The 137583-nt window shown below is 39.8% G+C and overlaps 2 long non-coding RNA genes and 1 pseudogene across 4 annotated transcripts; 1 reads left to right on the top strand and 2 right to left on the bottom strand.

The window, feature by feature from the left end:
- Nucleotides 1-19386: 19386 nt before the first annotated feature.
- On the bottom strand, nt 19387-40000 carry LOC110138804 (uncharacterized). Of its 3 annotated transcripts, none has more exons than XR_011487827.1 (4): nt 39681-40000; nt 23418-23528; nt 22829-22972; nt 19387-20483 (listed from the first exon to the last, which is right to left on the bottom strand). It is a non-coding gene; the product is annotated as an uncharacterized lncRNA (long non-coding RNA). The 3 variants fall into 3 exon arrangements; XR_011487828.1 differs by lacking the exon at nt 39681-40000 and adding an exon at nt 26851-28751; XR_011487826.1 differs by lacking the exon at nt 39681-40000 and adding an exon at nt 25305-26613.
- A 5101-nt stretch (nt 40001-45101) lies between these two features.
- On the top strand, nt 45102-76281 carry LOC139035063 (uncharacterized). Its single transcript, XR_011487576.1, has 4 exons — nt 45102-45166; nt 61421-61471; nt 74038-74192; nt 76098-76281. It is a non-coding gene; the product is annotated as an uncharacterized lncRNA (long non-coding RNA).
- A 55405-nt stretch (nt 76282-131686) lies between these two features.
- On the bottom strand, nt 131687-132265 carry LOC110138805 (serine/arginine-rich splicing factor 3 pseudogene; annotated as a pseudogene).
- Nucleotides 132266-137583: the final 5318 nt, after the last annotated feature.

Genomic DNA, 137583 nt, shown 5'->3' with positions numbered 1-137583 from the left:
TTGAAACAGTTGTACTATTTACTGGGAAAGTTGGGGGAAGGAGCCACTACGTATAAACACTCTTCATCTCCAAACTCATCTGTATTTTCTGATGCCTGATATCTAAAGAAGCAATGAACCTCTCCTGGGTGAAGCATACAACTTTACTGATGCATATCCACTTTTACTTATGCTCTTAGACCTATTTTAGAGAGCTGGCCAGCACAGCCTAAGGGTTAAATGTGTGTTCTGTTTAGCCCCTGCCTCCAGGGTGAGTAGTGGTTCGTGGTTTAGCCACTAAGTCCTGTTTGACTCTTTGTGACCCCATGGATGTAGTCTGCCAGGCTCCCTTGTCCATGGGATTCTCCAGGCAAGAATCCAGGGTGAGAATAAGGATTAAGTGAGTAAGTCTGTGGAAAGTACTTAGTAGATAGAGTACTTAGCATATGGTATACAATCAGTAATTGTTGTGTGCATGTGTGCTAAGTCACTTCAGTCGTGTCTGACTCTGAGTAACCCTATGGACTGTAGCCCACCAGGCTCCTCTGTCCATTGGATTCTCTAGGCAAAAATGCTGGAGTGGGTTGCCATGCCTTCCTCCAGGGGTTCTTCCTTACCCAGGGATGGAACCTGGGTCTCCTGCCTTGCAGGCAATTTCTTTACTATCTGAGCCACCGCGAAAGCCCCCAGGAATTGTTAGCTATTATTATTAAGTACCTTCCATCATCTTCTACAACTTGCTTCTTTAGTAATCTTTCATCTCTTTCTTCAATCTTATTCTCAAATCTCCATTCTAAAAAGTATCCTTCTAACCATGCATTCTGCTTAATCCATCATCTTCACTGGCTTCTTTCGTTTGGTTGTGAATCAAATTTCTGGAAAGAATAGTTCATATTTACTGGCTTTATAACCTCATTTCCTGTTTCTTCCCTGATTTACTGCAGACAATCTAGATTCCAGACCCAGTACTCCACTGACTATTCTGACAGAAATCACCAGTGACTTCTTCAGTCTTCATCCTACTTGATGTCTCTGAAATTTGACACTCCTTTTGGAAAAACTCCCCCTACCTCAGCTTTGATATTAATAACTTTACTTTCTCAATTCTCCTCCTATATCTCTAATATCCCCTTCACTCTCTTTCAGCAGCTCCATTTCCCCTGTTCACTCCCTGAATATTAATATTCCCGAGTATTCATTCCTTTACCTTATTTCTTCTCATAGACTATGTGAGCGAATCTGGGTCTTTGGCCCTGACCTCTTGACTGAACTATAAGACTCATAGAGCTAATCGTTTGTTAGATATCTCTGCCCTGACAATCCACATGCATCTCCAGACCAACAAGATGTCTTCTCTATCTCACTTAATGGCCCACCAACCAGTTAGCCAAGTGACATGTCTCAAGGCAACCCTCAAGGGGGTTATTACCTCCATATCCAACCTGTTATCTAGACCAGATTCTGTCTCCCTTATTCATAATGAGCTACGCTTACCTCTTCATTCTCACCATGTCTCTGCAAATCCAGACACTCATTATCTCTCCAATTTGGGACTGTTGAGGACCTTTCTTACCAATTGTCCAATCTCTAGTTTCTTACTATGGATAATCCAGTCTGCCACAGTTTCCGAGTATGATAATTATAAAACACAGATCTATTTTCCTCACTTTCTGAATATAATTTTGCAGTATCTTCCTGCTGCCTGCAAATAAAGCCTATTTTTTAAACCTTTGTCTAGTAAAATTCCACTGAATACTCTAAGATCTAGTTTCTTTGTACTACCTTTTGTTCACAGACTAACCAAGGCACTTCTTTGTCCCTTACAGTGTATAATCTGCAGTCTAGCTTATATCTCTCTTCGTGTGACATAATCACTGGGATAGACTAGTTGACCCCTAAGGTGATGTCACCAAGCTATAATGGTATCTCTCCTGTTGTATTACCTGTTTAAAACTGCTGGCTATCCAGAGACCCAAGTGGAAACCTAGAAATTGTCCTAGATTTCTAATTTATATATGTAGTCAATAAATACTACAATATTACCTGCCAGGCATCATAAATAATGCATCATCATAATAGAACCAAATATTATATCATACTTACTATGTGACAGACCTTGTTTGAAGTGAGATAGGTATATAGAGATAGATAGATATGATGTATAAATATATAACACAGAACTAATGGAGTATAAAAATATTAATATATATCTCAAATAGTTGTAGTGAGTATTAAGTGTTCTAAGTGTACTTTTATACATATCACTTAAAACAGTTTATCCTCACAATAACCATTTGAGATACATGCTTTTATTTTATTTTAGACAGTAGGGAAACTTTAATTTAGAGAGGATTAGCAATTTACTCAAGATTACACAGTTAATAAACCATGGAGCTGGGCTGTGAACCCAATCAGTGTAGCACCAAAGTCCTTGCTCTTAACAAGTGCTCTTTTCTGCCTTTGATTCAAGTAGCAGTGATAGTAGCATGCCCTAAAGTTTTCTATGTATGAACACTATTCTGAATATATTACATGTATTATTTCATTCAGTCCTTACAACACCTGCTGTGAGGTAGGTGCTGTTGGTGCCATTTTTCTCCTCGATTTCCTGTATAGATAAACTTAAAGAAAGCTGGATAAAAATTCAAACTGGAAACCCTGGAAATGAAATACTCAGTTCAAAAGAGTACCTTGTACTCTTTTAAAGGCTTGCTTCAGAATTCTTTGGAATTTTCTCTCTCTTTCTAAAGGTATCTAAAAGATACCTTTCCAATATGAGAGTGAGGGTTCCTTTTATTCATACAGTCATCTTCCCATTAAGCAAACATTTATTGAATACCTACTGTATGAAAGACACGGAATACTCTAGAGAATGTTTCTTCTCTTCAGAAAATAAAAAAATCCAGAAAGTGAAAGAGACATAAAAGGCAACAAGTACAATGAAGTATAACAGGTAGAATTATAGAGAAGTTAAAAAACAGATTCTAGGGACTATAACCATGCGAAATAGAAATGCAACAAGGGTGGAGGAGTAATGCTCTCATTATGATTATAGATCTTTCAAAGCTATCATTTGAAGCCATGTTTATTATTGGGCTGGGAATAATAACACTTCTGTGTTTGTATAGCACCAATTCTGTACAATTTTAAGATAATATCTGAGTAATCTTCACAACCTTGGAGGTCTGACCAATTATAATTATCACCATTTGCCATACGGGAAAGCAGAAGTACAAGGTAGGGAAGGCAGAAATTCAGGGTTGCTCAAAAAGTTACTGGTGGACCTAGAAATGGAATTCTAATTTTCTGTAGCTCACTGAAGTGTCCAAAATAAGAAGATCATGCTAATTCCACACTCTCTCCCCATTTCTCTCCTTGTCATGTAAAAGTAGAGCAAAATGTTATAGCTGAAAAGGCTAAAGTGGAGCTAAAGACAATTGGATACAGCGACGAGATCTGCAGGAAATACTCGATGAATTATGGTACAGATCTGTGATGATGAGTAGGAGTGATATTTTTGGGATAACTCAGGCTGTCTGCTAGAAGGAAACTTTGTTTCTGCTTTTAATTTAAATTGATGTATATAGGTATAACTTAGAGTAAATTATATAAATCTTAGGTGTACACACTGATAATGTCTACAAATGAATACTGTATTTATTCGCTAGACACACCATAACAAAATACCATAGACGGGGTGACTTAAGCAACAGAAGTTTATTTTTTCACAGCTTTGGAGGCTGTAAGTACAACACTGAAGTGCTGTCAGAGTTACGTTCCTCTGAGGCTTCTCTCCTGGCTTGAAGATGGCCACTCTCTTACTGTCTCGTCACGTGATCTTTGCTCTGTGTGTTTGTATCCGTGAGGTCCCCTCCTCTTTTTCTCCGTCATACTAGATTAGTGAGTGAGTGAAAGTCGCTCAGTCGTGTCCAACTCTTTGCGACTCCATGGACTGTCCATGGAATTCTCCAGGCCAGAATACTGGAGTGGAGATCCACTCTTCTCTGGGAGATCTTTCCAACCCAGGGATCGAACCCAGGTCTCCCGCATTGTGGGCAGATTCTTTACCAGCTGAGCCACAAGGGAAGCCCAAGAATACTGGAGTGGGTAGCCTATCCCTTCTCCAGGGGATCTTCCCGACCCAGGAATTGAACTGGGGTCTCCTGCATTACAGGCAGATTCTTGACCAATTGAGCTATCAGGGAAGCCCTAATACTAGATTAGGTCTGTTCCCAAATGGTCTCTTAATTTAATCATTTCTTTAAAGACCTTATCTCCAAATAAAGTTACATTCTTAGATACTTGGGTGAGGGTGGGACTTTAACATACGAATTTGGAGGAGGACACAATTCAACCACAGGGGGGGAAAAAAAAAAATATATATATATATATATATATATAAGATACAGCCTAGATCAAGATATAGAACATTCCCTTGATCTCAGAAGGCTCTTCTGTACTTTCATCTAGTCAATCATTCTCCAGTGCTAATAGCTTTTCATCTTTATCACCACTGATATATTTTTTCCTGTTTCAGAACACCATAATATTTACATGCTAGTTATCATTTTGGCTGCTGTTTTTTCCCTCAAAATGATATCTTTGAGATTAATCCATATTATTTCATGTAGCAGTATTTTATTTCATCTTATTGTGTAAATATATTATAATTTATATAATATTTGAGTTGCTTCCAATTTTTGGCTTGTGATAAAGCTGCTGCAAACATTCTTGTATAGGTCTTTTGGGGGACATAATCATTCTTTTCTGTAAAGTATATAGCAAAAGTGGAATTGCGAGGCTATAGATATACGGGTGTATTTAATGTTAATAAATACTATAGAATAACTTTCCAAAGAAGGTATGCCAACACATACTAACACTAGCAATTTAAGTTCCAGTTGTTGAACATCTTGATCAACACTTAGCCTTATCCATCTCTAAATTTTAGTCATTTTGATGGGATGTATATCATTGAAGTTTTAATTTGTATTTTCCTGATGATTAATGCTATTGAATTTTGGTCATTTGATATCCTCTTTTGTCCACTGTTGTTTAAGTCTTCTTTCCACTTTTTAATTGGCTGACTTTTTCTTTTTTTTTTTTTTTATTTTCATTCTGAGTTTATTTAACATTTCATCCAGTTGAAATGAAATAATACATGGGCTCCAACACTGACCAGACACTTGCTAATACTGAAATAAAAGCTGCCAGTCAGTTCATACTTATAATCATAATTCATTATGTTACCCAAAATATTAATAACTATTTACCTTTACAAGCTTATTGCACTTCATGTGAACTTTTCTCCAGAAAAGGTATTCCTAAGAGATCAGCAAACTGCCAATCTTGGTTCATTTTGTTCCTTTTGATAAACCATGATTCAACTCTACAGTTCATATTTCTCTATAAAGCATCAAAAATCAGAAGCTTCAACAGGTAACGTTTAAAAAGACACATCTCGAGGCTCATTATCCCTTTTGTCATGAGGCTCTGGTCATCTCATTCTGGTATGCATTAAACTTCTGGTTAGTCAATCTTCCAACCAGTCACTCACTTTTCAATGAAGGTTAAGACTAACATGGAGCTGCCAATTATCCAGGGCTAAGAATTCTGAGGTTAGCTGGGGGCAGGAGGCCGGGGGGCGGGGGGTGGGGGTTCAAGGTCTTGAAATTGAAAGTGAAGTCGCTCAGTCGTGTCTGACTCCTTGCGACCCCATGCACTGTAGCCCGCCAGGCTCCTCCGTCCAGGGGATCTTCCAGGCAAGAACACTGGAGTGGGTTGCCATTTCCTTCTCCATGACTTTTTCTTAATTTCCAGTTTTTTGTATATTCTGGATACAGACCCTTTTTCAGGATTTGTATTACAAATATTGTCTCTTGGTCTATGGCTTCTTTTTTCTTTTTAAATGGTGTCTTTTCATGAATAGACATTCTTAGTGTTAATTAAGTTCAATGTTTCAATCTTCCTTTTACAGGTTGTCTTAATGTTCCATTTTAAGAAACCTTGTCTAACTCCAAAGTCATGAAGATATTCTCCTGCGTTTTCTTCTATAAGTGTGATTGCTTTATTTTCATGTAAAAGATTATGATTCATCTCAAATTAGTTTTCCTGTATGTTTAGCCAATTGATCCAGCACCATTTGTTTCCCACTGAATTGCAGTAGAGGCTATGTAGCTAATTGTGCGTGTTCAGTCATGTCCAATCCTTTGTGACCACATGCACTTAGCCCACCAGGCTCCTCTGTCCAAGGGGTTTTCCAGGCTCCTCCTCCAGGGTATCTCCCCCACCCAGGGATCAAATACCTAGAAGAGAACTTGAGATAATATTAATTCATAAATCATTTTGGTATGGGAAAAGCTTCTTCTCAAGTTCTTTTCAAACTTCTCAAGCTACTCAAGAACATTTAATACTCAAATATTTATCTTTAACATATTAAATTTTTATCAATTTTAAAACAATCCAATAAAAAGGACAAAAAGAAAGACAAGAACAGATTGGAAAAAATATTTTTTATACATATGACAAAGCATCCTTAATATGCAAGCATTTACACAAGTAAACAAAAGGTAACCAATAGAATGAATGGGCAAGGGAGACCATAGGGGAAAAATCTTAACAGAAAACAGGCACATGAAAAGATACCCAGCCATATTCATATTTTTTAATTATACAAATTAAAACAAAAATAGTCATTGTTTTCTATTCAATTAAAAATTAAAAGCTTAGATAAGTTCAAGGCTGAAGGTAAATAGGTATTACTATGTACTGCTGATAGTGTAAATGATTAGAAAGCTTTTATAGGAAATTTTTCACCAGGCATTTCACAATTCCATTGCAGTATTGCTTTTAGTAGTGTTACGGGCTTGAGTTGTGTTTCCCCAAAATTCATATGTAGAAACTCTAACCCCTGGAGCCCCTGAATGCGACTGTATTTGGAGATATGACTTTTAAGGAGGTGACTAAGTTAAGATGAGGTTGTTAGGATGGCCCCTAGTCTAATTCAACTGGTGTGCTCATAAGAAGAGGAAATTAGGAAATTGCATACCAACAGATGCACAAAGGAAAGACCACAAGAAGACAGAGGGAGAAAACAGTCATGTACAACATGAGAAGAGAGGCCTCAGAAGAAACCAGCCCTTCTGACACCCTAATCTTGTAATTCTGGCCCCCAAACTGTGAGAAAATAAATTCCTGTTGTTTAAGCCCCCCAGTCTGCGGTATTGTGTTATGGCACCCTAGGAAACTAACAAAACAGTAAGAATGAACCCTTCTCGATGGCTGTAAAAGGAAGAAAATGTCACCAATAGTTATCTCCAAAGAAAAGGGATTATAGAGTAGGAAGGATAGAAGGTGGAGAAATTTTGTTTTACCTTATACCTCCCTATCCTGTTAATATTTAAAATATTGGACCTATATTATTATTGTTGTAATAAAATAGTTAATTTTAAAAAGCAATGGAAATTTTTTATTGTTTCTGTGCATCAGTATTTAAAGAATCAATAAAAATGCCAAGAAATCTCCTTTGTGAGTATAAAAAGTTTCTCTTGTCTTACTTATTTTTGATTTGCCATTTCTTCATGGTCTAGCTTTGAAAATAAATGTAATTCATTTTGACTCTTCTGTCTGCTTCAATTGCTAGTAGTTCAGCAGTATTGTTTTCTGTTGTTTTTCTTTTATAAATCTTTGGGTTTATTTCTTCTTTCAAAACTTGAGAAATCATAATTTCGTGCACTCAAGAATTGCATCAGAGTATTTAGAAAAATCCCTCAGCTTAAAGTTGAGTTCCTCATTTTTCCAGAAGACATCAACCAATCTACTGTAAAATGAAATGAGTAATAACCATGCTCTTGTAATAACCCTCTCTTTTAATTACAATCTAGGCCAAAAGGGTTAGGGATAAATATATGGTAGACAACACTGTTATTGGGCAATATTCCACTCTAAACACAAGTCTACAGCTCTACCTAAAATCTCCTTAGAAACATGATTCTCAAATAACTAAGGGAATACAAAAATGGTATAGCCACTAATTATTAGTTGATGTTAAATGTTAATATAACTTTATTGCCAACACTTGTTTTCTTTATTTTTGGAGAATATTATTGAAGTCTAAGTAACTATCTCACTCAGGTTAAAAATATGGTAGTATGAATTAGTAAATAAATGGAAAATGTGACATTTAATTAACCCACCTTAAAATTGTTCAGACGTTCTTTAAACAGAGCAATTAGAGTAGGAATGGATAAAATACTGTAGCCAAATGGCAGGAACTTCCTTGGGGCTTAACCTTCCAAGCTTTCTCACAACTGGCTGGCATCATCTATAGCCTTTACTGACATTACAATCCAATTGAATAGGCATTACTTTATGGGCCTCCCATGGGTCTGAAACTTCTGTTAGGTCCTGTGAGGGCAACAAAAGAAGTAAATGAAATCTGAAACAGCCAAGGCACCATGGAGAACATTAGGAATCACGTTCCAGCAGTAGTGTTTGCCTGACTTAAGCAGAGGGGAGGCCATCCTTACTTCAGTCCTTAGCCTCAGCAGTAGGAAGTGCAGAGTAAAAGAACAAGATAGGAAATACTATGTGACTTGAAGGAAATTGTACAAACTATTTCCTTAAAGGTCCATGTTTTTTTTTTTTTTTTTTTGAGTTAATATCTTTGACTATTGGTTATGAACAAGACAAGAGATAAGGTCCATGTTTAAAATGCCTTAATTACATATAGCTTACTCATTTGGTCATTCATTTTGCTCAACAAATACGTATTTGGTGCCTATGATATCCCAGGCATTATGCCAGACACTGGGAATATAATGGATCAGCACACGGCCCTCCTGACTTTCAGGAGCTCACAGATAAATGGTATTGACAAAAAGTAAATTAATGACTGTGCTGTGTGTTGTGCTTAGTCATTCAGTTGTGTCAGACTCTTTGTGACCCCATGAACTGTAGCTTGCCAGGTACCTCTGTCCATGGGGATTCTCCAGGCAGCAATAGTGAAGTGGGTTGCCATGCCTTCCTCCAGGAGATCTTTCCAACCCAGGGATTGAACTCAAGTCTCCCACATTGCAGGCAGATTCTTTACTGTCTTGAGCCGCCAGGGAAACCCAGAAACTAGATCTCCCAAATCTTAAAAAATAGATAGAGACATCCTAGATTCATGTGCAAACAGGAACTTGGATTCTTGGTCCATTGTCAAAAGATTTGGCTTCTTTGTATTTACGAAAAGGTTCAGTTCAGTACATTTCAGTCTCTCAGTCGTGTCCGACTCTTTGCGACCCCATGAATCGCAGCATGCCAGGCCTCCCTGTCCATCACATACTCCTGGAGTTTACTCAAACTCATGCCCATTGATTCGGTGATGCCATCCAGCCATCTCATCCTCTGTCGTCCCCTTCTCCTCTAGCCTTCAATCTTTCCCAGCATCAGGGTCTTTTCCAATGAGTTAACTCTTCGCATCAGGTGGCCAAAGTACTGGAGTTTCAACTTCAGCATCAGTCCTTCCAATGAACACCCAGGGCTGATCTCCTTTAGGATGGACTGGTTGGATCTCCTTGCGGTCCAAGGGACTCTCAAGAGTCTTCTCCAACACCACAGTTCAAAATCATCAATTTTTCGGTGCTCAGCTTTCATCACAGTCCAACTCTCACATCTATACATGACCACTGGAAAAACCATAGCCTTGACCAGATGGACCTTTTTTGGCAAAGTATTGTCTCTGCTCTTTAATATGCTATCTAGCTTGGTCATAACTTTCCTTCCAAGGAGTAAGCATCTTTTAATTTCATGGCTTCAGTCACCATATGCAGTGATTTTGGAGCCCCCAAAAATAAAGTCTGACACTGTTTCCACTGTCTTCCCATCTATTTCCCATGAGGTGATGGGACCAGATGCCATGATCTTAGTTTTCTGACTGTTGAGCTTTAAGCCAACTTTTTCACTCTCTTCTTTCACTTTCATCAAGAGGCTTTTTAGTTTCTCTTCACTTTCTACCATAAGGCTGGTGTCATCTGCATATCTGAGGTTATTGATATTTCTCCCAGCAATCTTAATTCCAGCTTGTGCTTCTTCCAGCCCAGCGTTTCTCATGATGTACTCTGCATGTAAGTTAAATAAGCAGGGTGACAATATACAGCCTTGACATACTCCTTTTCCCATTTGGAACCAGCCTGTTGTTCCATGTCCAGTTCTAACTGTTGCTTCCTGACCTGCATACAGGTTTCTCAAGAGGCAGGTCAGGTTGTCTGGTATTCCCATCTCCTTCAGAATTTTCCACAGTTTATTGTGATCCACACAGTCGAAGGCTTTGTCGTAGTCAATAAAGCAGAAATAGATGTTTTTCCGGAACTCTCTTGCTTTTTTGAAGATCCAGCGGATATGGGCAATTTGATCTCTGGTTCCTCTGCCTTTTCAAAAACCAGCTTGAACATCTGGAAGTTCATGGTTCACAAAAAGGTTAGGACAAGGTTAAGAGAAAGGAGTGCCTCCCAGCTGGATTTGAATCCCAATTCTGCAGCTTCCTAGGTATGTGAACTTGATTAAAATTTTAGAGTGTCTATGCTCCAGTTTCTTTATCTAGGGATATCAAACTGAGGATAATGATAGTGCCTACCTCACAGAGAGGTTATGAGGATTGAATTAGCCATACATGTGAAGTTTAATAGTACCTAACATAGTAAGCTTTATAGAGAACCCATGGACTGTATAGTCCATGGGATGGCAAAGAGTTGGACACAACTGAGCCCTTTCTCTTCACAGCCACTTCTAGCTGAGCTCAGGTGACCCACAGCAGGAAGTAGTCATGTCAGCTGACCCACAGAGCTGTAAATAAAAAATACTTATGTTCATAGAATTGTTTTTATAAGCCATTGAATTTTGGACTGTTTTGTTATGAGGAATTATTGAAGCAGTTGCTAATTAATACATTTGATTTTGGAGTGCTACTCCAGGCTCTGGGGGGGGGGAGGTATTGGATAATATACAATATGTTTGCCATACTTCCTTTGTAAACATACACATTACGTCTTATGGTTTTAAATAAGAAAACTGTAGTTTTTCATTTTATGTAATCATTATGGTTAAGAATCTGTCTGCAATGCAGGAGATCCAGGTTCAAACCCTGGGTTGGGAAGATTCGCTGGAGAACGAAATGGCAACCCACTCCAGTATTCTTGCCTGGAGAATCCTATGGACAGAGAAGCTTTGTGGGCTACATGGGGTTGCAAAGAGTTGAACATGACTTCACAACATTCCAATTAGATATTCCCATTTTACAGATGAGAAAACTGAGTCTCATGTGGGTTATATAATGTTAAAAGTTTTACCACTAGTAATTGGCAGAGGCAAGATTTAACTCCAAGATTCTGAAACAGGACTATATTCTTAAATATCATCAGGCTATTCTGCTTTTTATAGATGGTATTCATTTCTAGTAAATGTAACACATACACGAAAAATGATTTATTTGCAGCCATACTCAATATCTTTACTGTTAAAAAATTTCTAATAACTTCTAACCTCAATTCTTGTGAAAATATCATAAACATTTTACATTTATGAGATAGCCAATAGAAGCTCTTTTCCCCCTAAGACATTGAAATATTAGGAGGGATACTTTTTTGAAACAAACATTTTAATGATGGGAATAAATTAAATCACTGAAAGCTAACATGTCTTACCTGCTCCTTGTCTCATGTGGCTGTAGATTGACTACTAATATTCAGAGTTCAAAACAACCCACTCATCTTTGCCATGGAGGCAAATTTTTATTTCAGGCTTTATTAATTGATTTCATAAGTTAAGTTGAGGAAGAGTGTCATGATATTTCCCTGTGAGGAATTCTCATTGACTATTAAAGTTCCTCTGATTAATGTTAGTCATTAGTCAATCTTTTTTAGAAATTATCTGGTTTCTAAACATCAAAAATAATAAATTACATTAACGGTTATATTCCTGTTTAAGGCAAATGTGCTTAAAAGTCTTTGTTTCATTTCCTGGTCAGAATCAGATACTTGACTCTTCTTTAGGTGGAACTAAAGATCATAAATTAAGCATAAGAAAAAGTTAAACAAAATCATGAACTTTAGCTTCTACTAGCGGAGAAGGCAATGGCAACCCACTCCAGTACTCTTGCCTGGAAAATCCCACGGGCAAGGAGCCTGGTGGGCTGCAGTCCATGGGGTCCCGAAGAGTTGGACACGACTGAAGTGACTTAGCAGCAGCAGTAGCTTCTACTAGAGGTGATTCAGGCCCTTTCTAGGTTGAATAATTTGGCTCTTGTTACCTCCCAGAGACTCACTACATAAGAGAAGTATTCAATTTATGAAAGTACATTGACTTCAGAATGGTGGTATCTTGCCAACAAAGATTCTATCAAATTCTAAGACTAATTGAACAGTCGAGGACAACAGCAGACTGAACGATCATTAATTCTTACATTTCACATTTCTTTGAAACTTTGAAAAGCGTGGAATCAACATTTTGGAACATCTTAAAAGAGCATTTTAATAATAAAAATTGACTATTTTATTCATTTTTCTAATTTAAATAGTAATACCAATATTGGTAGTATAGGTGAGAGTCAAAAAATTTTTAAAGAAAAAAAAAAGTTGATCACCCACAATCTCAAACCTAAAATATAGCAAGTGACTATTTCAGTGTGTTGTAGAAAAGTATCAGTAAGAAAATAGCCTGATAGTTTGGAGTAATTTAAACTTTATTGTTCATTTATATAAGCTATGCTTAGACTTAGAAGATACAGAGGCTTAAATAATTATTTTTATTCTACTATAATAGAAATGATTGAATTCTTGGAATTTCTTGTTTTTCCTCAAAATTTTGTTTCTATATGTCTCTATATCTGATTTCAGTATGTACAGCTGTTAGGGAAGTAATTTTGAATTAAATGATTTCCCCATGCTGTCTTTTCTTTGTGTCCTGTAAGTAGAAGCAAAATTATCAGAGGCCAGGCAATGGCTCCTAATCTTTGGTTGAAAAGCTGGAAAATCTTAGTTTTACTAGTCACTAGCTTAAAACATTTCAAAAATAAAAGAAAGAAAGAAAACACATATACCAATTCACAAATTTCTCTCTTCAAAACATTTTGGGGTTGAGCTATGTATATATGTATATGTATGTTAAACAATCTCAACAATCTCTGTTTAGAGCTTTTCAAATTTAAGAGGAAAGTGTAAATTCAGGAAAATCTTCAGGGGAATAGTGAGTATCAGGAGTATGTATCTGCTTGTATTCTCCGTTGAAAATGGATCTTGGGAAGAAAGACACACAAGCTGATATGTTGGTGAGCAAAAAGGATAAGTACTTTCCTGACAAAGGCACTGGCTCTGTTCGCTGGGCTTCTTTGCAGGGAGGGGAGCAGTGGAAGAGGTTGATTCATTTGTTTGTTTACTTCATAAGCGACCCCAAACTATGTTTAAAACAGCACCGAAACTCAAGACAAGTCTACACAATTTAGTCGACTTGTAAATGACATTTGTTTGGGGAACTGAAAAACATATCTGCTTTTGATTTAAAACTTTTTGTCAAACAAAATGAAGATGTTTTTAAGTTTATTCTACCCTCCTCAAGAATAAGTCAGTCTTGGAACTGACATTGCTTTTTTTTTTTCTGACATTGCTTTTTCAATGCAAAGGTCCCTGTGAGCACTGGTACAGGTACTAATCAATCAGAAGAGAGGCCAGCCTTAAATGACCACCTTTCGGCTGAATTAATGATTGTTGCCTAGTCTCCAAGTTGTGTCTGACTCTTTTGCAACCCATGCATTGTAGCCCACCAGGTTCCTCTCTCCATGGGATTTTTCAGGCAAGAATACTGGAGTGGGTTGCCATTTGGCTATCTGGTAAAGAATCTGCCTGCAATGCAGGAAACCCTGGTTCAATTCCTGGGTCAGGAAGATCCCCTGGAGAAGGGATCGGCTACCCACTCCAGTATTCTTGAGCTTCCCTGGTAGCTCAGATGGTAAAGAATCCACCTGCAGTGCAGGAAACCTGGGTTCAATCCCTGGGTTGGGAAGATCTCCTGGAGGAGGGCACGGCAACCCACTCCAGTATTCTTGCCTGGAAAATCTCATGGACAGAGGAGCCTTGTGAGCTACAGTCCATGGGGTCACAAAGAGTTGGACATGACCGAGCTACTAAGCACAGCACAGCAGAGCTGGCTATCAGCCCCACCTGTTGAATTTCTTCAATCCATTTCCCTGGTTGCCAATATAGTCATGGCCCAGAAAATCTTCATATGAAGTTTAGAACTAAAAACAGATGTAATAATAGATGTCACAATAAAAACAGAAAATAAAAGGACTAGCTCCTCTGATTTAGTTTTGAGATCAAAAATAATATTATAGAATTATGACCTATTCATTAGGGAGAATCCTTTTATTAATCCTAAAAATATTCAGGGCACTTCAAACCTATAACCTGGGGCTTGCTAAGTCCCTAAAAATTATGAATATTAGATTTTATTCCAACATTTTTGTTATGTCCTCTTTCTCAAAATCTTTTTATAAATTAGAACTTGCGGGCTTTCCAACACAAATTTCAATGGTGTGTGAATATGTTTAGTCTTTTTAATATCAAAAATTGAGGGCAGAAGAAGGGGATGAGATGTTGGATGGCGTCATTGACTCAGTGGACATGTGTGTGGGTGTGTATGTGTGTGTGAGTCACTCAGTTGTGTCTGACTCCTTGTGACCCCATGGACTATAACTGGCCAGGCTCCTCTCTCCATGGAACTCTCCAGATAAGAACATGAGTTTGAGCAAACTCCAGGAAAGAGTGAAGCACAGGGAAGCTTGCTGCAGTTCATGGGGACACAGCTTAGCAACTGAAAAACAACAGTCTTTTGTACAGACAGAATGAACTGGGAATACAGTTCTGGGATGTCAGTTCTGAATGGTCAGAAAATCACACAAAAAACTTATGCTTTTCCTCTCCCCTTGCCCCCACATTTAATATTTTCCATCAAGTAAACGTGGCTGTGGAAGCCAGTCTTTGGGATGAAAATAAGGCAGTGTCCTTAGGGATAATATCAGCTTGGGTGGGGGGAGCTGGGTTATGGAGATTGGGGGAGGAATTGGTGCCAAGCAAACAGTTCTGGTGTTGGCAAGATGACAAGTACAGGTGTGCCCACCTCTTACTTTATGCTGCTGCTGCTGCTAAGTCGCTTCAGTCGTGTCCGACTCTGTGCGACCCCATAGACGGCAGCCCACCAGGCTCCCCTGTCCCTGGGATTCTCCAGGCAAGAACGCTAGAGTGAGTTGCTATTTCCTTCTCCAATGCAGGAAAGTGAAGAGTGAAAGTCAAGTCGCTCAGTCATGTCCGACTTGTAGCGACGCCATGGACTGCAGCCTACCAGGCTCCTCGGTCCACTGGATTTGCCAGGCAAGAGGACTGGAGTGGGGTGCCATTGCCTTCTTCCTCTTACCTTATACCGGCCCTTTAATTCTCTGCAGCCTGACCCCAGGTCCCCCCAAAGTTTTCTAATGAAAGAATCACTGCCAGTTGCGGTGACTGGCAATGGTTCTGCTGATTTATTTATCTTTCTTTTCCTTTTGGTTCTACTAAAAAAAAATATTGCAAGGAGTCCCATCACTGTGGGAATAGATTCAAGACCCTTTGAAAATCTACCTAAGAAAATCTCTGCACAAATTGTTAACAGTGGTCATGCCTGGGAAGATGTTCATTTTTACCACTTTTGTGGTACTATAATTTTTATGACTGCTTATTAGTTTGTGTTAAATAACACAATCAAATATTTTAAAATCTATATAAGCTCTATCGACTATACATGGGAAAAAATCAGTATTTCTGCCTTTTGACATTTCTTATAAAAGTTATCATTGACATCTTGTACTATTACTCTCCTTTTTACAACTTTTTGTAACAGAACACTTTTAAAGGCAGCACAGGGTGACAGGAACAGTTTACCATCTGAAGTCAACTGACACCAATTTGCATCCTAGCTCCCTCAATAATCTGCTGTGCAACCTTAGGTAAATCAGTCAACCTCTCTGAACCTTGGTTTCCTATAATAGAAGTTGACTAAATAATGCCTACAGGTTCTCCTTCATCATTCATGAATAGCTTAAATCATTGCGTCTACTGTGTAGCATATTTGCTAGTAGTCCCTTGGTGTGCATTCTCTTTGTCTTTTATTAAAACTCTCAGCTATAAAAGCTCTTCACCTGTCTTCCCTGTAGTCAATAGAATACGAGCAGAAGTAATGTTTGCAACTTCTGGGTTGCACATTTAGAAGCAAAAAACAAGTCTTTCCTTTGATCCTTTCCCCCTTTCTGCTTGCTGAAAGCTGACTAAGGAGATGTGTTGGTAATCCATCTTCCACCACAAGGAGAGAACAATAGGAAGATGGAGATAGAAGAAACTTAGACTTTTCACACTACGAAGCTGCTTTATTATCGTTTATTGTTAAACTATTCTATGAGAGAAAAATACATTTCCATCTCGTTTAATCTACTTTTGATAAGTTGGGCTTCTGTTTTAGTAATTAAAGTTGGAATTTGCCATTACAAGGGAAAACCAGCTTTATTCTGTTTTCCCCAACTATGTTTCTGTTGGCTTTTCTTTAATTCCCTAGTTGAAAGGTTTCTCCTCTTTTAAGTGGCACTGATAGTCTGTGGGTTTTAACAAACATGTTGTCCCATGGTAGGAAATTGCCATTATAAACTCTAGGCCTATCCTGATTATGACTGATAGTCAGCTTGCTCATACGGTTGCTTCGTGGCCGGGTAATTATTTGTGTACACGTTTTATCAAACATACAGGATTGATAGTTCTTTGAGTGAAGGACCTGTGTCTAGTTTATTTTTTATCCATTATAGCATCCTGCTCAGAGCCTGGCATGCTGCAAATGTGCAATGAATTCCTGGTGAGGAAGAGATGGTGCCTCTAAGTTAAGTAAGTTAAGTAAGAACCCTGACCTCTGGCTTTTCTAGGTCTTCTGAGTGGGTCGATGCCACCTATCAAGTCATCTAGGGTGGTGAATGCAGCATGTGGTTCAGAGATGGGCATACAACAAAGCGAGGTCAATCAGAAGCAATTATTCCAGGATTTTTGTTAAAGTGCATTGAAGAAAAGTGCTCATTCTGCTGTGGTTGTATCTTGGAGCTGTCAGCATTTTGCTCCCAGGAGTGGAAAGTGTTCCTGAGAACAGCCCACTCAGGGGAAGGAATGGCAGAGGCACAGGGCAAAGCCAAATCCCGATGATGTTGTCTCAGCCTCTGTATGAAGCCTTACCCATGGATTTTCCAGTTATGTGAGCCAATACATTACTCTTTTTTTGTTTACTACAGTTTCAGTTCACCCTGACTAATAAATAACACATGGGCTCTAGTACTAGATCATTAGTCTTGGGGAAAGATTTTACCTCTTTGGGCCCCTTCTGAATATTGAGAGAGTTGGATTTGATAATTTCTAAGGCCCTTTCAAGCTCTCATTTCCATGATTCTTTCTTCATGTGTATAGGCATCAGTTAGGGTAATGCTACTTGCTTCGGCAGATAGACACCAGTATCTCAATGACATAATACAAAAGATATTTATTTCTTACTCATATAAAATCCAAAACAGATATCTGAGTGGCAGGTGGCTCTCCTTCAAGGGAAGATTTGGGACTTCTTTATCTTGTGATTCTGCTATCTTCAAACTATGGCATCCCAGGTCAAAATTCTTGTTATCACTAAGCCAGGGGAACAGAGAAGAGAACAAAGATTGTATGCCATGGAGGGATGGAAAGTTATTTAGCCGGTCTAAAATTAGCACATATCACTGTTGTTCACATTTTATTAACTAAAACATGATCACATTTAATTGCAAACAAAACTGAAAAATGTTTCAGGGAGAAGAAAAAATGGATTTGATAAATATCAACTCAGCATCTGCCACAAAAAGCCCTTGACCCATGCTTAGTACCTGGGTTCTGTATCCTTGTCTCTCAGGTTGGTTAACTATACATGCTCCTTCTTAGATCCTAATAACTAGTTCTGTTGGCCTTGGAAAGAAGTATCATTAACAGAATTCACTGGGTCTAGACATTAGTAAGTTGAATAGGTTAAAGTGTATGTAGCTTGTGGAAAATACTAACAGGAGCACTTTAGGTTTGATTCCACTTCTAGACTTGGTTTCTGCACAGTGGTTAGAGAGAAGGAAGCTGGACTTTTTTGTTTGCATTTGAAGGGGGAGAAGGGAAATAATAGTACCAATCATACATTCATCCAATAAAACTTTACTTCCTGTCTCCACTCTGCCGGGCAGCAGCACATAGAAAGACTATGGATAGGGACTTTGTGGTGGTCCACTGGCTAAGACTCTGCACTCCTAATGCAGGGGCCCAGGTTTAATCCCTGGTCAGGGAACTAGACTCCACATGCTGCAATGAAGATTGAAGATGCTGTGTGCTGGAGCAACCAAATAAATTGCTTTTAAAAAATAAATAAATAGAAAATAAAAACTATGAATAGTGTTTGCATTTGGTACAACATGGAAGGAGTGAATGCTCAAGGGTCTCTTGTCTTCAAAATACCATAACACTTGCTCATGTGTGGCCTCCCTTGCTGGCTTCATGCTTTTAATCCAGGCTGTGGGGTGTCTATGGAAGGGACTTTCTGTCTCAGTACTGTGTACTTCCTTAAAAATGAGAAATTTGTCTAATTTGGTTCCTTTCAACTTGTTTAAGAATTATCTTTCATTATGGTGAAACAAGCTAGGCCCCACATTTAAAAGAAAAATTCTCTACCAGATGTGCAAAATTTAAGAAGTCATGTACAAAAGTCTCTGACCTTGACCCCTCATCCCTTCATTCCTCACTTTTCTGTCTCTATTGTATGCATTATCATATTTATACTTCTATTTGAGTCTCTGTGGCTTAAGGCAGCATTTGATTTTTTCCAGGTCATAACCTTAGCTCCCTTTCCTGCATAATGCTTTCTTTCAATATGAAACCCTCTCTAGGCAATGTGATTCTGAGTTCATACTGTCTACACATCATTCTTCTCTAGACACAAACTAAACTCTCATCTTAGAGGGCAGCTGCTGCTCCCATTGCTGTATCATTGGGTTAAGTTCCACATATTTTCTACTTCACTCTATCAGCTTTTATCACTTGTCCAGAATGATGGTATTTGTATTTTTGTCTGCCTGTCACATTCACTCTCCCCACTTCTGGTAACAGAATCCTACATAGGAGTAATCAAATGAACAAATAAGCTTTATGGTCATAATGGGCCACATCCCACAGTTTACTTATTTCACCTCTGTGAAGCCTCAGAGAAAAAGAGATAGAAACCATGTTATTTCCTTTCTGGGTATCCCAGTCAAAGAAGTTATATGTTTCCTTCATTGAAAGCAAAACACGTAAGTGGAAATATACAATATCAGATTTGTTTTATTGGAGAAATGTTCACAATGTTCTATGTGCATGCTATGACTTCAGAGTAAATGATCCTCAACCAGTTTTTCTTTTTCCTACAAAAAGACCACATAAAGTTCACAATATTTTTATTGAGGTAAACCATCTTTGTTCCCTGGGTACTGTTGACTGAACAAGGCAAACATGAGTGTGCTCGATGTGAAGGAAGCCAAGTGCTTTGAGAGGACTTGGCAATATCTCTGCCCAGCAATGGCACGTCTCCAGAGAAGAGGAGACAGTGGAACTCAGTCTATATCCTGAATGATGTTGAACAATCCATTCTTGAAAGAACAGGACTAGAGTCAACAGTGACTGCACACTTTCCCAGTTACACCTTCATGTTATTTTTATTGGAACAAACTCTTATTACCAAAGATAATCTACAATTAATTATTCATTACAATCTTAATGAACCTTACTAATACAGTTAAAGTTCCCTACTTCTGCCAAATAAATTATATAATATATATATGTATATATTAAATAGTTTATGGTGGTTTAGAAGCTAAGTCATGTCCAACTTTTGTGACCCCATGGACTGTAGCCTTCCAGGTGCCTTCCATGAATTCTTCAGGTGAGAATACTGGAGTGGGTTGCCATTTCCTTTGCCAGCAGATCTTCCCAACCCAGGAATCGAACCTGGGTCTCCAGCATTTCAGGAAGATTCCTTACCAACTGAGCTACAAGGGAAGCTCTATATAGTTCATATACATACATACATATATATATACATATATACATGTATATATACACATATACATATATTATATAGTTACATATGTAAAGAAAGAAGATATGATAGGTACTACCTAGATTAAGTTATACATCACTTGGGTTACCTAAGATAGTCCTGGTGTATACTATCTGGCATAATTGTTAACAATGCCCATTTCAATTTCAGAAGTGTTCCAGTATGGTTACTCTAACTATATTAGATCCAAAAGGCATCTTATCTGAGACAGAGGATAACTAGATGTTAAAATGAGGTAGGAATATCAGAAAAGGTGATGCAATTTTCTTGACTGGAAGTGTCTCAAATTTATTATGCAGCAGAAGATTCTGAAAAAAAAAAAAAAAAAAAGTGCATCATACCAAAGGTCTAGACAATGAATTTTGTTTCTGATGCTGCCAGAAATGTATTTCAAAATATGTCCTGGGTAAACTGATGGTCATAGGGATAAAAATCATGAGATCATGTTAAATATGTCTAGAAGTTCCTAATATATGCTTGAATTTTCTTAATATTTAGCCTAATGTCTTTAAAGACATCTTTAGCTATGTTTTTGGTTTTTGTTTACGTCTGTTTTCTCAAACCATAGGCAAATGTTAAGAGTCTACTGAGTGTCTCTAAAACAGTCTCTGAAAAAATAAAAATAAAATAAAATAGTCTCTAAGTCATTCCTGGTTACCTGTCATACTGTCAGCACCCCCCAAGAACAAGTCACAGAGGAAATCCAAGCAAAGCATACCAGGGGCTGAAAACTGAAAATGGAACGCTGTCAGTGTCCACAGACTTCTGAGCCAATGGGTTTTGCTAAAGCTGTCTTCCTAGGTTTCAGAATCATATCTAGCCCATACAGCCTGTTTTGTGTGTGTGTGTTTCATCTCTCTTGCTTAATTATAAGTTCCTGCCTCCTTAGTTTTTGTGTGTAGACTGAAAACCGTCCTCCAATAGTCATTATTTTTTTTCCTAGGATAATAGTACTTACCTCCTGTATTCCACATTTTTATTGGCAACATGGCTACTTGCTAGAGACTAAGCAAATCTGCCAGCCCCTGAAGCCCACTCATGGTTGTCCTACTTAGCAGAAGGTACTCATATAATTTCTACATTGTTTACTTTAAGGAAACTTTTTGCTCTGGACTTGTTTTCTTTTACCTTCTTGAAAACTGGAAACAAAATATGCCAGCCACCTAGCTTTGACAATGCAGGTAATGACAGTGCCACCCTAGTGCCTAGTGTGATCTTTGAATTAGCAGAATCAACATCACTTGGATGCTTTTTTAGAAATACATAATCTTGGGCCCCATCCTAGTCCCACTGAACCAGAATCTGCATCTTAGCAAGAACCTCAGGTAGTTTGAATGAACATTAAGATTTGAGAAGTACTGCCTCAGTAGTGGAGAAGGCAATGGCACCCCACTCCAGTACTCTTGCCTGAAAATCCCATGGATGGAGGAGCCTGGTAGGCTGAGGTCCATGGGGTCGCTAAGAATCGGACACGACTGAGCGATTTCACTTTCACTTTTCACTTTCATGCATTGGAGAAAGAAATGGCAACCCACTCCAGTGTTCTTGCCTGGAGAATCCCAGGGACGGGGAAGCCTGGTGGGCTGCCGTCTATGGGGTTGCACAAAGTCGGACACAACTGAAGTGACTTAGCAGCGGCAGCAGCCTCAGTAGTGGATAATGGATCAGCAGGATGGAAAAAAAAATCTAGATCTCAATTATTTTGTAAAGCAAATCTGTCTACTGGCCTGGTCTGCCTGACTGTAGACTACTATAAGAGAGCACAATATCTTCTTTAAGCCATTGACAACCCACTCCGGTATTCTTGCCTGGAAAATCCCATGGTCAGAGGAACCTGACCAACTACAGTCCATGGGGTTGCAAAGAGTCAGATATGACTGAGCATGCATACACAGAAGCCATTGAATTTTGGGGTGTCTTTTTGACCTCTAGTCTAACTTATATTCATTATTGCTTGTAACAGCAAACCTACTTTTTAAACCTCTACCAGAAATTTGTGGAGAAAGAGATGAGAAAGGATAGCTCCTTTCTGAATATTTGAGAGTACTCCCTCCACCCTTCAGGACAGTACCTAAATTTAACTCAATCTATGTTGATTTATCTGGGACTGGGAGAGTGGGGAGTGCTCTCACCCCATCCTCCTGAGTATCAGTGCACTTTCCAATGATCATTTTTGGTCTCCTTGAGAATGCTGAGTTAAGAAGCTCCATATAAATATTAAATGAACTGAATACACGATGTCTCCGGAGATGGTTTCATCATTTTCTTTTCCAGAAGACCCAAATTCTAACTAACAGCATTAATCAAATAGACCACATTTATTTTAAAGTCCATCAGGGCATGCATGTTTTCATTTTAATATATAGACTCTTACCCACTATTTAATTTAACATCAACCATTTCTTCTTTCTTCCTTCTATCTCTGGTTTGGTAAATGTATGTTCCTAACTTTCAATTCCTGTACATCAATCCAACAAATATTTATTCAATACCTTCAAAATGCTAGACATTATATTAAATGCTAGAAAAATAGTTGTGAATAAGATAAAACAGATCTGGCCATGTACAGCTCATAGTCTAATTGGGCAGAAGACCAATGAACAAGTAATTACACAGCTGAAGAATGTTAAGAAATGGAAAGTACTTAAAATACCTGCAATAATGTTCATTGACTGAATAAATGAAGAAATAAATTAACCATTAACACCTTCTCTCCAAAGCCTCCATGGAGATAAAAGGCACAGTTCCCTTATTTTCAGCTTCTCTCACTGCTTTGGGTTCCTATTGGTCTTTATGCCTGTGAAAGAGAAGTTGGATAATTAACTAGCTAAAAATAAGGGTTTATACTTAATGTCCATGGAAGATGACTGGAAAGGAACTTGGCAAAGTGAAAATAGTTGCATTTGGTGGTAAGATTATGGCTTATTTTGTTCTTTTCCTTGTTATTAAAATATTGATTGTACAGTACATTAAAACTGAAAGTAAAAAGGACATGTTTGTATGTATGTTAATCTTTTTTTTTATTTCATAAAGGAAGTGATGTTGCATTTCCTTCACAATCCCAATATCTTATTAGGGTCCATTGGGATTGACTAATGTCATTTTCCTTCCTTTTTTTGCCTTATGTGAACAAGCCACCGTGACACTAGTTTCCGGTATTTTGGTTTACAAAGGTTTAGATTTCCTTTTCTATATTACCAAACAACTCTGTTTTAAATATTACCTTTGCTTCATATTCATACCTGATAGTCTTCTCTGAGGGTACCAATCAAAGGTCAAGACCTTTTTCACAACATCACTGATCTTCCTTGAAAATCCATGGAGAGTGGATAGATCAGATAGTGGAGTGGTAACTGAAGAAATAAAGAGGAAGTTGCTTAGGACAGAAGATAAAAACATGAGACAAAGGAAACAAACTACTATCGGATAGGGTGCTTCTGAGGCTGGGATTCTGCCCAGGGAAGACCACGCCGTGGCTCCACTGCTGCATAAGGAGCTATACCAAAAGTGAGTGGCTAGCAACAACAGCCACATTTTTGCCTACAATTCTCCAAATTAGGCAGGATTTGGGCGGGGCCCTCCTCTCTGTCCCATGTAGTCTTGGCTGGGATGGCTCACCTGGGCTGGAGGATCTCAGATGGTTTCACTTACCTGTCTGGAGCTCTGTATATTCTTGCCTCCTTTGTCAAAAATAAGGTACCCATAGGTGCATGGGTTTATCTCTGGCCTCTCTACCTTATTCCATTCATATATATTTCTGTTTTTGTGAGCTTACTTGAATTAAATTCAGTAAATACCTATGAAGTGATCACTTTGCACCAGGTACTGATGTGGGTGCATGGAGTCCTTCAGTGAACAAAACATATTCCTGCCTGTAAGGAACTCACTTTCTAAAAATAGCGTCATGTGAATAGGGAAAAAAAAATCATTTTATTGTGAGGAAAAAAGATTTACAAAATGAGACTGTTCAGGACATTGAACAGGAGCTTATAATGATGATTTTATGGTAGCAACTTTTTTCTTTTTGAAGTTTTTGTCTAAAAGAGTTGAACTCTGGCATTCTCTCCTTGAGGGAGGAATCTGTGTGAGCATTACCTCTGGCAATATCTCTCTCAGCCTTGAACTCCTCTGGGCTTTCAAATTATAGGAATAATTTTACATAGATACACAATTCATAACCTAGAGATTTCTTCATTTCTCCTACTGCTGTCCTTTTAGGTAGTCTGAGAAAATAGACTCCAGTTGAACACATATAGACTGAAGTTCAATAAACATCCATTTGAGGCCATGGATCTGCCACTCAGGGGATATCTCCTATCACCTCACAATTTTATTTATCACCATTTTTCACTCATTATAAAATTAGAAGGGCAAATCCAATAAAATTTCCACATAACAGGACAAACAAAAATTGTTGCCATCCCAGAAGTACCTCCTTTTCAAAGTTCAAATTCTTTCTCATTGTTTGACAAATAGAAGTGCAAAGTAAGCTCAGAACTGTCCCTTTAGGAGTGTCAATGTACAATGCATATAATTTCACACACTGAAAAGATATAAATATGAAAACTTGAGAACAACCTTTATGAGAACAGCTCAATATCCTGGAATTCTTAAAAATCAGCAAAGAAGTCCAGACAGATACTATAAGATTACATCTAACAACGCAGAGGAGCACAAAACGAAAGCCAAATAAGAGCTATGAGGACTAAACTGACGGATGGGGCAGGAAACAGGATGTTTTGATGCAGATGATGTACTAGGTGTTGGAAAACATTGTCTCATTTAATCTTCCCTACAACACAGTTTTACAGATTAGAATGTTGATTGAAACACATAAGTAGTTAAGAAACTTGCATACTGACACATGATTAGAAAGAAATAAATCTAGTTTATCTAACTTTAAAGCTCAAACAATTAATATTAAAACTGATTAACAATTCAAGATGCAAAGAATCCAGTTGAATATTTTCCAGGTCCTTCTAGCTTTTGCATAAGGCTTTGATGAAACAACAAAGGAACTTACTTGGAATTAAAAATACCTGAGTTTGAACCTGGATTCTGCCATTTCCTACTGGCAGCACTGGGGACAAGTTAGTTTCATTTCTTAAAAATTGAAAGATAATACATACCACTTATGGACCCTGTAGGCTTAAATATGGAGAAGGCAATGGCAACCCACTCCAGTATTCTTGCCTGGAGAATCCCATGGAGAGCAGAGCCTGGCGAGCTACAGTCCATGGGGTTGCAAAGATGTCGGACACGCCTGAGCGACTAACACACACACACACAAACACACAGGCTTAAAAAAGGTATCCCAAAGAACGGGCAAAGAGAAGGCTCCAGTGAATGAATATAAGGTGAACATGGCATGATTGTTATTTCCACTCTATCTGAGGCTGGAAACAACAGAAACAATAGTTACCCGTCTAGTTCTTACATGCTCACAGGCTCAAGAAGGAGCTTGAAATAGTTTTCTAAATGAGGTTTGGGAATTCTTTGTGGATTTCAATTACCCATCCTCTTGCTGGACCTCATTAGCACACATAATTGAAAACTGACTCTGTATATAATGACAACTGGAACCTCTAGCTCATACGCAGTTACTTTGGTGTTACTCATCCCCCACTCTGTCAAAACCCACCAGCAGCCACCCCTCAAACATACTACCTCAGAAGCTGGGGAGAAAGAACCAAAATTCTTCCAGTACTACATTTCCTGTGATGTTAGCCTACATGGAGGCTTCTGTTTCATAGCATATTTTTGTAATATGTGGATAAATGGCAGTACAAAAAGTCTTAGAGACCCTCCTTAGTGCAAGCATTTTTTACAGAGGACAGCATTATCGGCAAGGAGGTGAAAACTGGTTCATAGTAAGTGAGAAAAACCAGATACTACAATGGTTTGTGGCCCTTCTCTGTACATAAATAGATATATTACATATCTACAGTATTAAATGTTCATGGGGAGGGGACAATTAGGGGAAAAAAAGATTGAGAAATGCAGCCTTAGAGAAAAACATAAAGTTCTCTAGCTCAGGTTTTTATTCTAGGAGGAAGACAGGAGACTGGACTGTTCTTGGTGCTCCATTCTATGATAGCAATGTCAGGGGTTCCAGTTGATCATGACAGTGGTTAAAGAGAAGGGTTCTGAAGCAGCCTGCTTGGTTTGAAGCAGAGTTCAACCATTCATAGCTGTGTGATCTTAGCTAATTAGCTAACCTCTCTTTTTTTTTTTTTTCACTTGAAGAATGAGTATTGTAATACATGATATTTAGGATTGTATGAGAGATACAAGACCCAGTCTATATTTATAAAGTCAGCAGAAGCCACTCCCACCTTTGTGCTCTTTAATCCATACCCTCTAGGTGGCAAAATCCAGGCAACATATAATAGTCTTTTTTAACTTTGAGGATTTTGAAAAATATAGAATATAAAGAAATAGAATATAGAAAAGAACAGATGTAATATGTATTTCCACAGCATGAATTAATTTACATTAGCATTTTGTCATATTTTCTCTAGTCTTTCTTAATGAATAAAAATTTTCAATTACACAAGTAATATACATATACATACTCCATTCTGTCCTCGGTATACCTCCAGACCTATCATTGTGAAGCAAAATTTTTACAAATGCCTACTGCCTGTAAGGTATAATTAAGTGGATTGCCATTACCTTCTCCAGGAGATCTTGACCCAGGGATTGAACTTGGGTCTCCTGCATTTCAGGCAGATTTTTTTACTGTCTGAGCCATCTGGAAAGGCACAGTTTCCTTAGAGACATTCTTATTTATGTATTTATTTAGTTTTGGCTGTGCTGAGTCTTCACCGCTATGCAGGCCTTTCTCTGGTTGTGGCGAGCAGGGGCTACTCTCTAGCTGTGGTCCTCAGGCCTCTCATTGCAGCGGATTCTCTTGTTGTGGAGCATAGGCTCTAGGTGCACGGGCTTCAGTAGTTGTGGCATGCAGGTTCAGTAGTTGTGGCACATGGGTTTAGTTGCTCTGAAGCATGTGGAATCTTCCCAGACCAGGGATCAAACCCGTGGTCGCTGCATTGGTGGGCAGATTCTTGTTCACTGTGCCACCAAGGAAGTCTGAGATATTCTTTCTGAATGGGTAGCTTGAGAGACTAGCCATCCTGCAAAGCATCATTTTCTCCCCAGACAAGGTAAATGTCTTCATTCAGGTTAAAAACCCAAGTGACATTTTCTCTATGAATGGTAACAATATTTCTTGGGCACCTACTGTGTGGGAGATGTTTTTAAACTGAGAATAGAACTGTAGCATCAGGGCCCAGAAGTCAACTTTTCGAATTGAAAAGTTGGTGGTTGGAATGAGTGGATTAAATTGGTCTCCATCCTTGAGGTGGCATTCCAGATGTTTCTCACAGATGGTAATGAATAATCTTCTTCCCCTGTTAATAACAGACCCAGTGGCAGAATTTGCAGATGACTCAGTCCTTTTGCCTTTAGCGTGTAAATCTCAGCAAAGGGAGATGTGAGCTGCTGGGTTAGGATCAGACCTGGGAACCAAACTGGTTTGCACTGTGGACCAGTGCCCCGGCAGTGGTGAATTCTGCCCTCACAAATGCCTAGGAGGCAAAGAAGTGAAGTCTTGGGTCTTGAATGAGGCAGCCCTAGGAAGCTGGCATCACCTGGTTTCCTTGCGCACTAGGCTGTGACCCAAGAGACTTGAATCTTAAGGAGATAGCAAAGCGGTGACTGTCCTCAGCTGTGGTTATCTACTTTAAAAATGAAAATAAATATTTTCATGTTTGGATATAGTCCACTAAATTGTAATTATTAATATTAGTAATGATAATAACAATATCACCTATCATATAGCAAGTGCTACTCAAAGGTCAGGCCCAGCATTGGGCCACTCTCACAAGGGCACTGGAGGAGGAGAACCTGGAGGAGATGTCTCCACGTTACAAGTCAGACCTCATTACATTCACTCACTCGCTCCCTCACCAACTGGAGAACATTTTCTGAGCATTTTCCATATGGTTTGCCCTGTGCTGGTGCCTCAAAGAATTTACCATTTACCACAACAAACAAGGGTAAACACAATAACTAAAAGTCCTATTTTAATTTGCTTCCTTGCAATTGGCAGAGAAAAAGGTGGTCCCTAAACCAGACAGGGAATGCTGTATAGTACTGGCTTTTCACTGGAAAAGATCCTGATGAAGAATAGAAAGATTGAGGGCAGAAGAAGGGGGCGACAGAGGATGTGATGGTTGGATGGCATCACCGACTCAGTGGGCATAAATTTGAGCAAGCTCTGGGAGACAGTGAAGGACAAGGACGCCTGGTGAGCTGCAGAGTCGGATATGACTTAGTGACTGAACACACACTGGCTTTTCAGCACATGTCAAAAGAAAAAGGTCTCATTAAATTTGTTTCCACTTCCAAATAAATCCTGAGGCGGGAGGGAATGGGATGGAGAATATATGAAACCTAACAGAGACGCTGCAGAGGAGAAGAAAACCCCGGTTTAGTGTTTCTTCCCTCTTCTCCAGAGTTCTTTCCCTGGTATCTGACCTAGTGCTAGGTGCTAACCTATCCTAGAACAGTACTTGTAAAGCACCTACTTGTCTGTCTCCAACAGACTAAATAAATCGTAGTCAGACTCCTGATAGTCCTAGGGTATCTTATTTATCTTTTTCCCCAGTACCTGGAGCACTTTTAATAGCTTATTTAATTTGATTAAAATGAACAGATGAATGAATGGATGCACAGGTTTCTCTTGGGCGATTCTCCTGTGCACATAAGTACGGACACACAGACTTGTACAAATGACAGAAAAAAAAATCACATAAATTCATATATTCCCAGAGAGATGGGAACACTGTTCTTATACTGAAGTCCTCCCTTTGCTGGCCCAGCCATCGCATGGGCTATCTCTTCCATCCGCACTCCTCTCTCAAGAGCAGTTCTCCAAGCTCAGGCCCTTTCCACCACCAGCACAATTCAAGCTTCCCTCTGTTAGCCAACACAGGAGATAGTGAACTGCCTGACAAGATGATCTAACAGTATGCCTAGAACAAGACTTCCGCAGCTTCTAGAAGTCCTGGAGTTTTGACCCTATATGACCCTAGAATGGATTTTTTGCCCAGCATTTGTTGTCTATTAAGAGAAACTCCTATTTGGGGAAATTTTCAGCTGGATGGGAGAGAGAATGGCAGGCTCCTGAAAGAGAGGCTCAGATGGGACCCAGCTCTGAAGCCTGCTGTGCTCCTCAGGGTTCAGAAGTGTGTTCAGGTAGGTGTGAGAGAGCAGAGGAGCTAACTCTGCAGTGCATCTTTGATGTCCTAGACATCGTGCTAGATGCTTGAATGAGACAGCTTCATCCACACATCATGAAAATGAATGTTGCCACATAGGTGAAATGATTCTCATTGTGCTAATGAGGAAGCTAAGGCTGAGAACGGAAGGGAACTTGCCCAAGAGTGATAGTTAAGAACTGACCATCTGAGGAACTATTCAGATTCATAATATTGGGGTCATTAGATAAGTTTTCTCCTGGGTAGCTCGACTGGTAAAGAATAAGCCTGCAATGTAGAAGACCCCGGTTCGATTCCTGGGTCAGGAAGTTCCCCTGGAGAAGGGATAGGTTATTTACTCCAGTATTCTTGGGCTTCCCTGGTGGCTCAAATGGTAAAGAATCTGCCTGCAATGCAGGAGACCTGGGTTTGATCCCTGGGTCTGGAAGGTCTCCTGGAGAAAGGAATGGCAACCCACTCCAGTATTCTTGCCTGGAGAATTCCATGGACAGAGGATCCTGGCGAGCTACAGTCCATGGGGCTACAAAGAGTCAGACATGACTGAGCGACTAAGCACAGCACAGATATTTATTACATACATAAGACACTGTCCTTAGTGGTACTGGGAATTCAAAGACAGAGCATATCCAGTCTTTGACTTTAAAACCTGTATATGAGAATATGAGACAGTAATACAGGTGTATACGTCATAATATCTGCAGAAATGCTCTAAAAGAAGTATGAGCAAATGTCTTGGAAAGTCAGAAGGAGAAAATACATCTTAACATGCAGCGTTTGAGCTGGGTCTTAAAGGGTGAGTATTATTTCACTAGGAAGAGATGATCTGTCAGGGAGGAAAAACTTTTCTTCTGCCTTCTTATGTGCAGTAATTGGAGGAATGTGAATTAAACTGACAAAAGGTTAGCATGAAAAAGGATAGATTTTCATTCATATAGGTATATATGCGAGTTCACAGAAAAATGTGACTCAAAGCCAATAAGCCCTTGTATGGCTTAATCATGGATGCAAAAGACGACCCCTCCAAAGAGTGTAGAAGATGCAAACCCCAATGTTTAAATTCATCCCCAAAGATAGTCAAAGAGAAAGTAAAGACTCTCATTGCCATAGGCAGTCCCAGAACTAGCAAGGCAATAAGGAAAGCCAGATAAACCCCCTGAGACCTGGCAATGGTCAGTAAGGGGCCAGCTGCACCCCAGATTCCTGAATTTCTGTTCAACTGATTACCAATTCCCAGGGCTCCCAACCTGATGGGTGTCTGCCTGCACATGCAGGTCCAACAATCTGCACCCCCTGGCAGGTGGAAACTCTAAGAGCAAACAGGCTCTCACTAAATACAACCCCAGGTCTCAGGACACAAAAATGAGAAATAGAGGACACAGTAGTGACCTTGAAGAGGAAAGGAGTAGTCAAAATTGAGAGTCACCCAAGAGTCACAATGTCCCAAAACTAGTTCCTACCAGTACTTCCTTCGTCAGCCTAAAGTTAGAAAGAAAAAACAAAGAGAAGCTCTTACCACCCTTTTTCAACTGGACTCCAAGTAGAAATCCAGGATAAAGAAATCTTACCTTTGCCAGCTTCATCAGAGGTCCTGAGGCTTCAGTCTCTGGAGCAAGCTGAAAGACCCAACATTCCACCCTCCTGGCCAAACTGTCAGGGAGGAAAAAACTCATCTTCCACCTCAGTCTCTGGAAGCATGCAAATCGAACTGAAAAAACACAGACTTAGCAAGAGAAAAGACAGGTTTTTATCCATCTAAGTCCAATGCACATGGGAGTTCACACACACATACACACACACACACAACTGTAACACAAAAAGATGGCTAAAATTTGAGGCTTATGTACTGTTTTAATATGGGAAGGGGATGGGGGAGAAGAACACTTTTTGGAAAACAAATGATTTAAGGAAAGATAAGTAAGTCCTTAGGAGAAGAGATAAGGGATGTGACAGTCTGTTTAGGTGGTGTGGTGCCGGTTTCCATTTGCCAGTGATGAGAATCAGATTTTCCTGGTTGCTTGAGGAAGGGAATTTGTGACAACTGAATTCTCTTGAGTTCTTTTGGGAGGCTCTGCTCTTAGGCAGATAAAAGAGTTAAGGAAAAGAGACTTCTCAAATGCCATCAGCTCAACATAATTTTTTATGCTGTAGTAAGAGTATTCTGGGTCCCTTCAATGAAGAGAAAGGGCAATAATGTCTTAATACTTATTACTGCTTTGTGAAAAATAAACCAGGAATACATCTTAACCTTAAAAGAAGCACGATGTTTTGACGGTACTTTTGACTCCCTGGCATTTGGCGACCTGAAAAGGCTGATCATTAATTTCACAGTTTCTTCTTCTCCTTCTGTTTATCGCTTCATCATCATCATCTTGCTCTCTCTTCCCTGAGTCTCAGGTCAGAGGTGAACTGAGGGGAAGAACAGATGGTCCTTGGGTTTGCAAACGACGAATGGCATATTATTTTATTTTTATGTCAAAAATCTAAAAGCTTAGTAGGTTTTTTTTTGTAGGTCAACCAGAGTAAATGGACTTCCCTGGTGGCCCAGTGGCTAGGACTCTGAGGTCTCAAAGCAGCGGGTTTAGGTTCCATCCCTGGTCAGGGAATTAGATCCTACATGCCACAACTACAAGTTCATGTGCCAGAGCTAAAGATCCTACAGACTGCAACTAGGACTTGGCACAGCCAAATAAATAAATAGGTGGTGGTTTAGGGACTTCTCTTGTAGCTCAGATGGCAAAGACTCTGTCTGTAATGCAGGAGACTCAGGTTCAATTCCTGGGTTAGAAAGATCCCCTGGAGAAGGGTACTAAATATCCATGGCATTACAAATATTTATATTCTCATCTTTTAAGGTATGGGAAAATATCTTTTTGTCTTCCAGAGATTCTGACTTAAATATAACATGTCCAAGCAGAGTGACAGAGCCATTTAAAATAAAATTCTCAAACAGATGTATCAAAGGCTTATAATCTAGATAGGTTTATAAAATACAAATAGATGGTTGGATGTAAGAATGCATTTCTGGGTTTTCACATCCAGGAAGGAGCCATGGTCCTGGCTGGCAAATATCAGGCTCCAAAGTAGAACGATGAATTTTCTAAGAAAAAACACAGGTTTAGACTTAGCTATTGGAAAATGAGGGCAGCAACACATCAAAAGAGGACCCCTGGAGTGAGAAGCATTAAAGATACATTTTTTTCTGGAACTACAAGAGCCTTGGATTTTTGACATGTTTTGCAACTGACACCCAATGAGCCCTCAGGGTATGAAAACAGGGTATGAAACCTTTTTAAAAAAATATTTTAGGCTAATTTAGAGGGGAAAAAATGTATAATTATTAGATTTTTAAAACACGTCTTAGATTTAATAAACTCCAAATAAAGCTAACCTAGTAAACATTCTTAAAACTCTTGCTTCAAAAAAGAATAATAACCATAAGTATGACAATTAATATTTTCATGACTTCTGAAAGCCTTTTCATGGATATTTCATTTGAAAACAATAATATCAACTTGGTATTTTCAGTGACAATTTGTAAACTGGCAAGTCTTGAAAGAAATAGGCCAGTGCTGAAAACAGGTTTTGCAAATTAATCTTTTTCCTGATGACAGTGCTTATATATGAATTTGTAATGCAAGTCCTTTCTTATAAGAGTGCAAAGTGAAAAAGATAACAAAGATATTTCACAATAAAGTGAAAATTAAAAGTGAAATAAAAATATACAGTAGGACCACTGACAGCCTCTAAGGACCATTCATGGAAATCTAAAACAGGCGTCTTTCTTTAAAATCTACTTAGCAAGACCACAGAGCACACAGCTTGGCAGAAGCCTGGGTTGCACTGCAGGGCCCATTTACTGCATTTCCACTGGGCACTCTTGTATAAGGCATAAACTGCCCAATATCATGTGTCCACACTGCAGAATAATATGAAAATACCATTTGTGTACATACTGCCATTTGTGTACACACACACACACACACACACACACACACACACACACACATGCACATAGACTATCTCTGAGAAGATATACATGGAATTGGTAACATTGGATGCTTCTGGAGAGGAGAACTGGGTCAGGTTAATTCAGCACATTTCCTTGAATGTCTTTTGGTGGTCTCTGACTAGTATATTATTGTATTCATGTATTACTTATTAAAAATAAAATAAAAATACTAAAGGAGTTTTTATTTTGAAGCAGAGGATAAAGCAAATACACAAATGCATCAAACAAAAAGGTATTATGCAGAGTACTAAGACTGCTTTGGCATTAACAGCAAAGTGGCCACCTCTGATTGGGAGGATGAGGAAAAACTTTCTAAGGGAAGTGTTGTTGGTTATTTGTCTTGAGGGTCTGAATAAAATTTCAGTTAACAGACAGTGAGGGTCCTGAAGTAAACATTTCACAAGAAAAAGGATGATGAGAGCAAAGGCCAGAGGTTGAAAGGGGCCCGACTCCCGGGAGAACTCAGTGGGCCTATTTGTGGCATAGTGGGTCTGCGTAGGGAGGGGAGGTAGATGGAGGTGGCAGAAATCTGGAGCCAAAATGTGGAAGATCTTGGTTTCTAGGTTGAGGCATATAAAATTTTCACAGTAGATATAAAAGGAAAGATTTGTAGCTGGAGATGACAACAGATCTCTTCTTCAACAAGAGCTTATATATAACAGTTTTTCTTGGAAAAGGAAAATTAACAAAAGTTTAGTGAATACTGGCAATATTATATATCTGAGGTTGTAGTCTTCTAAAACTTTTTGTTGTTGCTGTTCAATTTTTCTACACTAAGTAGAAACCTTACTGAATATTAATGGCACTAGAACCTAAAAAGTTGTAATCCTAACTATGCTAAGTAAGAAAACTGCAACAAGAAATAAGATTAAGAAAGGGACAAAAAAGCACCCAGTAAGGATTAAAAAAACAAACAAACCTGAAATCAGAAAACATGATTCTTTACAGTTCAGATTTTCAGTGAGTATGAGGCAAATGAAAACAGACTTCCAATTTTGAGATGATGAATTTCTGTATTGTTGGAGTTTCTTGTTTTTAACTCTTAAACATATTAACTTAAAATTTTGTGTGCATAAATGCTTTTCACAGGTTATTTTCAGAAATTGAACTGTGAATATCATATACAGATTCTGAAGGAATGAAAGTGTATTTAAATTAAAATGAGAAGCTTAAATTGGATAGATGTGAATGAAATGCTTCATAGAAGGTATCCATAGAAACCACTTAAAATAAAGAGAAATGTTAATTCTCTTTGTAAATTGAACTCCCAGAATCAAAATGAGAGTGAGGCATTTCGTGCAGGTACAAATACACTTTGGCCTTATCTACGTGAAACACACTAGTTGACAATTATATGTTTTTGGCCATGGTCTCGGCTGATAGTCACAATCAATTTATAGCCATACAGTTCATGGGATTCAGCTCATAAAATAGCTAAGCTACATTGGCCCAACTTGTTGATCTAATCGAGTGTGTGATCAGAGAACCATTGCTATAGTAGCCCAACCTTTCAGCAGTCTCTTGACTATATAAGAAATTAAACTTTAACTACCACTGTGTAGAAATTATATATGTTAATTGGGTACATCATTAAAAATAATTTTTGTGAAAGAATAAATTTTCCTATGCCAACTTTGGAAGAAAAAATATCTACTTTCCACATTCTATTCTAGGCCTCTATGTGAGGAGACATGATTTACATTGCTGGAGTCACAGCATTTGGAATTCAAAGTTCTACTTCTGGTTTTTAATATATAAAATGTAAACATTTTCAGGTTACATTTCTCAGTTTTCCTTTGTCATAATCACAAATGACGTCACTGAGTTGATGATCATTTCAGAAAAGCTAACTCCATTATTCCTAACTGAAATAATTCATTATGGGCTTCCCAGGTGGCTCAGTGGTAAAGAATCTGCCTGCCAAGCAGGAGATGTAGGTTCAGTCCCTGGGATGGGAAGATCCCCTGAAGAAAGAAATGGCAACCCACTCCAGTGTTCTTGCCTGGAAAATCCCCAGGACAGATAAGCCCGGCAGGCTATGAATCCATGGGGTTGCAAAAGAGTTAGACATGACCTAGTCACTAAACAACAACTCATTATTGCTAACCGTAGTTTTTCCCTACTCCTCTCCATTACAGGTAGTTCTGTGATGAGCTATGTTTGACTTCACCTACTTCATAATCCAGCTGATATACATACTCCAGACCTGCTGTTTGTAATGGCCTTACAGTTTCAGTTCAATTGCTCAGTCGTGTCTGACTCTTTGCGACCCCATGAACCGAGAACCTTTAGATATTCTCATTTAGGCTACAGAACATCTTTTTAACAGTTACTGAGGGACTTCCCTGTGGTGCCATGATGGATAAGAATCCACCTGTCAATGCAGGGGACACGGGTTCGATCTCTGGTCCAGCAAGACTCCACAGGCTGCAGAGCAATTAAGCTTGGGCACAACTACTGAGCCCGAGCTATGGAGCCCACACCACAACTACTTAGCCTCTGGGCCTAGAGCCTGTGCTCCGCAACAAGGGGGACACTGCAATGGGAAGCTCGCGCACCGTGCAAAGAGTAGCCCCAACTCACTTCAACCAGAGAAAGCAAGGCAACAAGGACTCAGCGCAGCCAAAAATAAACAAGTAAAATTTTAAAAAATTTAAAAAAAAAATTTAGAAGTATCTAACAGGAAAAATAAAGAATTATTGCGTTGTCAAAGAGATTTTTTAATGTGGATTATATTAACCAATATTTACCCATACTAGAAGGTAAATTGAGATATTTTAAAAATAATTACTTTTAAATAAATTCATTATATGGTAAAGTAAATAACTCAATTTTATGGAAAAAATAACTATATTTCTTCAAGTTAAAGAAATTAGTGAGAAGAGAGACATTGTTTAACATTTTGTAAATCTCCTCAATGTCTGTGTCAATGGAAGACAGCTGGATTCTCATATCTACTACATTCCATCTGTTGCAGTATCTCACTTAGTGTAGCCTCTAGAAAACTGAGTAAAAAAGGCGTGAACATCTTAGTATTATCATGAAAATAGTTTTGACCTGAATGAGTATTGGTTGTCCCCAGGGCCTTCAACCACACTTTGAAAACCCACTGTGCATGCCATGTTATATATACAAAATTATTACATGGCTAAAGGATTTGAAGTCCTTCCCAGACTTCCCAGAGAAGAGTCTTTATTTATTTGTTGTTCAAATAAACCGATAACAGTGATTTTTTTTTACTGTTAAGGCCCTTCATATTTTACCTTCTCTGGAGTTCTGGAAACACTCATTAGGTACTAGTGAATTCAGCTTCAAATTTAATAGTAATTAACATTAACTTTCCTCATTGGCATCAAGTACTTTAGAGTTAGAAATGTTGAAAAAGGAATCCACAACATTTTCTGGTCAAATATTAGATGGGGACCACTGGTTGTATGCAGGAAAAATTCAGGTGAGAAAACTTCAGGTAGTACACACCCAAACGTTAAGTAACATTGAGTAAGACAGTGAGAAAGTTGTTGGATTTTCTTCCCACATGGTTACATTGTGGCAAAATCTTATACATATCTTGGTATATCCTCCACAGAATTTAACTGATTCTCAGTGTCCTTAACTAGCTTGCATATTTTCCAGTTTAACATAAGATTAGCCTACATTTTGGAGTCTCAGGCAAGCAATAGCATCTAGCTAGAATTTAATGGTATAGCTTTTATCATCTTATTTTAATTACTACCATCTACTTTGAGCAAGTCATTTTGGCTTTTAATTTAGTAACATTTAATTTTAAAACATCTGGTTTTAAAAAGCATATTGAGTTACAGAAAAAGTTATTAAATAATATTATGAATGGTATGAGTAATAAAGTGAATGACTGAGGTTTGGGGGTAAAAAAACTGATTTAATTCTACCTTCAGTTTACAGTTAGGGAAATCAAGGCTTGGAGAAGACTGATTTCCCTGAGGTGTCCACAGTCAGCAATTTCAATTCCGGCTTCCTACTCTCAATCAAGAGCTCTTTCAACTATTGCATAATGACTGCTAATATCTAATAGTGTTAGAGACTGCCCCTCAAGTCAGGCAAATCCAGGTTAAAACCCTTGCCCCATTCCAGGCTAGCTATGTAATCTTGGACAGACTTCTTAGCTTCTATCTTCTCGGTTTCTTCACTTAAGAAGTTGACATAATCCTTGTTTCACCTTAACATTTTGCTCATATTAGATGAGATAATATTTTAAGTGGTTTAAAATGGCTCCTGGCACTCAGTAGACAGAGTTATTTTTATTAGCTGAAGTTACTCTCCGTGAACTGCAGAGCATTTGGAGCAAAAGAATCTTCGTAGCCAGGACTTGGCTCCAGAGTGTGTGAACTACATCTGCCACTTGGATCCTTACTTAATTAAAGGCTGGAAATCACTGCATTTCTCTGGAGGAGCCTAACATGTCTTTGGTCGCAGGAAACGAAGGTTAAACGTGTTAACCTGGAAACTTATGCAACCAAGGGTTAAAATAGCCTTGAAGCTAAAACCAAAGAATTCTGGCCTCTGGCATGTGATGCAAAGCCAAGCATGTTTGCCTTTGTGAGCCCAGGAATGCTTCTGGTGAGCCTTGTTTGTTGTGGAAACTGACATGATCAAAGTGGGGAGAATTAAAACGATCCATCAGAACAATAGTCAAGGCTGTATATGACCTCCCCAGACAGAGCCTTGAACCTGAAGTCTCCCACTGGGGACAGACAAGCCAGCTGACAGCAGCTGGGAAGGGGAGAGCTGCCTTTCTAAGGCAGACAGTGCACCTGGGAGAGAGATAAAAGACTCTGGTTGGGGAAACTCTAGATCTGGCAGGCCGAATGGTAAAATGAAATGGTGACCTTGTGGTCTTTAGGATTCTTGTAACACCTAGGTTGTAGTTTTCAGGTGTCAGTTTTTAGAGTGGAGTTACTAAGCGAAGCAGGCACTTTTAGTATTAAAGCATCTGGGGGTGGGGAAGCCATGCTAATTGCGATGAGATCCTGTGCCAATTGCACTGGTTCTAAGGCATGATGTCATGCTTCTTCCCATATTAATTTCCAAATGTTGAAAAATTCTCATTATGATTAAGTAGAATTAAGGGTCCCTAAGTGGCTGGCATGATTCTGGATTGTTTGCTCACTTAGTCCTTTATCCCAGGATGAAGATTAGTAAAACTCTTTGATATTCTAGCAAGTATGAAATGACCTTGGAGCCCCAACTGTTGCTAAATATTAATCAAGGCAACTACAGAATGATAAAACAGAGGGATTGGAAAAGATTTTAAGAAGTCCACTCCTGCTCACATATTTTATCGATGGGGAAACTTAAGCCCAGAGAGAAGAAATGACTTGCTCAATATTACAGAGTGTTTCTGATTTGCAGGCCAATGCTTGCCTGCTGCCATGCCAAAGAATCCCCAGTAGATAGACTATTGGACTAGCAAAATGTCCACGTGGAGACAGTCACCTTCTGGACGTCCATAATTTGAAATGCTGCAGGGGTATCACTTTGTTTTTATTTTTGAAAATTATAATAATATATTCAAAATAAAAGTATATTTTGAAAATTATAATAAAATTATTATAATACGTTTTCTTTTTGTTTTTCGTTTTGCGTGCATTGGCTTCTCTTTATCTCTGTCCCTCCCTGGACATACGTCACAGGACTAGACAGAGGGAGGTAAATGCAGAATGAAGTTTTTATAAAGATCACGAATACATTCAATACCGTGCCCAATGAGAGAATTTAATAATCATCATACCTTCTGTTGAGCGCTTTACAAATCACAAAGTGCTTTTAAATCTCTTCTTCCATTAATCCCTACACAGTCATAAGAGGGAGGCAGAACAGTTATTATCATCTGTCTTACAGATGCCCAGATTGAGGCAGAGGGAGCCCAGCGACCTGCCCGGCACCACGCAGCCCCGCAGCAGGGCGCGGCGGGGGTTACAGCCAGCCCCTCAGGCCCCTCAGTTTAGGTACCTCTCGCGGCGGCATGAAGAGGCCCGGACTCCAGGATTCCCCAGGGTACATTCTCTGAACTCTCCACTTGGTGGGAGTTTCAGGAAATACTGCAGATAGGCAGGGGAGGGTCTAGGAGGACGGCAGAGCGAGCAACGGTCAGACGGTTGGGGGAGAGGGGAAAGCAGTCTAGCAATAATGCATTTGAAAAGGTAAGAATTAGAGAAAGGTTTCAGTCTGCAGACCTCAGAGATAAAATCCCAGGAAGAGGCTCCTTTTGTCCTTTCTCGGGGCTTCCAGCAACTGCTTCCCCAGGGAAGGCGTCTGACGCTTGCATTTCGTATCTGCCTAGCTGGAGCGCCCCTGCCCCAGGGTGCGGCGGCGCTTGGGCTCCGTCGGCTCCAAGGCCCGGGCGCCGTTCGGCTCCGGGAGGGGAGAGCCCGCAGGCCTCCTGCCGAGAAGCCCCGGGATGGGAGGGGGAAGTCGGCCTCGCATCAAAGCAATCAGAGAAACCCTGGGGGGCTATTGGCGTGCTTCTCGGCTCAGACGCGGCTTTGCCTCAACTAATTTCCTGCCCGGGCCCTAACCCAGGTCCCGCCCTTTCCCACCCTCCCCAGAGTCACGCTGTACCAAGCATCGCCCAAGTCGGGAACCAGGGGAAGAAAGCGGGGCCCTGTGGATTTCTGTTTGTCTTTGGAAACAACTTATGGAGCAAGGAGTGGGGACCACAAATGTGGACCCATCCCGAAATACACCCCACCCCATCCCCCACTCCAGTTGAGTTACCAAATGAGGCCAATTCATTCTCTGGAATGTAGCAGCTCGGGCAATGATGATCGATACTGACAGGGAAGCTTTCATGTAGCAATATCCCCGGCCACCGGCTGTGAGGCAAAGAGAAAGAACTCTCTGGAATTCACAACATTCCCCCTCCAATTAATCCCCAGCCGCCCCGCTGCGTGTGAATGGGTTGTGCTGGGGATTCGTAGCTCTGATGCCGGGGGATTTGCTGATTCCTTTGAGCCCCCTGAGGAGAGGTGATATGGAGAGCAGATAATGAGCATGCAGCGCTGAGGCGAGGTAATGAATTGGCTCGGCTGGGCCCGGCTTCACTATTTGTACACTTTTAGGCACCTCAGAAACTGGGTTTGCAGACAAAATCTAGGCTGAGGGGCCCTCAACCCCCGACCTTTTGTGGGCCTGGATGGCTGCCGCCTCTCCCACTCGCTTAAAACCCGAGCCTTGTCTCAGGAAGGAAGGGGGATCGCAGCCCTGATGCTGACCTGGCCTGGCTTGGCCAGAACCAGTCCTGCCTCAGTCACACCCTCACCCCAGTCAAGGCCAGTTTAACGCTGTTTTCCTTCTGCTGAATTGCAGTTTTCAGTGTCACTCCACTGCCTGTCAAAATGCTTTTTATTTTTCACTCTGTAGCTCCGGGTTCACCTCTATGAGACCATCCCCACAGGCAAAAACGTTTAAAAGCATCGCCCCTTCCAAGAGTGCCTGATGAACTATAGACAGAGGTTGGTGGCATTGTACTGGAGGCAGTGATCAAGACCATTCCCAACAAAAAGAAATGCAAAAAGACAAAACGGTTGTCTGAGGAGGCCTTACAAATAGCTAAGAAAAGAAGAGAAGCTAAAGGCAAAGGAGAAAAGGAAAGATATATCCATCTGAATGCAGAGTTCCAAAGAATAGCAAGGAGAGATAAGAAAGCCTTCCTAATGGTCAGTGCAAAGAAGTAGAGGAAAACAACAGAATGGGAAGGATTAAAGCTCTCTTCAAGAAAATTAGAGCTACCAGGGAATATTTCATGCAAAGATGGGCACAATAGAGGACAGAAATGGTATGGACTTAACAGAAGTAGAAGATACTAAGAAAAGGTGGCAAGAATACAGAGAACTATACAAAAAATATCTTTATGACCCAGATAACCATGATGGTGTGATCACTCATCTAGAGCCAGGTATCCTGGAGTGCCAAGTCAGGTGGGCCATAGGAAGCATCACTATGAACAAGCCAGGTGGAGGTGATAGGATTCCAGTTCAACAATTTCAAATTCTAAAAGATAATGCTGTGAAAGTGCTGCATCCAATATGCCAACAAATTTGGAAAATGCAGCAATGGCCACAGGACTGGAAAAGGTCAGTTTTCATTCCAATCCCAAATACCAAATACTGTGGTGTAATACCAAAGAATGTCCAAACTACCACACAGTTCCACTCCTTGCACAAGCTGGCAAATATTGCTCAAGATTCTCTAAGCTAAGCTACAATAGTACATGAACTGAGAATTCCAGATGTTCAAGCTGAATTTAGAAAAGGCAGAAGAACCAGAGATCAAATTGCCAGCATCAGTTGAATCATCAAAAAAGCACGAGAGTTTCAGAAAAACATTGACTTCTGCTTTATTAACCACACCAAAGCCTTTGATTGTATGGATCACAAGCAGCTGTGGAAAATTCTTCAAGAGATGGGAATACCAGACCACCTTACCTGCCTTTTTATAAATCTGTATGGAGGTCTAGAAGCAACAGTTAGAACAAGACATGGAACAACAGACTGGTTCCAAATTGGGAAAGGAGTATGTCAAGGCTGTATATTGTCACCCTGCTTATTTAACTTATATGCAGAGTACGTCACACAAAAGACCAGGCTGGATGAAGCACAAGCTGGAATCAAGATTGCCAGAGAAATATCAATAACCTCAGATACATAGATGCCACCACCCTTATGGCAGAAAGTGAAGAGGAACTAAAGAGCCTCTTGATGAAAGTGAAAGAGAAGAGTGAAAAAGCTGGCTTAAAACTGAACATTCAAAAAACTAAGATCACGGCATCTGGTCCCATCACTTCATGGCAAGTAGATGGGGAAACAATGGAAACAGTGACATACTTTATTTTCCTGGGCTCCAAAATCACTGCAGATGGTGACTGCAACCATGAAATTAAAAGACACTTGCTCCTTGGAAGAAAAGCTATGACCAACCTAGACAGCATATTAAAAAGCAAAGATATTACTTTGCCAACAAAGGTCCGTCTCGTCAAAGCTCTGGTTTTTCCAGTAGTCATGGATGGATGTGAGAGTTGGACCATAAAGAAAGCTGAGCACCGAATAACTGATGGTTTTGAACTGTGGTGTTGGAGAAGATTCTTGAGAGTCCCTTGGACTGCAAAGAGGCCCAACCAGTCCATCCTAAAGGAAATCAGCCCTGAATATTCATTGGAAGGACTGATGCTGAAGCAGAAGCTCCAATACTTTGGCCATCTGATGCCAAACTGAACTGTTCAATTCAGTTCAGTCATTCAGTCATGTCCGACTCTGCAACCCCCATGGACTACAGCATACCAGCTTCCCTGTCCATCAAATCCTGGAACTTGCTTAATCTCATGTTCATCAAGTCGGTGATGCCATCTAACCATCTCATCGCCTGTTGTCCCCTTCTCCTCCAGCCTTCAATCTTTCCCAGCCTTAGGATTTTCCAAATGAGTTGATTCTTCACATCAGGTGGCCAAGGTATTGGAGTTTCAGCTTTAGCATCAGTTCTTCCAATGAATATTCAGGGCTGATTTCCTTTAGGATGGACTGATTGGGCCTCCTTGCAGTCCAAGGGACTCTCAAGAATCTTCTCCAACACCACAGTTCAAAACCATCAGTTATTCAGTGCTCAGCTTTCTTTATGGTCCAACTCTCACATCCATCCATGACTACTGGAAAAACCAGAGCTTTGATGAGACGGACCTTTGTGGGCAAAGTAATGTCTTTGCTTTTTAATATGCTGTCTAGGTTGGTCATAGCTTTTCTTCCAAGGAGCAAGTGTCTTTTAATTTCATGGTTGCAGTCACCATCTGCAGTGATTTTGGAGCCCAGGAAAATAAAGTATGTCACTGTTTCCATTGTTTCCTCATCTCATCTGTTTGCCATGAGGTGATAGGACTAGATGCCTAGTTTTCTGAAAGTTGAGTTTTAAGCCAGCTTTTTCACTCTTCTCTTTCACTTTCATCAAGAGGCTCTTTAGTTCCTTTTCACTTTTTGCCATAAGGGTGGTGGCATCTATGTATCTGAGGTTATTGATATTTCTCTGGCAATCTTGATTCCAGCTTGTGCTTCATCCAGCCTGGTCTTTTGTGTGACGTACTCTGCATATAAGTTAAATAAGCAGGGTGACAATATACAGCCTTGACATACTCCTTTCCCAATTTGGAACCAGTCTGTTGTTCCATGTCTTGTTCTAACTGTTGCTTCTAGACCTCCATACAGATTTATAAAAAGGCAGGTAAGGTGGTCTGGTATTCCCATCTCTTGAAGAATTTTCCACAGTTGCTTGTGATCCATACAATCAAAGGCTTTGGTGTGGTTAATAAAGCAGAAGTCGATGTTTTTCTGAAACTCTCGTGCTTTTTTGATGATCCAACTGATGCTGGCAATTTGATCTCTGGTTCTTCTGCCTTTTCTAAATTCAGCTTGAACACCTGGAATTCTCAATTCATGTACTGTTGAAGCCTAGCTTAGAGAATTTTGAGCATTACTTGTTAGCTTGTCGAAGGAGTGCTATTTTGTGATAGTTTGAACATTCTTTGGTATTACCTTTCTTTGGGACTGGAGTGAAAACTGAGCTTTTCCAGTCCTGCGGCCACTGCTGAGTTTTCCAAATTTGCTGGCATATTGAGTGCAACGCTTTCACAGTATTATCTTTAGTATTTGTAATAGTTCAGCTGGAATTCTATCACCTTCACTGGCTTTGTTCATAGTGATGCTTCTGAAGGCCCACCTGACTTCGTGCTCCAGGATGTCTGGCTCTAGGTGAATGATCACACCATCATGGTTATCTGGGTCATGAAGATCTTTTTTTTGTATAGTTCTTCTGTGTATTCCTGTCAACTCTTCTTAGTATCTTCTGCTTCTATTAGGTCCATACCATTTCTGTCCTTTATTGTGCCCATCTTTGCATGCAACTTTCCCTTGGTATCTCTAATTTTCTTGAAGAGATCTCTAGTCTCTCTTTATGACATGGTACAGGAGGCAGTGATCAAGACCGTCCCCAATAAAAAGAAATGTAAAAAAGCAAAATGGTTGTCTAGGAGGTCTTACAAATAGCTGAGAAAATAAGAGAAGCAAAAAGCAAAGGAAAAAAGGAAAGATATACCCATTTGAATGCAGAGTTCCAAAGAAAAGCAAGGAGAGATAAGAAAGCCTTCCTCAGAGATCAATGCAAAAAAATAGAGGAAAACAATAGAATGGAAACTGATGCTGACTGAATGTGAATTCTGATTTGCAGGATGTGGAGTGTATTTCTGTCTGTCATTGTCCCCCACAGTGCTAAAAAATGATACTAGTGCCTGCCTGAAAAACTAATATGTTGTTTAGTCACTCAGTCATTTCTGACTCTTTGCAACCCCATGCACTGTAGCCCACCAGACTAGAGTAATATCTAACATTTATTGAGCACTTAATGGAGAAGGAAATGGCAACCCATTCCAGTACTCTTGCCTGGAAAATCCCATGGATGGAGGAGCATGGTAGGCTATAGTCCATGGGTTCACAAAGAGTTGGACACGACTGAGCGACTTTCACTTTACTGTGTCAGGCACTTAGGGTTTAAATGCATTATCATATCAGCCCCTAAAGCAGTCTCTGAAGGAGATGCTATTCTCTGTTCTATTTTATAGGGACCAGAAAAGGCTTTGGAGTTCCTAACTGGTTTGGGATGACAGACTGGAAGCACTTAACCAGTAAGTAGTGTTAGTTGCTCAGTTGTGTCCAACGCTTTGCAACCCCATGGACTGTAGCCCACCAGGCTCCTCTATTCAATGGAATTCTCCAGGCAAGAATACTGGAGTGGGTGGCTATTCCCTTCTCCAGGGGATCTTCCCAACCCAGGGATTGAACCCAGGTCTCCAACGTTGCAGGCATATCCTTTACCATCTGAACCACCAGGGATGGAGTCGGATTGCCTCTGCACAAATGTCCCACAGCCTTTGTCTTTGTTTAGATGCTCAGTGCTTCTCATACAGTGCATCTGCCACAGAGTTTCCTGCTGCCACGTGTGCAAACCCTCAGTCCCCTTCACATGCAGCCAGGGGATCTAAGACACCCCAACAGGCCACTCCCCCGCTTAAACTCCTCAGAGGTTCCCCTTTGTATCTAGAAGAAAGTTTAAGCTCCTCAGCTTAGCATACAAGCCTCTTTCTGATGGGTCACCTGGAAAGAATTAAATAAAGATCCAGGTAATAATACTTCTCACCTCTTGCGGGAGTTTGCTAGCTGGGACTTTGAAGGAAATGAGGGCCTCTTTTCCTCTGACTCTGGAGTCTACTTGTGGGCCTGGCTCCCTGAGGGTGCTTTCCACTCTGACCCCGCCCCATCTCATCATTCTTAGCAGTTGCCACTCTTGACTTGCCTTCCTGGGTCCCTCTTCTTTCATTCAGGACTGAAGGCAGGTTTTTGCCTCTGGTCCCACTATTGAAGGGAATTCAAGAGGAACACTTCAATTTTAAGGGGTTTTCTTGCCAGGTACCACAGGGCACTAGACAAAATCTATGACAACGCCCCTGACTATTCTATACTCAATGTCAACCAGTCTACATTTTATACCTTGCATGTCCAGAAATTACCTTTTATACACTACATTTGGATTTTCCTCCATCAGCTGACAAATGAACCATCAGACTTTTCCATGGGCCCTGCCTTCCAATCACTGTTCAGTTTTAGCAGCAGCATCTTGTTTTCCTACCAGTGTTATTATAGTTATTTAAGGATTTCATTATAAGGTGTCCCTATTTTACAAAAACCCACATAAAACTGAAATGTTCAACATTCTATCAACTAATATTTATTGAGAGGCTCTTATACGTGCTGTGGCAAACAGGACAGTTAAGATTCCTGCATTATGCTGAGAAAGACAATGTACAAACAAATAAATATGCAACAGCATGGTTAGCAACATAAGAAAATAAACTAGGGTGATGTGATAGAGAAGTGGTAGGGACTGCTTTAGATTAGTTAGAGGAAAAGCTTCTAAGCAGGTGACATTTGAGCTGAGATCTGAATGGAGGATCCATCCATGTGAATAATTGGAAGTAGAGTATTCAGACAAGTGCTAGGGACAGAGGTGGGGATAAGCTTTCCTTCTCTGAAGTCGCAGTAAGGATGCTAGAAGGGCTGAGGTATTTTGATGAGCAGGGGATGGGGTGGAATATTATGCAGGAGATGTGAGCAAGCAGATCTTTAAGCTCTTGTAGGCCAATGGTTTTCAAACTCTTTTAATGGGATCCACAGAAAGAAATGCATTTTATGTTGTGTCCACTATACACACACACACACACACACACACACACCCCACACATCTTAAACATAAGTTCTTTCAATAAGCTTTGGTTTTTTTCCATTTTATTTCACAATGCTAACATTAGGGAACGTTTAACAGGAGAATTCCTGTATGCTGTTTTCTGTCTCTCATAAATCCTCTGTTCCTCATCAGTTCCTGGTAACAGGAACGCGTGGAACAGCACACTGCTCCCAGGACTGAGGTCATAGGATGAGACACATGCATGGATTTCCTTCAGTAAACATTCTCCTTAAGACAAAACTGCTTAGTCATGACCCTCTTTCTTGAGATATGGATTGTCTTCTGACCTTATGACCATTGTTAATTCCTTGTTCCCTTGATAACGGTTGCTGTACATTTGGTTTTCTGATCTTTATCATTGTCAAAAGAAATTCCTTGTACAACAGCCTATATATACTCATTAAAAGATCATTAAAACACCCTTGCTCCACCAGAGACTTGGGTCCCCAGGTCTGTCTCTCTTGCTCTTTCTATCTCTCCCTCTGGCTAATTCTCTGGAGTGTGGAAACCTGCCGAGCTCACTCTCCTGCCCTGGCTTTCAAGACCTCTTTGAGAGGGCGTCCTGTGCCTCCGTGAGCGGAACAAGCCCTGTCCTAGGGCTTTATTGGTTCTCTGCGTAACCCAGGGAATATTAGCCTCTTTCTCTTTCACTTTCTCATCTGTGACTCGGGACCACCAGGTTCCGGTCCATTAAAGGACCGCAACAGCTAATCCTTACCCAGAATATTGGTTTCACATCCTAATAATGGCTTGCTTTGGAAAACTCTGTCTTAGATTATAGTAAGGAGTTTGGATTTTATTCTTGGTATAATTGGAAACCTTTGGAAAATTGTGAGAGGGAGAGTAACATGATCTAATTTACATTTTTTAAAAACTGACTTTGACTGCTGTCTAGAGAGCAAATTGTATGAAGGTGGGTGAGAGTAGCAGCAGGGAGACCAGTTAGGAAGCTGTTGTATTTCATCTAGATGAGAAATGATGACGGCTTGGACTAGAGTGGTAGCAGGAGATGCTGAGAAAAGTGGACAAATACTATAAAATTTGGCAGGAAAGCCAAACGTTGGCTGTGAAATGTGTAGCAGAGATAGCAGGCAAGGATTACTCCAAGAGTTGTTTGGTTGTTTATTTTTAGCATCGAGTGGTGGTGTAGACTTTTTCTGAGATGAAAATTTGGGGAATGATTACATTTGGGGGAATAGGAATATAGTTTTGGGTATTTCAAGTGTAGAATATCTGTATCTACTGTTCATCTTATTGGAGATGTTAGGTAGGAACTTAGACTTATCAGTAAAGGTGCAAAGTTGGTTATGAAGCTTTAAGAGGCAGTGGTGTCAGGATGACTTAATTGTGGAAGCCATTCCAAGAAAAAAGAAGACTCTTAACTTTCTTCTTTTCTTCCCTTCCCTTTTCCTTCCTTTTCCCCTCCCTCCCTTCATTCCTTCCTTTTCTTTTTTTTCTCTATTTCTCAAGGGCAGTGGTTTTCAAACTTCAAATGAAAGTTTAAAACCCCAAATAGAAAATAAATAATGGAATAATGGTGCCATTTTCTTCTCTTTGTACAGACCTAATCAGCAACTTCATGAAATCCAAAGGTTTCACAGATCATTATTGAAGTGCATTCATTTTCTCTTTGAGGAGACTTCAAGCAACAAGAAATAGCTAATATCTGTGAGCCAATTATTTACTGAGGGAAGGCAAATTAAGACTATTCTCTGTGATAGGATCACTGATAGAATTTCACCCTAGAGAAGTAAGGAGAGCCAGAGAGCTTACACAGATTGCCTCTTAAAGAGAATCACATTTCATTAGTTGATCAGAAAGTATGGTATACTTAAATAATTTAATAAAAAGATATTGATGTGCAGGACTTCTCAGGGGAAGGAGGAGGTCCACTAGTTAAGACTCTGCGCTTCCACTGTAGGGGGCATGGGTTCAAGCCTTGGTTGGGGACCTAAGAGCCCACATGCCATAAGGTACAGCCAAAAACAGAAGAAAGTGTGCAGCAGAAAAGATATTGATAAGTATTTTTTTCCCCAAAACACAATGTTTTTAAAATAATGCTCACTTTGCAATCAGAAAAAGTGAGTTTAATCTCTGTGTAACCTCTTACCAGCTATAAGCCTGGTGTAAGAGCAAGTAATGTCACTTCTCTGAGCCTGCCAGTCAGTTCAGTCACTCAGTTATAAGCATCAGAGTATTCATTTATTCAGTTCAGTCACTCAGTTGAGTCTGACTCTTTGCGACCCCATGGACTGCAGCATGCCAGGTTTCCCTATCCATCACCAACTCCCGACACTTACTCAAATTCATGTCCATCGAGTCAGTGATGCCATCCAACCATTTCATCCTCTGTTGTCCCCTTCTCCTTCCGCCTTCAATTTTTCCCAGTATCAGGGTCTTTCCAAATGAGTTGATTCTTCGCATCACGTGGCCAAAGTATTGGAGTTTCAGCATCAGCATCAGTTCTTCCAATGAATATTCAGGACTGGTTTCCTTTAGGATGGACTGGTTGGCTCTCCTTTCAGTCCAAGGGGCTCTCGAGACACTTCTCCAACCCACAGTTAAAAAGCGTTAATTCTTTGGTGCTCAGCTTTCTTTACAGTCCAACTCTCACATCCACACATGACTACTGGAAAAACCATAGCTTTGATGAGATGGACCTTTGTTGGCAAAGTATTGTTTCTGCTTTTTAATATGCTGTCTAGGTTGGTCATAGTTTTTCTTCCAAGGAGCAAGCGTCTTTTAATTTTGTGGCTGCAGTCACCATCTGCAGTGATTTTGGAACCCCCCAAAATAGTCTGCCACTGTTTCCATTGTTTCCCCATCTATTTGCCATGAAGTGTTGGGACCAGATGCCATAATCTTAGTTTTCTGAATGTTAAGCTTTAAGCCAACTTTTTTCACTCTCCTCTTTCACTTTCATCAAGAGGCTCTTTAGTTCCTCTTCACTTTCTGCCATAAGGGTGGTGTCATCTGTGTATCTGAGGTTATTGATATTTCTCCCAGCAATCTTGATTTCAGCTTGTGCTTCATCCAGCCTGGCCTTTTGTGTTATGCAGTCTGCATATAAGTTAAATAAGCAGGGTGACAATATACAACCTTGACGTACTCCTTTCCCAATTTGGAACCGGTCTGTTGTTCCATGTCTGGTTCTAACTGTTGCTTCTAGACCTGCATACAGATTTCTCAGGAGGCAGTCAAGTGGTCTGGTATTCCCATCTCTTTAAGAATTTTCCATAGTTTGTTGTGATCCACACAGTCAAAGGCTTTGGTGTAGTCAACAAAGAAGAAGTAGATGTTTTTCTGGAGCTCTCGTGCTTTTTGATGATCCAATGGATGTTGGCAATTTGATCTCTGGTTCCTCTGCTTTTCGAAATCCAGCTTGAACATCTGGAATTCTCAGTTCAAGTACTGTTGAAGCCTGGCTTGGAGAATTTTGAGCATTACTTTGCTAGGGTGGGAGATAAGTGCAATTGTGTGGTAGTTTGAGCATTCTTTGGGATTGGAATGAAAACTGACCTTTACCAGTTTGTGTCTACTGCTGTGTTTTCCAAATTTACTGGCATGTTGACTGCAGTACTTTCACAGCATCATCTTTTAGGATTTGAAGTAGCTCAACTGGAATTTTATCACCTTCACTAGCTTTTTTCATAGTGATGCTTCCTAAGGCACACTTGACTTCGCATTCCAGGATGTTTGGCTCTAGGCGAGTGATCACACACCGTGGTTATCTGGTCATGAAAATCTTTTTTGTATAGTTCTTCTGTGTATTCTTGCCACCTTTTCTTAATATCTTCCGCTTCTGTTAGGTCCATACCATTTTTTACCTTTATTGTGCCCATCTTTGCATGAAATGTTCCCTTGGTATCTCTAATTTTCTTGAAGATATCTCTGCTGCTGCTGCTAAGTCACTTCAGTCGTCTGACTCTGTGCGACCCCATAGACGGCAGCCCACAAGGTTCCTCTGTCCCTGCGACTCTTCAGGCAAGAATACTGGAGTGGGTTGCCATTTCCTTCTCCAATCCATGCATGCATGCATGCTAAGTTGCTTCAGTCATGTTAGACTCTGTGCAACACCCTGGACAGCAGCCCACCAGGCCCCTCTCTCACAGAATTCTCTAGGCAAGAGTACTGGAGTGGGTTGCCATTTCCTTCTCCCGAAGAGATCTCTAGTCTTTCTCATTCTGTTGTTTTCCTGTATTTTTTTGCATTGATCACTGAGGACAGCTTTCTTATCTCGCCTTGCTATTCTTTGGAACTTGGCATTCAGATGGGTATGTCTTTCCTTTTCTCCTTTGCCTTTAGCTTCTCTTCTTTTCTCAGCTATTTGTAAGGCTTCTTCAGACAACCATTTTGCCTTTTTGCATTTCTTTTTGTTGGGGATGGTCTTGATCACTGCCTCCTGTACAATGTCAGGAACCTCCATCCATAGTCTTTCAGGCACTCTGTCTATCAGATCTAATCCCTTGAATCTATTTCTCACTTCTACTGTATAATCATAAGGGATTTGATTTAGGTCATACCTGAATGGTCTAGTGGTTTTCCCTACTTTGTTCAATTTCAGTCTGAATTTGGCAATAAGGAGTTCATGATCTGAGCCACAGTCAGCTCCTGGTTGTTTTTTCACTGACTGTATAGAGCTTCTCCATCTTTGGCTGCAAAGAATATAATCAGTCTAATTTTGGTATTGACCATCTAGTGATATCCACGCATAGAGTCTTCTCTTGTGTTGTTGGGACAGGGTGTTTGCTATGACCAGTGCATTCTCTTGGCAAAACTCTGTTAGCCTTTGACTTGCTTTGTTTTGTACTCCAAGGTCAAATTTGCCTGTTACTCCAGGTATCTCTTGACTTCCTACTTTTGCATTCCAGTCCCCTATAATGAAAAGGATATCTTTTTTGGCTGTTAATCCTAGAAGGTCTTTTAGGTCTTCATAGAACCTTCAGCTTCTTCAGTTCAACTTCAGCTACTTCAGCATTACTGGTCAGGGCATAGTCTTGGATTACTGTGATACTGAATGCTTTGCCTTGGAAATAAACAGAGATCATTCTGTCATTTTTGAGATTGCATCCAAGTACTGCATTTTGGACTCTTTTTTTTTTTACTGTGATGGCTACTCCATTTCTTCTAAGGGATTCTTGCCTACAATAGTAAATATAATGGTCATTTGAGTTAAATTCACCCATTCCAGTACATTTTAGTTCACTGATTCCTAAAATGTCTATGTTCACTCTTGCCATCTCCTGTTTGACCACTTCCAATTTGCCTTGATTCATGGACCTAACATTCCAGGTTCCTATTGCAATATTGTTCTTTATAGCATTGGACTTCACTTCCATCACCAGTCACATCCACAATTGGGTGTTGTTTTTGGTTTTGCTCTGTCTCTTCATTCTTCCTGGAGTTATTTCTCCATTCTTCTCCAGTAGCATATTGAGCACCTGCCAACCTCGAGTGTCCTATCTTTTTACCTTTTGATACTGTTCATGGGGTTCTCAAGGCAAGAATATTGAAGTGGTTTGCCTTTACCTTCTCCAGTGGACCACATTGTGTCAGAACTCTGCATGACCCATCCATCTTCTGTGGCCCTACACAGCATGCCTCATAGTTTCATTGAGTAGACAAGGCTTTGGTCCAGTTTGATTAGTTTTCTGTGATTGTGGTTTTCATTCTCTCTGCCCTCTGATGGATAAGAAGAAGAAGCTTATGAAAGCTTTCTGATGGGAGAGACTGACTGAGGGGAAAACTGGGTCTTGTTCTGATGGGCGGGGCCATGCTCAGTAAATCTTTATTAGTTGGGCAAAAAATTTTCCTAATAGGTTTGTTGCAAAGATTAAGTAGAAATAACTCATACAGCACCTAGTACTGGGGCGTACTTGTCATACAGTATGTGGGCTCTTAAAATAAGACTCATAATAAGTTATTATGATTATACATTTGCCTACTTCTGGTGACACATATTAAGGCCTAGGTTAGATATGGCCTCTAACCCTGTACATGCTAATAAGAAACCTCGCTAATATTTAAATACAGCATGACATTTGTTTAAAGGCTAAGTAAAATGGTTTTTATAATATGTGGTCATATTTGGATGACTTTTCAGAAATTTGAGTCCATTACATACCTAAGGAAATGCTGGAAATGAAAAAGCCAAAAAATTCTGGCACCTGGCCTAACGGCCTAGATTCTTTTGGGTTAATACAGTTTGTCCTCTTTGTTCTTGTTTAATAGAAGTTAGGTCCTGACCACAGCTCATATCTATATTGCTGCATCTCTGGGATGCCTCTTTGAGTTTGCAGAGCACAGAACACAGAGGATAAACGTGACCAAGGCATCATATTTATGAAAATGGTAGTCTGCATAACTAAAATTTAGTTTTACCCAATCATTCACTCAATAAATATTTCCTGAGCTTTGTGTACTGGGAAAACATACGTGCAGACACTGAATTGTGACAATGATAGACTGATAAAACTCTGTCCTCAAGTAGAATCAGGCAATAAATAAACACACAAATAAATAATTGCAGTTTGTGGTAATGATGATGAAGTAAGCAAGCATGGTGCTGTGATAAAGACTAAGTCATTAGAGAAGGCTTCTCATAGGAGACAGTGTTCAAGATGAGACCAAAAAGCCAGCCAGGCAGAGGGTCAAGAGAGAAGCTTTCCAAACAAAGGCAATGATAAGAGTGCTAAAGTGGGACAGAACTGGAAAAGTTTTAAGAACTTCTAGAAAGTCAGCATGACTGGTGTATAATGAAGGAAAGAAGGGAGATAAAGGCATGAACCACATCACACAAACCTTTAAGGTGTTTGAGGATTTCTGAAATCTATGGGAAATCATTGAGGACTTTGAAATAGGGGAGTGACGTGAGCTGGGTTACATTTTCCAAAAAAAAATTTACTGTAAAGAGAACAGATGAGAAGGGGCAAGAGTGGGTGCAGTGGGGCAGCAATGAGATGGCACAGATGAAAATCAATGGTGGCTTAAAACAGAAAAGGCTAGAGACTTTCAGGATATATTTGGGAAGCAGAGCCAACAGGACTTGCTGATAGGCTGTGAAGAGTGAGGAAAGGCAAGAACCATAGTTTGTAGCTTTCACAACTGTTCCAGTGGTTCTGTCCTTTTCAGAGAAAGGGAAGACTTCAATATGATCAGCTTAGGAGTTTGGTGGAGAGGGAACCACATGTTCCCCTTTGGAATGTTGTTACATTTGGGATGTCAGCAAGTCAGGCAAGCAGATATACCAAGATGTCAGCTGGATATGGGGGAAAGTGTAGAGCTTAGAGGACCCTGCTCAGCTGGGAACAAACATTTGAGACTCTCAGGTTCATGTATGGTATTTGAACCTAAGGAGATGGATAAAAATCTTGCAGAGAGAGGAATGAGAGAGAGCTCAAGATTTGCCTTTGAGGACTCCAAAATTAAGATAATTGTAGAGGAAAAGGAATTAGCGGAGGAAGCCAAAAAGCCATAGCCTCGAGGTAGGAGAAAAATTGTAAGAGATGTCTGTAGAGAAAAAAAAAAAACCCTAGGAGAGACAAGTGTAGAAATGAAGTGTTCCACTGCATTGAAATCCATTTTAACCCCGAAGTTTCTCTATATGATAGACAACACCAGCACCATAGGGCAGGGTTGACTTTGGCTAAATCTGAGCGTCAGATGGACAATTTATTTAACTTTTTTTTAAAGTAAATATAGAAGCTGTATTATTATTTTAGTTTCAGGTATATTGAAGTATGATTAACTTATTTAAACTTTCTGAATATTAGTTTCCTCATTTGTAAAATAGGGCAATACATGCATTTCATTGGCATTTGTAAACACTGAATAAGCTAATTAATATAAGTTATTCACAGAACACTCGGTATACAGAGCTCAATAAATAGAAGCTATTATTATGAAATAGCATTGTGTTTAGAAACCAGAAGACCCACATTCTAGTGATTTTAACATGGATCCTACATTTAACAGTTGTTTCCTTGGGCAATAATAGTTGATTATCAATTTTTTCACCAGTAGGTGGGGAAATAATTTCTGTCTTGCCCTTCTTTCTCATAGGGCTGTCCTAAGGATTAAATGGCACAGTGAGTGAGAGGAGGATCTAGAAGCCATTCAGTGCTCAGGAGATATGAGGGATTTCCCTTTGTCCAGTAGAATTTCTATGTATCTGGTTTTCAAGTCAGTCGTGTCAATACCTTATGAGTGCTGGGAATAGGTTTGAGGAAGGCAAGTGACAAAACTGAAAAATGAAGCTTTTAAAATAGACCTAAGCTTATCAGATTTAAGTTTCTGCTCTGCAACACTGTGATTCCCTTACTGTCTTTTAAAGGGATCTGCATGTATCAAGATATTAATACAAGGAGAAGCAACCAGTTCCTGAGGATATAGACTGTCTTCCCAGGATACCTAACCCACTGTAGATGTAAAAATTTTAGCCCTTGTTGGATTGAGAATGCAAGGCCAGTATAACGCATGAGAAGAAGAATGCTTCTCTTCCAAGTTATGACCATGTCTCCCTAGCTCTCTCTGACTCAGGAAGAGGCAGGTTGAATGGGAAAAGGGAAGTTAGGAAGAAGAAAACAAGGGGCAAATAGAATGATGCTTGGAGAGAGAGAGGGGAAGAGAAACTCTTAGAATTTGGAAGAGGAAACACCATCCTCAAATTAAATTTGAGGCCTTCAAAAGATGTTGGAAGGAAAGGATGTTGGAGGGAAGGGTGCTGCCTCTGGACCAATCGTCAGACTCATGAGACATTTGCTAATGAAGAAACTAAATCTAGAGAGATAAAATGACTAATTCACGGTTACTTATAAAGACTGACACTTTAGCAATCACTGGTGATTTTCTATGGTGTTTAAAAAGTAACAACAAAGCCTTTATGTTGTCTTTGACGTCTCTCCCTCTGTCTCTCACACTCACATTCTTCCATGAACAACTTCTTTTGAACCTATTTTATAATATGTACAAAACCTCTCATCACCTGCACCACCACTATCCTACGCAAACCATCCATCCTCATCACTCCCCTGAATTAGTGAATGGTTTCATGTTTTCCCCTTGCCCCCAGCAAAGTGAGCTCTGTAAAAACTTAAGATCTTGTTACTTCTCTGTTCAACACATTTACTGGCCTCCCATCTTACTTGGAGTAAAATTCAAAGAGCTAACCGTCACTTAGGAAGCCCTGTGTAAAGCCGCCTCCCGCATGCTTCTTTCGTCTCATATCGCACCACTGCCCCCGTCCCCCTCACTCCGCTGCAGCTATAATATCTCTGATATTCCTTTGACAAAAGCAGCATGCTGCTACCCCAGGACCTGTGTACTTGGTGGTTCCGTTTCCTGAAACACCCTTCCCTCAGGTATCTGTATGGCTCACTGCTGACTCCTTCAGTGCTGTTCCACGGTCAACTTATCAGACCACCTTCCTGACCAGCCTCTTTAATCAGTGCATACATATACTCAGCCCTCCAGTCCTCTACTTCACTGTATTTCCATCTAGCATTGTCACCTCTGTACATGTTTTATATTTGTTATCTGTCTCCCTTTACTATAATATAAGGTCTACAAGGAAAGAGATTTGTTGGTTTTTTTCAGTCCTTAATTTCTAAATCTGGTATGTCTTAGGCACTGAACAAATGTTTGTTGAATGAGTGAATAAATGAATAAAAACTTGTGACTTAGAACAAAAGGAGCAAACATATTAGGAATTTTTAAAAGATGTGGAGATAACTCTTAATTCTGTTATTTCCCAGCCATCAGCCTTTAGGCACATTGTTAGACTCAGTTTCTCTGCCCTATTACCTTAGATGGGTACCTGACTGCATTCCTTATAGAACTGTGAGGATTAAAGAAGACATTGAATTTAACTGAAGTCAGGGCAAGGGAATTAACATTCATTGAGTACCATCTAAGAGATGGAACCTGTACACAATATTATTCTCATAACACTCTTGTAATGCAGTTATCATTTTCCTATTTAACTGGGATTAATCTGTAGCTCAGAGAGTTGTTATCTCAACAGGAAGTGCTGGAGTTATGGTTTTCATCCAGTGCCCTGTGGCCCTTCCATTCATGTCCTTTTCACCAACCCACCTTCAGATGTTGGTTGCTATTTTCAGGACACCATCAGGAGCCAAGTGTGGAAGCCAGAATTGCATATTGAGTTGTCATCAAATCTTTATCAAATGGGAAAGAAGGGATCTTAGCCAGTGAAACTTGTCTCCATATGGTTAAATCTTGTAAAGAAAACTTGGAGCTGACTCTCCTGAAAGAGCTCTAGCTGGCCTGCAGTGCCAGTAATGGGCGACTCAGTCTCTGCCTGACCATTCAGAGCCCCTCTGAGGCTTTGAGGGGCTACCTTCACCTCCATTCTTCAGCAGATATGGCATCTGCCATTTACTGAAAAAATTCTTTCTACTTTACAGGCTTCCTTCATGTGCCAAAACATGGGGGGAGAAAAGGCAGCCCAAAGCAAAGTCCTGGCTTTCTTCTTTCTCAGTTCTATCTGGTCCTTTCTGATGCATGTTGTGATTCCTGCCAAAGGCTCAAGGAATTTCATTTTTAGCTCTTCTGCATCCTAAATACATTCTCAGTGAATGAAGTCTCCCCTTCATGTTTTCTGGGCCATTTGGGTCCAGATGGGTCACCTGTCTTAAAAAGATGCTGCTGATTCTGACAGAAATTTCCATGAATATGGGTTTCTATATCACTGGTTCTTCATTTTGCGTTATGGTCTTTGCAGACTGGGACCTGGGGACTGGAGTTGATGAAGAGAGAGTGACAAAAAGAAGGACACGAGGGACCCAAGTCTCGAGTGAAACAAGGGTGCTTTATTCATGGCAGCGTGTGCTTGTATACTGCTATACAAGGAAGCTTTAGACAAAAAAATAAAGTTGAGCAAAAACACCAAAACCAGATGCATAACTACAGTAACTAAGGGAATTACAATCGTCATAGGGCCATAACAGCAGTAGCTAGGGGAATAACAATTGCCACAGGGCCAGAAGACAATCCATATCTTGAAAAGTAGGAACATGACTAAGCAGTTTTACAGAGAAGTAAAAGGTTACTGAAAGGAATCCACGTATGCACTCCATCTCATGACCTCAGTCCTGAGAACTGCGTGTAGCTCTGCTCGTTCCTGTTTTCCAGGAACTGATGAGGAACAAAGGGCCTTGAGAAACAGAAAACAACATATAGAAATCCTTAAAATTAAATGTTCCCTGACAATTTTGGTTGTACTGGTGGGGAAAAGTGCTTTTTCAACACAATGAATTGCTTGAACTAGCGATTTCCCATTTGTTTCTCAGATTAGGTGGGGTGGCAAGTCTGGTCAAGTAAATAGGTTTCTTGGAACAATAGTTCTCACACTTTTCATGTTCAACGTATTTTCAGTGACTCAACTAAAAGACTCATTTAGCAACAGTAAACAAGTCAGCAGTAATTACTGATTGGTTGGAACTATAGAAAATAATGTTCTCAGACTTTAGGGATTTTTGGTCTCACAGCACCACTGTTGCTGTTTGATAGAAATACTATCTTGACTACTCTTTCTTATATACACAGAAGACAATGTTCTCAAGTGTTTCGTAAACATTTTTTTCCTTAGCATCTGCTTAAATCTGCAATACAATCCTTCCTGGTTCACAGGAAGTTTTACTCTGCCCTCTATCACTGTATCATGTTGCACAACCCACTGAACGCAATACTTAATCTGACAGCCATTGTCAAATAGAGTATTTTAATGAGAGACAAAATATATTGGCATATTGATCAAAAATTTTTAACACATCCAATTTTTTTTGATACATATATGTTCTGTTAAGTTCAGTTCAGTCGCTCAGTCTTGTCCGACTCTTTGTGACCCCATGAACCACAGCACACCAGGCCTCCCTGTCCATCACCAACTCCTGGAGTCCACCCAAACCCATGTCCATTGTGTCAGTGATGCCATCCAACCATCTCATCCTCTGTCGTCCCGTTCTCCTCCTGCCCTCAATCTTTCCCAGCATCAGGGTCTTTTCCAATGAGTCAGTTCTTTGCATCAGGTGGCCAAAGTATTGGAGTTTCAGCTTCAACATCAGTCCCTCCAATGAACACCCAGGACTGATCTTTAGGATGGACTGGCTGGATCTCCTTGCAGTCCAAGAGACTCTCAAGAGTCTTCTCCAACACCACAGTTCAAAACCATCAATTCTTCTGCACTCAGCTTTCTTTATAGTCCAACTCCAACATCCATACATGACTACTGGAAAAACCATATCCTTGACTAGATGGACTTTTGTTGGCAAAGTAATGTCTCTGCTTTTTAATATGCTGTATATGCTGGTCATAACTTTCCTTCCAAGGAGCAAGAGTCTTTTAATTTCATGGTTGCAATCACCATCTGCAGTGATTTTGGAACCCAGAAAAATAAAGTCAGCCACTGTTTCCACTGTTTCCCCATCTATTTGCCATGAAACGATGGGACCACGTTGTAAAACTTTGGTTTGGACAAATGTAGTCCAAGATTCTGACTTTCTGTTCTCTTTTATTTTTTTCTCCTTTACATATAATTGTATTTAACTTTTGCTTTTGACAAGATGATTTTTTTTTTTTTTTGCTCCCTATATACCAAAATTCTTTTTCTCTAAGTCCAACAAGGTCACAAAGACAGTGATATCTAAATATAATTCTGGTTCACAATAAAGAAATCTAATATGAAGAAAGTGCATTAGTGAAAAAAAATTGAGTTTGATTCCCAGCCATTTGGTAATTGGGTAGTATTAATCTGAAATTTTCATACTGGCATCACTGACTCAATGGACATGAGTTTGGGTAAGTTCCGGGAGTTGGTGATCACCAGGGAGGCTAGCATGCTGTAGTCATGGGGTCGCAACAAGTCAGACATGACTGAGTGACTGAACTGAACTGAATCTGAACTTATGTTCCTTCATCTGTAAAATAGAGATAATAATGCTACCATCCTAAGAAGATTGGATGAGATAATATATGGAGTATATATGTCATCAGTTCAGTTCAGTTCAGTCACTCAGTTGTGTCCGACTCTTTGTGACCCCATGGACCACAGCATGCCAGGCCTCCTTGTCCATCACCAACTCTCGGAGTTTACCCAAACTCAAGTCCATCGAGTTGGTGATGCCATCCAACCATCTCATCCTCTGTCGTCCCCTTCTCCTCCTGCCTTCAGTCTTTCCCAGCATCAGGGTCTTTTCCAATGAGTCAGCTCTTCGCATCAGGTGGCCAAGGTATTGGAGTTTCAACTTCAACATCAGTCCTTCCAATGAACACCCAGGACTGATTTCCTTTAGGATGGACTGGTTGGATCTCCTTGCGGTCCAAGGGACTCTCAAGAGTCTTCTCCAAAACGACAGTTCAAAACCATCAATTCTTCGGGCTCAGCTTTCTTTATAGTCCAACTCTTCATACATGACTACTGGAAAAACCATAGCCTTGACTAGATGGACCTTTGTTGGCAAAGTAATGTCTCTGCTTTTTAATATGCTGTATATGTTGGTCATAACTTTCCTTCCAAGAAGTAAGCATCTTTTAATTTCATGGCTGCAGTCACCATCTGCAGTGATTTTGGAACCCCAAAAATAAAGTCAGTCACTGTTTCCACTGTTTCCCCATCTTATTTGCCATGAAGTGATGAGACCAGATATGTGTCAAAGTGCTTAGTTAATATTAATTTCCTTTTCCTTATGGCCTTCATCTCTTCTGGGTATCTCTATGTGTCTGCTGGTACTGCCATCTGAAGGACTTACATTAGGTTTAAAGGATAGATGTGCTGTAATTGACAGCCAACCAGTAAGTTAGAGTTATGCTATCCTCCTGAAGTGGCAAAAAGATGCCTATTAACTCTTTTCTTAAGATGTTTAAACATAGCCCCCTCTTTTTATAAACGTGGTTTTTTTTTCCCCCAAGAAAATCTCAGTAATTCCATTCTCCTTTGGCAATGGTTCTTCTAATCCTGGGCAGTAGATCTGAGGAAGAAGGAAAGCACAAGAGGGAAAGTGGGGTAAGAGCCGATAAAAAGGTGCATTATCAAGCTGACCATACATGATATCAAGTGACAATATTACCTGATCCATGGGACTTTCTTCTAAGAGATCATAAAAATAATTGCTTCTCAAGTCAGTCCTTCCAGGAAGGGAAGGAAGGAGAATTTATCCATTAGCTCCCATTTGTTATTGGTCGAATGCTTGCTCCCTAGGACATTAATTCTTTAATGCTTCTGAGTTAATCATATGTGTTACTTAGCAAGGCAAGACATGCTTTGTATGGGCATGGGTAAAGTGCTATTAGGTTGTGCCCACATGAAATGAGTCAGTCTCCAACCAAAGTTTGTCAGTTCAGTGGCTATTGGTGTTGGAACAAGATAGAAACAAGTATGGCAATGATAGAAAGAGATCAAGAGAACTGAAGCAACTAGAAGTACAATATGGTACAATCCACTCTCTTGCACTAATCAGTTCAAGTCATGTGCTCTCATTATATCTAGCTACCATTCTAAAATAAGAGACCTCTCTCTCTTTTTTTTTTTCTTTCTTGTTTTGGTAGGAACAATATGCTGTCAGCTTCAACTGATTCCAAGGGTATAATAAATATAATTTCCTTTCTTCACTATCTATTCCAGAATTCCCTCCCTTTCAGTTGCTTGCCTGCTGGAGTGACCTCATTTCTGAAGGTATGTATTCATAATGGCCTTGCCTTTATCAGGCTATGGTTGCTACAACTGATCATTTGCCAGGTATGAAACAACCAAAAGATACCTTAGTGAATTCCTGGGTTGCTGACATATCCTTTTTTATCCCTATTGTATAGCAGCAATTCTGTATTTCTTCACATGATAATGAGGATCAGTAACTCTTGAAAAGATATTAATATCTTTCTTTGCCTAATGTTTCTTGGTATAAAGAGTTCAAAGTGAACAGGTAGGTGTTACCTTCAAGTTCCATAGGAAGTTTTCTGTGTCATTTGATAGAAGCATCCTTCCATTCCACTCTAGCTATCTGATCCCCAGGAACCACTATCTCTAATCTTGTAGAACCTAAGATCGGAAAGTACAAATTCTGAGAGTTTTAGGAATTATTGTGAAAGAACCCATTTCTATATTGATCCTGTGCTTCCCAGAGCCATTTATTCTTACTATTTAGGGTAAAGCATTACCATGTATCTACCATTTAGCATCACATACCCTGCATCCTAGAGGAAAGGAGTCAGTCCTGAGTTGGTGCTTTTGTCAAAACTCCAACAAGGCTTTCAAATGTTCTTTTAGACAGCTGCTCTTGATGACGGAGGTACACTGAAGACCAGTGGTTCTTGCAGTTTTGCATCTATTGTAGCACTTCTTTGGTATTAAAAGGGATCTTGTTGCTCAAAGGAAATGTTGTATGGAATGTGATGCTAATAGATCAGGCATCCTGTGAGCTAGCTAGATGGTGGTGCTGAGGAAAGTGCAAGGGAAGAAAAGCTAACATCCTTAGTAGATTTCTATTCCAGTGAGATAAAATTATTGCCCTTTTCATGGTTGAACTGGCCCATTATAATTGACCTACTGCTTAAATTGAGGTTGCCTCAAGGGATGGCGCCATATTGATGGTTCAGATTTGGTCTCTTCTTCTGAGAAACTGGATGGATATTCACCATGGCAGCAGCTATGTCAGTCTTGATTAGAAGTACACGCTGTTAGACCCATTCGGTGTCTTCATCCCTTCATATGGCCATTCTGTCAGCTGGCCCATTACATGAGGCTTTAGGTTGCTAAGGAAAGGAGAAACATGACATCTTTAGAAAGAGTCATTCTGTTTGCTTAACTGTTGAAAGCTTCCTCTGCAGGGAATACTTTCTAATGAGCATTATTGTAAGACACAAAGATCTGCAGACTTTGTGACTACTTTTATAGATTTGTTTACATACCTCTTCCCCAGAACTACTAGTCTTAAACCTTCCAGTGTTATTTGTTCTAGGCCCCTCAACAACTAGCCAAGTCATGCAACCATTGACCAGGAGTCTAAATACCTCAAGCTCCATCTCCCTCCATTAGCACTGGATGACCAAGTGTACTGCTAGCAGATCTGCTCACTGGGAGGATTTCTCTTTACCACTGTCCTCTAGAAATACCTGAGTGGATTGTGATGCAGCTGTCCATTTTCAGTCAGTTTTAACATATTATGCCAATCCATCTGTGAACTAAGCCCAAGTTCTCTCTTGTGACAACTGCTTGTAGGATATCCCCCTATAAGCTATAGATTTGAATTTTAGAAGAGGCATTGATTCAATGGGGATAGATAATGGGGAAGTCTGAGCTGTTTATGCAATGTACTTCTGCCTTTTCAAGTCACTTAAGCCCAAGCTCTATTGTGCCCTTTACATGGAATAATGAATTGTGTTGCACCTGCTTGAATTTATGCCATGGTGAATTAAACAATATCCAGCATGTAATGGGCAGCTCTGGTCACATAATCTTTGATATCAGTACTCAGTCCCTCCTGGGTCCAGTAGGATTCCAGCTGTTGATTTTCAAATAAAAAGTTGTTCTCTGTTCAAAACCCATGACCTTATTCTCAAGTTCTAGGAGACAGTGTAGCAACTTTCATATTGACATATGCTTGGTTCTCCACTGAGCACTCTTTTACAACTATTGCCTTTAGTTTATGGCTAAATGGACTGGGGGTTCACAGCCTCAACTTGCTATGAACTCCTCTCTTGCTCTGAGTTCCATGTGAAATTGTCTTATAAGTCACCTAATAAATGGGATAGAGCAATATTCCTGAGTGCAGTGTATGTTTCCTCCAAAACCCAAAGAGGCCAACTTCGTGCTGGTGGGTATAAGTCTTTCTTAATGGTAGGAGGTGCAAGATGCAACAATTTGTTCTTATCTTAGAGATGTGCTTTCTGGTAGAGTAACCACTAACTCCATGTGACTATTTTAATTTAAATGAATTAAAAATTTAAGAATATTTAAAAATTCAGTTTCACTGGCCAGATTTCAAGTGGTCAAAAGTTACATGTAGCTAGTGGCTATTCTATTGAGCAGCACAGATACAGAACATTTCTATTATATTGGTGCAAAAGTAATTACAGTTTTGCATTGTTGAACTTTGCTGTTTGAGATTAGAATACATTATTAAGTAAATGTGGTTATGTTATACATTATTTTAATATGCATTTCTCGCTTTATGTTTTTTTGCTATTGCCTTATTACTTCCTGTTTATTTTATATTTATTTTAGACTAGGGAAATGATGTTAGACAAAAAGCAAATTCAAGTGATTTTCTTATTCAAGTTCAAAATGGGTCGTAAAGCAGCAGAGACAACTTGCAACATCACCAATGCATTTGGCCTAGGAACTACTAATGAACATACAGTTTAGTGGTGGTTCAAGAAGTCCAACCAATTGAGAGTGGTCATTGAGGCTAATGCTCTTACAACCACACAAGAAGTTGCCCAAGAGCCAAAGAACTAAACAGACATTTCTCCAAAGAAGACATACAGATGGCTAACAAACACATGAAAAGATGCTCAACATCACTCATTATCAGAGAAATGCAAATCAAAACCACAATGAGGTACCATCTCATGCTGGTCAGAATGGCTGCTATCAAAAAGTCTATAAAAAATGAATGCTGGAGCTGGTGTGGAGAAAAGGGAACCCTCTTACACCGTTGGTGGGAATGCAAACTAGTACTGCCATTATGGAGAACAGTGCAGAGGTTCTTTAAAAAGCTGGAAATAAAACTGCCATATGACCCAGCAATGCCACTTCTGGGCATACACACTGAGGAAACCAGAGTTGAAAGAGACACGTGTACCCCAATGTTCATCACAGCACTGTTTATAATAGCCAGGACATGGAAGCAACCTAGATGTCCATTGGCAGACGAATGGATAAGAAAGCTGTGGTACATACATACAATGGAATATTACTCAGCCATTAAAAAGAATGCATTTGAATCAGTTCTAATGAGGTGGATGAAACTGGAGCCTATTATACAGAGTGAAGTAAGTCAGAAAGGAAAACACCAATACAGCATATTAACGCATATATTTGGAATTTAGAAAGATGGTAACAATGACCCTATATGCGAGACAGCAAGAGACACAGATGTAAAGAACAGACTTTTGGACTCTGTGGGAGAAGGTGAAGGTGGGATGATTTGAGAGAATAGCATTGAAACATGTATATTACCATATGTGAAATAGATCACCAGTCAGATTCAATGCATGAGACAGGGTGCTCAGGGCTGGTGCACTGGGATGACCCAGAGGGATGGGATGGGGAGGGAGGTGGGAGGGGGGTTCAGGATGGGGAATACATGTACACCCATGGCTGATTCATGTCAATGTATAGCAAAAACCACTATAATATTGTAAAGTAATTACCCTCCAATTAAAATAAATAAATTAAAAATAAATAAAACAAATATCCCTGAAAAAAACAAGAAAAAGGAGTTGCCCATGAGCTCATTACCAACCATTCTATGGCCATTCAGCGTTTGAAGCAATTGGAAAGGTGAAAAAGCTCAGTAAGTGGGTGCCACATGAGCTGACAGCAAATCAAAAAAATTGTCATTTTGAAGTGTTGTCTCCTCTGATTCTATGCAACAACAATGAACCATTTATTGATAAGATTGTGACGTGTGACAAAAAGTGAATTTTTATGACAGCCAATGACAACCAGTGCAGTAGTTGGACTGAGAAGGAGCTCCAAAGCACTTCCCAAGGCCAAACTTGCACCAGAAAGAGGTCATGGTCACTGTTTGGTGGTCTGCTGCCCACCGGATCCACTACAGTTTTCTGAATCTTGGTGAAACCATTACATCTGAGAAGTATGCTCAGTACAGCAATGAGCTACATGGAAAACTGCAACACCTGCAGCTGGCATTGGTCAACAGACGGGCCCAATTCTTCTCCACAACAACGTCCAACTGCATATCACACAATGAGCATTTTAAAAGTTGGACAAATTGGGCTACGAAGTCTTGCCTCATCTTCCATATTCACCTGACCTCTTGCCAACTGACTACCACTTCTTCAAGTAACTTGACAACTTTTTGCAGGGAAAATGCTTCCACAACCAGCAAGAGGTAGAAAATGCTTTCCAAGAGTTCATTGAATACCAAAACATGGATTTTTATAAAGGAATAAACAAACATTTCTTGTTGGAAAAAATGTGTTGATTGTAATGGGTTCCTATTTTGATTAATAAAGATGTGCCTGAGCCTAGTTATAATGATTTAAAATTCATGGTCTGAAACCTCAATTACTTTTTCACCAACCTAATACGATGGCAAAAGTTGTATTGCACAGCACTGCCTTTGAGGCTGTGTTCCTCCATGGCAGGCTAAAATTTGAACACAGGTCTACATGGTGCTAAAGCCCCTGGTTTTTCTACTTCAGCAAATCACAGAGAGCCTGGGTCCAAGCAGATGTTTTCCTGCTATTCAAGGGCAGCATGAGCTCTCCAATTAGATTTTTGTGCAACTAAGTTTTGGTTCATGCAAAAATTCTCTTTGCATTCAATAAATGAAAAAGGCATTTTATCTAAAGGCCAGGCCTGTGGTGGCAGCTCTCCATATCTGATCTCTCTTTCTGGGCTACAGTAGACTCAGAAAGCAGTTTTCTTTGTAAAGAAAGTTTTCATTCAGCTTGGAAATATTATGCATTTTCAAAGAAATAAGGTTGACTAGAATTCTATGGCAGACAGCAGAATCTCTGTATGCTGCAGTTCTGCATTTCTATCTGCACTCTATGAAAGGCAAGGATCATTGTCCCCACAGAATGCAGCTAAATGACAGCTGGAGCATGAATGGACAGGAAAAACACTCTCTTCCCTCTAATAACACCACTTATGGCAGACGGACAGGGTTCTCTTCTGAATGTGGTAAAGAGATGCTATTATGATAAGAATAATTATTACATATTAGTTAAAATTCCATTTAGGGAATTTTATGTTCCTGCTACTTTAAAAGAGGATTGCTAGCCCTCCAAGTTGGGGGGCGAGATTAATTAGTGTCAATGGAAGGATCTCCAAGATAAAAACAAATTAACCCTTCTTATCCAGGCTTGCCTGGGTGTCCTTGAGTTGCTGCTTCCTTTGTGACAGAGATAGTGTTTGGTCTGATCTATTCTGATTGGAGAGAAAGGATGGAATGCACATTTGATTTGCTAAAGGGCATCTGATGTGCCAGCCACCATGATAGGTACTTTAAAAAAAGAAAGAACCTTTGAACTAGGATTTCCCACTGTTCCCACTGAGCCTACTGGAGAACTTTGCTAAATTGAGGCATGTGTGCCTAAGACTATATTTTTGACATAAATTGGATCATCTCTTTTGCATGGCCCCTCCCAAGCCATTCCTGACTATTTACTTCCATTTCATTCCAACAGGCAAAAGAAAACAGGGGATTAAAAACACTTTTGTTGTTTCTTTTAACGTCTTCCATGAATACTAAAGACATTTGCTTCAGGGTTTCTGGCTTGAAAGATATTTTTTAAATGGCAGATACAATTCCTACCTGAAAGAATGTTAATAACTTTCATCCTTTGTCCAATCCCACTGGCTATAATATTTCTTCACCCTTCCCATCAAATATTAATACTTGGAAGTTGTAGCCCAGATTTTCCGAGATAGACCTCAGTTCATATACTGCAGCTATTGTCAAGTAATGCAAATTACTACATATGTACTTACATGTATTTTGATTTTATAAATCTCTGTGAGTTTTATCATGTAAATAAGTTCAAAAATAATTAAAAGAAAATCTATGGCTTGTTCCTAATTTTAGTTTCCAAAGATATATGCACCTATCACCCAAATCTTGACCTATCCCATATATTTCAACGAGTTTTGCTGTGTAACTTTAGACCATTTATATAACCTCACTGAGACTCAGTTTTTTTAATACTATAAAAAAGGATAATAAGATTCATTTCATAAGATTCTATGAGGATCAAAATGAGATAATGTATAAAAGCATTAGTGACTTTCCCTTCAGGGCAAGATTGAGTTAACAGGGACCAGATTTACCCTCCTGGTTGAAACAATACAAAACTGGCTCAAATATAAGAGGCAATAGTTTTTAAGACACTGGGCAACTAGCAGCAAAGGACAATAACTTCTGAAAGGCAGGAAACAAACAGGGCAAACTTTAAAAAGATTCTAGGCCTTATGAGGTTGTTGTGAAGATTAAGTAACTTAACATACTTCAGTGGTTCAAATTAAATGCTCAATAAACTTTAGCTATTAGCCTAAAAGAAAAAAGATTCCAGGCAGTGGAGGCAAAGTAAACTTCAGAGCAAAGAATATTGTGAGGAATAATGAATGTCATTTCATAAGAATAATGGGGTCATTCTAGTAAGAAGATATAGCAATCTTAAACACATAAGCACGTAATGACAAATCTTCAAAATACATGAAGCAAAAACTGATGAACACCAAGGAGAAACAGATCAATTCACAGACAGGTTTCTTTTCTTAAACAGCTTTCAGTTTTGACTGGGATGAAAGATTAGTCAATAATGTGACAGATTAGAAAACCGAAAATGTTTTAGAAGTAATGCTATTAAAAATAACAAATAAAAAAATGAATGAAGAGTGGCTAAGCTGCATTTACTAGAGAGGAGATTTGGATAATGGAGTGACTTGGATAGGGAGAGGCAGAAGTGGAGTTTTGTAGGGACATTTTGGGAGGGACCATTGGCAAAACCAGGGCGACCTTTGTATAAGATGACAAAGTATTTAAACAGTAGTGGCACAGGACAAGCGAGGGAGAGAGATGCAACATACCCAGCGAAAATGTTATTTTCTCCTTGCCACAAACACTCTTCAGACTAACCATTTTGTGAGACTGCCTCCCTTCAAGGTTTAGCCAGATGCTCATCATAATTCAGTTTCACCTGGATAAAAATCTAAAAGGATGACTTATTGGTTTGAATAGGCTGTTGCCCAGAATTCAGTGGTGTAACACAATAAATATTTTTCTTTCACGATATGATCAAATCATGTTCTGCTGTACGTGGTCTTTCAGGAACATTGGCTGCTTTTGTCTTGAGTTTGTGCTCCTCTTTCCACTTCTCAAATTCTGTCTATTTAGCTAGTGGATGGGGAAGAGAACCAGGAATGCATGAAGGAGGTGTTTACATTTCAGGCCCAGAAGTGGCTCATGTCACATAGGTTCACATTCTCTTGGTAGAAATGTAGACACATGGCCTCAACTAACTGTAGGATGTGGTCTAGCCATGTGCCCAGAGGAAAAGCAGAGCCCTGGTGCTTGTAAACACTGCAACAGATGTCCCATCCCATCTAGTTATTAATGCTCTGAGAACCACTGTTCTCTGTTGAGCACTGGCCCTAACTCCCAATTTATTTTCTGAATGAATTTAACATTTTTGTTACAGTAAATACTCATGGAAAGAATTTGAACTGGAGTCAAACATCAGTATTTTCTAACATCACTGAGTGGAAATAAAACATTATAGAAAGACATAAACAGACTGATGTAAAAATATATCACCAAATCTCAGAATGTCAGAGGAGAGTGAAAGATCTTAAAAACCACCTAATTTTGTCTCCTAATTTTGCAGCTAAATAAACTGAGACCAAGAGAGGCTAAATTATGTGTCCAAATTTCTGTAGATAATTAGTAAGAGAGCTGGGGTCAAAACCTAATTGATGTGATCTCACGCTTTAAATTACCAACAGGAATTCAATGCATCAAGATAAAAAGTCTTCATGTTATACTTTCAAAAGGCACAGAACAATTAAATAGTTTTGAAACCTAGTGGGTCTTTAAATTACACAGTTGCACAAAGGAAACTTTTATTTTTGATGGGCATTTTGCTGTTTTAATTGATGAGATGATAAGTGTTTACCAGAGAAATGCCTGCTGCCCAGAGATGAAAGAATTGTAATAGCAGTCAGGGTGAGGCTCTTTCTGTAAGAAATAGTAGGCCATTTTTCTTGGTTTTCACAATTACAAATTTAGATCAAGTCAGAAATCTGACAATGGATACTCCTTTGTTTCTAGGATAAGAACATTTCTCAGTTCTACAGATAGACTTGCTTTGTAGTGTATGTTCTTTTTCCTTAGTCTAATCTAAGTGCTGCCATTTCTTTCCTCTTCTTCCTCTTTTGTATACAACCCAGTACCTTACTTACTGGCATTTGACACTAGGGACTCTGTATGAATGGATTTTCTAGCTGAATGAAGTTTACCTGCATTAACAAGATTTATTAATTTTATAGGGAAATTTATCTAGACTATATCATGTACTTATCTATTACCTTGAAAAGAGCTGTAGTATCTCCCCTTTAATACAGAGGTTAGTAATGGAGAGCAGAGGTCTGGAGCCAGACTGCTTAGGTTTAAGACCTGGCTCCGACTCTTTCCAGTCGTGTCACTTTAGGCATGTTACTTAATTTTCATTCTTCTCTAGTTTCCTCGTTTGTAAAATAAGAATAATATTTAGTGCATTCAGCTTGATGTAATTGTGGACATTAAAAGTTGACAAATGTAAGACACTTAAAGCAGTATCTTACATATAATAAGTACTAGTATATATTAGCTCTAAGCATTATAGCCTACATTGTGGAGGGGTGTGAGGGAGGATAGATATTAATTAATAGAAAACACAAATACATTTTCTCACATATGAGAAGTTAAGGAAAACTACTACATGCTATTAATGTGTTAACAAAGGAACTAGATTTAGCCTGGGAATGTACTAGTAGCATAGAATTCTTTATATCTTAGTTTTTCCTACTGATATATAAGTTGTGTGAAAGCAAGAAGCATGTCTTAATTTTCCTTATGTAATTTTCAGTAAGCAGAGTATCTAGTGCATAGCAGGAACTCAAGACTACCTTGGAAAGAGAGATTAAAGGAAAGGGAGGAAAAAAATCTTGATTCTACAGGTATCATCATGAGACTATAAAGATGTTGGAGGCAAGTATTCTGCAGAGGCTAGAGAATTAATCTCCCTGGTGACCCTCATCTGCAGAGGTGTAGGACCTTGGAGGTCACAATTCCAGTGATTCTGGGCATCTGCAGCTTAATGAGGATGTATCCATTTATGCATTAATGCTCATTCACATGGTTCAAAGCAGTCCCTCGGGTCTTCCCAGAGGACTGGTTTGCTTATTTTATACAGGGTTCTTAGAATATGCTGACATGTTTGATAATCAGGGAGTCTTGGCTGGGGGAATGCTCATCTTGGGAAAGCCAGTGAGCTATGTTTGAAGGAGGCTTTCCGCCTCTCTTGGGAGTTAAACAGTTTGAAAACAGGCTGACTTCAGCCTTGCCTAGAATCCAGAGTAAAGGAGAAATATAGGGATGCCATATCAAAGGGGCCCTGCTGTTCTTCTGGCCTGAGGGTGAATTCACTCCACAGGTCATCTGGTCTGAGAGTGCTGCCTGTTTTTTAGGGAGAGGAGAGAAGGGAGGAGCAGATGGTGAGGTGCCTTACCCAGGTCACACAGTGACTGAGCCCAGAGACCTCAGACTGCTATGCTCCCAGTCTGATACCCTGCACCTTAGCAAGTGAAAATTTGGACCATATGAAACAACTTTTTAAATCTGTAAATGACTAAGGAGAGAGAAAGAGGAGGCTGTATTGTTTGAACCTCCAACTTTAAATTGCATTAACAAGCATAAAAACCTATTTCAAAATAAGGCAATCAAAACAGTTAAAAATTTGCTAGGCATCATTCTGAGAGTTTTATATGTGTAAGTTTATTTAATTCCCATAACAACACTATGACCTGGGTTCTATTATTATCCCTCTTTTACAGATGAAAAAACTGAGGCATAAGAGGTTAAGCCATTTGCCCCAGGTCACTCAATCAGTAGGTTGAAGAGTTTAGGATAAAGATTTAGTTAAACATTAAAGGAAAACAGTGTCACTATTGAATACTTAATACTACCTTTGTCAGGGTGTACTTCTTTATTCCTTTAATCTGGTCCCATTCTCATCCATGGCAGGGACAGACCTTTCAACATCATTATATTGATACATAAAAGCTATTCTAAGAGAGGCGGTCAGGATCCACAAGAGAGTCTTGTTTCATTTCAGGAGCTCCACTCAGGAGACACCTGGAATAGGGCTCATCCCAGACTCAGCCAGGAGAGACAGACCTTAACCTTGGCTGGGACCCAGAAGGCAGAGGATAGAAAAGAAAAAGGAGGTAAAGAGGAAATAGAGAAAGCAAACTCTATGTGGACTGAAATACAACCTGTTGGGAAGACTGGAAAACAGTTTAGAGTCCTCTGGATGCCAGATGTGTTCGTGAACCAGCTACAAGGAAACTGGACTTTTTCTGGTCATGTTTGATATCTGCATGCCCTTCTAAGTGTTGTATTGCATAAAAGTAATACTTTCTCTCATCCAACTGTCAAAATAACCCTTTCAGCTAAATATTATATTCCCTTTTATACAAATAAGTAGGCTGATATTGAGGTAGTTTAACTAATGTCAGGGGCCTAGTACCTGGAAAGGACCTGAGACTCCAGTCTGCAGTTTTGAAACTGATACACTTTCCCTTACCCTGAAAAGTGAAGTGAAGTTGCTCAGTCGTGTCTGACTCTTTGCGACCCCATGGACCGTAGCCCGCCAGGATCCTCCATCCATGGGATTTTCTAGCCACGAGTACTGGAGTGGGTTGCCATTTCTTTCTCCAGGGGATCTTCCCGACCCAGGGATCGAATCCGGGTCTCCCACACTGCGGGCAGACACTTTACCATCTGAGCTACCAGGGGAGATGCTGGTTAAATATCCAGCTGAGCCTATAAATGCTTCTTTTCCCTCATAAGTTAGCTGGGTTAGAGCACTAGCTGTGCAAGTCTTCCTCAGCTCTTCTTCTGTGTCTCAGCCCCTCCTCCCAAGGCCTCAAGCCCTGATGCGGCCCTAAAGGAGGCCAGTGAAGCCAGAGCCACACTGGGAAGTCAGGGGAGGGCACAAGACTGGGCCCTGTCAGGGTATGTCAGTGAGGAACACATGCGTGTCTTGGGCTCCCAGGGGCCTTTGCATTGCCCAGGTCTTCAGTAACAGACTATCAAGAATGCCCTAAAATAGACAGCATCAAACAGTCCTGGCCTTGGCTTTGAGTTGCCACCAAACCAGGAGGCCAGCTCAGGAAGCATTAGCACATTTTGCTCTTCTAGGAATAAAAGAACCACAAATGTGTCCTTGAGTCTGTTAAACAATGTTAACTAAAGGGAGGGGTCAGGAGAGAGGTACGTGTGGTGGTTTCTGGGCAGGAGATGAGAGAAGCCACACGGCTCATTTGCCCGGCACTAATGGATCTAAAATGAGGAGCCTTGATGCCAAGGGGACTGCTGTCTTGAAATGAGAAGAACTGAGAACAAGGGAAGTCCATTAGTGTCATGTTTGTATTTCTCCTCCTCTGAAGCTGGATTTTAGGCTCACAGGGAGAAAAGACCAATGATTTCCATCCTTAAGAGCTTTGCCCACTAGTGTCAAATTATTCCAGGAGGGAGAAGGCAGGAAAAAAAAAAAAAGGCAGTGGACTAAAGAAAGGATTTGGAAGTGTGCTATGGAGCTTCTTTCTTCTGTCCCAGCCAGAGCTTGACCTCTTAGGAAAATGATTAGTAGTTGATAATTGGGGCAGGGAGCTTCCCTGGTGGCTCAGAGGAAAAGAATCCACCTGCCAATACAGGAGATGCAGGTTTGAGTCCTGGGTCAGAAAGATCCCCTAGAGAAGGAAATGGCAACCCACTCTAATATGCTTGCTTGGGAAATTCCACGGACAGAGGAACTGGTGGGCTACAGTCCATGGGGTCAAAAAAGAGTTGGACACTAAACAATAGCTGGGGCAGGGGCTTGTTTTCTCACCGTCTACACGTGCAGGCTCTTAGCCAGAGAAGGCCTTACTTATATGGCCCACTAGCTACAAAGTCATAATTAAGAGCCATCAAAATTGCAATGTACCCTAGCTCTGATCAATCATTAATTTCACCAAAACAAAACAGCCTTGATCTACAGAAATAAAATTTAAAAAAATAATAAAAGTAAAATAAAATGCTATCTAATATTTATAAGCACTTACTTTGGGCCAGGTTTGTAGTTTTAAATGCTTTATAAGCTCTAATTCTTTAACTCTTGCAGTAGTGCCAAGAGGTAGAATCTGTATATAGCTCTATTTTATTCTTCTTCTTCTTTTTAAATATTTATTTATTTATTTATTTCACTGTGTAAAATCTTAGTTGTGGCACTTGGGATCTTTTGTTGCAGCATGTGAACTCTTAGTTTCGTCATGTGGGATCCAGCTCCCTGACCAGGGATCGAACTTGGGCCCCGTGCCTTGGAAGCATCAAGTCCCAGCCTCTGGACAACCAGAGAAGGTCCTACAGCTCCATTTTCAATCAAGAACACTGAGGCCCAGTGGAGTAAGTATTTCATCATCTTCTACCACTTAAAAAACTGTTCCAACACTATTATTACACTTGTCTCATGCTTTTTGGGGTCATGAAACTAGACAGCACATAACAGAGTCAGCTCTGTGTTGCTCCAAGATGTCTAGAACCACAGCTGGGATGACTTGAATGTCTGGGGCCTGGTAAGGCATCTTACATGGCCTCTCCATAGGCCAGCGTGAGTTTTATCGTTATGTTTTGGCCTCAGAGTAGTTGGCTTCTTCCATGGTGCCCCAGGGCTCCAAGAGCAAGTGTTCCAAGAGGGCTGAGCCGAAGCTGCAAGGCTTCTTTTGGCACAGCCTCAGAAGCCCCAAGAAGGTGACTTCTGCCCCTAAGAGGAGCCAAAATTCCAGGAAAAAGGAATAGGAGAGACGTCAAAGAACTGAGAATCATTTTAAATATGCCACTGTAAATAATCAAGTCATATAGCCAGTAGGTTGGAAGATAGCATTACTCAGACACTCTTAATGACTATGCCAAGTTTAGCAGCCTGGTAATTGAATTTATGTATCATTGAGACAAATCCAGTAGATGATGGCTATTTTGATGTTCATTTGTAATTCAGTTATTTGGCACACAGATTACATTTTCTTCCAAAGACGTGATGTTTCTTTCCTCTCTCTCTTTGTTAAACATTTGTTAACACCAACTTTGTGCCAGGCATTATCCTAGGTGTTAGGAACAGAAAATGAATAAACTACTGTCCTTATTTTTAAGGGTTTCATGGGCTAACAAGGGCTAACCAGATATTACGGACAGAATTTTTCTGTCTCCTCCACCCAAAATTCATATGCTGAAGCCCTAACCCTAGGGTGGCTATATTTGGAGATGGGACTTTTACTAAAGTAATTGAGGTTAGATGGGGTCATAAGGGTGGGGCCCTGGTCTGAAAGGATTAGTATCCTGGTAAGAAGGGACACCAGACAGCCAGCTCCTGCTAACCTTCCTCCTCCTGCTTCCCACCCCAACAAGCTGAAGAAAAGCCATGTGAGGACTAACAAGAAGGTAGCCTTCTGCAAGCCCAGAATAGAGTCCTCACTGGAAACTGAATTGGCCAGAACCTTGATTTTGGACTTCCAGAAACTGTGAGGAAATAAATTTGTTTAATTTGTTAAACAAATTTGTTAAACTTGTTCAAACTACACAGTCTATGGTATTTTGTTATGGCAGCCTGAGCTAAATAAATAAACCAGCTAAAAGGAGAGGAAGAATGTTCCCAGGAGAAGCAACAGAACATTTAATTGAAAGGAGAATTAAAAGAGGATGGCATATTAGGGAACCACTAGTAGTTCATCAAGCCTGAAGTATTATATATGTGGGTAAACAATGGGAAACAGACAAGAAAGATGCAAAAATCTGGATGTTTGACCTTTTTGAATTGCTGGATTAACCAGCCCTGTGGCTGCCTGACCTCTGCATTTCTCCTTATGTGAGATATTTCCATATTCTTTGAACTACCATGACATGTTTTCTCTCCTTTGTTTTTAAGGGCATTGATTCATTTTGGCTACATGTTACAAAATCCTAAAATAATCATGATTTAAAAAATATAGAATTGTAGTTCTCTCTTGATAAAAATGTACTGATTTTGGAAACCCAGGGTAGACTCTCTACAGTGGCAAATGCCTGTGTTTCCTTTATCATGCTTTTACATTAAATAGATGACTGCAGGAATTATGTTACAAAGACAGGCTATAATGTTGATATTCTAACCAGGAAGACAGGAGAATACAGATCACATGTCTTCCCTTTTTACAGACATAGAAATCACATTCAACACTTATATTTGTGTGCTGTTGATCAGAACTTACTCATATGGGAGCACATATGTGGCTGCATGAAAGATTTTGACTTTACTTTGGATGGTTATGCTTCCAGAAACAATGTGTGGGCTTGTTGCTAAAGAAGAGGAGCAGTGATGTTGAGGAATGCTTACTCATCTCTGCAACCTAGAGACTCTTCACAATTCATCTAGATGATGATGCACTTGTACAAGAGCTGGTAGCTGGAGTGGAAATGGATTCCTGAAGGGATTTTCTGGGTAACTGTGAGGATAATTCTGATGTGATTGGACTTCTGCTATGGTTTCTGACATTAATCAGTTTCCTGTTTGAACAATAAATATTCTTGCCCAGTGAACCTAACATGATTTTTCTGGAGTTTTATATTTTTCCTGTAGCTAGCCTTATTAGAAGGAAGAGACATAAAACAGAGAGAATATTTTAATCAGTGGAATATTATTTCATAGTATTTCACAGTCTGTAAAGTGCTTCAGTACCATATATCCCACCTGGATAAAAAAGCAAAAGCCATATTAAAGAGTCATTTTACAACTTTTGCATAGCAAAAGGAACCATCAACAAAGTGAAAAGAACAACCTGCAGAATGGGAAAGAATATTTGCAAACCATATATCTGATAAAAGATTAATATCCAAAATATGTAAAGAAATGTATAAGACAGCAGCAAAAACAAAGACAAAGCAAAACCCTAAATAACCCAATTAAAAACGGGCAAAGGACCCGAAGAGATATTTATTCAAAAAATGTGAAAAGTTAACAGGCACATGAAAAGATGCTCAACATCACTAATTACTAGGGGAATGCAAATCAAAACCACAGTGAGATATCACCTCATGCCTGTTAGACTAGCCATCAGAGATGACAAGTGCTGGTATGGATATAGAGAAAATGAACCCCTTGTGCATTGTTGGGGGGAGTCGTAAATTGGTACAGCCACTATTGAGAACAATGTTGAAGATCTGAGGATCCTCAAAAATTAAAAATAGAACTACCATGTATTCCAGCAACTCCACTTCTGGGAATATATGCAAAGGAAATGAAAACATTAACTCAAAAAGACATCTGCACCCCCATGTTCATAGATGCATTATTTGCAACAGCCAAGACATGGAAACAGCCCAAGTGTCCACTGATGGATGAAGGGATAAAGAAGTTGTGAGATATATATGAATATATACATAAATATGTTTACTGTGCTTAGTCACTCAGTCATGTCCAACTCTTTGCGACCCCATGGACTATAGCCCACCAGACACCTTTGCCCATGGGGATTCTCCAGGCAAGAATACTGGAGTGGGTTATCATGTCCAGAAGATCTTTCCAACCCAGAGAGCAAACCCAGGTCTCCTGCATTGCAGGCAAATTCTTTACCAGCTGAGGTACCAGGGAAGCCTATACATAAATATCCATATATATAAATATAACATATATATTATAAATATAGATATATAATTCAGCCCTTAGAAATGGGGAAATTCTATTTGCAATAACCAGGATAGATCTTGAAGACATTATGCTAAATGAAATACACGTATCTCATTATAGGTGGAATATATAAGATAGGATTATTTATAAGCAACAAGAATGTGTGCTTATCAATGGAGTTCTGACTTTTCGCTTTCTCCCTAAGAAACTGGTAAACATACTCATATGGTGTATTAGTCTCCTGGGGCTATAACACAGTACCATAAACCGGGTGGCTTCAACAACAGAAACTTGGAGTAGAAGTTAAGAACGAAGAACTTGGTAGGGCTGGTTCCTTCTGAGGGCTGTGGGAGAAGTCTCTCTCTCCTAGCTTCTGGAGGTTTGCTGGAAACATTTAGCTTGTAGATGTCATTCTCACTGTGTCTTTACATCTCCTTCCTTCTGTGCATGCTTGTCTTTGTGTCCAAATTCTCCCTCTTTTATAAAGACACCTTGAATCATACAAAGACACTCTAATGACCTCATGTTAAGTTGATTACATGCTGTGAAGACCTTATTACCAAATAAGGTCACATTCTCAGACACTGAGGATTAAGACCAACATATCTTTTGTGTGTGAGGGAAGAAGGGACACAATTCAACCCTTAACAGATAAGTATTATTGAGGAGAGACCTTTGATTTTAATACAGTTTAGATTTACCATCTTTTGACTTTCTTTGATTTTCCTCTGTCCCCCACACTCTTTTTCTCCCCCTCGTTACTCCATTAATTAATTTGTCAGGGTACTTATTAGTGATTACTTATATTATTATTCAGAATTCATGTTAAGTATTCAAAATTTGTCATCGATATTGCTGATGAGACCAGATCCCCCAAAACCTGCTGCAAAATGCTGGCTGTCTGATTTACTTTACACTATGGGAATGGTTGCAGTGTATTTCATCTTTGCATCCCTCATTTAATCTCAACACTCTCAATGCCTCCTCTACCCTGCTTCCCATTCCTTACATCTATGTTAACTTTCTTTTTTTTTAATTTGCTGCAGTTAAGGGAAACTTTCCGAGAAAAAGTTATTTTCTAACTAGACCCTAATCTTTTTGTCTCTAAGCACACACCTTCTGTGTAACTTTTTTTTTTTTTGGCTATGCCTCACAGAATGCAGGATTAGTTCTACAACCAGGGATCAAATACATGGTCCCTACAGTGAAAGCACAGTCTTAACAACTAGACCACCAGGGATTTCATTGTGTTGTTTTTCAGTTGCTAAGTCATATCTGACTCTTTGTGACCCCATGGACTGCAGCATGCCAGGCTTCCCTGTCCTTCATTATCTCCTAGAGTTTGCTCAAACTCATTTCCATTGAGTCGGTGATGCCGTCCAACTTCTTTATCCTCGGTTGGCCCCTTCTCCTCCTCAATCTTTCCCAGCATCAGATTCTTTTCTAATGAGTCAGCTCTTTACATCAGGTGGCCAAAGTATTGGAGCTTAAGCTTCAGCATCAGTTCTTCCAATGAATTTTCAGGGTTGATTTCCTTTAGGGTTGACTGGTTGGATCTCCTTGCAGTCCAAGGGATTCTCAGGAGTCTTCTCCAGCACCAAAATTCTAAAGCATCATTTCTTTGGCATTCAGCCTTCTTTGTGGTCCAACTCTCACATCCATACATGACTACTGGAAAAATCATAGCTTTGACTAGATGGACCTTTATCAGCAAAGTAATGTCTCTTCTTTTTAATGCACTGCCTAGGTTTGTTACAGCTTTTCTTCCAAGGAGCAAGCATCTTTTAATTTCATGGCCATAGTCACTGTTTGCAGTGATTTTGGAGCCCAAGCAAATAAAATCTATCACTGTTTCCACTTTTCCCTCATCTATTTGCCGTGAAGTGATGGGACTGGATGCCATGATCATTGTTTTTGTGAATGTTGAGTTTTATATTAGCATTTTTACTCTCCTCTTTCACTTTCATCAAGAGGCTCTTTAGTTCCTCTTCACTTTCTGCCATACATGTGGTGACAGCTGCATATCTGAGGTTACTGATATTTCTCCTGGCGATCTTGATTCCAGCTTATGCTTCATCCACCCTGGCATTTCGCATGATGTACTCTGCATATAAGTTACACAAGCAGGGTGACAATATACAGTTTTGACATACTCTTTTCCAACTTTTGAACCAGTCCATTTTTCCACATCCAGTTCTAACTGTTGCTTCTTGACTTGCATACAGGTTTCTCAGGAGGCAGGTAAGGTGGTCTGAAACTCTTTAAGAATTTTCCTTAGTTTGTTGGGATCCACACAAAGGCTTTAGCGCAGTCAATGAAGCAGGAGTAGATGTTTTTCTGGAATTTTCTTGCTGTTTCTATGATCCAGCAGACATTGGCAATTTGATCTCTGGTTCCTCTGCCTTTTCCTTGTGTTATGCCTTTACATACAGCCTCAGAGTACTGGGGGTGGGGTGGGGAGTGGCAGGCGGTTTCTATTTGCTACTTCTTTCCCAATACAGTGTACTCATGTTCCTGTCTTATTTTGAAATAGTCAGTGATATTTCCTGCCATGTACAACAACCCTCAGCTAACTCCAGACTAATGTTTGGCTGTCCCTTGAGCAGGAGTGGCCAATGATTGGGCTGCCCAGAGCTAGTCTTTGGCTTGTTTGGAGATGATCTTGTGTGGAGGGCTTCTGTGTCACAGAGTGATTTAGCAATCCATCCTAGAATTCCATCTAGATTGTGCAGTGAGTACAACCCAGACAGGTGGAGAGAAACAGAGATTCAGTGAGAGAGTCTGAAGGATTTGTCTGGTTCCCAGAGTGTCTCAAGTCCTAATGATTTCTTGTTCTTGCTCTAGATAGTATAAATCCTGAAAATAAACTCCCTCCCCTTTTAAAGGTGATCCTTGCAACCAACACACACACACACACATAATCTAACTGATTTCTAAGCATTATTTTTTTTTAAGCTGAATTTTTTCCTTACAACAACTTCTTGAAGACCTAAAGGAATTTTCCTAATGTCACACAGTTATTAAATGGTGAAGCTGGGACTTATGACTGATTGTTTTGATAATAATGCTACATGCTTTCTGCTTTAAAGTACTATATAACTTAGTGAAAATATGCTTAGAAGCAAAGCGCAAAGATGATATTATCTATTAGAGGGTTGTGGTAGTGCTAGGCATGGGATAGCAGTAAAGATCCTTACAGGAGTTTCTTTCCTTTTACCTCACTAATGTCATTGGATCTTCAAAGCAAATCTATTAAGTAGAGACATGAGAGGCAATTTTATCTTCAGTTTTAAATGCTGAAATTGAGCTTCTGGAAGTTAATCAACTTGACCAAGGCCACAAAACCAGGAAATAGTAGGGGCAAGTTATTAGAATTACACCTTTTAAATACCCAGCCCCATGGGTGGCACATATTTGACATTCATAAGTCTTTTTAGGAAAGAAGAAAATAAAGGAAGGAATGGAAGTTAGGAAGGAGGATGGATGGAGTCTGTTTTTATAACTTTAAACTAAATGCAGAGAACAAAGATTCTGTGCTGTTCATCATCCCTTCAACCTAGGGCACCATCCAAGCCATCCTCAGCAGTCCCCAAGTTTATTTCTTGGAACGTCTGTGTTTGGGCTACCTAAGGCCTCAGTAATTCTTATCCTCTGTGAGTCATCCTTTCCTCCCTCTGTTTATATAACAAGTCTAACCACAGCCATTGTTGCTGATTACATGCTGGAAATGACCTAAGAATGTTTTATTTAATGATCTCCAATCATTTCCATCTGGTCTGTGGGTGGCTGCACAGTCATTATTCATCAATGAAACTTTACAAACACAAACACATATGTATGTATATAATAAAACCTTAACAATTTACACTAATTGAAGGGAAGGCCTATCTGAATTAACAAAAAGTAAGAAATGCTGTTTTATTACTTGAAGCTCATGATGTAATTAACCACCTAATGAACATGCGGCATGGTGGAAAGAGCACTGTAAAGAGAGTCATAAGGGGAGAGGTGAGATGAACAGAGCAGAGAGTCTAGATCATGAAAGATATAACACTGGAGCTTGGCGGCCACATTTCACGGTCTGGCTCTTAGATTTGTAGGTCCAGAAATGTGAAAATGTTGGATTGCTAGAAATGACCCACTCAACAAGGCTAGAAGACACATTCCCACATGAAAAGTAAACAAATCATGCTAAACTAAACCATATGTGACCTAAATACAAAGTTAAATGTTGATTCATTAATTTTACTTGAAAACCATTTTTCAGGTGGACCAAACATATACGCTGACTGATTAGAACATTATATCTCATGTAGGACAGTGCTCATGATAAACCAGTTTTGATTCATTAGGTTGTATTCTGTTGCAGGTAGCAAACTACAGTTCAAAGTAGGTTTTATATAATATATATATATATATATATATATATATATATATATATATATATAATTTACCAGGCAAGAATACTGGAATGGGTTGCCATGCCTTCCTCCAGGGGATATTCCAGACCCAGGGACTGAACCTGCATCTCTTGTGTCTCCTGCATTGGAAGGGGAACTCTTTACCTTAGGGCTACCTGGGAAGCTCATATATATGTATAATTGAGTCTCTTTGCTGTAAGCAGTAATTAACACAACACTGTAACTCAACTATACTTTATTGATCTCTGTTTCCTCTGCCTTTTCTAAATTCAGCTTGAATATCTGGAAGTTTTTGGTTTATATATTGTTGAAGCCTAGCTTGGAGAATTTTGAGCATTACTTTGCTAGCGTGTGAAAGGAGTGCAATTGTGTGGTAGTTTGAACATTCTTTAGCATTGCCTTTCTTTGGGATTAGAATGAAAACTGAACTTTTCCAGTCCTGAGGCCACTGTTGAGTTTTCCAAATTTGCTTTTATATTGAGTGCAGCACTTTCACAGCATCATCCTTTAGGATTTGAAATAGCTCAACTGGAATTCCATCACCTCCACTTTGTTTGTAGTGATGCTTCCTAAGGCCCACTTGACTTCACACTCCAAGATGTCTGGCTCTAGGTGAGTAATCACATCACTGTGGCTATCTGGGTCATAAAGACCTTTTTTGTATAGATCTTCTGTGTATTCTTGCCACCTCTTCTCAGTATCTTCTGCTTCTGTTAGGTCCATACCATTTCTGTCCTTTATTGTCCCCATCTTTGCATGAAATGTTCCCTTGGTATCTCTAATTTTCTTGAAGAGATTTCTAATCTTTCCCATTCTCTTGTTTTCCTGTATTTCTTTGCATTGATCACTGAGGAAGGCTTTCTTATCTCTCCTTTCTATTCTTTGGAATTCTGCATTCAAATGGGTATATCTTTCCTTTTCTCCTTTGCCCTTAGTTTCTCTTCTTTTCTCAGCTATTTGTAAGGCTTCCTCAGACAACCCTTTTGCCTTTTTGCATTTCTTCTTCTTGGGGATGCTTTTGATCACTGCCTTCTGGATAATGTCACGAACCTTTCTGTCCATAGTTCTTCAGGTACTCTGTCTATCAGATCTAATCCCTTGAATCTGTCACTTCCACTGTATAATCTCAAGGAATTTGATTTAGTTCATACCTGAACGGTCCAGTAGTTTTTCCTACTTTCTTCAGTTTAAGTTTGAATTTGGCAATGAGAAGTTCATGATCTGAGCCACAGTCAGCTCCCAGTCTTGTTTTTGCTGACTGTATAGAGTATCTCCATCTTTGACTGTGAAGAATATAATCAGTCTGATTTCAGTATTGACCATCTGGTGATCCATGTGGAGTCGTCTCTTGTGTTGTTGGAAAAAGGTTGTTTGCTATGACCAATGTGTCCTCTTGACAAAACTTTGTTAGCTTTTGCCCTGCTTGTCTAACTCAGTGAAACTATGAGTGATGCTGTGTATGGCCACCCAAGATGGACAGGTCATGGTGGAGAGTTCTGACAAAATGTGGTCCACTGGAGAAGAGAAATGGCAAACCACTTCAGTATTCTTGCCTTGAGAATGCCATGAGCAGCATGAAAAGGCAAAAAGATAGGACACTGAAAGATGAACTCCCGAGGTCAGTAGGTGCCCACTATGCTACTGGAGATCAGTGGAGAAATAACTCTAGAAAGAATGAAGAGACAGAGCCAAAGTGAAAAGAACTCTGAGTTGTGGATGTGACTGGTGATAGAAGTAAAGTCCGATGCTGTAAAGAACAATACTGCGTAGGAACGTGGAATGTTAGGTCCATGAATCAAGGTAAACTGGAAGTGGTCAAACAGGAGATGACAAGAGTGAACATCAACATTTTAGGAATCAGCGAACTAAAATGTACCGGAATGGGCAAATTTAATTCATATGACCATTATATCTACTACCATGGGCAAGAATCCCTTAGAAGAAATGGAGTAGCCCTCATAGTCAATAAAACAGTCCAAAATGCAGTACTTGGGTGCAATCTCAAAAATGACAGAATAATTTCACTTCAAAGGCAAACCATTCAATATTACAGTAATCCAAGTCTATGTGCCAACCATTAATGCCAAAGAAACTCAAGTTGAATGGTTCTATGAAGACCTACAAGACCTTCTAGAACTAACATTAAAAAAAAAAAGATGTCCTTTTCATCATAGCGGACTGGAATACAAAAGTAGGAAGTCAAGAGATACCTTCGTAACAAGTGTAAACACAGGACACTTTAAACTCACTCAGGAAAATTTTTAAAATTCTACTTACATGTATGAACCAACTGGCTTCATTAATAAAATGGTGCTGATTATCCTTCTCTATCAGTCGTCTCTGCTACAGAACTGATACAGAAGTGCAGTGAACCAAACCTGGAGTCAGTCCAGGGTTGGAATCTCAGATTTGCCACTTGCTAGTTGTGTGACCTTTCATCTCAGACATTACTGTTGTTTGTCTTCCATCTCTAGAAGTTTAATATGGATCTTTTTTATTCATTTCTCATCATGCTTATGTTCTTCTATACTTTCTTGAACATATGGAGTGTATTTATAGAAGCCGTTTTAACATCCTTGTCTATTAGTTGTATCATCTGTGGCATTTCTGTATCTATTTCTATTGACTGATTCTCCCTGCTGCTTCCCCAGGTTTTAGGGCATATTTTCCTGCTTCTTTGAATACCTGTTACTTTTTTGTTGGGTAGGAGACATTGTAAATTTTACGTGATTGGGCAAAGATTTTTTTCTCTAATGCTTTAAATATCTTTAGGCCTTCTTTTGAGGGCTTCCCTGGTGCCTCAGACAGTAAAGAATCTGCCTGCAATTCAGGAGACCTGGATTCAATCCCTAGAGCAGGAAGATGCCCTGGAGAAGGGAATGGCTATACACTCCAGTATTCTTGGCTGGAGAATCCCATGGACAGAGGAGACTGGTGGGCTACAATTCATGGGGTCACAAAGAATTGGACACAACTGAGCAACAAACACTTGAGGTATGCAGCTGAGCTAAAATAGGAAACAAACTGATTCTTTTGACTTGCTTTGAATTTGTGTTAGGCAGGTCCAGAGCATCCTTTAGTGTAGGCCTGCTTTAGTCCCAGTAGGTGCTTATCAGGAGATCTTTTTACTCCGGCTACATGAATATTAAATGTGCCAACCCTGGGTGAGTTCTGGGAACTCTCCCTTCTGATGGTTCTAGTTTCTTGCACACAGATGCTGATAAGTTCGCAGGTAAAGATGTAAGGGAAACCTGCAAGTCTCTGGAGCTCCCTTCTGTGACTCTTTCCTCTCCAGCGCTCTGCCCCAGGAATTTTAGATGCTTTGGCCTCCCACACTCCAGACATTGTGTCCTCAAATAGCTGGGTTCTGTATGGGTCCTGTTCCCTTTGGTATTAGCCTGGAAACTTTATACAGACAGTGAGTTGGGGCATCCTAGGCAGGGCTCACCTCTTTTTTTTTATAGGAATCACTGTCCCAGTCTGCCTCTTCCTGAATGTCTGAAAACAATCTTTTCATAGAGTTTGTTCAACTTATTAGCTGTTTAAGGTGGAAATGTGAATCTAGTCCCTGTTAGTCCACTATGGCTGGAAGCAGAAATCCACATGTCCTGCTTTATGAACCACAGCTCCACCGCTTACTGGCTGTGTGGGCCTAAGCAACTTACATAACCTCTCTATCTTTAATTCCTTCAGCTGTAAAGTGGAATTGGTAGTAATAGCTATTTATAGTGTGGTTGTGCAAATTAAGTAAAATAATCCATATGATGTACTTAGTATATTGCTTGGCATGCCAGCTAGATGTAAAATTCTAGTAATGATACTGGTGCCCAGCAGACATCTGTTTAAGCTGAACTCAAAACCGGGGGTCTCTCTGTGCCACAAGTTTTATGTCTACTAATGGATCTGTTTTTACTGCTAAGTCTGATCTGGGATTTAGGAGGCTCTCCTCTCTGCTCTTTAGAGTAGTCCTAGGTAAACGACGGCCCACGGGCCACATTTGGCCTTCTGCCTACACTTTGTGAATAAAGGTTCAGTGAAACACAGTCATGGCAGTTTGTTTGTGTATTGTCTGTGGCTGCTTTTGAGTAGTCGTGGCAAAGATCAGATGCCTCACAAAGCCTAACATCTTCACTGTCTGGTCCTTTACAGAAAACGTGAACCAACTCCTCTCTATTGGGTGGGGCAGACAAATCCCAAACACATCAGCAGATTCCTGCCTCTTTAAATCCTTTTAAATCCGAATCCCTGGCTCGGAATGATGGGCTGGGGGAGGGGGCTGCATTTGTCAGGACCTACATGTGGCTTCTCTGAAAGAGCTTGGAGTCCATGACATCCATCCTGGGCCAAGTCTTCAGTGGGTTTCCACGCATACTGACTGGCTCACCCTTCTCTATGACAGACACCCACTCCTTGCTCCTAGTCAGGAATTCCTGGAGTGCTGAGAGTACCAAAATGTCACAGACCAGTTGGAGCTCATAACAAGATTTAAGAAATGATGTGGATTTGTTCCTTTAATTTTGGCTTGTTAAGAGTAATTTTTATTTTATAAAAGAAAGGACATTTAATCCCTAGTGATAGTTCCCATATGGGGTCAATTTAGCTTTATGAAAAACTCATGAGAATATCCTTATTTTTTCCCTTCTTACTGCTGATCAGCTACTATTCTGCCTGTAGGCAAATGTTTGGGAATAACTGGTTCATGTGTTCCTTTTAGCTCCTGATCCATCTCCCTCTGGAGCTCCTGACATGTCCGTTTAGTGTCTGGCTCTGTGCTTCCTGTCCTCCTATTGCACCCTCCTGTGGTACTGTACATTTATATCAGTAATACCTGTTAAACTGGAAACAAGTGCTCAATGTCTGTTTTCCTCACTTCTTCACGAGAAGTATCTTGATCACTGTTACTTGCAGAGTAGCTTTCAGGTACCTTAAATGTTTACCAAATGGATTTCATTTTAATTTGGGGCTGACTTTCCTTTGGAAACTTTCTCTTATTAGATGTAGCCTTCTTGGCCTCTTACACTCTTTTCTCCTCTTGTGAACTCAGGAATCAGTTGGTTCCTCAAACTGTTTCCTGACCCATCCTCGTGGTGGAAAAGAATGAATGAGGACTCCAGGGGCACCTAGGGCCATAGATCTAAGCTGCTCAACACATGGGAAATTCCTTTGAAGTCTCATATTTTAACTTGAAAATTTGTACAAATATTGTATTCTGCTACATAATATATTCATTTGTTTAGAAGAAAGGATTTTTTTTCTTAGCTACTAAACAATATAAAAAGATGATCAACATTACTAATCACTAGGGAAATGCAAATCAGCTGCTGCTGCTAAGTTGTTTCAGTCGTGTCCGACTCTGTGTGATCTCATAGATGGCAGCCCACCAGGCTCCCCCGTCCCTGGGATTCTCCAGGCAAGAACATTGGAGTGGGCTGCCATTTCCTTCGATGCATTAAAGTGAAAAGTGAAAGTGAAGTCGCTCAGTCATGTCCGACTCTTCGTGACCCCATGGACTGCAGCCTACCAGGCTCCTCTGTCCATGGGATTTTCCAGGCAAGAGTACTGGAGTGTCATTGCCTTCTCTGATGCAAATCAACACACTAGAACAAATGCTACGACCACAATGAGCTACCTTTTCACATCCATCAGATGGCATATATATATATATATAAAATCTGAGAATGTAAAATGCTGCAGCTGAAGACAGCATAGCAGTTGCTTGAAGTATTAAATGTAGAATTACAATGTGACCTAGCAATTCCACTTCTGGGTATACACCCAAAAGAATTGAAAGCAGGGACTCAAACAGATATATTTGTTCACTGTTGTTCATATTATTCAGAAGAGTTAAAAAGATGAAAACAATCCAAATATCCATTGATGGATAAATGAATAAAAATATTATGTAAATACACAAACACAATAGAATATTTCTCAGTCTTAAAAAGAAGGGAAATTATTATTTGTGCTACAACTTAGATGAGCATTGCATTGACAACAATATGCCAAGCAAAGTAAGAAATAAGCCAGATATGAAAGGACAAATATTGTAAGATTCCACTTATATGAAGTGAAGTGCGTAGAACAGTCAAATTCATACAGAGAGAAAGTAGAATGGTGGTTCCTAGGGGTTGGGGGAAGGAGGAATGGAGGTTATGATTTAATGGGTACAGAATTTCAGTTTGGGATGGTAAGAGGGTGGTGGATGGCAATGGATGGTGGTCACACAACATTGTGAATATACCTCAGAACTGTTTACTTAAAAATGGCTCCAATGGTCGATTTTAGGCTTTGCATATTTTACCACAATAAAAAAGGAAAAACAGAGGCAAAGTTTCATTTTAGAAAATTTAGAAAAACTACAGAGGGGACTAAAGAAGAAAAGACTAGTCACTTGAATTTTTATCACTAGAGATAAATCTTAGGAGTTTGTTACATATTTTTTTATGTATGTGTACAAATTTTTAATGACTATAGAAACATGCTGCTTTGTACTTTTATAATCAGGGAAAGGAATTAACATTATTGAGCAACTCTATGTGCTACTTTCACTTCCTTTATTTCATTTCATTCATCAAAAAAAAGTTGTGAAATAAATAGGTTTTATACCTTCACTTTGTAGATGAGGAAACTTAGAAAAGTTTCTCAGGTTCACATAAAAGGATAGAACAGTAATTAAAGCAAGTCTGTGTGTTCCAAAGCCATATTCTTTCCAGGATTCTGCAGTGCCTATGGCACTGAGAAGCAGAAAAAGGTGTTCAGAGACCTGGTTTATACGCATCTTATAGCAAAGGAGACTGAGGAGTGAAGAAATCAAAGTGAGTTGCTCACACATTTGGACATTACAAGTCCAAGTCCCAAATTTTCACAAGTATTTTGTGAGGTATAGGATGTGGTTTCCAAGAGAGGCAGCATCTGATTCTCCAAAGGGCACCCTGGTGTCGGCCTGGGTCACCTGCAGCACTTTACAGTGGCATCTGCCATGTGATCAGTGGGCTGCCCTGGGAATCCTACTCCTTCCTCTAGGCTTGTTTGAGAGTGCTGGAGACTCGCGTCCTCTTCTCTGTAAGAGCCCCGGAAAACTGCACTCTGAAGTCTTGGCCACTACTAGGTTGGACTGTTGTGTTTGTTTTGGTCCAGAGTCCCTGAGGCAGGGCCTTCCCGGAGGTGGAGATAGGGAGTGGCCAGGCAGCCATGTGGCAATCCTGCCAGCTAGTGGCCACACAGAGTATGGGCCTAAACTCAAGACACTGCCGCCTAGGGACTCAGGTTGACTCAGAGGGTGTGGGTTTCACCATTTAGCAACATGCATGATGGAAGATGGGGAGGCCTGGAGAGATTAAGTGATATGTCCAAGGTATTGACAGAGTTGGGGTCAGAATTCTCTATCTCTTGGATCCCAGCTCATTTGAGACATTTACTAAGCACATTCAACAACATTGAAAAATGCGCTGCTTACTAAAGATGTGCAAGATCATTCCTGCTTTTCACAGCAATTCTCCAATGAAGATACTTTATAATGTCTATTTTATTTATGATAAGCTTAAGGCTGGAGATATTACTTGTCCAAGGTTACACAGCTATCTGGTAATGAAATTAGGATTCACCAATGAGTCGGGTCCCCCAAGGTTAAATCATAAAAGCCTCACAATATATTAGTAGATACAGGTTATTTTAGTCTCTGTCACAGTTTCTTCCAAATATTGGATAGAAAATAAATGGTTTTTTATAATATATATGGAAAAAAATTTTGACCATAATTAAAATCAGAATGAATTGAAAAAATAAAAGCCATCATGGGAGAACTGGTATTGGAGATGAACCTTAAAGGACTGTAAGGTTTCAAAAGGCAAGTGGTCTGATAATAAAAGGCATTCAAGAAGTGTGAAATGAATGAGAAAAAGTATGGGAACAGTTTGGGAAACAGCAAATAATCCATTTTGACCAGAATCAGATATAGACTGTAATTTGGGGAGCAAGGAGATATGAGCTAGTTTGGGACTCTATTGCAAAAGGCTTGGAAGAGGAACTTGTTTCTTCTTCTTGAGCAACTGGGAGTGATGGAAAGTCTTGGTGAACAGGAGCAATGCATGTGTGAAGCTACACCTTAGAAATACCTAGAAAGTATTTCTTTGGAAGCTGCATGTGGGATGGGTTATAAAAGGGCACAGTCCAAAAGGAGAGGGACTTTGGTAATTTGTCATATGGGGTGCTGATACAGATGATGTCTGGGAGAGGAGGGGGCTAGAACATGGGGTATCCTGTTTGTTAAGAGTAATAAAAATATGTCTTTTTGGACACTATATAAAATTAATAAAATATCAATTGTCATATAAAATTATTATTTAAAAAAATTTAGGTGTGGTGGGAGTGGTGGTGGAGATTACAGAGGAAATGAAGGGCACTCGTCCTGACTGTAACTGACCACCAGTAAGGAAAGTCAGTCTTCAACCCCTTGAAATTGTCTCTCTCCAGAACCATGATCTACTAATCTCCTGGGATTTGACTGATTCTAGTCCTTTAGGATTTGGGTCAAAATGAGGAGAGAAAAGATTACAATAATTCTGACTGAGTAGGTCTTGAGTGTGGCCTCAGCATTCATAATTTTTTAAAAAAATTCTCACCACTGGCATAGACAAAAGACAAAAAGAAGAACTACTAAATTTGGGAAACACTCATAATTTGAAGTGTAGATGAATACATTAATCCAGCAAAAGATAGAAGATGAGGTCAGTGAGGTAGAAGGAGAGTCAGGAGCATACATTGTCACCAAATTCAAGCAAGCAGAGTTTTAAAACCAAAGGTTTAGTTAACAATATGTAATACTGGGAACAAGGGAAAGAGAACAAGACATGAAGAAAGCCCATTGCATTTAGTAATAAGAAATCACTGGTAGTCTTAAAAAGAGTTGATTCAAATGAATGATGAGTTAAGAAATATTCCAAGGAGTATTTATTATATGTGCTGTTAACAAGTGTTCTGAAGAAAAATGGTTCTATGGTCAAGTGGGCTGGACAATATTTGCTTAAGTGTCCATTATTTGTCTACTCTAAACTTTTAGTTTGCAGATATTACTGTCCTGTGGAAATAGTTCTAAATAGCTATCACGTTTTTTTTTTAAAAGAGGTTTTACACGCTTTTTGTTTGGCTGTGCTGGGTCTACGCTCTGCCCAGGCTTTTCCCCAGTCGCAGGGCACGGGCTTCTCATTGTGGAGGCTTCTCTCATGGAGCATGGGCCCCAGAGCACAGACTCAAAAGCTGTGGCACGCACAGGCTGGGCTGCTCCGTGGCACGTGGAGTCTTCTTGGATCAGGGATCAAACCCGTGTCTCCTGCATTGGTGGGCGGGTTCTTTACCACTGAGCCACCAGGGAAGCTCCGACTATCAAGTTTTAAAGGAACTGGTGTGTTCCACACAGCAGAATTTTATAGATGTTATACTGAAGCTTTTGACTTTGCTTGGTTTTTGCATTTTTATGATGGAAGAGATCTGAATATATTTGCAGGAAGAAAAGAAGCGTTAGAAACAAGGAATGTGAAGATGCAGAAGAAAGTAACTTTATATAAGGATTTAAGATAAAATGTGAAGGAAGCACTCTTTGTTAAATGTGGAACAGGATATGAATTTCCCTTTAAATAATGAGTTATTTCTTAAAAATATAAATATATGAGAATATACTTAACAGGGATTTTTCAAAACCTGTGTGGTGAAAGATAGAAAACACTGTTCAAAGACACATATGTGCTCAGTTGCTTCAATCATGTCTGACTCGCTGCAACGCTGTGGGCTGTAGCCTGACAGGCTCTTCTGTGCATGGGATTCTCCAGGCAAGAATACTGGAGTGGGTTGCCCTGCCCTTCTCCAGGAGATCTTCTCAAGCCAGGGATTGAATTTGCATCTCCTGTGCCTCCTGCATTGCAGGCAGATTTTTACCCTCTGAGCCACCTGGAAAACCCTCAAAGACACATAAAGAAGATTCAAAAGAAGAGTGACTTAATATGTTATGGCTGCTATAACAAAATACTATAGATTAGGTGGCTTATATAACAGATATTACTTTTCCTCACTCCTCTGGAGGCTGAAAGTTCAAGAATAAGATGCCAATAGAGGTGGATTCCTCTGAGGCTTCTCTCCTTATTTTGCAGATGCTCATATTCTCATGGTGTCCTCACCTGGCCGTTCTGTGTGCTTGAATACCTGTGGTGTGTCTCCCTCTTCCTTTAAGGACACCATTCCTATTGGATCAGGGTTCCACTCTTATTATCTCATTCAGCCTTAATTGAATCTTTAAAGGTGCTATATCCAAATACAGTTGCCTGGGTGGTGGCGTTAGGGCCTAAACATATGAATGTGTGTGTGTGGAAAGCAATTCAATTAATAACAAATAGGAAAATGTTTTTTGTTGTTGGTAAGGATGCTTCAACACTATTAATGGAACCCAATAAAAATCCTAATGAGCTTCTTATGGAATTGGACAAATTAGTCCTAACATTCATATGGAAAAATAAGAAAAGAGTGAAAAGAGCCTAGCCCTATCAGATATTAAAAACATAAGAAAGTCTCTGTAATTAAAACAATATAGAACTGGCCTAGGAATAGACAGAAAATGGAAAAGAATAGAAAGTCCAGAAATAGATCCAACTATTTAAAAACATCTACTGTATGACATGATAAAGGTAGTATCTGAAAATACTGGGCAAATATAGTCTTAAATATAAATAGCTATAATCAAGGCAATTAGATAACTTTGAAAAAAAGATAAAATTAGAACCATTCCTCACAACAAACACACAAGAATAAATCCCAAATCAATCAGGGCTTTAAACATAAAAGCAAAATATGTAATAAAGAATAAATATGGATGAACTTTACTTGGGTGTAGAGAAAAAATTTCTGTGACTGAAAGTTCAATATGATAAAAGAAAATAGTGATCAATTTAACCAAAAAAGAACAAAACTTTTTCATGACAAAGATTTATTACAAGCAAAATTAGAAAAAAAATGACAAACTGAGATAAGATGTTTTAAAAATATGTCAGAGATAAAGGGCTAAATCTCTATTTTATAAAGAGCATCTTAAAATTAAGGGGAAAACCCTAAATATCAATAGAAAAAAATAGGGAAAAGATATGCAAAGATAATTCACACATAGAAGATATAAAATTGTGTTCAATTTCAGTCATGACTAGAGAAATGCAAATAAAAACTCTAATGAGATGCTGTTTCTCACCCATCGTATTGACCAAAATTCAAAAGCTTTGAAGTTCACTCTCAATAAGGCTATGAGGAAACATATGCTCACACATTGCTTGTGGGAATGAAAAATTATGTCAGTCATAAGGGAAAGAATCTGGCAACATTTAACAAAACTACACATTCATTAACCTTTGACCTAGCAATTCTACTTCTAAATATTATTCTTCAACATGCATATATGCACAAGGTAATTCATTGCAGTTCTATCTATAATTGCAAAATATTGGAAACTACCTATATGTCCACGATTTGGAGTCAGTTGAAAAAACTATTATACCTACAGGCAATGGAGTACTATATAGCTGTAACAAAGAATAAAGATGGCCTCTAAGAACAGATGACTTCTAAAAGATGTTAAAGTGCAATAAAGCATTTCTAGTATGCTATTTTTCATGTAAGATGGAAAGGAAAACATATATTTATTTGTTGTTTCAATAAGAAATAGAAAGAATGAGTCAGAAAACAACAGACTGGTTACCTACATGGGGTTGTGGGGGCAGGGACCAATGGGTTAAAAGAACTGTAGGAGTGAGTGACCCTTCTCTGAATATACCTCTTTGTATGGTTTTGACTTCTGAAAGCATTTTAATACTCTACAAGTTTGAAAAATAAATTAATTATTAAGGAGGAGGTGGGCTAAGCCTAAAAGCAATTGAAGAAATAATCTAATTTTAAGTGAATATTCTAATTTTTAAGAGGGAAGGTAAGAAAAAAGAAGGGAAAGGAAAGCAAGAGGAGAACGAGAAGGAGGAGAAAGGAAGAAGCAAGTTAATTAATGAACACGATATTTTACTATATACCGTTAGTCATGGCCAGAATAGGGTATGTAGAGTTGCGTGTGTTGGGATAGTGGAGTAGGGGAGATGAGATTGGAAAAAAAAAATTAACTCATTTTAGTAGTTTTGTTTATTGTAGTAGTACTGGCAAAATTCTGAAACTATTTTAGATGTGTCATAGGATTGAGCAAATGGATACATAGTATCTTGTTGGAAACCAGAATTCTTTCTGTGGCAAATAGCCATACAAATATGAACTACGGAAGAGAAAGAAAAAACTCCAGGCATGAATTGGAATTGTAAGCATCAGTGTGAACACTTGATATCTTAAAAAAATATGTGGAGACTTCTCTAGTGGTCCAGTGGCTAAAACTACAAGCTTCTAATGCAGGGAACCCGGGTTTGATCTCTGGTTAGGGAACTAGATCCTACGTGCTGCAGCTAAGAGTTTGCATGGAGCAACTAAAAATCCGGCACGCCGTGACAAAGACTGAAGATCCTGTGTGCAGCAAAGACTCAGCACAGCTAAATAAAATTTAATAACACGTATGTGTGCATGCCTGTGTATTTTTATTTTTAAATGTTTTTGTTGATATGAACGTTTGCATGCATGTATATGCATAGATTTTCTATTACTGGTTGAAAGAGCCAAGAAACAGAGATCCCTCTGCCCATAGTAGGACTGACCGTACATTATCCCCCAGATCTTGATCTCTACTACCATTCGCTGCTAAAAGAAAGTAGGGTTCTTTAGAAAAATGGTTGATTTCTAGAACTGGAGCAGGATAGGTACAAGTGGACCTGGAATATCTTATTATATCAGATAGTAAGAAATGTTGGGGGGAAAAGACGTCACAAGGACATGGGAGCTAGCTTTGAAGAGGTCCCACTCGCCATCGGGGAGTGTCTAAGCAGAAAAATAATTAAGTTAAAAAATGAAATCTAAACCATTGAAAAGACAGTGATTCATGAGTCTGTACTGATGATAGATAAATGGGAAAGAAGGAAGGGCTCTTGTATACAGAAGAATGACAAAGACCAAGTGTTCTGGAGTGAAAAAAATCATAAATTTTGCAACCATCATGGTGAAGATTGGATTAGCTGAGGATCTTCCATATATGCTAAATCTGAAGAGAAATTTTGCTTTGGAACAGAGTATTTGTATGGTCTTTTAGTGTCTTCTCACAGACTGCTTATTAGTTGCAAAGAGGAATAAAAAACAATAAATAGTGGAGAAGTCAGGCAACGCTTTGACCAGGTGATCAGAACTAGTGTCTCCAACAAGGGACAGACAGAAGTCATGGAGCTCCAAATGTGATACCTCTAGAAGGACATAACATCACCTATGCATTAGCTGGCCACGAAAGAATTTAATCATATGGAAATATCAGACAGTCACAAAATGAGAAATTTTCTGTTTTTAAAAAAGGGAGGTGGGGCTGTATTCTTCAAAAATGTTAGTCTTAAAAAACACAGAAAGATTGTAGAACCAGTCCAGACAAAATGAGGCTGAAGAACTACGACAGCTAAATACAGTACTGACCTGAGTGGGAAGGAGGAAGATCGTATGACATCCCTTATATGTGGAACCTAAAATGAAATGATACAAATGAGCTTAACAAAACAGAAAGAGAGGCACAGACTTAGAGAACGAACTTATGGCTGCCAGGGGGAAGGTATAATTAGGGAGTTTGGGATGGACATGTATATACTGCTATATTTAAAATGGTTAACCAACAAAGACCTACCGTATAGCACATGGAACTCTGCTCAATGTTATGTGGCAGCCTGGATGGGAGGGGAGTCTGGGAGAGAATGGATACACGTATATGTATGGCTGAGTTCCCTCCCCATTCACCTGAAACTATCACATTGTTGGTAATTGGCTATACCCCAATTCAAAATAAAAAGCTTTAAAAAAATAAATACACTGGATCTTGTATTGGAAAACATCAGTAGATCAACTGATAACATTGGAATATGGATAGTAGATTTATATAATTGCTTATTTGAGACACTATCCCTATTTTAAGGAAATAACACATTGAAGTATTTAGGGGTAAAGTGCTATGATGGAAAACCATATGTAACAGAATAAAATGTTAAAAAATGGATATATCTGGCTAAATCATATGGTATATGAGTATTCATTTGTACTATTTTTATTTTTTTAACTTTTTGTAAGCTTGAACTTATTCCAAAATAAAAAGTCAGTGTAAAAATGACATGTTTTATGAGCATATTAAGAATAACTAGTGAGGACCTAAAGCATCTATTTTCCAGGTGGGACAAATGGATGCTAATTATTATGGCAGTTAGACAAAGCCCTCTAGAAAACCTTTGCTTGGTTTACTAATTAGACAAACAGAAAACAAACTTGTAGTGTTATACAATCGTTGTTCAAAGGCAACTTAAATGTCTTTTCTTTCTAGTCCATCTGTTTCTGATGCCACAGGAAAAGCTATAAATATTTCAAAATAACTTGAGAAAAGCAATTAAAAAGTTCTCATTCTTAAAAACAGAATTGCTTATTCAATAAGATATAATGTGACATTCATTTGGCAGAGGTAAGCAAGATTAATTCAAAGATAAATAACAAAGCTAATTTCTTAGATGACTAGCAAGTCTCAGCGAAGTGAAGTCAAAGTCGCTCAGTCATGTCTGACTCTTTGCGACCACCTGGACTATAAGTCCATGAAATTCTCCAAGCCAGAATACTAGAGTGGGTAGCCATTCCCTTCTCCAGGGGATCTTCCCAACCCAGGAATCGAACCCAGGTCTCCCACATTGCAGGTGGATTCTTTACCATCTGAGCCACCAGAGAAACCCAACAAGTCTAATGGAAATTATTTTCAACCAAGAAATACCTAAGATACCCACAGCTAGTTGTCTTATTAAATGGAAAATAATAATTAATGTTTAGTATCACAGGACAAACTTCCTCCAACTGCTGTTTGGATGGTATATCTTTAACAAGATATTTTTTTCCCTTTAAGTTGTGCATTATTTATTTTTGAGCAATTGTTCATCATATCAGACACCTTTTGTGTACTTCTTACTTGTCTCTAAGGCCTTTGACCAGTTGTTTCAGCCCCAGGCACTGAGTAACCAGCTGTGCATGAATTGGGACCAATTCCTCAGAACAACCTGACATCACTTTACCTTCTGTCCTCTTTGCACATCCCTCACCTGATGTTCTGAAGACACTGGCATGAAACACTTAAGATGTGCTCTGTGTCCACATACATGCAACTCAGTTGTAAGGAGAAAATTAATATCCCATTCAGCAAAAATTTGACAATGGGAAACTGAGCCAGTCTGGGTGAACTGTTCCATGAAACAGCCTTTTATATGCCCTCTTGAAAGAAGGTACCATAAAATCTGGGTTTCCTAGGTGACTCAGTGGTCAAGAACCCACCTGCAAATGCTGTAGCCAAGGGAGGCGCGGGTTCCATCTCTGGGTCAGGAAGATCTGGAGGAGGAAATGGCAACTTGCTACAGTATTCTTGTCAGGATAATCCCATAGACAGAGGAGGGCTACTGTAGGTGGGCTACAGTTCATGGAGTTGCAAAGAATCAGACATGACTGAGTGACTGAGCACGCGCGCACACACACACATGCTATAATATCTAGGAGTCAGTTGTGTTTAATAGCAAGGTGACTTGCTCAATAATATTACTTCTTGGATTGACTTTCGTTTTTTCCCTGCCTCTTTTCCCTTTCCCCTCATTCTTGCTCCCTGGGATTGCATTCTATAATGAAGTAGTAATGCATAAGCTTTGCCTCAGACTCTGCTTTTTGGGGGGGGTCCGGGTTAATAGTGACTAGTCGCTCAATGGATATTGGAAAGTATGGGAAAATCGTTAAGTACTTTGTTTGCATTTTTATTTTGAGGCTTAGCACCCTCTAGTGGAAGCTATTCTTCATGTTCAATCTTACCAAGGCAGCACCCAAAGGTTTTTTTGTGTGTGTGTGTGTGTGTGTGTGTGTGTATGTATGTATGTATTCACACTTGCTGTTTAGCATTCCCAGGCAGAAAAAGATCTGGCTGATGCAACAGAAAATAAAGAGGGTTGCCGTCCTGTTTGTGTCCATTCTAGGTGCCAGAGTCTATATATTTCTACTGATTCCTGGAGGAGTACTTGTATAACAGAACGAGTGAGACTGACTGAACCTGCATCGTGCATTATACATAAACAGAAAAAAAAATTCATATTATTTTACAGCAAGACATCTGATGAACCTCCCAGAGACTCTTCACCAATAATAGATTTTCTTGGAAATATCTTATGTTGCTTTTGCCTTGTGTGGTCTATTTTCTGGTATCAAGGCAGTCGTTACCGAAAGCCCATTGTCTTCACCTCTGCCAATGCTCAGAGCTGATTTTATATACCCCTTCTTTGTCAGTGAAGATTCAATTTTCTCAAATGTCCACCACAGCCTGCCTGCTGTTAATCTCAGAAATCAGTTTCACCTAAAAGAGATAGTTTTATTTTGTTTCACTACCCTGTGTCCCCTTATGCTTTTTGTGGCAATGGTATCCGATTTGGCTCTGGAATATGTAACCCTCCTCCATTTTCAGTCACGAATGTCTTTTTGAAGATGACTTAAGCCTCAGACTACAGGATCCAATTAGCTTATTTAATCACCCTAAGCAATAATAATTGGTTCAATGTTGAGCATAGACCCAAATCAAGACCATAAAAGTTAAAGAGATTTAATTTTGAATTTTTATTCAACTTTTTGGGAAGAGACTCTTATACTGAATTAGTCTTATGATGGTATGAATCTGAAGTTGTCCAGGAACCACCATGGAAAGTCTGAGAAAGCCCATCAGGAGGAAGTAGAATTGAGAGATAAATCCTGGTGATATCATTTGATTCTTAAATGAGGCTCCTGGTGAGGCCAGACTCTCTAATAGATTAGGTGAAGCAATATCTTCTCTTCTTTATTTAAGTTAGATTAAATTGGGCTTCTTCATCACTTGTGACTAAAAGATTCCTAATTGGTAAACTATTTAATTCTTGAAGTAACAATTTTGGCCTTCAACCTGATTCTCTTTTAGTGTTTATTATTTTAGTGAATGACTTTATTATTCATCTAGTGTGCTAGCTAGAAACCTAGGAGTCATCTTGACACCTTTCCTTTTCCCACGCTCCATATCTAATATGCCAATGAGTTTTGGATATTTTGCAATTTAGATTTTTTTAAAATCTATCTACATCTCTTTGTTTAAGATAGTTTCATCTTTCATCCCGGCTATTAAAACAAAACTCCTCAATACCTCTTAATATTTCTTTGTGCATCCTTCAATCTGTTCTCCATTCTTCATCCAGAGGAATTTTTTTCAAAGTAAAAGTCCTAGCATATCATCCTCCTCCTATCCCAATCCTATGATTAAAGCCCTCCTGTTACATTAAGAATAATGAAAACTCATGTAAGATGATTTAGTCACCTGTTCTAGTCCATCTTAAACCCCTTCCCTAGCCACTAAGGGCCACTGTACACGTTGATTCCTCTGCTTGCAATGTTCTCCCCTCTCCTTTTCAGATCTTAACTGAACCATGTCCTCAGATAGACCTCCTCTGACCTCTTGGATTAAGTTTAAGAAGACTATTCTAGCCTCTCCTATCACTGTGTGCTTGATTTGAGATGTATTCCAAATTAAGGATGATTCCTCTTTCTTGACCATATTTTTAATGAGAATGAGATGCTATGACAGACGCCGGTCAAAAATAGTCACACATCATTTTGTCAACTATTAAAAGCAGTGACCAAACTATACTTCGCTATTACCTGCTCTGAAGGTAATTTTTTTTTTGTCTGAAGGTGGTCCTGATCCCAGAGCAGGTGCTGACAGGACAGACGTGTAGCTGAATGGTGAGAGGAGGCAGTGAGGTGGGAGGTGAATGTGAAAAACGACTGATATAGAGTAGATGCATCAGGTGTCCTAGTTCTTTTTTTATAACCTGCTAAATGGGAAGAGGTTGTGACTAATCTTATTAATCCTGGCTTAGAGAAAAATTTTTATAATTTCACTCTAATGTGCAAGTGTGAAGTCTATATCATCATCCCAGAATAGACTTAATGGATCTTGTGGTAGCTAATGAAGCGTGTTGTCCACACGTTCCTTGAAGTGAGAATAAGCTGCAAAGAGAATAGGTAGCTGACAGCCACCAGATGCTGAAATTCTGGGGTCCTCTGACGTGTTCATGATAAGGAGGTTACATGCTCCCTGGGCTGCTCAAATCCGAAAACTGAGCATGGCAGGTATATAAGAGCTGGGCCATTGCTGCCCACCATGAGGCTCCTCTAAGAGACAAACTTTCTCTCGAATGCTCCATTGGCCTGGTCAAAGCTTTCTGAGATCTGCTCTGCCGTCTGGGGCCTCTGCCTACCCAATCCTCCTTCCTTCTCTCATTTCGCAAGTGTCAGGTAAGCATCATGGTCTGAAGGTTTTCCCCATCCACTCTTTGCTCCTTCTCCTTTATGCTTTATAGCTGTTTCCTCCAATTAATTATTTGTATATCTACTTCTTATCTGGGCTTTTGCTTTCTGAAGGATCTGAAATAGCAAACACATTCAGCTGGGAGAATTCTTGAGGAAGAAAAGTGTTGGAGTGCTTTCCTCTCTCCTTTGGCCATATCTGGAGGAAAAAAAGTAGAAGATGTGGTTGGGGAGAATATCCTTTCTTGACCACTAGGACTCTGTCATGGCTAATTGACTGCATACTCCTGAGTTGATCATCATCTTCGATGAAGTTTATTCCAGGTCTCCCAATGAGGAAGATTCAGAGATCTGGATAGGAATGGACTTGTTTCTGAGTAGTGGTCTAGGCATTTATGGTTTCCATGAAGTATCTGGCTGCATCTTCCACCTGACAGCCATCTTACCTACAACTGTGATGAATGTGGTCCATTTGGCAGATGCTTTTTCTTCCCTTCCTATTTATCTTTTGATGTCCCTGTGTTCCTGGTCTTGAGATTTGAAGAAGTGGCTGTGATTCTACTGTTTATGCTTCTCAAGAAACATGGTGTGTATGTGTGTGGTGGGGAGTAGCTTTGGGGACTGAGTCTTGCTCTCTTCTGCCTTTCTTGGCCAATACCTTTCCCTTCTAAAATTCCTTTCCTCAGGTTCTGGTTGTAAGTCGTGAGGCTCAGCAGGTAAGCAACTGGCAAGCAAGGTGCCAGTCTCCTCTTCCTGTAGTCTCACTATACCACAGCTGTCTCATGGAGTGCCCTCCAAACCAGGAGTGAGGGAGTAAGGGTTTATGCCACAAACTCAGGCATCCAGGAACTTGGATCTGAACCCCCAAAACTCTTCTTGTTCTTCAGCTCATTTTTATCTTTACATTCCTTCCTCTGGGCTGCACTTGGCCACTCAGTCATGTCTGACTCTTTGTGACCCCATGAAATGTAGCCTGCTAGGCTCCTCTATGGGAATTCTCCAGGCAAGAATACTGGAGTGGGTTGCCATGCCCTCCTCCAGGGAATCTTCCCAACCCAGGGATCAAACTCAAGTCTCCAGCATTGCAGGGGAATTCTTTACCATTTGAACTACCAGGAAAGCCCAGGAATACTGGAGTGGACAGCCTATCCCTTCTCCAGGGGGTCTTCTTGACACAGGAATCACACCGGGGTACTTTGCATTGCAGGTGAATTCTTTACCAGCTGAGCTACCAGGGAAGCCCATTTCTTCAGAGGATAAAGTCTGGGAAGCTGAGCCACTCTAGTTTGCTCAGATTTTTGTGTGCATGTGTGTCTCACACTGTAAGTTCTTCATTGAGCTTAATCTAAGACATTATGAAGTCTTACAAATCAACTATGGCGCCAAAATTATTGAGTTATGAGGATTAAATAATTCATATAAAGTATTTAGAATGGTACCTGGGCATATTAAACAACCAATAATATTAGCTATTACTCTATACTAATTAAAAATTCAGGTGAAACTAGAAAGCAATTATGCAAAAATCTTATTATGATTTTTGTTCAGTTTGCTAAGTCACATCTGACTCTTTGTGACCCCAGGGACTGCAGCACACCAGGCTTCCCTCTCCATCACTATCTCCTGGAGCTTGCTCAAACTCATGTCCATTCACTTGGTGATGCCATCAATCATCTCATCCTCTGTTGCCCTGCCTTCAGTCTTCTCCTGCCTTCTCCTCCTGCCTTCAATCTTTCCCAGCATCAGGGTCTTTTCCAATGAGTTGGCTCTTTGCATCAGGTAGCCAAAGTATTGGAATTTCAGCTTCAGCATCAGTCCTTCCAGTGAATATTCAGGGTTGATTTCCTTTAGGATTGACTAGTTTGATCTCCTTGCTGTCCAAGGGACTCAAGAGTCTTCTCCAACACCACAATTCAAATAATTCTTCAGCTCTCAGCCTTATTTATGGCCCAACTCTCACAATCCATACATGACTACTGGAAAAACCATAGCTTTGACTAGATGAAACTTTGTTGGCAAAGTAATGTCTCTGCTTTTTAATATGCTGTCTAGGTTTGTCATGGCTTTCCTTCCAAGGAGCAAGTGACTTTTAATTTCATGGCTGCAGTCACTGTCTACAGTGATTTGGAGCCCCCCAAAATAAAGTCTGTCACTGTTTCTATCATTTCCCCATCTCTTTTCCATGAAGTGATGGGACCGGGTGCCATGATCTTAGCTTTTTGAATGTGAAGTTTTAAGCCAGCTTTTTCACTCTCCTCTTTCACTTTCATCAAGAGGTTCTTTAGTTCCTTTTTACTTTCTGCCACTAGAGTGGTATCATCTACATATCTAAAGTTGTTGATATTTCTCCCAGAATTCCAGCTTGTACTTCAGCTAGTCCGGCATTTCACATGATATACTCTGCAGATAAGTTATATATTTTTTTATTTGTCCAAGAAAAACATGAGAATTTGTAAGCATATTCAATTTGTTCAAAATGGCAAAAGAAAGCATTCTATTCTAAAATTCTGATTTATTGGGTAATCCTTGTTTATTTGTAGCTATAGGTGGATGAAATGACCTGCATGACCTTTACTAACAGCAGGGACAGAATCCAGAGAAGAGGGCCCTGGAGTAAACTTCCTTCAATGTCTCCTGCTTTCTAAACTATGCTTCCCCATGGACTGTCTCCTCAGCCTGCCCACCGAGGTGTCTCTACCTTGGAAGCGAATGACTTTAATTGTGTGAAAACAACAAAGTTTTGGCCACACATAATGCCTTTGAAAGTTATTTTTATTCTGTCTGTTATGATCTGTATCACCATGTGTAAGTTACTCTGCAGTCTGTTGTTGCCCTAACCACTTAACTATCTCATCCCATCATGGGTGTACTGTTTGAACTGGGCCACCATGACTCACCTGGTTATCTTTCCCAGGCTTTTATACTATGACTATGTCCAAATGCTAGAGCACATTTTTCTCAATTATCATAATAATATGAGTTTTTAAATGGCTGATCATTAAAAATCATTTTAGAACAGTTCCATTTATTGAATGCTGCCAATATTTGTACTTCCAGATAATAATTCTTTATAGCAGGGGTTAGCAAACTACAACCTACTACCTGCTTTTTTAAAAAAATAATTCTATTTATTTATTTAGTCTTCACTGCTGCGAGGGCCAGTCTCTAGTTTGGCGAGCGGGGGCTACTCGGTAGTTGTGGTGCTCGGGCTTCTCATTGCAGCGGCTTCTCTTGTGGAACAAGGGCTCTAGGGCGCTCAGGCTTCACTAGTTGCAGCACATGGGCTCGGTAGTTGTAACTCGTGGGCTCTAGAGCACAGGCTCAATAGTCGTGGCACATGGGCTTGGTTGCTCCGAGGCATGTAGGATCTTCCTGGATCAGGGATTGAACCCATGTCTCTGCATTGGCAGGTGGATTCTTTACCACTTAGCCACCCGGAAGTCCCCTGTCACCTGCTTTTATGAATAAAGTTTTATTGGAACACAGCCAGGCTCATTCATTCACGCATTGTCAATGGCTACTTTTGTACTATAGGGGCAGGGTTTAGTAGTTGTGATACCAACCATATGGCTCTCAAACCTCAAACAGTACCTCAAATATTCTGGTCATTTTAAAAGCTTGTCCACGTCTGTTCTTCAGTGTGATTGTTTCTGTAGAAGAATGCCCATGCCTAGGATACACAAGGTGGAGTCAGACCTTCTCTTAGAGACAGATTTTTGATGACTTCTAAGGGGATTAATTATTTTCTAGATTAGTCTAATTGTGTTATATAAGCAGAGAGAATGAGCAACAATCAATGCTCCTGATGGAGAATCTACTATCCCCTGTCCCATGGTCCCATTACAGTTTCATTCTTAGGCACGTGGCCTTTGAGACCTAGCCCTCTCCTTCTTTTGGGGTTATATTAATATGTCACTATCAATTTGAGTGGGAAGGAAGAGAAGGTTTGGTCAGATTTTTCCCTTTCATCTATATTTTGCCTCAAGTTGGCAGCCTTTCTTCTCAGCCTTGGGACTCAGCAAGTATCCATGCTCCTTTAATATTAATAATCTACATAGCAGGGGGCAGCTTTTGAAGTCTACCTGAATTGTGCAGTTGCTACTGCTCATATTTCCTTCCAACTTTCTTTACCAGTTGATTGAGTATGGCAGACTTTCTCACTGTCTCTCACGTGTCTTATCTTTTGCTTCATATTTTTCTTTTGTCTCTCTTGGACCATGTTTTGTCATTTTTAAAAAATCTCTACTTTCCAGTTCACTAAATCTCTCCACTGCTGAGTCTAATCTGTTGCTTTTTTAATTTTAATTTTTTTCCATTTCTAGAATTTTTATTTGGTTCTATTTTATATCCAAATGGCCAATTCTAATAGTTTCTTGTGCCTTTCAATATTTTTAATATCTTATTTTTTGAAACATATTAAACATATTTAATATTTGGGGTCTGGTTATTTCAGTATCTATTCTTTATTGTCTTAATCTGCTGTTGGTTCTGTCTTTCAGCTTTCACTCATCATGATTTTCTTCCTTCTCAGATTGATAATTTTGATTGTGAATGTAATATATATCTTAGAACTGTATCTCAGAATTTTCTTTGAGTCTGTGCCCAAGATTAATTTTTCTAGGGCAGAGTTGGTTTTTCAGCCAGGTTTCTGGGAATACTGTCAACCAAAGGTCACTCAAATTATCTTTGGTTTAGCTTTTCAAGTACATGGGCAGTGTGGATTTTGGTCCTCAAACTATAAGAATCTATGTGACAAACTTCATTGGAGACATTTATTTTTGTTTTTTTCTTTATATTTTTTTGTCTTTTCACACAAAGCTAAGGCTGAAAAAGATGGTATCTCCATGACTCTCTTTTAGAGAGAGATTGTTTGTAGTTCACCCATTGAGAATATTGCTCTTGGTGATCCTGACTTTAATGAAGGGGTCTTTGATCCAACCTCCCATTTCATTTAGGCTTCTGGCTATGATTCTTGTTCACTGCCAGGGGCAAGTGGTGTTAGCAAAATTGGACAGCTACATGTCCATCAGTGAAGTTAGAATACTCCCTTACATTATGTGCAAAAATAAATTCAAAATGGCTTAAAGACTCAAACATAAGACATGATATCATAGAATTTCTATAAGATATCATAGGCAAAATATTTTCTGAAGTGAATCATAGCACTGTTTTCTTAAGCCAGTCTCCCAAAGCAACAAAAATTAAAGCAAACAGAAAGTAAAACTTATAAGCTTTTGCACAGCAAAACAAACCATGAAAAAATGAAAAGACAACTTATAGAATGGGAGAAAATACTTGCAAATGATGTGACTGACAAGGGCTTAATTTTCAAAATATACAAACAGCTCATCCAACTAAAAAACAAAAACAAAAAACACACAAACTAGCCAATCAAAAAACAGGCAGAAAACCTAAATAGACATTTCTTCAAAGAGGAAACCAAGATGGCCAATAAGCACATGAAAAGAAGCTCAACATCACTAACTACCAGAGAATGCAAATCAAAAGTACAACGAAGTACAACATCACACTGGTCAGCATGGTCATCATTAAAAAGTCTAGAAATACCAAATGCTGGAGAGGGTATGGAGAAAAAGGTATCCTTCTATCCTATTGGTGAGAATGCAAATTGGTATAGCTACTATGGAAAATAGTATGGAATTTCCTTAAGAAACTAAAAATAGATCTGGCAATCTCACTCCTGGGCATATATCTCAAGGAAACTCTAATTTGAAAATATACATGCACTCCAGAGCTGGAGATGATATTGAAAAGCCACACCTAGGAAAAAGGTATTTGCATATAGACAATGTAAAGTCAAGCATTTGGATCCAGAAATTCATATCATAGCACAAATACCAGATTGGGAAAGTGTGTATGTAGGTGAGCAGGGGAGTAGTAGAAGATGAAGTAGGAGATAAGGAGTTTAAATTATATACAGCCTCTCATCTCATATTAAGAGAACTTTGTATATTCTTGCCTCCTTTCGGAGACATGTTTCAATTGTCATAAATGAGAGATACTGCTAGCATCTAGTGGTAGAGGCCAGGGATGTTGTTAGACATCTTACAATGTATACAACAGCCTCCTGCGACAAAGAATTATCTGCTCCAAACTGTGGTGAGATCGAGAAACCCTAATTTAGAACGTAGCATATTGGTTTATAAGCAGTTAAGAGAAGGTCTGAAAGGGCACCAAAGCAAGTTGATTGTTTTTTCTCTCTGGTTTCTAGTTAATGCACTCAGCTTTTAAATAAAACAAAAAAACTCTTGAACTAAAAAAAAAAAAAAAAAAGACATGCAAATAAAACCTTACAGCCCAGCTCCTTTTAGTACCTTAGGTCCTTGTACTGAGAGGTGAGAGTCAACTAACAGCCACCCTCCTCAGCTGGGATAAGGAAAGTTGTAGTCATTACATATTCATGTTTTCAATGGCATTCTTCACTTAAGAGATTCAGGGCACATCATTAATTAAAGCAATGAATTCCCCAGAAACAATACTAATTAAACCTCAAAATCAAAACAGCTTAAAAAAAGCAGACCTCATTTTTCCATCCTGAGACACTGAGAAAAATCATACAGTTTTATCAGGCCAAGTGGGGAATGGGATTTATCAAGAAGGCTGACCAGCCACATTCACACATGCCTTCTTCCTATTGTTTCTGGCTGCTGGTTTCAAACATGAGCCACCATGCAGCAAATAGCCGGTTGGTAGTGACAGTGTCATCATTTATATGGAATATGCATTTTTTATCATCCATAAAGAAGCAGTGGAATTCTAGAACAGCAGGAGGGTTAGAATTTAAAGAGTCAGAAACCCACTCTCTTAACCTAGGCAGCCTTGGTTTTCTCCTTTATTCCTCCACACTTGGAACTTGAGCAATTGTCCTAGTCTAACGCCCACGTATTTGCTGATTACTTGCATGTCTGTTTTTCAGTCCAGGTACAGTGCTGAATGCTTTACGTGCCATATCTTTTTAAAAATCTTTCAACCGTCCTATTTACTCTTATTTTTATTTTCTAGTTTGTGAAATTAAGATGTAGAGAAGTAATTTGTCCAAGATCACATGTATAAAGGGTGAGAATGTTGGGACTCAAACCCAAGTCTTCAAAACCCCTCATCCTCAATTACATTATTTGGTTCATGTTTCCACTGTTTCTCAGCTGAATTATTGCCTCAGTTTCCTAACTAGACTTCTTCTAATCCTCCTATACTCTGCAACCAGGGAAATCTTTGTTATATTGTATTCATGAGTCTCCTGATTTGTCTAACTAGATGATTTATGGTTCCTTGAATTCATCAAGTTCCATGTGCTCACCATATTGTTTCCCTAACTAACATTTGTTCTTGAAAATTTGGCCCTTTGGGACTTCCCTGGTGATCTAATGGCTAAGATTTCATTCTCTTAATGCAGGGAAAGAGAAGAGTGAAAAAGTTGGCTTAAAGTTCAACATTCAGAAAACTAAGATCATGGCATTTGGTCCCATCACTTCATGGCAAATAGATGGGGAAACAGTGGAAGATTTATTTTGGGGGGCTCCAAAATCACTGCAGATGGTGACTGCAGCCATGAAATTAAAAGATGCTTGCTCCTTGGAAGAAAAGTTATGACCAAACTAGACAGCATATTAAAAAGCAGAGACATTATTTTGCCGACAAAGGTCCATCTAGTCAAAGCTATGGTTTTTCCAGTAGTCATGTATGGGTGTGAGAGTTGGACTATAAAGAAAGCTGAGCACCAAAGAATTGATGTTTTTGAACTGTGGTTGGAGAAGACTCTTGAGAATCCCTTGAACTGCAAGGAGATCCAAATAGTCCATCCAAAGGAAACCAGTCCTGAATATTCATCGGAAGGACTAATGTTGAAGCTAAAACTTCAATACTTTGGTCACCTGATGGGAAGAACTGATTCATTTGAAAAGACCCTGATGCTGGCAAAAACTGAAGGTGGGAGGAGAATTGGATGACAGAGGATGAGATGGTTGGATGGCATCACCGACTTGATGGACATGAGTTTGAGTAAACTCCAGGAGTTGGTGATGGACAGGGAGGCCTGGAATGCTGCAGTCCATGGGGTTGCAAAGAGTTGGATACCACTGAATGACTGAACTGAACTGAACTGATGCAGGGGGCCTGGGATCAATCCCTGGTCAGGGAACTTGATCCTACATGCTGCAACTAAAGATCTCAGATGCTGCAAGTAAAGACTCACATCCCACAACAAAGATCAAAGATCCTGTGATCTGGCTCAGCCAAATAAATATTAAAAAAAACAAAAAAAACAAGCCTCAACACTATCGAGTAGAAAGGTAACCATACCTTTTAAAAACATAGACTACGTTACTTACATAATGTTAAAAAAAGAGGTGAAAAAGTTAAACCTTTTGAGTAATCTTCACCTTTTTGTGAAATCATTTTTCATCCACAGTATTGGAATAATTTCTTTACTTTTGTCGATTATGTTATTTAGGTGGATTTCACTAGGCCTGACTGGCTTATCACTGGATGATAAGGAAGTTCACCACTTTTCTCTTTCCCTCATCTCTAAAATGTCAACCTTTTACTTTTAAAAAGTATTCTGAAGGTATCTCACATCATATTTCATTCATCTCCTTTACCCTGACAATTAAACACATTCAGAGTACACATATTTGTGGGTGTATCAATTGGTACTTCTGTCTTCCATTAATTGGTGTAAGTTCACTGACCTTTTGACTCATTTTGAATGATCAGATCAAATGATCAAATCCAATCACTCAGGAGGTGCTACATTTAGGGAAAGACTCTGTTTTACTTGTTTCTCTTGAAAGGCATAAGTGGGAATGGAGATTATATTTTATGATGACTCATGAAAATCCCCTGCTACCTCTTGTAGTGCTCAGTAACTTTCCCCTAATGGATATCATCTTACCTTGAACTTCTTCAGTGTCCTCGTCTTGTTCCCTCACCTTCCTCTCTGCCCGTCTGCTCTGTCAGTTTGCAGCTTTCACTGCTCTCTTCCAGACAACCACCCAGTTAACTTTTGGTTTTCTCCACCTTCCACATTCTGAGGGTTCCATGACGTGAAACCTGAGTGGCAGTCTGGCAGTATGCTTCCCTGGTGGCTCAGAGGCTGAAGAATCTGCCTGTGATTTGGGAGACCTGGGTTCACGGGCTGGGAAGATCCCCTGGAGGAGGATATGGCAACCCACTCCAGTACTCTTGCCTGAAGAATCCCCGTGGACAGAAGAACCTGGCGGGCTACAGTCCATGGGGTTGCAAAGAGTTGGATAAGACTGAGTGATTAAGCACACAGCACAACATTAGAACACTGGGGAGAGGGGACAAACAAGCAAAATCAGGTCACTTATATTTTAATAGCCTCAGTTCAGTTCAATTGCTCAGTCATGTCCGACTCTTTGTGACCCCATGAATCGCAGCACTTCAGGCCTCCCTGTCCATCACCAACTCCCGGAGCTTACCCAAACTCATGTCCATTGAGTCAGTGATGCCATCCAGCCATCTCATCCTCTGTCATCCCTTTCTCCTCCTGCCCCCAATCCCTCCCTGCATCAGGGTCTTTTCCAATGAGTCAACTCTTTCAATGAGGTGGCCAAAGTATTGGAGTTTCAGCTTCAGCATCAGTCCTTCCAATGAACACCCAGGACTCATCTCCTTCAGGATGGACTGGTTGGTTGCAGTCCAAGGGACTCTCAAGAGTCTTCTCCAACACCACAGTTCAAAAGCATCAATTTTTCAGTGCTCAGCTTTCTTCACAGTCCAACTCTCACATCCATACATGACCACAGGAAAAACCATAGCCTTGACCAGACAGACCTTTGTTGGCAAAGTAATGTCTCTGCTATTTAATATGCTATCTAGGTTGGTCATAACTTTCCTTCCAAGGAGTAAGCGTCTTTTAATTTCATGGCTGGCTGCAGTGACCATCTGCAGTGATTTTGGAGCCCCCCAAAATAGAAAGTCTGACACTGTTTCCACTGTCTCCCCATCTATTTCTTATGAGGTGATGGGACTAGATGCCATGATCTTAGTTTTCTGAATGTTGAGCTTTAAGCCAACTTTTTCACTCTCCTCTTTCACTTTCATCAAGAGGCTTTTTAGTTCCTCTTCACTTTCTGCCATAAGGGTGGTGTCATCTGCATATCTGAGGTTATTGATATTTCTCCCAGCAATTTTGATTCCAGCTTGTGCTTCTTCCAGCCCAGCGTTTCTCATGATGTACTCTGCATAGAAGTTAAATAAGCAGGATGACAATATACAGCCTTGACATACTCCTTTTCCTATTTGGAACCAGTATGTTTTTCCATGTCCAGTTCTAAGTGTTGCTTCCTGACCTGCATACAGGTTTCTCAAGAAGCAGGTCAGGTGGTCTGGTATTCCCATCTCCTTCAGAATTTTCCACAGAATTTTAATAACCTAGTCCCATCATAATTACTTTTTTTTCTTTTTAGGGTAGGGACCATACTTCCACCTGTAATTATGATTTTGGTGAAGTGAGGAACCTTAGAGATCTGATAGTCCACTTTTCCAATTATATAGATGAGGAAACAACCGATGACTGAATAGGTGTGACTAGCCCTTGATCACACTGCTGGCCAGAGTCATACCTTCTACCTGTAGGTCAGGATATCTCCTAGTATTCAGTGTTGTTTTAACTCCTCACTTAGTGCTAAGTGCAATACCTCTTGAAAAATCTATATTGGGTGAATGTAGGAACAAACAAAAAAACATATCTTAGTGATTACGACCACAGCAGAGTATCCTTTTCCCCACCACACCCTGACAGAGGAACTGAATGGAGTAGCAAAATAAGATTGGTTTGCCGGTCTGCTTATGCTATTTTAGTTGCAGTGTTTCATTATGGATTATGTAGGAGTCTTGTATTCTGTTTTAATGATATAATGAATCTTTAAAATGAAGGTGAATATGTCCCTGTGTGCCATGTGTGCTCAGCCGTATCTGACTCTTTGTGGCCCCATGGACAGTAGCCTGCCAGGCTTCTCTGTCCATGGAATTTTCCAGGCAAGAATACTGGGTTTGCTATTTCCTTCTCCAGGGGATCTTCCCAACCCAGGGATCAAACCTGTGTCTCTTGCATCTCCCTCATTGGCAGGCAGATTCTTCACCTCTAGGCCACCTGGGAATATATCCCACCCTACCTCAAATTGCCTTTTAAGTTTTTATTGGCTGTACTTTGATAGTAATAAAAATAGTAACAATACTAATGACTACCATTACTGATTACATATTATATGCCAGGTTTCCCACTCAATATTTATTTTCCCTTATTTAATTTAATCTTCAAAACAACTCTGTGAAAAAACAAATGTCTATATCTACTTTACAGAATAATGATGATCAGAGGAATAGGATAATTTGTCATCACTCAATATATAGTAGAGTCAAAGTGTAAACTTTTGGTCTCTAAGAATCTTTGTTTTACTCACTACTATATAAGGCAGAAGGTGACAGCACTTACCTTGTTCTGCTTTATGCTATATTTAATTCTTTCATTCAAGGGCCTTTTATTGTTATACCCTGGAACAGGTGATAGGAACACAAAGTCCAAGGAAATATTTTTCTGCTTTTAAGGAGACTGTACTCTAGTGGGGAAAACAGACAAACAAATCAACAATTATAGATAAGAGTAAAAGTGTTTTCCTTGAGATATAAATGTGATACTCAGAGTGCCATGGGGGACATCAATACAAGTGGGGGTGGGGATGGGCAGGGAATGCTTGCAGGTTTAGTGGGTTTTTGAGGTGAATATTTAAGGAGGACTAGATGTCAGTTAGGGAAACAGTATGTCTAAGGACATGGAACAGATGCACTCAAAAAGTGGTGAGTAATTGATTTAAACTGCAGAGAGGGGACCATCCAAGGCTCTGCAGAAGGAGCCTGAGAGGCAGCCTGGAGCCAGGTCCTGCAGGGTGTTTGAATCATGTTGAGTGGTTTGGAACTGATCCTGGGAAACTGCTGTGGAATTTTTATCAGATAAATGACTTAATCAGAAATGGTTTAGGGAGTGCACTTGTACTTGGGTGGGTTGTGAAGGCTAGAAAGACAGGGTGGGCCATTGGGTGGGGGGATGGGAGATTGTGGACAGGGCACCAGAGGGGAAGCTGCTGTCACCAGGTACCAAGAGTGGACTGAGGCGCCTGTAAGGGAAAGTGGAAAGGAGGAAATGGGTTCCCTGGACTGGACACAGGTCCTTTGACTGCCACTGGGACTAAGCAGATGGTAGGCTTCTTTTCTCTGCTGACATTTAACTCTGACCCTTCCTCAAGGAGCCTTTCCTGAGAACTTACTTGGTGTGTTGTGTTTTGAAAAAGAAGCAGAAGAAAAACCAAATGTGAAACGAATCACAAAGAGCTTTGACCACAAAAGAGACTCAATCCAGGGACCTGAGGGAGGTCAAGAAGGAAGGGGTATTACCTTTTTCTTTTCACCTTGAGCTGTGTGTCCTTTTCCCCTCTCCAGTCTCTCTCATGCCTTCTCCTTTATTCTTCCTCTGCCTCTAGACTTCAGCACACGGTGCGCCGTGGTTACAGGTCTCGGGAGAGTCCAGAGCTAAACATTAAACAGTGCCGAAACCACAGCACAGTTTAACTCCAGAATGTGGTCCTTGCTAAACTGGGGCTTTTGGAAAAGAACTGCTTCTTGAGTCAAACACACTGCATGGGGCAGGGGTAGACTCGGGGTAGCTCAGCTTTTGCTTCTACAGTGCTCCTTGAAAAAGCCGAAGTACTGCTTGTGAACAGTATCTATGTTTTTCCATTGATATGTAGCTATTAGTTTGGGCCCAGGTCTGTGAAGTTGCTGGATTCTAATGACCTTTTGTTTGTAAAAGATCTCAAGATTCTCAAATTGCGCGATCCCCATTGCCAAAAAGCGTTCAGGTGGCCTTTTGAGCAAAATAAAGAAAAATGGCACATGAATTCACATTCATTTTCTAATGTAAATGCCATTTTATTAAAAATGGAGTCTATAAAAGGGCAATCATAATTTAAATTAATGTGTCTTCAAATAATACCTGTTATGGCCAATTATTTTTTCATATAATATAAAATCTCTGGGTTCATAAATAATAGTCTTTTCCTATTCAGGAAAAGCCATGCTCAGCAATGTGTTATTCATGACTTAATTATTCTATAGATGCTTCATTCATATGCATGCAGATATATCTGGCAGCATTGCATTTTAATGAAGATGCTGAAAGGCAGCAGGCTATAATTTCTAACAGAATTCTGTCAGGATTGAACAATAGCAGCTCCTTGAGAGGACTAGGAAATAGCATAGCCTAAAAAGAAAATTAAAAACCCATTTAAATATTTTAATTATAATCTTCATTAGTGAAGTCTTGAAATCCTTTTGCACATCCAGAGCTTCTATAGTTTAGGAGCTATTTTTGTTGGAGTAGAATAATTTGGAGAAAGGGGAATATTTTCAAGATTTCACCAGTTGAGATACAACCAGTGCCTAAGGAGCACAAGAATGGGTCTCTGACCAATCCCCTGCACCTCCTTACCCTCAGGGTTTTTTTTTTAATTGAATTAATGGGGCCAAATGACCAGTTAAGTCAACCTTGCAAGGGACAATGCAAAGAAAAAGGGGAGGGAGACCATTTTCAGGGTTTTTATGCTATATATATATATATGGGCTTCCCCATTGGCTCAGTGGCAAAGAATCCATCTGCAATGCAGGAGACACAGAAGATGCAGGTTTGATCCCTGGGTCAGGAAGATCCCCTGGAGGAGGACATAGCCACCCATTCCAGTATTCTCGCCTGGAGAATCCCATAGACAGAGGAGCCTGGTGGATTATAATCCATGGGGTTGCAAATAGTTGGACACAGCTGAAGGGACTGAGCACACACACACATACACTATATACACATATATATGTATATATAGTGTAAGAGTTTAGCACTGCAAAATGTACCTCAAATTTCTATCCCTTGACTCTCCAGAAAGTTCAACTTGACTAGAAACAACTAAGACCTATTTTGACTGTAGAGATTGCCACAATTTTGTTACTGTTTTTCTAATCTTCTTGGAAAGGAAAAACTGCCAAACAAATGATACAATTCTTAAAAGCATATGAAATCAGCTAAGTAAATCATGAAACAGATAGTAATTCTACTTGTTCTGTTACAAAATAAAAGCCAAATAGATACCTGTCACTGCTGCTGCTGCTGCTAAGTCACTTCAGTCCTGTTGGACCCTGTGAGACCCCATAGACGGCAGCCTACCAGGCTCCTCCGTCCATGGGATCTTCCAGGCAAGAGTACTGGAGTGGGGTGCCATTGCTTTCTCCAGTCCATGGGTGTTTTAGGAGAGCTGTGAATATGCGAGTGCTAAGGCATTTTAGGCCTGTAGGAACTGCTTCTTGATTCAAGCACACTGCATGGGGGAGGGGTGGCATTTTCTGGAAGGGTAATGAACAAGAGACAGCTGTCCAGCGCTACCCTGGGTTTCCTCCTACTCCATTGAGATGCTCTTGTTCTGGTCATCAGTTTTCTTTGTGTCTTCAAATCCAGTGTATGCTTTTCTGTCTTCCTCAAATTCCCCCATCAGTAGAATTCAACAGAGATGGCAACTTCCTTTCTACAAACATGCTTCTCTCAGGACTCTTGAGAGACTCTTATTGTTTAATCGCTAAGTCGTATCTGACTCTTTGCGACCTCATAAACTACAGCACGCAGGCTTCCCTGATCTTCACTGTCTCCTGGAGTTTGTTCAGACTCATGTCAATTGAGTCGGTGATGCTATCCAACTATTTCATCCTCTGTTGCCCTGTTCTCCTCCTGCTCTCAATCTTTCCCAGCACCAGTGTCTTTTCCAATGAGTTGGCTCTTCAATGAGACATTGCACACTCCTGCTTTTCAGACTTCTTGTTCTTTCCTTCCTTTTTCTTTGTTCACTGTTGACCTTTGATAGTTGAATTTAAATGTTTTTACATACTTCAATTTTCAATCTTTTTATAAATTTATTTTACATCTTTCATTAAAGAATTCCTTGCTGTAAATGTTGACAATTTCTATCAGCTTGTCATATTTTGAGGTAGAGATCCAGCCTTTTTGAATTCTTTATGTATGATCATTTGTCCTAGAATTACTTATTGACTAGATCCTCCTTTCACCAAGAATCTGCAAAGACAGCTCTGTCATCTCTCAAATACTTATATAAATATAGGGGGGTGCATTAGTTGTCTATTAATTGTATAACAAATTACCACAGAAATTTCAGGTTAAAACAATATTATTATTGTTTTAATATTATTATTATATTTTCTCACAGCTCTGTAGATCAGAAGCCCAGCTGGGTTCATAACTGAAATCAAGATGTGTCTAGACTGGGCTCTTACCTGGAGGTTTTGGAGATAACCTGCTTTCACAATCATTCAGGTTGCTGGCAGAATTCAGTGCCTTGGGGTTTTAAGAATGAGGTCTACATTTCCTTGGCTGTTAGTCTGGGGCCACTCTCAGCATCTCAAGGCCACCCACATTCCTTGGCCCATGCCACCTCCATACTCAAAGTCAGCAATTTCATGTCAGCTACTTCTCTGCCTTTCAGTCTCTGAGTTTCTCTTCTCTCACCAGCTGGAGAATAGTTTTTACTTTTAAAGGGCTCATTTGATTAGACCAGGACTACCTATATAGATAATCTTTATTTTTTGCATATAATATAACTTTTCATGGGAAGGACATTTCATTATATTCTATTTCAGTCAGGGGGGTGGATATTAAAGAAGGACAAGGACCACTGGGAGTCCATAGAAATCTGCCTACACGCTCTGTTTATAGCCTTTCTAACCTCAGTGCTACCCTGTGCTTAGTCGCTCAGTCATGTCCAACTCTTTGCAACCCCATGGATTGTAGCCCACCAGGCTCCTCTGTCCATGAGGATTCTCGGCACAAGAATACCAGAGTGGGTTGTCGTGCCCTCCTCCAGGGGATCCACCCAACCCATGAATTGAACCGGGGTCTCCTGCATTGCAGACGGATTCTTTACCATCTGTGATACTGGGGAAGCCTTTTCTAACCTCCACCATTGGCTTATTCCTGTGTCAATATCTAATCATGTCTAATCATGTTTAGACATGTTAACACTGTCTAATCATGTTCCATCAAAAATCCCACTGTTATTTTAATTGGAATTTCATTGGATCTATAGTTCATTTTTGATATTGAATTTTATTTAAAAATGAAGTGTATCTCCTCATTCATAAGCTTGTTCATAAGTCTTGAATATCTTCCTTTTTCACATGTCATGATGAAATGTTGCAGTGACCTGTGCCCCAAAGCAAAAAATTTGAATGTGAGGTGGGACTTCTGGAAAGGTTGAGTGAGGAGGGAGGCAAAACCTTTTCCTTAAAAGTAAGTGTAAAACCAGACAAAGCTGTTAAAAACAGCCACTCCAGGATTTTAGAAATTGACCAAAGGCATCCATCTAATTGAGAAGCATTTATTCAATAAAAACTAAGCATCAGTAAGAATAGTGGGAGTCTATGGCATTTTATCCTGGGAATTCTGCCATTCCTCACCCAGCTCTGCTGTTCAGTAATTTTCTTATGGCAGAGCAAGTTGTGAGGAATTGCAGTCTCCTTACCAGAGGGGGCTGATTTGCTCTGGAGCAAAGCACAGATACACAAAGGCATTGTCAAAAATGATAACAGGAAAAGCCAGGAATAATAGCAAACATTTTAAGTAAGCTGCCTGAAGTCACAATACTGCTTGGGCAAAGGAGAGATTGACAGACCAGCTAGAAAAGTAAAAGGAAAATTCAGAGACACAGAGAGTGATAGCAGAGTTCACAAGTGGCCACTTAGCCCTCGTGATTTAGAAGCAGGTATATGCGTGCTCAAGGATGTGCACCCACAGAGGAAAGATCAGACAGGGCCCTGGCTATCCACTTGTCTGTGATGAATGTGAAGCTTTGAGATGCAGAAAGAATAAGCCAGAGCAGACTGTAAACTGCCTGAAGTTTGATGACATTCTTTAAACACACACAGCTCCATGGCAAAGGGTGGAAACTTTACTGTTTCAAAAGTTTATGTACAGTCTCTAGTCAGTCACTGGCTGACCATTAAATTATGCTGTCCCTTAGGGAGTCAGGCTTAAAAATGAAACAAAAATACATTAAACAAAAAAAACCTGAGCAAAGACATCAGCGGCTGCACACTGCTGGGGAGACAGACTCTATAGAGTTAATCCAGGCAAGTCATTAAAGAAACAAAAAAATCTGCAACAACAACCATCCCTGGAGGGGATAAGAATCCAGAGTTGCTACAATACATTATCTAAAAATCTCCAATTTAAAAATTACATGTAAAAAAAAATTGCTTAGGAAAGTATGACCATACACACAGAGGAAGAAAAGTGATTTCAGGACATGCCACCCCAAAATATGCCACCTTGACGTGCTGATTATTTTGAGCTAAAGGAACTTAAAAAACAGCAGGTGAAAGAAAGGTACTTGATTCCACTTCTTATTCCTGAAAGTGTTAGTTGCTCAGCCATATCATATCTTTGCAACCCCATGGGCTGTAGCCCTCCAGGCTCCTCTGTCCATGAGATTCTCCAGGCAAGAATATTGGAGTGGGTAGCCAAGCCCTTCTTCAGGAGATCTTCCCAACCCAGGCATCAAACCCAGGTCTCCTGCATTGTAAGTGGATTCTTTTCTGTCTAAGCCACAAAGGAAGCACCTTTTATTCCCGAAAGCTGAAGTTAAAACTCACATGTGAGAGCTACCTTCCCTGTACCAGGAGGAAATATACATTTTTATCACCAGAAATAGGAGTTGAGGCCAGGAGAATGCTGTACTAACAAACCTTGCTAAAATAATTTCTTACCTTCTCCTCGTCTCTTCATTTTGGTTATGCTTCCATAATTAGCACTCTTTGTTCAATCCAGTATATAAGCACTTAGATTTTACCTCTTTGGATCTTCATTCTCTTATGAATGCTCCCATGTCATGTAAAACTAAGATTAAATAAATTTGTTTTCTTTTCTTCTGTTAATTCTCAGGCCCAGCCAGAGACCCTGAGAGGGTAAAGTACTTGCCTTCCCAACAGTTTCTGGTGGCGACAATGGGATAGTATTGACTGGGTCACTGCTGATTACTCTGGGGGCTGCAGCTGAGAGATCTTGGGACTTTTTGACAAAAGCTGGAAGCTGGCTAGAGTTCTTACAAGGTCACTGTCTCCCAGATCTCTGCCTGTAGGGTCTGGTTGGGGTGACAGTGATAAGAGTCTACCCTTGTCTTTTACCTCATGCGAGTTCAGATTAGTAGGGAAAACCATTTATGTACAGTAGCTTTTTGGGTATAGCAACTCTAATGTTTTCTCTTTTGAGTACTCTTGTTTTCTGCTATTTCCAACCTCATGGAGATAGTCATTGCTTTCCTTTGTTTCTGTTTCTGTGTCATTTGTCATAAAGAGGAGATTAATAGAGTAAACCTGAGGCATAGGTCTCACAAGACTGTTGTTTGAGCGGGCCTCACAGTCTGCTTAGTTTACAATTTTGACCAGATCAGTATCTGTTAAGACAAACTTTGCTGTGGATTATAAATAAAAACAACAACTGGATCAGACTCTCTCTTTATCTTGTTTTATGTCTTGAGAGAATATTCTCTCTAGTCTCTGCTAGCTGGAGGAGACTTTTGTTGACTTTGCCTCAGGTGACCTCCCCACAGGCTGGGAACCCAAGATAAGAAATGACAAGCAGCAGTCTCTTTGTCCAGACGCTTACTCCTTGGAAGGAAAGTTATGACCAACCTAGACAGCATATTGAAAAGCAGAGACATTACTTAGCCAGCAAAGGTCCATCTAGTCAAGGCTATGATTTTTCCAGTGGTCATGTATGGATGTGAGAGTTGGACTATAAAGAAAGCTGAGCGCTGAAGAACTGATGTTTTTGAACTATGGTGTTGGAGAAGACTCTTGAGAGTCCCTTGGACTGCAAGGAGATCCAACCAGTCCATCCTAAAGGAAATCAGTCCTGGGTATTCATTGGAAGGACTGATGTTGAAGCTGAAACTCCAATACTTTGGCCACCTGATGTGAAGAACCAACTCATTTGAAAAGACCCTGATACTGGGAAAGATTGAGGACAGGAGGAGAAGGGGATGACAGAGGATGAGATGGTTGGATGGCATCACCGACTCAATGGACATGGGTTTGGGTGGACGCCGGGAGTTGGGTATGGACAGGGAAGCCTGGTGTGCTGCGGTTCATGGGGTCCCAAAGAGTTGGACATGACTGAGCGACTGAACTGAAGTCTCTTTGTCCAACCGTGACAGCTTTCAGGGGACTTTGTCTTAATAAAAGATCTCAGTCCATAAGAGGCCTTTGTCTCACAAGTGCTGGTAAAGCCCCTTCCTAGTATTGCCTACCCTGTGTCACAAACTAGTAGGTCTATGACTGGAGGAATCTCAGATTCTTATTGGAGACCAGAGTCATGATTTTCACAAACACTATTTTTACCTACTGTGACAATAAGGATCTTTGATTTCTTAGGCTAACACTTGAAGTGAAATTTTTGTATCATGTGACTGCATCTTCTAGACCTGCTTTGGGGATGCATCTTGTGTCCATGCAAGATGGAATTTGCCTCTTGGTTGTTCCATAAAAAGTTTTATTGGATTGGGTTGCTATTGAAATAATGATCTTCCCAGGTGGCTCAGTGGCAAAGAATCCATTTGCCCAGGCAGGAGACATAGGAGACTCAAGTTCAATCCCTGGGTCAAGAGATCCCCTAGAGAATGAAATGGCAACCCACTCCAGTGTTCAGCTCAACGTTCAAAAAACTAAGATCATGGCATCTTGTCCCCACACTTCAAGGCAAATACAAGGGGAAAAAGCGGAGAAGTGACAATTTTCTTTTCTTGGGCTCCAAAATCACTGCAGATGGTGATGGCAGCCATGAAATTAAGAGATATTTGCTCCTTGGAAGGAAAGTTATGATAAACCTAAACAGCGTATTCAAAAGCAGATACATCACATTGCCGACAAAGGTTAGTACAGTCAAAGCTATGCTTTTTCCAGTAGTCGTGTACAAATGTGAGAGCTGGACCATAAAGATTGAGTGCTGAAGAAAGCACTGGACCATAATGATTGAGTGCTGGAAAAGACTCTTGCGAGTCTCTTGCACTGCAAGAAGATCAAACTAGTCAATCCTAAAGGAAATCAACCTTGAATATTCATTGGAAGGACTGATGCTAAAACTGAAGCTCCAATGCTTTGGTCACCTGATGTAAAGAGCTGACTCATTGGAAAGACCCTGATGCTGGGAAAGATAGAGGGCAGGGGGAGAAGGTGATGACAGAGGATGAAGTGGTTGGATGGCATCACCATCCATGGTGGACATGAGTTTGAGCAAATTCTGGGAGATTGTGAAGGACAGGGAAGCCTAGTGTGCTGCAGTCCCTGGGGTTGTAAAGAAGTGGACGTGACTTAGCGACAGAACAACAAGTTGCTTTGCAATGTTGTGTTAGCTTCTGCTGAACAGCAAAATGAATCAGTCATATGTACAATGTATCTGAGCTTCCCAGGTCACTCAGCAGTAAAGAATCCTCCTGCCAATGCAGGGGATGCAGGAGACATGGGTTTGATCCCTGCATCGGGAAGATCCCCAGGAGGAGGAAACGGCAACTCACTTCAGTATGCTTGCCTGGAGAATCCCATGGACAGAGGAACCTGGCGTGCTATAGTCCATAGTTGTGCAAAGAGTGGGACATGACTGAGTGCACACACACACACACACACACACACACACATATATCCATTCTTTTTTAGATTTCCTTCCCATTTTGGTCACCACAGACCAATGAGTAGAGTTCCCTGAGGTATACCATAGATTCTCATTCATTATCTACTTTATACATAGCAACACCAGCTCTTTCAAATTCCAAAGCATTTTTTGCTGCCATTTCAAGTGTTAGTCGCTTCAGTCATGTCTGACTCTTTGTGATCCCATGGAATGCTGCACTCCAGGCTCCTCTGTTCATGGGATTTCTGAGGCAAGAATAGTGGAGTGGGCTGCCATTTCCTTCTCCAGGGGATCTTCCCGACCCAGGGATTGAAACCCAGGACTCCTGCATTGCAGGCAGATTCTTTACCATCTGAGACACCAGGGACACCGGAACATTTTCAAAGATTCTACCAAATTTAGAGAAGAGTTAGAAAGATTAGTGGCCTTTCATAGCCCCACTGTAGGGACTTGGACTGGCTATTAAAGGATATTCTTCCCACCTTTGATTATACTGATATTAACAGACAGGTTAGATGGCCTCAGGGGGAGAAACCCTCCCCCAATCCTCCCCTGGCCCCAGAGGAAACAGGTGACCAGCCTCTCCTCAACCTTCCTGCAAGGAACTGGAAATAGCTCAACCAGGCCAACATTCAGGGCCTGATGTGGGGATAATGGAGGAGGCCTTTCTCTCTAAGGTAAATTGGTCTCAGGTTGAATTGTGTGCTCAGAGGGAGGGGAACATTCTAAGACTTTGGTGGAACACTTTACACAAACTTTGAAAAGGCACACTGCAGTAAACCCTGGAGCCTAGAACATTTTGAAATTTCTGCCTTGATTGGAAACCTTCCCTCTTATATGAGAGAGAAATCCAAAATAGTGTCATTGGCCAGGCAGGTATGTCTCTTAACATTATTAGAGAAGTAACTATGTAGTTCTTTGGAAATAGCACACAGGAAAACAAGACAAAAAAGAAATTAAAATGAACAGACCTTGATGTGCATATTGAGTCTTTACAAAAGCAAAAATGATGACTATAAGGCTAACTCAAAGTTCACTCAATTTTCTCACCAACCACACAGCCTCCATCCAGACATCTGCAAATATTATGAAAAGCTAGGACACTAGAAGGACAGTTATCTTTCCTTAACTTAAAAAGTTCAAATAACCTTTTCCCTAACCCTCAGAGCTGTCAGAAGTTTCATTTCTCCCCTCCTCTAGGACAATACTCTACCAATTGACAGGGTCAGCCAATCCTCAGTCACACTCCAAAAACCACTATTAAACTTAAAATAGAGGATTGGAAACCAGACTTCTTAACTGACCCAGCTGTGAGTCTCTCTACCATCTGCTCAGAGGATTTAAAACTACCTGTCACCTCGGATTCTATTCGAGGTGTCAGAGTCTCTGGACAGCCTGTTCCATTGTTCACATCTCAGGCCACCCCAATATCCTTAGGCTCTCTAGCCCCAATATGCTTTTCTAATTTCTGATTTCTCGCCAGCTAATCTTTTATTAACAGGTAGAGAATTGTTACATAATTTTAATGTCATCATATGATGTACTAAGAAAGGCAGGCTTTTCTCCCCCTGCCCTCAGATTAAACCTCAAGTTTCTTACTTTCCCTAAGGAAATCTCATCTCAATTTAAATCCTCTGAAGAGAATGCAACTTTAAAAGTTGTCCCAACTAGTATCTAGGTTTCACATGCAAATGAAATTGAATTGCTACTGAGTGTAGAGCTTGTGAAGAGCCAGGTATAGAAAGAAATCTTTCCAATGAGAAGTCCAGTAGACCCTCTAAGGAGACACAGTGGGGGAATTGAACCTATAATAGACTTTTTCTTTTTTATTAAATAGCATGATCTTATCTTTACTTCCTCACTCTATAATTCCAGGCTTGCCAGTAAAGAAAGAAGGGAAATTTGATTCAGATGGAAATGAAAACTATCAATTTGTACCAGATCTAAGAGCCATAAGCTCAGTTCAGTTCAGTTGCTCAGTCATGTCCAACTCTTTGAGAACCCATGGACTACAGCACACCAGGCTTCCCTGTCCATCATCAACTCCTGGAACTTACTCAAACTCATGCCCATAGAGTTGGTGATGCCATCCAATCATCTTATCCTCTGTCATCCCCTTCTCTTACTGCCTTCAATCCTTCCCAGCATCAGGGTCTTTTCCAGTGAGTCAGTTCTTCAAATCAGGTGGCCAACGTATTGGCCACTCAGCCGAGGCTGAGTTTCAGCCTCAACATCAGTCCTTCCAATGAATATTAAGGATTGATTTCCTTTAGGATGGACTGGTTTGATCTCCTTGCGATCCAAGGGACTCTCAAGAGTCTTCTTCAACACCACAGTTCAAAAGAATCAAGTCTTTGGTGCTCAGCTTTCTTTATAGTCCAATTCTCACATCCATACATGACTACTGGAAAATCACAGCTTTGACTAGATGGACCTTTGTTGGCAAAGTAATGTCTCTGCTTTTTAATATGCTGTCTAGGTTGGTCATAACTTTTCTTCCAAGGAGCAAGTGTCTTTTAATTTCATGGCTGCAGTCACTATCTGCAGTGATTTGGGAACCCCCCAAAATAAAGTCTGCTACTGTTTCCACTGTTTCCCCATCTATTTGCCATGAAGTGATGGGACTGGATGCCATGATCTTAGTTTTCTGGATGTTGAATTTTTAAGCCAACTTTTTCACTCTCCTCTTTCACTTTCAGCAAGAGGCTTTTTAGTTCTTCCTTGCTTTCTGCCATAAGGGTGGTGTCATTTGTGTATCTGAGGTTATTGATATTTCTCCCTGAAATCTTAATTCCAGCTTGTGCTTCATCCAGCCCAGCATTTTGCATGATGTACTCTGCATGTAATTTAAATAAGCAGGGTGACAACATACAGACTTCACACACTCCTTTCCTGATTTGAAACCAGTCTGTTGTTCCATGTCCAGTTCTGTTGCTTCATGACCTGCATACAGATTTCTCAAGAGACAGGTCAGGTGGTCTGGTATTCCCATCTCTTTCAGAATTTTCCACAGTTTGTTGTGATCCACACAGTCAAAGGCTTTGGCATAGTCAATAAAGCAGAAGTAGATGTTTTTCTGGAACTCTCTTGCTTTTTCAATGATCCGGCGGATGTTGGCAATTTGATCTCTGGTTCCTCTGCCTTTCCTAAATTCAGCTTAAACATCTGGAAGTTCATGATTCACGTACTATTGAAGCCTAGCTTGGAGAATTTTGAGCATTATTTTACTATTGTGTGAGATGAGTGCAATTGTGAGGTAGCTTGAGAATTCTTTGGCATTGTCTTTCTTTGGGATTGGAATGAAATCCAAACCTAACCTTTTCCAATCCTGTGGCCACTGCTAAGTTTTCCAAATTTGCTGGCATATTAAGTGCAGCACTTTCACAGCATCATCTTTTAGGATTTGAAATAGCTCAACTGGAATTCCATCACCTCCACTAGCTTTGTTCGTAGTGATGCTTCCTAAGGCCCACTTGACTTTGCATTCCAGGATGTCTGGCTGTAGGTGAGTGATCACACCATCGTGATTATCCTGTGTTGTGAAGATCTTTTTTGTATAGTTCTTCTCTGTATTCTTGCCACTTCTTCTTAATATCTTCTGCTTCTGTTAGGTCCATACCATTTTCCCCCTTCATTGTGCCCATCTTTGCATGAAATATTCCCTTGGTATCTCTAATTTTCTTGAAGAGATCTCTAATCTTTCCCATTCTACTGTTTTCCTCTATTTCTTTGCATTGATCTCTGAGGAAGGCTTTCTTATCTCTCCGTGCCAGTCTTTGGAACTCTGTATTCAAATGGGTATATCTTTCCTTTTATCCTTTGCCTTTCACTTCTCTTCATTTCACAGCTATTTGTAAGCCCTCCTCAGACAACCATTTTGCCTTTTTGCATTTCTTTTCCTTGGGGATGGTCTTGATCCCTGCCTCCTGTACAATGTCACGAACTTCTGTCCATAGTTCTTCAGGCACTCTGTCTATCAGATCTAATCCCTTGAATCTATACATGAATGTTTATAGTAGCTTTATTTATAATAACCAAAATCTAGAAGAAACCTAAATGTCTTTCAGGAGGTGAAGAAACAAACTCTTACATCCATAGAATAGAATGTTTATTCAGTGATAAAAGGATATGAAGTCATAAAAAAGACATGATGAAATTTAAATGCCTATTGATAAGTTAGAAATGCTATATACTCTAAGATTCAAATTATATGACAATTTGGAAAAGGTAAGACTATAGTGACAGTAAAGTGAAAGTGAAGTCGCTCAGTGGTGTCCAACTCTTAGCAACCCCATGGACTGTAGCCTACCAGGCTCCTCCGTCCGTGGGATTTTCCAGGCAAGAGTACTGGAGTGGGGTGCCATTGCCTTCTCCGGTGACAGTAAAAATATCATTAATTTTCAAGGTTTGGCAGGAGGTTGTGGTGGAGTTGCAGGGAGGTCAGTGGGTGAAGCACAGGGATTTTTAAAGGATGTTGAAAGGATTCTGTATGATAATATAATTATGGATATGTGACACTGTGTGTTTGTCAAGACTTTAGAGCAAAAGGAGTGGACTTTAATTACAAAAATGTAAGCAAATCATTTAGGAGATTGGAGGAGTCTCAGGACTGACTGCTGCATGTAAAGAAACAATCACACTGTATGTATTACAAATGTATGAAACAACCTCACTGAAGGGGGCGGAGGTAACAGGTACTAACCGAGGTAACTTTGGAGATGAGTGGAGTCTGCAAAACTAATGACTACAGAAACTGTGCCCAAGCACTGTCACTACTTCAGTATCCTTCAGCATACAGCTTAACAGTTCTATGCTGCTATTCTGGAATTGAACAATTAAATAAATTTATGTCAGATGATGGGAATCAGATGTTAGATGATGTCAGAAGAAGTCTCACTGTTGCACTGAAAATTTATAGATATGCAAAGGAGGAAGGTTAGAATTAATCAAGTGTAGTGCCTTTCCAGGTGGCGCTAGTGGTAAAGAACATGACTGTCAATGCAGGAGATATAAGAGACACGGGTTTGGTCCCTGGATCAGGAAGATCCCCTGGAGCATGGCATGGCAACCCACTCCAGTATTCTCGTCTGGAGAATCCCCATGGACAGAGGAGCCTGGCTACAGTCCATAGGTTTGCAAAGAGTCGGACATGACTGAAGTGACAGCACAATGGGTTAGAGTCTGAGATGTCAATATGAGTTCATGTTTAGTTTAATACCAATACAGATGATTGCATGTAGGAATGTGTATATTCACAAATTAGTGTATACACATATATTTCCTTGCTCTGGCAGCTGAGCAGGCCAGAAGCAATAACACTCCAGTAGAAGTGAGTACACCTAATGCCTAGATCTTGGTTTTTGAAACCATTCTTCAATCAAAGGAACTAGGCTCCTTGGAGAACTGGCTGATTCTAGAACTGGGATAGGAAATACACAAAATGAGCCTGGAGCACCTTGCAGCACCAGAAAGTAAGAAAGAGTTGAAAAAACTAACCAACCAACCAACATACACCCTCAATGTTGGGGATATGCCTGGGGCATAGAAAGCTGCTCCCAGAGGCCAAATATGGAAGAGTTTGAGGAGCAAAATGAATAAAGTACTATTGTGTCATAAGCCATAAGTATCCATGAGTCCATAATGACATAAATAAATGATTGAATAAATAATAAATGGGGAAGAAGATACAAATTTCCTGTGTAGAGGAATTCTAAGTAATTTATGTAGATACACTTCCCTCAGAAAGGTGGAGTGTAATTCCCCACTCATTAGGTTTGGCCAGTATATAGTGAAAGTGTTACTTCCTTTCAAAGAGTACCATATGGAAAGGAGAAAAAAAGAGTACCTGTACAGTGGAGAAAGTTGACAAACATTACCTTGATCAGCTGATCAAGGTCAACATCCACTTTGATAAGTCACATTGATAGTATGTATCTTTGATAAAATACGAAAATTGCATTTTACCTTTGTGATTTTCCTCTGCAAGACCCATAACCCTAGTCTAATTGTAAGAAAAACATAAGTCAAATCCCAATAGAAGGACATTATGCAAAATATTTGACCAGTACTCTTCAAATAATGTCAAGGTTATCACAAACAAGGCAAATCTAAGAAATTGTCACAGCCAAAAGCAGCCTAAGTAAACATGATGAATAAATATAACATGGCATCCTGGATAGAATACTGAATCATAAGAAGGAAATAGGAGAAAAACTGCAGAAATTTGGTTAAATAATGGACTTTAATTAATAATAATTTATCAATATCAGTTCATTAATTTAAAAAAATGTATCTTATTAATGTAGGATGTTAATAATAGTGGGAAGTGGATGTGAGTTATAGGGAAACTCTGTACTATCTAAGTAATTTTCTATAAGTCAAAAACATAAAAAATAATTTATTTTAAAATACATACATATATATATGCATCTATGTGAGTGTGATGCAAGCAGTAAACTTAAAAAGATGTAGCAGCTATAATAAAGTCAGGTAAAACAGAATTTAAGAAAAGAATATTTATAACAGATAAATTGTGGTATGTCCTAAAAGTCCATATAATGGAATATTATTCAACAATAAAAGGTATGAACTACTGACACCTATCACAATATGGATGAACCTCAAAAACATGCTAAGTGAAAAGAGCTAGACACAAAAGATCTCTTTTAATAAGAGACTGTTTATATGAAGCATCCAGAAAAGCAAATCTGTAGAGAGAGTAAACAGATTAGTGGTTGCCTAGGGCTGGAAGTAAGAAAGTGTTTTGGCTGCAAATAGGCAAGAGGATTCTTTTGAGAGTGATGGAAATATTCTAAAATAGGAGTGTGGTTATGGCTCTGTGAATTTACATTTATGGAAAATCACTGAATTGTATACATTTAATATGGGCAAATTTAGGGGGAGGTGAGTGCCCGGTTGTGAATTATATGTCAGAAAGTTGTTTAAAGCATTAAAACATTTTTACTCCCTAGAAAAGCTAATGATTAATAACATTTCCAGTAAAAAAATATCCTAGTTAATGATTTTTAAAAATACATATCTCTAATTGTTAGGGGAAGCACACTGACTGAAACTGCCCACCCTGGCCAGGCTTCATAGTAACCATTTGCGTGAGCTGTTTTACGCCAGGAGGTTCTGGTAAGGAACACAGAACTAATAAGCCACCACCAACCGGAAGAGTTCGGGAAAGGTCAAAAGGAGACACCACATGTCCGACCACCTCCCAGAATCCTCACTGGCATTCATCTTGCCTGAACGAGGCTGTACCACCAGGAAGGAGTCTGAGTCAGAATGACTGGATAAAGACAACCCGGAAATTAATTCCACCACCATAAAATCAAGACTGCAGCCATGTGGCAGAGCAGTTCTCCTGAGTTCCTTTACCCTACTGCTCTCTTGGCACCCTTTCCCAAGAAAATCTCTTGCTTTGTCTGCACATGTGTCTCCTTGTACGAATCATTTCTGAGTGTTAGACAAGAGCCGAGTTTCGGGCCCTGGAAGGGGTCCCCCTTCCTGCAACATTATGACCAGATAGCCTAATATAAACATTTTACAAAAAAGGCAACCACTTCCAGAAAAAAAATGAAGAGAGTGCTCAATTTAAACAAATACATTTATTTCCTCATTATTCTCCACTTAAACTCTTTGTTCTTTAAAGATAGGACTATTACTTTCAGAGAATAAACTTAAATATACAATAGCCCTCCAATTAGTTATTGTTTTATTGACTTCAAAGATTTATCCAACATTTGATTAAAGACCAAGTGCTATAATTTATTGGGCTAAATCTGTGTAGCCCAAGATGAGATGCAATTTCTGATGACCTCTAAAAGGAAGCATTGTAAATTATTTTACTGTTCAAAATATCTACTCTCTCCCCATAACCTCATGCGAAGAGCTCTCTTTCCCAACTCATCTGATGTTGGTCCTGATTCTTGATGATTTGCTTTGCCCTCACCTGGTCAGAAGGTACTTCTAAACTCCTGACCTTGGGCTTGGTTATGTGATTTGCTGTGGCTGGTGGTGCTTAAAGTGCTGTCTTTGTTTTTGCTATTGCCATGAAAACTTTTCAAGGGAAGTACCAGGTTCTAGGTTCTTCCTTGCCAGCCTTACCGGCCTTTGCTGAGAACCTGGGAGGGGCACACAGCAGCTAGATAACCTCTTGGATACTGTACCTTTCGACTTCTCTAAGGACAACCCCAGGGTCAGGGGGTTCTTTTCAGTGCTGGATCCATCCACAGACCCATCAGAGAAAAAAATCTCAAGAACAGAGAAGCCTGTATAAACAGGTTATTTCACACACAAGGGTAATTCTGTGGTGGCTGGTGAATCTCCCAATGGGGTTGATGAGTTCACAGCAGCCCGAATTGAGTTATGAGAAAGTTAAAGTCATCACCAACATCATTAGTAATGAGAAGATGGTGGAAAAGAAAGGAGCTATTCCAAATTATTCTTTTTTTTGCCCCCAGCACTTTGTGAGGTATCCTGTCTTCAGACCTTTGCATATACTCCCCTTTTTTGTCCTGTCTTTCACCTGGGAAAATCCTTTACTACCTTCAAGATTCAACTCTGATATCCCCTCCTCTGAGACGCCTTCCTTGACCCCTTTAGCCTTAATGTGGCACACTCTCCTTTATATCCATGGGGCTTGGCACCTGTTTGGGTTTTTGTCTTCCTCACACTGTTTTATGATTATATACCTCACTGTCCTCAGCCTTACCTGAGGAATATATATTACAGGGGCTGAGCTGAACTGGTGATTAGTCTCTATGCTCCTAGTACCATGTACAGTGACTGGCATGGACAGAACTTTTGTAAATATTTCATCAATGAACAAGGACTGTCTGAAATAAGAATGAAGAGAGGCCAGCCTCCAAAGGAATCTTTCCCTGTATGCCCCAGGTGGTCTGGGTTGCCAAATCCTTTGTGGGATATGTGCTATTTCCAGCCCACTTTAAAAGAAAATATTTTTATTATAGATTGAAATTTGCAATGTTAAAAGTGATATTTCAACATCATGACCTTCAGGGCTAGAATTAAGTTGCACATATGTGTCTTTGGTTCTTAGCAATGAATAAAAGGTTGAATGAGGAGATATTTCCAAGGAAAGGACATTTGATATTGTTACAAAGAATGGTCTTTAAACATTGCAAGGGAATTCAAGTTATTTCAAATGTTTTTATAAGGAGGTTGGGGAGGAGAGTGACCTTTAAGTCTAACCAATTCTGTCTCTATGGTTCTACTTGCTGATTTGCAACCAGGCTGCACCTCATTGTTCTTAGCTAAGATAAGCTCTTTTAAAAAAATGTATTGATATATATCCTGCCTCCCATACTTGTGAACTTAAGTTCAAATCATACTTCTTTCTTCTCTCTGAGCAAAAAAGTTATCAAGATAAATAGATATGTAATTTATGCTGAATCCTCCTGCAAAGTACCTTTTTCACAAATTTGACCATCCTTTTTCCTGGTGTACAAACCTTTTTCAAGAAATATGCTTATTTCACCTGTAATTTTTCCCCGGAAAGCATTTCTGCTCCAAATTCAACCCAGTGCCCAGATATCCTTGGAAAATTCTTATTATCCTATAACTAATTGAGTGGGGCTGGTTTGTTTGTTTCAGTATTATGGTTTTATTGGGGGGAGGGGTGTTAAAATTTGGCCTCCCGTGGTGCATCAATTTAGGATAAGCCCATTCCTCCTCTATGCTCTTGCATAAAAACTTAATGCAACGTATTACAGATCCTTGTGCACATGATTGTTCCTTCCAGTTCCTTGAAGGTAGAGATCAGTCCTGGTTCCCCTTCTTATCCCCAGCACCTAGCCCTGGGCCTGACACCTTGAAGGCACTTGGTAAATGTCCTTTGTTTTTTTTTTTTGTAACCAAAACTTTAATCCCAAGGATTCTCACAAAACATATTACAAATGACAGCATGAAAAAAGAATCTTGCCCAGTAACTCAGTTCAGCTCTACAATGTACCCCTAAACTGGCAGGACATTTGTTATCTTGAGTATCTCCGATTTCCAAATAAAGAACGTTACAAAGAGCTATGTATTCATATACAGCAATCACAGAAGGAACTTAAAACCTAAAGCAAAGGTAAACTAACTTCCTTGAAACTTCTTAGCTTCTACACCAATTGGACAACCTTTTGTCCAGTGTGAAGACTAGTGGGATTTTTAAACCTCTAATCTAGTTTAAGGGTGAAGCTTTAATTTTTCCAGCTGGTTTTTGAGTTCACAGCAGCTTTTAAAAACTGTTTAACTACAGCTGCATACCATATCCCAGCTATGTTGAAAAAATCTTCCATTTTTTGCCAGTTTTTATTTCCATAATGTTAAACATTGACTTTAGCTGGGCAGGAGTTAAGAGGTTTATTATCAGCCTATGCAAGACTAAAATTCAAAGCAAATTAAATTTTGCTTCAGGGAACATTGTAAAGTAACAATTCTTGATATTAAATGCCCCATATGATCTATTTCAAACCATAGAGAATTACACCTTTGTGTCACTGTTCCAACAGACAAACGTGAATAGCTAAAACATATTAAAAATGCACCAAGCTTATGAAGTCTCAAACAAAACTTTAATTTTCTGTACATACTCCTGTCAAATGAAGTTATCTACTGTACACCACTCCTCTTGCAAACTGGTCTTCTATTTCCTTTCATTTGACCTAAATCAGCTACAAGACCTAGAGAAAGATTGGGTCGGCTTGTGGTTTCTCTCTCGGGACAGTGATCTCTCTCTCCTCCTATCTCTAGAAAGGGACCTGCTCTGGCTGTGGGAGAAGCTTCTCCGTCTTGGAGATCTGCGTCGAGGTGGAGGACTCCTCCTCCTATAATCATCTCGAGGGCGACGACCCCAAGAAGGAGGTGGTCCACGATTACGACTTCTCTTTTCACCATTCGATAGTTCCACTCTTACTCCGCAGCCACACAGTGTTCTCCCATCTAGCTCTTGGACAGCATCAGCTGCATCTCGGGGATCTTCAAATTCAACAAAAGCAAAGCCAGGAGAGTTTCTAGCAACCCACACACTTAGGAGTGGTCCATAATAGCCAAAAGCTCGTTCCAATTCAGTCCTGTTACCATTGTTTCCAAGATTACCTACATAAACTTTACCGTCCAATGGACAGGAATCATGATGCATTTCGAGATCTTGAGTTAGAAATGCGCAGGTCCAAATCCACAAAACCTAGGCTAGGTCTTCTCAGTCCCTTCCCACCCAGCGTTCCCGGATGCTCTCGCACACCCAGCGTCCACGAAATGGCTGGTAAATGTCCTTTGAATGAATGGATGAACAGGTAAATAATAAGTTCGCCTTATTATGGAAGGCTGTGACTTTTAATTTTTACCACTGGAAACACAGCATGGCTATGTTAGCACTGTAGGACCAGTGTTAGTAGAAGGATAAGAAGCCGGGGATGTTTGGGTAGTGTTTGAGAATTTGTGGTGGTAAGGAAGATCTCTCAGATGAGGAGCAGGGGAAAAAAAAAAGAGGAATAGTGAAAGAAATCCCATCTGCCAGACTCTATTCTTCCTTCTTCCCTCCTCTCAGCTCCAGGACCCACTGAACTTTTTTGAGTTTCTCTTTGTAGTCCATCCCCACTTGCTCCATTTCTGGTCAGAAGAACTGCAGTTCAGGATGAGGAATTGTAAGCAGGTGAAGAATAGCAGCTAAATGTAATGGTTAGAAATTCATTTAGCCATGCATTTTAACATTGTATTCAATGCCAGGCTGCATTAAAATGTCCTCAAGGGGTAGGCCTAAATGGCTAATTATCTTTGTATTTTATGGGTATAAAACTCAGTATGCTGTAGTGGAAACAGCTCATGAGGAGCCTGGTGTTCTTTTTCAGTGTCTGCCAGGGCTGCTGCTGGGTTGATTCAGTGGATTGGCTGGGTTAGGCTAAGGTTAAGCCAAGAGGATCTTTTCAAAGTGTTATTTGGGGCCAACTACTATATCCTCCCTAAGAACAGATGATGTTGACAAAGAGATGTGACCTTAAAGGTATGTGATCCCAAAGAACATGACCTCAGTCTTTTGCCTGATTCTTACTTGTCAAAATAGTCAAGAAAATGTTTGATCAAGGGTCATGTTTAAAGAAAACTTACAATTTTCCAAATTATATTTTTTTAAAGCATCAGTTTCTTAAGAAGCAGGGAATAAACACTGATTATAATGTAGGTGTATTTTTGTTTAATTATGAAAAGATTTTTAGGATCTCTCAAATGCCCTCCAGAATCTGGCAACTAATATTTAAAGTATACATGTTTAAGTGAAACAGTGAAATAAGAAACTTGCCTGCTGGGAAAAGTGAGAAATTTTGAGCTCTTCACTTGGGTTCATGGTGATACCATCTGTATCTCTGTACCCAAGTGCTTGGCATATAGTGGGAGTTCATAAACATTTGGTGCCTAAGTAGAGAAACTGAAAGGCAACTGCATTATGCAACCTTGCTCTGCTGTTTCAGTTGAGAGCAGCTGGTTTGTTATAACTAATTGGATGTCAGCATTTGTTATTTCTTTTGCTGTGAAAGTAGGTAAAGTAGGACTTCCCTGGTGGTCCAGTGTTTAAGAGTCTTCCTGTCAATGAAGGGGACACAGGTTCAATTCCTGATCCAGGAAGATTCCACATGCCACGGAGGAACCAATCCCGTGCACCATGACTACTAAACCCACTCTCTGGAGCCCGAGAGCCACAACTACTGAAACCCCTGCTCCCTGGAGCTGAAGCTCTGCAACAACAGAAGCCACTGCAATAAGAATCCTACCCACAGCAACGAAGACCCAGTGCAACCAAAAATAAAAATATAAATAACCTAATAAAAGACCTAATAAAATTGTTAGGCATACTTTTATTTTAAACCACCTATTCTAAAAGTTTGTTATTAACAATAAATTTGTTTTTACTAGAAATATTTATATGCACCTGCATGTGTGTGTTTGCAGAAAGACCTACCATGTAACAAAAGCAATTTTCTAAAAATTCACCATTCTATCTTTTGTAATCAGTAATTCATGCAGTTGTAGTCATTGCAAGTGGGTAAATAGATAGCTCCAAGATTCTATAAAATCACAGTGATTTGAACTAAATCAATAACAGCATCATTCTATAGTTCTCCTGATTGTCAAGTCATATTTTCTTTTTTCTTTTTACTGCATAAAATGAAAAAGTGGAAAGAAATGAAAACTTGGAATTGCCACTATGAATACAATTCTCAAGTATTTTCAGTGTGAAGATGTGTAAAAGGCAGAATTCTAAGATGCCCCCATGATCTCCACCCTCCAAGGTTGTGCCTACTGTTAGGTTATGTAATGCAGCAAAAGAGATTTTACAGAGGTACTTAAGTTACTAATCAGTTGATCTTAAGGAGATTATTCAGGTGGACCTAACCTAATCATTTGAACTGTTTGAAAGCAATTTTTCCTCTGGCTAGTTGGAAAGGCAGAAGTCAGAGATTCAAAACATGAGAAGAATTCAACATAGCATTGCTGGCTTGAAGAAAGAAGGGGCTGCAAGATAAAGAATGGGAATGACCTATCAAAGAATTGATGCTTTAGAACTGTGATGTTGGAGAAGACTCTTGAGAGTCCTTTGGACTGCAAGGAGATCCAACCAGCCAATCCTAAAGGAAATAAGTCCTGAATATTCACTGGAAGGACTGATGCTAAAGCTGAAACTCCAATACCTTGGCCACCTGATGAAAAGAACCGAATCATTGGAAAAGACCCTGATGGTGGGAAAAATTGAAGGCAGGAGGAGAAGGGAACAACAGAGGATGAGATGGTTGGATGGCATCATTGACACAATGGACATGAGTTTGAGTAAGTTCCGGGAATTGGTGATGGACAGGGAAGCCTGGTGTGCCGCAGTCAATGGGGTCACAAAGAGTTGGACACGACTAAGCAAGTGAACTGAACTAAACTCAGAATTGAGAGTGAGTCCCAGCCAGCAGCCAGCAGTCAGTGGAGATCTCAACCTATAATCACAAAGAACTGAATTCTGCTAGCTACCTGAATGAACTTGGAAGAAAACTCTTATTCAGAGCCTCCAGCTTGGCCAGTGCCTTGATTTCAGCTTTGAAATCCCAAGCAGAGGACCTGGCCTAAGATACGCCTGACTCCTGACTCAAAAAAAAAAAAAACAAAAAAACAAAAAAAAACTGTCAGATATAGGCTTTCCGTGGAGATGTTACATATTTGGTTACAGAAAACTGCAGTAAAATAGATATTGCAACAAAGGAAGTCACACAGATTTGTTTCCCAGTGCGTATAAAAGTTATGTTTATAATATGCTGTGGTCCACCGAGTGTGGGGTAACATGTCTAAAAAGAATGTACATATCTTTAAAAAAAGTTTTTATGTATTTTTTAATTGAAGGATAATTGTTTTACAGAATTTTGTTTTCTGTCAAACATCAACATGAAGCAGCCATAGATGTACATGTGTCCCCGCTCTCTTGAAAGTCCCTCCCATCTCCATCCCCAGCCCACCCTCTAGGTTGATACAGAGCCCCTGGTTGAGTTTCCTGAGACACACAGCAAATTCCCATTGGCTATCTATTTTACATACGGTAATGTAAGTTTTCGTGCTACTCTCTCCATACATCTCACCCTCTTCTCATGTTCATAAGTCTGTTCTCTATGTCTGTTTCTCCACTGCTGACTTGCATTTAAATTCATCAGTAGTGGGACTTCCCTGGTGGTCCAGTGGCTAAGACTCCATGCCCTCAATGCAGGAGGCCAGAGTTCGATCCCTGGTCAGGGAACTCGACTCCACATGCTGCAACCAAGAAGTTGCATGCCACAACTAAAGAAGCTGCATCCACAATGAAGACCTGTTGTAGTCAAATAAATAAGTAAATATTAAAAAAAATTCATCAGTACCATTTTTCTAGATTCCATATATATGCGTTAGTATACAATATTTATCTTTCTCTTACTGACTTACCTATCTTAACTAAAAAATAATGCTGTTGGAAAAATGGTGCTAGTAGAGTCTCTTGAAGCATGGTTGCTACAAGTCTTCATTTTGTAAAAAACACACTATCGGTGAAATGCAGTGAAGTGAAGTGAAATGAAGCACAATAAAACAAGATATATCTGTAATAAGTATGGGTTGTTTACAGTTGCTAAGTTTGTGATAATTGTTATGCAGTAATAGAAGACTAATACAGATTTTGGTATTGAGAAATGGGGTCCTGCCCTCACAGTAACAAATACCTAACATGTGGAAGTAGCTTTGGAATTAGGCAGTGCTGGAGGCTAGAAGAATTTTGAGGAGTATGATAAAAGAAGCCCAAATTGCCTTGAACAGGCTATTTGCAAAAATATGGACATTAAAGAAAGCTGATGAAAGCTCAAAAAGAAGTGAGAAACACTATAGAGAAAACTTAAATTTTCTTTGAGAAAGCCTAAATCACCATGAACAGACTATTCTTAGAAATTTGGACTTTAAGAACAATGCTAATCACACAAACACTTTAACTCAAGAAAGTTTTTCTCTGGTTGGAGAAGCAGAAGTCAGAGATTCAAAGCATGATAGGAGTACAATACGTAATGGCCAGCTTAAAGATGGAGGGAGCCACAAGCTGAGGAACGTGAGCAAGAGTGACCCCTAGTCAGCAGCCCCCAGTGAGAGAATGGAGACAATAACCCCACAACCACAAGACCTGGATTCTGCCAGCAACCAGAATGAGCTTGGGAACAGATTCTTCCCTTTGAACCTTCTGCAGAGAACTCAGTTCAGTTGATACCTTGATCTTATTCAACCTTTGAGACTCTCAACAGAAGGCTCAGCTAAAGTACATTGGACACCTTGACCCTGGAAATTGTGAGATAATAAATTCTTGTTATTTACTGGTGGAAGCTTGTGGTAATTTGTTATGCAGCAACAGAACACTAATGTGTGTGTGTTTAATTATATCCTCCTAAACAATAGAGATCAAATTTTTACTAAACCACATAAAATCAGTCTAGCCAGAGGTTTATAGAGCAATCTTGTAGGTCAGTGATGAAATGAATTTTATGGTACACACAGGATTCTAATAATTTTTTAAGAGCCCTTACTAGAAAGAGGTAGCTCTAGGCTTAAGCCTGTTACTCTTTACACTTCTGAGAGATTCTGTGAGGAATATACCTGGATAGTAAGCACTTTCAGAGAGATGAGATCCCAGTCAAACCAAATAATTTCAATAAATTATGGAAAAACTTGCATGCATCACTAGACATGGGGCTTAGTACTACGGATTTAATAATAAATATAATAATGATAATATTTCTGGCCTTCCAGGGGCTTTCTGTTGGTTGGGGGTAACAGTAAAGTAAATATACAATGGCAATATAGTGTGTTATCTACTATAACTGGATAATACATGAGCACATATAAAAATGATCTAATCCAAACTTAAGAGGGATGGCGATGGGGGGAAGATTCCAGATCTGAGGAGCAGGGAGTAACAACAAC

The sequence above is a fragment of the Odocoileus virginianus genome, chromosome 5 (assembly GCF_023699985.2).
Source record: "Odocoileus virginianus isolate 20LAN1187 ecotype Illinois chromosome 5, Ovbor_1.2, whole genome shotgun sequence".
Taxonomy (NCBI): Eukaryota; Metazoa; Chordata; class Mammalia; order Artiodactyla; family Cervidae; genus Odocoileus; species Odocoileus virginianus.
The sequence above is the reverse complement of the archived record's forward strand: the minus strand, read 5'-3'. Positions and strand labels throughout refer to the sequence as shown.